This window comes from Phoenix dactylifera, chromosome 12 (genome assembly GCF_051530095.1).
Source record: "Phoenix dactylifera cultivar Ajwa chromosome 12, Ajwa_hap1_PhDact_Kaust_v1.1, whole genome shotgun sequence".
In the NCBI taxonomy this organism is placed as follows: Eukaryota; Viridiplantae; Streptophyta; class Magnoliopsida; order Arecales; family Arecaceae; genus Phoenix; species Phoenix dactylifera.
In genome coordinates, this window is record NC_143201.1 from 16,444,449 (window position 1) to 16,588,627 (window position 144,179).

Below are 144,179 nucleotides of genomic sequence, written 5' to 3' on the forward strand. Positions count from 1 at the left end.
CTTACTAAACTAGTTGGTGTAGCTGATGCCAGTTTTCTGCTCTCCAATTCGACCAAATGCTGCCCAACCAATCCCCGGCTGGTTCCCTAGTCTATATTTGTGGCTGGCTTTGGAGGCTTGCGTGGAATCTGCCATTGCCCAGATGTCTCTAGCAAGAAGATGGTGGACCTGCCTGCATATCTGGGTCCATATTTCACACTAAATGAGGAAGAATTTATGGAGGTCAGCAAGTCAGTTGTTTGTATATGTGCTACTTGTCTACTTAGCCTAATGTTCACATTTTGATTTATCAAAAAAAATAATAATAATAACAAACTATCCAGCTTATAACTTGCTTCGTGACCACCTCTAATTGTAACATGAGGTGGACTTAATGATCATCACGACGTCCTGAACGGCACAACCAACTAAGGGGGCGTTTGGTATGAGGTGATCGTCCCATGATCAAGGATGATGTGGGTGGAGGTGATGAGATCACCGCGTTTGGTTGCACCACAGTGATCCTACGTGGCGGTGATCTTAAATCACCTCCACTCCTCAAATCACCCCCCAACTCGGTGATGGGATATCCGTCCTCGAGGTCGGGAATCCAAGATCACCCCAGAGCAGTGATCTTGTGTTGAAAGTTAAAGACAAAAATATCCCTCAAGTTAGCAGCAAAATTGATATACGAGTATACTATCAATATATTATGTCAATGTTATATATATATATATATATATAATATTATGTTGATATTATATATTATATTAATGATATAAATTATATTATAATATATTACTAATCATATTATTATGCTATTATTATTGAAGGATAATTTTAAATTATAGTAGAAATATATTATAATATTTTATATTTATATAATAAAAATATTTAATATATTACTATATTACTCCTATTTACCTAATTTTTCTAATCAAAATAATTATTAGTATTAAAAAAATCTATTATAAGTATAAATAAAAATATTAATTCTATAATGAAAAATAGCATATTTTTATAAGACTAATAATTTATAGGAGTAATAAATATATTTTTATAGAATATATTAATAATTAATATATTGATAAATATATTAATATTTTATTATAATATATTTTATATGATTAATAAATATATGATAAGAGCTATTAAAAGTAGAATATGTGACAAACTTATAAAACTATTATAGAAATTAGCATATTAACTTACATTTTTAATTCATGAGAATTAAAAATGTATAAAAAATCCATCTAAGATATATCAGAGGTATTTGTGGTATTATGTGATCAGTGATTTTGGATCCCCATACCATACCAAACAAGTTACTTATGGATATCCGGAAATTTTTAATCACTGGACCATGGCCTATCAAACATATTGATCTTAGATCACTGAAGATCAAATCACCCCAGCATTCGGATCACCGGAGATCTTAGATCACGGTGGTGATCCTGTTGGGGTTACCAAATGCCCCCTAAATGTATCCAACTACCACTATGTCCCTCGTAGAAACTGCAACCCTTCTGGAAGTCACGTAATATAAATCCAACCTCCCACGATGGTGGTACTGTTCACCCTTAACGTGCATCGCATGTGAGCATACCTTTTCATGCACGTAAAGGCTCCAAGCTCGTGTCTTCCGGACCAGGGAAAGTGACCTTCGAATAATGGGTTGTGTGCTCCTAAGGAACCAGGGAATTCTGAAGTTGGTGAGGTTTTCTCAAATGAAAGATGGCTTCATGGGCACTTTGTTGAAACAAAAATAGGACCGGATTTGGTGATGGTTAGTCTTATAGTGGGCCATTGGAGCCAATCATTAAAGTGAATATGGAACAAGGTCGGTACATGGTAGTTAACCTGCTTTCTTTGAAGGAATGTGTAGTTGGGCCATAAATATAGCCCATCAAGGGAGGTCGCAGATTTAGGTTTGGGTGAGCAGCAATAAGTGATGCATCTGGTAGATGTGGTCCAAATGCTTGACATTTGTCTCTACTCTTGAAGCTAGTTAGGTCGTTCTCTCTAGATTAGAATAGAATTAACTATGTATGCCAAGGATCGAGAGAGTTGAAAATTTGCTACTTTAGTTACACACCTAACTTTCTTGACCTAGTATATATAATGTGTTTTTCACAAGTGAAAATAAGACCCCATTTCTGATTGGATTTTGTTTGGATTTGGGTAGATCCAAAACCGTTGATCTTATATTTCAATAAGCGACTATTATGTCTCTCTGGAAATTTTGCAAAATAGGCTCACTTTTTCTTCATTTTCATAAATTGATGAGTTTTTTTATATTTTGTAAGAATTACTTTTTTTGCAAAAGTTCTAATGTTTTTGCCTTTAGCCTCATGAATATGCTTTCAAACCTAACAAATGTGCATCGGTCGGTATTATATATAGAGATAGGCGACGTTCCTCTTGAAAGAGTGAGTATCTACTCCTTTTGACCCCAAAATCAATAAGGTTATCCAATTCGAAGTCGATATGGTTGATCATGATCTATACCACCAGAGATATTTCAAATTAAATATTTAGTATTTTAGTCGTCTCTAACCTAAATATCATGTAAACATAAAAATATCATCTATTATACCAGTGTACTAAAATACATGATAAAGCATATAATTAAGGATCTATCTTATTGGTTATAATCTAAACATGTTAAAACATATACAAATTGAAAAGAAATAAATTTTAATACTTAGATCATGGCAAAATATGGTCTTGTATAGACATAGTGCATGGATTGGAGACCAGCAAAACTTAATTCTTGGTTTCTAGGCACTGCAAGTGATATAGATCATGATCAATAACATAGATCTTCAATTTGATATCATGTTATTGATAGGAGTAGATACCTTAAAAATGGGTTTGGTTGACTGATTACCCATCCCGACACGATCCCTTGAGACTTGACCTAGCCTATACATGAAGACAAGTATGGTGGAATTGGATTCAAATATGGACCTATTTCAAATAGTGGGCAGAGTATGGGTTTCATAAACTATGACGTGACTCAATTCGTAAACTATCTAGATCTAATGTGGGTCTACTTATTATATACCTGACTGTAACCCAACCTTAAAATGCATTCAACTTAAAATCCCCTCTTCCCCTTCTGTCCTTTATTTTTCTTCTCTTTTTTCCAAATTTTCTCTAATGTTCAACAATCCCTAAACCCTCGCCTCCTAAATCCCTCACATCCAGCGTCCAGTGTCCTCACCTCTTCCTCTCACCTTGACTAGGCTATATACCGAAGGATTTATTAGTACACGTCGAAAGATAACCTAGAAAATAGAAAGAACAGTTTGATAATTGGTTTATATGGATCCTGTACGGTTTAGACCAAAAGTGAAAATAATATTGCCAGAAATTGACAAGGTGACATTTCCATTTCTTCATCACAAGATGAGTTCCCTTTGAAACCAGAATTGCTTTTCCTTGATATCGAACATAATGTATATCCTGCGAAGTCAACCTCCTCCTCACCCCCCGATGTCCTCACCAACCACCTCTCACGAACCATCGATGTGCTTCTTCTTTCATGGTCTCCATCAATTAATATCTTTGTCCATATTCCCACCTAATCCTCTTCCTCAACCCTCCCCTCCTCGATCTTCTCTCTCCTCTCAATTCTCTATCTAGCACTCCAGTCGTTCGACAATCTTCCTCTTCTTTTGGGACTTGGAAGTGAGGGATTTCTCTACCAACTGGTCCTCATTGCTACCTTCAGATCCTACTTTTTCCTCTTCTTATTTATTTATTTTGGTCACTATTACCATCCTTACTACTTTAGGGCCCTAATCACTCTATGAAAGAAGTAAGGCAAAAGAGTAACAAAAGGGATTGTCAAGGATCCCAAACTAGCACGTGCACAAATATGTACCAAAATATTTCATCATGGAGCATTTACAATTGTCGAGATACATTTGTTTCATATTTTTTCCAATAACCAACATGGTTGCTATCAGCTTCCTAGAGAGATTTAGGGAATGATATATACTACTTCATCACCAACATTCTCTTTGAGGTTAAAGAGGGAGTTATGATCTACTATTATTTCTAGGTGCTTCAATAAAATAGCAGCATAACAAAGCTAATTGAGCCATGGCAAGATATCAAAGCAAGCACATTTTCCATGTAGCATGAACTGTAGAAATTTCACATGTATGCTATAACTTGAAACTATTGAACTAATACATAAGAAATATTATTTTTATTTTTCTCTTTTATGCTGTGTTCAATCTTTCTCTTTTTTTTTTTTTTTTTGCTTCCACGCATATCCATTTGCTGTATTGGTAGTAGATATGTTTTCCAACCAACTATTAAATAGTAAAAGATCCAACTGGGAAGAAGAAATAATTTTCTCAAACCAATCAACTCTAATCTCTCAAAAGAAATTCAGAAAAGGAGGAAAAATTTGCAAAAATAAGGTTTAAGTCATCTTTTCTTCCATTGATCAATTGATTATTCCAAAAAGTGAGGTACATAACCTCATTATTATGGCGTCCTCCCTTGCACAATTTGAATCGGATTCCTCTTCTAATTTCAATATGGCTAGCTTTCCAAATATAAACATAATTAGTAGAAATAAATATAAAAAAACTAATATTCAATTGAAGATAGATCTCGGCTCATACATCAATTTTGCCTTATGTTGCTTCGCTAAATTCTCCCTCGATTGGGAGATACGTCCAGTCGTAATCTTTCAACAAAAAAAAAATGGTTTGATTGGCCTGTTTTAGAGCCCGAACGATGAAATTTGAGACTAATAGCTAGGGGCACAACACCCATTAGAGAGCGGCACCACATCATAGATCTCAAAAAATTATTTCCTGTCTTTGAAAGTTAATCATTTTTTTGAAAAAAAAGGTTGCCGTATAATCAATTATGACCTTTAGAAGTTTGGAAGACAATTTAGCTTTCTCATGTAGCAGATCTCGCTTTTGAATCCTATCCAGCCCTACTCATAGTGGCCGAAATAATCCACATTGAGTATGGAGATCCTCCTAGATCGGTAAGTTCAATAATTATTACTTGCATTTTGCACATTAATTATTTATTTTAAGTTTAGCAAAATTCAATAGGCAATTTAATTTTTTCTATGCAGGTTGCACAATTGCTCAACTTAACCCTTCATAAGCATAATCTATCATTCATTCTTTTATGTGCAGGTGTGCAATGAGATTTTTGTATGTATTTGATTTTTGTGTATGTTTTTAAGTCACCGGTATCTTAGGGTCTAAGGATTTTAGTGATGTGGCATGAATAGTGCAAGTGATGTAAGTCAAATGATCAGTACAATGGTTTAAATGCACCTCATAAATGTTATAGTTCATATGGTGGCACATATTGGTGATATAAATCTATTAAGAAATTAATCCACTATGGTTTCCACTGTATCTTCAATCAGTAATTTATTTTTGATATTGCCTTAATATTAGTTACTTATAGGGTTTCTTTGATGCTAGATTGTGGCAGTGAGATTTGAGAGTTCTAGAAGACCACTGTGCCTTTGATCAGGAAGCCACCATTCCAAAGGCTTGTCAATATACTTACTCAAGGACCACAAAGTGAGGCTGCCTTAGGAATAATGTGAGGGGTATTTTCTATCGAATTACTTCATGTTATTTTGATTTTAATTGGTTATGATATTACTGGATCTTATCTATTGGATTATACTCACAAAATATTTGAATTACAGTTATCCGATAGGTTCTTATCCAAAATATGAGAATTTTAGTTCTATTTTATATAATACTAATAGCATATATGTTGTATAGACATTTCATACCCTGTACTTCTAAAGTTCAATAATCCCTTGCAGTCAATGCAGGGTTTGTATTGCAGGTCATACTTGGCCTCGAACCAACCTGAATGACTCACTGGGTCTAAAATATTTTCCATAAATCTGATCTAATCTGACACGATCAACTATTTGATTAGGTGCCATCCAAAATTCAGACCAAAACATGAAATTGGGTTGAGTTAGGGTCAAGTAAAAGTATTTGGCTCCAAATGTTTTCTAGTTAAAATCAGTAAAAGTTCTCTCAAAACAAAAATCGGCATCATTGATTTTATACCTACATCAAGCTGGCAAAACATGAATTGTAGTAATACAGCTAGTGAACAAACATACAACACAAACTATGTAATTTGTAATTCTAAATCATTGATCTTGATTTGAATATTTTAAAATAGAGGCACAACAAATTTTGGGTATTTTGGATATATTTCAAAACTAGATATTAAATTAAAACATGATATATATCATATTGTTGAAATAATTAATTTTATTTTCATTTGATATATAGGTAATTGACCTCAAAATGCACGATTCTAGCTTCTAGCGTATTTAGATATCAAATACCTTGATTAACAATGTTGATTTTTTAATTTGAGATTTCTTTCATTAATAATAACAAGAAAGGATTTAGAGCTAAATACTTTTAAAAGTTCAAAAGTATCTCAACTTAACATACATACATTTTTACATGCATAGATATAGGGTTAGGTTCAAGTTACATTTGTTGTGACTCTTATATTGTTATACCTTTTTTTGAATTGGACGATGAAGGTCCCACATCGATGATTCAAGCTCTTGAATGTAATATACTATCTCTAAACTGCTAACAATATATATATATATATATATATATATATATATATATATATATATATATATATATATATATATATATATATATAATTTGGAAATATTTAGTCTATGCATCAAATGGTCAAAAAATAGTCAGTTAAACAATGAAATACAATAATTTTTTATTGACCGCTTGATATATATACAAGCTAGAGGTCTTTAAATCACATGATTTTTTATGAATAAATAATTTAGAGATAGTAGATCATATTCAACAGCTTGAATCATCAATATGTGACTCCCATCATCCAATTTAGAAAATGTGCGACTCTATAAAAGTTATACCTAGTATAACTTAATTCCGACCCATATGTGTAAATATGTACGGATGTGCATATGTATGCTCATTGTATGTGCATATGTGTATAGATATGATGTGTGTGTGTGTGCGTGTGTATATATATATATGTATATATATGTATATATTTATGTATGTATGTATGTATGTATGTATTTTGGGTTGGGCTTGGGTACAGAAAATATCAAATTTTAAATAGGCCCAATCTGAAGCACAACTACAAATAAATTGAGTTTAGGCTTGAGACCCAGTCCATTATTAGCTCTACCAACAACTAATAATGGCGGTTTGCCATGGTCCAAGTTATGCCTTTTGTTAAGTTGGTTTCATGTGCATGTACATTTAGGTTCTTAAAGATCTTGTGAGCTAGGGCTGGGACAGTTGGTTCTGGACTACTTCACTTTTGGATTTTGTCCATCTTGTACAATTAAGTGGGTACAACTCAACATGTACGATACATGTGTATAACAATTAGAGAAGGAGACTTGATCTCTCGATGATTTTTTTTCTATTGGACAGATGCCCAACTCCACGATGACCACATAATGATGAAAAATGTTTTACCACACAATTAAGACTTCTCTTTTCCAAAGCCTATTAATTTTCTTCATATGGAGTCTTCTTAAAGTTTATGTACACCCCATAGTTACATGCCACGGCCATCAGGAAAAAGAAGAAAGAATTAAGAAAAGAAGAAAATAAAGTGGAGTGTGGCTAGCTGAAAGAACCTTTTCAGTTGCAATAATAAACATTTATTAATTAAACTAAAAAATATAGGCAAAGAATCAATTTGCACTTAATTTTTTATCAGCCATATGTATATGGGCCAATAAATAATTTGCTATTTTAATTAACAATATTTGTCTATTTTATTTATGCATAAACAAACTATATTTTTTCTACTTCTCCTTCATTCATTTTTACTCAAGGATGTTGATCGCTTTGTTTCTACGTACCCTTTCATAACAATAATTTATTTATTTTTCTTCCCTCCTTGTCTCTATGCATGGGAGGGGTAAAGTCGTGTTCAAGCATGGACTCGGACTTGATCGGACCAAAATCAACTTAAAAGACAAGTCTAGTCAAATAAAGTTGCTCACCTAAAATAAACGTTCTACTTGGTTAACCATGAGGTTAGTAATGCCTCAAGGATGAGAGAGCAAGTCCTAGATACTAAGCTAGAATCCAATTCGGGTGTGGGCGTGGGTCTTCTAGGAATGCGGACCGGAATGAGCTTTAGATTGGAGTCTACTCTTTTGAGTCTCTGGATCATGTGCTAGCACGCACGCCCATGCAACCAAGAAGAACCAAATGCGTGAAGCAACATCCTTCTCCTCCCCCATCCCAAATCCCAATTAACACCTATTAACCCATTAATTAACCCATTCACTTGCCACTTACATCTAGATAGAATAAGGAATGAAGGAATAGGGAACAAGGAATTGCCATCAATGCGACGTAATCCCCGTGTGGGTATTGACATTACTATGCCAAATGACCAAACTACCCTTCTACCATGTAAGTTGGCTCACCAAGGATTTCTTTATCACAACCATTCAAACAATATATCATCTTTCCTACTCCATGGATCCTTCCGGTGCCTTTTGGTTTCATAGCTCTTTTGTCTCATTTTTACTCTCTCTTTTTTTTTAATACAGCGGTTACTCACATTGGTCGTATGAGCGCATTTAACAAAATCAACAAAAAAAAAAGTACATGATAAAGAGAATAAGGAGCCGATTTCTGATCCGACTCAGTCTGCTGCACTGTTCGTCTTCCAATAAATATGAGCGGCCTACAAGGAGCCATGCTCGTGTCTCAATTTTGCTTTTGTTGTGCAGTTTCTTTGTATGAAATCAAAAGTCTAGCATTCTCACAAGTTATGAGGGCAGTTTGGTCATTGTGTTGCTTTGAGAATGATGAGGAAAAACTTCGCAGTCAAGCTAAGTAGCGACCGGCGATATCGAGGAAGGAATAACAGGGAGGCATACTACGGAGATCGCGGCGCCCACGGGGTTCGAGCCGGGGCGAGGGAGCCGGCCGGAGCCGTGGAGTACGTCCTCAGCCATCCCCCCGACCGCCGGCCCAGGCCGTTGCCCTGCCTTACCGTGCAGTCAAAAACGTTGACCTCTCTCTATACGCACATATCCAACGTAAAGGATATCTTGGAAACATCCAAGGGAAACCGACCATAATCTAAAGCCTAGTGGGACAAGAGGAGGTGCATGGGGCGTTCTAGTACCGCATATATATTGTCGGTGATAGGTAGCCGAGCTGGCAATGGAGTCGGTTCAAGCACGCATAAGTAAACGGGTTGGATCGTGACTGGTGATTCAGCTGAAGCAGAAGCGTGTTAGCTTGATTCACGGGTAGGTCAATGCCATTTAGATGCGTGCTTTGATGGTGTTCGAGTGTAACTTGAACAATTTGGACAAGGCATGCATGATCATATATGTATTATATAATTACTTTATGAACAGCTTTGGATTATTTGTTTGCAATAGTATGAGGGTTTTATGTCTAGGTCTTACGAAGTACTATAACGACATCAAAAATATAGATATTGTCTATCAAAATAACTAGTCATAAATTGTACAATATATTGTCTTAGTTTGAGTATGGAAGTAATATTTTTATTTAGGATGTAGTAAAATTAATATTAAAGCCTTGTCCTGATGTTGCTTTCCTAATCTGCGTAATATCCACACATTCGCAAGGCTAAGACCAAGATAACAAGGATATGGTATATCGCCACTTGAAATAGACTGTAACATTCAAAAGATGGCAATAATATAATACGATAAACAATGTATACGGAAAGCTAGCTATCATTCTCAGCATCAGGAGGCACCGGCCATGGCGATGGTTAAATTACAAGGCTATTTGTATACGTAAGCCTTTTCGCCACCTCGAAAACTGTGTACGCACACAAGCCCCACGCTTGGGCATCACGCCAACCCGAGTCACGCTCCAAAGGAAAAGGCTGCCGCGATGGGTGCGTCCGCGTACTGGTGTTGGGTCGTATTATTTTAGCGTCAAGCGCAAGCCCCCCTCGATTGGATCCCATGCATGCACGTGAACGCCCGGCTGGCCGGATTGCCTTTATCCTTGCTTTATCTCCAAGGGGACCAACCGTCGGGTGCTACGTGGGCGTCCCTGTGGCCTCTCCCACCTTGAGGAGGAAAGATTGGGGTAACCTTAGCCGGAGGGAGTATTTCCCTTGTCCTCAAGTGCCACGTGGAATGAAGTAATTCATACGATCACACGTGAATTATTATGCCGATAAATAATAAAAAAAATTATACCACAGGAGACAGCAGTGGTGTGACGGTGCTTATCTTCCCCGTATTGCCTCGGCTTGATTGGCAGCTAGCTCTGAATGACGCATAGAAGACACTTCGGCTTGCAATATTATTTATTTTTCGAACGACATAAATGATCCGAAAGAAAACAAGCTCTCTTACGAGTCTCTAGTATGCCGGTCTATATAGTTGTGCTGGTTCTGAATCCAATCAATTATCATGGCCGAATCATCTTTAAAATAGATTATGTCCGCACGTAGAACTAATCTAGCATAAATGATATCTTTCCATACAGCTCTCAGCTCTGCAACAATAACAGGCTCATCGAAAATATGTCAACCTCCGGCTGCAACAAGTCTAAATTATGATATCTAATCATAAAGTCCACTCCTCTTCTATCTTCATCCTCAAAAATACTGTCATTAAAGTTTACTTTAAGAAAACTAGAAGATGGGAGTTTCTAAAAAACAAGAATGGTATTTTTTTCTTTTTAATTTTTTCTGGATGCACACACGCATGCATGGTACGAGTTGCCGATGTATTAAGAAGAAAAAAAATACGGCAGCTAGCCTTGTAAATTATGGCCAATGTACCACGTTGCTGGATTTGATGATTTAGCCACCAAGTATGTATTTGAGGCTCTCGTAAGCAGACCCTTGGTCCTGTGGCAGCATATTAACTTGGCTTGGGGTTTTAGAGATAAGTTTTATAATTAAATTTTGATTAATATTTAGGTCTTTCACCTATATATATATTCACTTTTTTTTATGACGGAAGAACTATTTTCTTCAACGAAGGAACAAGAATTTGGTAAATGAGCTATGTCAGTTTTTTTTTTTTTTTTTTTGGACAACCATGTTGGAACTACCATTGTTGTAATTTGAATCCTACATCTCTCTCGAATTGAGAAGGATAACAACCGGCTAAGTAAAGTTGTGCACACGCGAATTGCAACATCAGAGATTAGTTCATGGGAATCTTTCTTGTCGACTTCTTCATCAGAGAGTGGTTCAAATTCTTGCTTGCAAAAGGAGGTGCTTCTAAAATAAACTATATATATATATATATATATATATATATATATATATATATATATATATATATATATATATATATATATATATATATATATACATGGAAGAAAAAAAAATGCTAACGAACACTTGGCACATCACTGCTCGATTGACATGGAAGTTAATTGGTGTTTAAATGAGCGCACAGTAGTCAGGGTCTTGACTGACACAATTAACCTATCAGTGTACTGCATCAGTTTTTGATTGCCATGCCATTCCTGTAAACTGTTGATTGATCTGACGGATGATCAACAAAAATACTTGCAAGAAAAGCATGGTTTATCTTAATCGATGGATGGAGAGAGAGACAGAGAGAGAAAGAATATTTTTCCATAAAATGATTGCTATAGGAGGCCAATTACAATGACATTTTTCTTACTCATGCCCATGATCAGAGATCACGATCTCTCAACGAATTTGTTATTTGACTAAATTAAACTTCTTAATTAAGTAAACGACACACAGATATAATAAATATAGTAGCATGAGGTGCATTACTTGGTAAGCACTAGAATGACTTGTTAATTAAGTATCATTAGATTGAGCTTCTTGGCATGCAATTATAGTTCCCTCGTTTAGTTATCCTATGTAATTTTTTCTTAAAAAACCGTATCTAGTTGGGTATCAATTTTTAAGTTGATGTTGCAAAAGTTGCTCCACATGCCACTTATCACAAATTAAAGAGCAATTTATTATATCATTCTACAGTTCGTAGATTTTTGTTGAAGCCCTATGATTTCAGACTCAGTATGAAATGTTTTGATGCCACCATCTCTCTCAAAAATGACTTCTTATATCATTTTAAATGACCAATTAACCATCTAAAGATATAAGATGTGGGGTTCCAAGAGATTAAAAATCTTTATCCCGACGCACTTGCTAAGCATCTAGCATATGCAACCAACTTGGATTAATGTAAATTATAGAGCACGACCATAGGGAAATTAACATGTAACTAAAAGTTCCAATAATTTAGGACTAGATCACAAAAGAGTATATTAACATACTACTAAACGATGGAAAGTAAGAGACAGATAAGAAAAGAGCCCTAGATCTTGTCAAAGAAAAGCACTCATCCAATATAAAATTAGCATTGCATGGCATGTGAAGCTGGGATTGGGAGGATGAGGTGTGTAGGGTTGGAATTGCGTGGTAGTCGCAGGATGAGATTTTGTCTCATAGCGTAGAAGATTAGATGACAAGAGAAGGGTGTACTACTTCTCTTGTGAATGCACCAAAGCCATCCTATCATAGTAGGAAGAAGAGGGAAGCAAAATTGGAAGGACAGTGTTAAGAAATAAATAAATAGAATACTAATGAAATGTAGGTTTCCAGCATGACCTTTGATCCAATTACAATATAGCTATACATAAAACTTTCCTACAAAGTAAGGTGGGGAGCTAGCAAGCTCCCCTTCTTCCAAGCGAAGGCTCCAATATAGAGACTTCTTTTTATGAGAGATTAGGTCCATCAAGTTACGTAGGTCAACTTGAACCTCTTGTCTTTGTGCAGGTGTTTGACACTTAATAGAAAAGGTAATCATTAGTGGTGTCATTTCTTCAAGTTGGATTACTTCTTAGGTTTCTTCCATAGAATCTTTCCATGCAGTTACTGTGGTTCATGAGAAAGTTTGTTCGAATTTGCTCTCTAGTGCCGTGCCACCAACGATTTTTGTTGGTTCCAAACACCATTAACCTGAAACAGTATGTATCAACTATTATAACATCAGTCAAAACTTATGAACCTAAAAATAAGAAGAGGTTTTTAAAAAATTTTAACTAATATATTACCTCAGTGCTATGAAAGCTATCCTTTTTTCAGTAGTGCCTAACAATCGCACATGATAACATACTTAAATATTTTGGATTTTGATATTGTACTATAGACAGGCTTAGACTGTCTTTAAATGCAAACTTAATATATGATTTTGGCATAATCATATAGCATCAACAACGAAAGAACTAAGCATCCATTACTTACCTCATACCACATAAGTTGAAAGAGGTAATACAGAGCCTAACGATGTTCTATAACCATTGTTTAAAGTTGTAGTTAAGATGAGAGCTTGCCATGACTTGAGAAGTACCAATTCTTTTTTCCATGCTTTGAAAGCAAAACATTGAGCTCCAACGCATCATCAAACAACACTAGAGGCCGAAATCAAATAGACCCCATAAAACAATGATTTTGACGCATGGATTACCTATAGCAAGAATGAATGTCTATACTTTTGATACATGGACTACAGCTAACATGCATGATCGAAAAGATTTCACTAGCTGCAACTGCCTACACTCAGTTGTAAGATGTGTCTTGACGTAGGCATTGGCCTATCAAATATGCATGTCAGTGCAAAACATCTTCAATTTACAAAAGTTTGTCCATTCGAATTTCACTCGGTAGCTAATTAAGAAACCCTAGGTGTATTGATATACTTTATTTAGGTCTGAACCATAAGCAATGTACAATTGATAGACAACGGTGTTTGGTGTTAGTGACCATCTCTTTGCATAGTGTACATATGAGGACCCATGCAAAAATGTATTTAGTTCCATATCGGTTATTCACTGGATAAATTATGAATACTTATACAAAATTAAGAAACCAAAATAATATCTTCCGGCTAACTATTTTAGATAAGGTCATGAGTTATTATAAATGGTATCAGAGTGGACCTGCCGCATGACCATGTGAACTAAAAAACATCGCAATACAAAATTATTGAGACGGCCTACGAATTGATCGTAGTGTTTGTGATTGAATTTGAATGAATTTTGATTCTCAACTTAACAAAAATATATGTGTTTAGTCTCATATCGATTACTCGCTGAATAAATTTTAAATATTTATACAAAATTAAAAATTTAAATAATATTTTTTAGTTAATTATTTTAAATAAAATTTTGAGTTGTTATAATATATATATATATATATATATATATGGGTCCCTACCCTTACCAACTAACAACATGGAGTTTGGCAGCTGGTCGAATGTTTTCTGGATGTTGTTTAGTCTAAAGGGTACTTGTAAAACCTAAACATGGCGTCTCTCATCACGGGCGTCACGTCTCGGACACGGCCTTTTTGGTTTATTTTACGGCGACGTGACACCATGCCGGCACCTCCCAAGCACCCTCGCCATGACATCTCCTTGGATCCCCAAGTTTTCTATTCTCATTGGACCCCACCATCGACCTTATTATATCGTAAGTATGGTAATTGATCCTAAGCCACAAGTTAAAGAGATTTAAAAAAAAAAAAAGCAAGCCACCCATGCATCCATCCATCCCCCAACAAATAGGAGTAGGTCTTGTAAATCAAGTTTGGGTCCCAACTAATTCTTTTTTTTTTGGATCCCTTGTAAGCTGACCAACCAAATGTTGCTGTGCGTTTAATTTCTTATATACATGATTGATGGCATCTTAATCTTTCTTTTTGCAAATCTTAGTTATGCTAACTTGGAGGCTTGCAGTATAGTATTAGAGAATCAAATTTTGATCAGGTTATACTTGTCTGACCATAACTTCCATATACACATGCTGATTGTTAAAGGTTAGGAAAAATTTTGTCATATTGTTGTGATGAAATTTGCTTTGTTTTGTGATCAATAAAAATTTGGATTTTCATATAAATTTATTTGATAAATCTTAATAGGTGGATTATTCTTGTAATACAATTATTAGTAACAACTCCCTAGCTAGCTAGATGCTGCATGGAAAAATTCTTAAAAAATCTGTAGTCAAAGAAAAAAATTAGGAAAAGATGCTTAGTTTAGGAAAAGATGCTTACTTCAGGAAAGAAGTGCACCAACTAACCATTGGCGCATGAGGTCAATGTATATCCAACATACAATGCAATGAACTAATATAAATATTGTTGCAAAAATAATAGATGGAAAAAAGGAAGAACTTATCAGTTGATGCGTGATTTCACTGTCCTTAAGAATAGATCACGCCCCTCGGAGAATGAATCTCAGTGTAGCAGGTAATGGCGGCTTATCCTCCAGGATACAACAACTGGATCACTCCAAGCGTACACTTGCAGATGCAGTGACTCTATCGAACAGCCCAGTACTGCTCAGGAAGACAGAACAAAGAAGAAAGTATCCTCTCGACACAGAAAAGAGAGAGACTCTCGGGAACACATATAACAGAGAGACTCTCGGGAATACAAAAAAACAGAGAAGATAAGATTTTCTTATCGTATCTCATAGGGTTTAAAAAGAAAGGAAGAGGTGTTTTTAAAAGACACGGTATTTTACCAAGAGACAAAACAAAATAGTGCCCGGTTAAATGTTTCCGGATCGAATTCGCCAATTTTGCCTTGGATCTCCATTGGGCTCGTGCGCGCATGGGCTACTTACTTTCTTTGCTTCACCAAGTTGAAAGGTTGAATACTACATAAAGACCTTTTGACTTCTATCTTTTTCCAATGTGGGACTAAAGAAAGTACATCAGACAAAAGACAAAAGACAAAAGATAATGAAGGGTAGACTTGAAATTTTGGAATATTCCAACAAATATTTCAAATGCATTATTAATATTGGACAAGTGCCACAAGTCTTTACCAATCGCCAAATAGAAATATAAAATGAAGAAGAAAATGAAATGGTTCTTTTTTTTTTGGCACACTAGCTGCTCACAGCACAGCTAACAAAGTCAAGAAAAAGAAGGCAACTCAGCAGTAAAATGAAATAGCCACTCTAGCATACCGTTTATAAATGAAAGCACTGAAAATATTGAAGTATAATTAGGACTCAAAAGGATTGTGAGATTCTCACAAAAGCTTGAATATAATAATTCTTCTTTTATTTTTTTCTTTTCTTTATAACCATATCTTATTACTTGCTTAGGATGTTGCAATGCATGGACTAGTCTAGGAACCGTAGTAAATCTCATAACCTTGTGAATGTTATAAGAAAAATTATCTACATATAAGCTGACACAACAACAAATTTAGGACTAACTAGCTTTTACAAACAAGTAATTCTTGACACATTCAAAACTCATAGTAATTCTGCTGAACAATAAAAATATAGTTGTAGTAAAGTAAATTTCTATTGGAATAGTATAATGTGCATGATAAGGGGGGAAAATTAATGGGCATTGATGCACGCACATGTGGATGATGTTCTTAACTTCAATAGAAAGATTTTAAGATGAGATCTATTTTCTCATTATAATGATCTTTAAGAGGACAATGATGAAACTTAGATTTTACAGTTAGGCCTCGCAAGCATGGAAGAGATATATGGACCCATCACCTTTATCTCTACATTAATTCCAGGGGACAAAAAAAAAAAAAGTAAAGCTGGTGCTGTAAAGATAATGGTATCATTCAGTGAGGACCCATTTGTAAGATTTAATGGAATCCAAAACATTGCATGAATTACGTTCTATATTACGTCATGTCACATTTCTGTATAAATGTTTACATTACATATATATATCCATTGCTTATTTTATTTTTTATATATTATGTTATATTAATTTTTTTACATATATATATATATAATATCCGTACCATTTAATGTTGTTAAAGAATAAACGGCTTAAAATTAAAATAACTGAAATATCCTTATGGGTAGATATGCAAAACAAAATTATAATGATATACAAGCAAACAACAACTTAACGAGAGTATTCATGCAATTTTTTATATTTAAAAGAGTACACATTCAAAAAATTTATTAAAAAAAATTAAAACTTGATTAAAATTTGTCAAGTCATATATGATTTAGTTGGATCTATAAGTCAAAAAAAATCGAGTCATACTATCAATTTTTATTTTTAAAATCTTGACTTGGTCAATTTGGAATATTAGGCGATCGTTATGGTAATGCTATTCTCTATTTGATTGTGATATAATTATCATTATTGAATCTATGGCATCTACATAGTCTTCATTATTTTTAAAAAATTAAAGTATATCAAATTTAAATTAATTATAAATGCTTAGATTAGTAAAATATTTTTTAGAGATTTGTGAATATTGAGTTATTATTTATTTTTGAGGCAAGAATTTCGTAAAAGCAACATGATTTATTTTATAAGAGTTAATATTAACATGATTTAATCTTTTTTGTTATCTTTTTTTATTAATGAATTATCTTTACTGCATTTTGATCATTTTTTATTATTTTTTAAGTGTCTACCCTTCTAAATATGCGTAATTGCATGAATATCCTCACAAAATTGTTATTTGCATGTATATCTATATAAAGTTTTTATTTTGCATGTCTATCTGTAAGAATATTTCAGTCATTTTAATTTTAACTTGTTTATTTTTAACATTGTTAGATAGTATGGGTACATATATAAAAAAGAAAGTAAAAGAATGATATACATGCAAAATAATTATTTTATAAAGGTATACATGCAAATAGCAATTTTACGAGGATATTTATACAATTTTATATATTTTGAATTGTATATATGCAAAAAAAACCCTACTTTTTTTGTCCTTTTCTATCTATTATTTAAATTTGGTCATGGAAAACTTATCTTGATTCGTATAATTATTTTAAAATCCAAACTTTCGAATGTGATCTCTAATAATTGTATATTATAATTAGGGCGGTGGAGAATGAGCTGTGTTATGCCCATAATTTTTTTTTAATGAGAATAGATATATGGTTTCCCTATGAATTCATTTCATGAGATAGAAAATGAATACAAAATTTGTAAGCTTGTATTTCAAGAGACTACCAGAGAAAAAAAAAATCAAAATACAACAAATTCGAAAGCTTTTCAGAGGAAAAAGTTTAGTGCCATTCAAACCAGAGAAGTTTAGAATGGAAGTTTCTGCTATTTTTTTGTAACTAGATCTACAACCAAGTTGCCATAGCTAATAGAGTCCAACCTCTCTTGGAGTAGAAAGTTCGATGAGAATGTCTACGAAGAACAAATTTCATGAGGAAAATCTTGGACACTATCATGCTCATAATATTTAAAATTTAGGCAAAAATATTCTTTTGGACACACTTCAATGATAGTATGTCTAATAACGGTAGCAGAGAAAAAGCCGATTTTGTGATCCAAGGTCTCACCTATGCTACCTTTGATATCTCATTTCTAGGGCGGAACTGAGAGCGGCCTAGGCAGGCATCACCTATGCTAAGCGGATCCTGAGGGCTAACAGCATTGCAGTTAAGGATGACTTAGCCACGATGGTTGGTTGGATCCAAGGCTACAATGGGGCAGCGGATTCTCACCACCTCTTGTATAATATTAGGAGTTTGAGGGAATGTTTGGAGTTTGAGGGAATGGACTTCCTTTGTAGCCAAGCGCATCAACCGCATCTACCGTAAAACGAATTGAGAGTCAGATTGGGTCGCTACTGTTGGAAATTGTATCCTAAATGTCAATCGTCAGCATGTTGATGATTGAATTTTGTAAATGAATTGACAAATCAATAAAGTATTTTTTGGCATTATTCATCATTTTACATCTTCAAATGAACTCTTATATGATGAAGTCCTTAGGACTTATTAATGATAAAGGAGGATTTATCTTCGAGTCCTTAAACTAGTTCGCGACCAAATGATATGTTGTTACAAGGACGACAGCATTATCGAGATTAGGTCGTTGTGTGACATTTACATTGGTTGTCCTCTTAGAGTGGGGAGACACTGGTATGCCACACAGGTAAAGTGTAGGAGTACATTTCACTGAACGTGACCAATTCCAGAACGTTCTACTGTCAAGAGATATTCCGAGTGGATATGGGTATAAGTTTGGCCCTCTGACCTGAGACCGCAACCTGTGACTAGCAAGCAACTCATTATACTTTGGTACCGGACTACCTGGATTTCTAATTCAGTGATGGAAGGTTACTGGGTGCAGTCAACTACTTGCGTAGTCAGTTGTGAGTCGAGATGGAATTGACCCCTCCTGAAAACAGGAGATAATATCTTGTGATTAATTTAGCAAAACCTTGGCCAGGATAATCCCAGTGAGGAGTCACGAAATATCTAAAGTTAATCACATAATGGATGTACTAATTATAGGGTTGACAGTGAGCTCTAAGTCATCCTGGCATTAGGAGTCAAAGGGATTGAATTATACAGTAACCATAGTTCAGGGTTCCAGAATATTTGCTTCGCATATATTTGGCCTATCCGGACGTTGGGTACCATTGCTAGATGGTCACATCGATTAGTGTAGAAAGTCTTTCGTATACTACCGGCTTAGGTTCGAACCTATGAGGTCACACGCATAGAAGTTTCTAGGTTGATCAAATGGCTGATTGATAATTAAGAATCATTCAGAGATAATTTGGTCAATTCGATTGACAAATTATCCCAAGCAAAAGTTGCATTAAAATAATTATTAAATTATTGGAGGACTAATTAGCAACTAGATTGCTAATGAACTCAATTTGATTGAGTAATTGGGCTTAGGTTGAGCCAAACTGAATAGGATTCAATTTGGGCTGCATCAGGGTTTGACCTAATTGGATTGTATTCAACCCAAGTAGATTGAGCTTGACCCAATTGATGGGACTTGACCCAATTGGATTGGGCTTGATCCAAATCAATTAGAAAACCTTATTTGATGAGGATTATGAGTCCAAATAATAAGAATTGGATAAGGAGAAGAATTTCTAAATTTTAGGAACCCATCCTTATCTTCTTGGAGAAGAATGACACCTTAATTTATCCCCAATATTTTATATGCCTATCCTCTTTATTTTTGGCCAAAAATTGGCGTGAGAAGAGAGGAGGTGTGGGGCTATATTTTCTATAAAAATGGCGTCTTAAATCTTTCTAGAAAGATTTAGATGAATTTCCTAATTTGTAGGGATTGCATGGTGCATGAAATAGGGTGGTCTGCGGCTAAATTTTGAATGCATGAATTTCTATCTTTTAGGGATCCAAAATGAACAAAATTTGGATCTGTTTATCTCCTCTTAGCTGCCAAACCACCAAAATTTTTTGAGAATTTTATCAGCCAAATTATTTGGCTAAATTAGGTGTGAGGCGTGGGGTGGTCTTTTGGCTATAAAAGACCCCTCATACCTTGGGTTCAAGATATACCATATTTAGAGGTTTCAAAAAATTCTAAAAAAATTCTCTGAGGGCCTCCATCCCTTCTTCTCCTTCTTTCTCACGTTCATCCTCCATCTCCTTAAAGAATAATCAAAGGTTGAGTGTTTAGAAGGAGAAAGCTTCAGCCATTACAACGTTCCTGCGCAAGCTAGCACTCCCGCGGAAGACGATCTATCTTGGGCTTCGCGTGTACTTCTCATAGAGGCCATTCATGTGCGTGGCTGCGAAGTCAAGAATTAGATCTACAAGTTTCTTCTATCATAAAAGGTATTAATCCTACATCAATATTTTATTTTGGAGTCAGGGTCTAGGTCTGATTCCCCGAAGTTTTTACCCTCCTTTGGGGCTCCTCGCGGAGTTATCTCCAGAATCCATTCGATGGATATTCGGAGATTAATCAGAATAGAGTGTTTACCTTTCAGATCTAATAGTTAATTATGCATGAATATTTTAGCATAATTGTTTAAATGATTCCGGCATAATCCTATGTGTTCTTAAGGTGCTGATTTCTAGATTTGATCTTGTAAGCATGCATGAATTAAATTATTTGATTCGGTTTTTCCGCTGCATTTTAAAACTTAAAAAGAACTATGTATGGCTTGATCCTCCTTATGAAGGGATACGTAGGCAACCCGATCAGGTTCGGCCATGGTTTTTAAAAAAAATGAAAAAATTCAACATGTTTAATATTGAAGAACCTAGGATTCACTAACAGTGGTATCAGAGCAAATGTCCAAGAGTTGTGACCGATCTCCGGAAACTCTCATGCGTGATCGTGTGTCAAAGCGTGGCTCTCTATTCGGAGGCATATAGAGATGCGTGCTCTGATAAGTATATATGGGTGTCACCCTATTTTTAATAAGATCGAACCCATGTAGGAGTAGAGACTCCCCCTATCAGCTACTTATGTAGCGGAGCATTCGGAAGAGTTTTTGTAAACCACTATGTCAGCTACCCCAATCGCACTTCATAACATTTTATTTTCTAATTTTATTGGATGCATTCATACTAGGTTTGTATGATCTATCTACCTTATCAAAAAAAATAAAATAATATTATACCAATCATAATTCTTCTCATTTCATATATAGAGAAAATGAAAAACAAGGGTTATGCATCTCTATTGTAGAGACCATAATTATCACTTTCCTAATATTGATGTTTTAAACCTTTGATCAACTAGCTATCTGAGAGCAAAAGCTTGAGGAAAATCGAGCTTGGGAATGAGATAATAGGCAAGAATAATGCATTATAAACCTAAATCAAACAAGGATGTGCTTGTTGGTATCCTATAAGTTAAATTATGCCTTGTTGCCTAAAATAATTGCAAAATTATGGTTACATGGCTTTAAAATATTATTGGATCCTGCTCAAATATGGTATGGGGTTGAATACATGTCTAATGGATAATTTTGTATTCCTGGATGTTTTGAGGCAAGTTCTTTTCACTCCTTAGAGACATTATCTAGTAACTAGGTTATCAAAATAAGTATAGAAAATATCATTTTCTATTTTTTATAACTCAATAGCTATTAAATGGAAAGTCAATATTAATTTATACATATCCTATATATAAGACATGCATGAATTATCCTCTTGATCACTTCTAAGGTGCTAGAAATTATATCTTAAAAATAAAAAGTACAAACACTCACATATGAAATTACAAACCTAAAGAAGTAGGTTATTACTTTATATTCCTATTTTGATTTGAAGGCTGCATGTTTAACCTAAAGAAGTTATTACTTACACACATTAATTTATACATATAATGCTTATCGTTGGGGTTTGTTTGCCATTTAACGTTTTTTTATCACTTGTGACATATAATGCTCATCGCATATTGTTGTATTTAAAATTATCTCAGTATTATTGCCAAGCTAAAACGGTGTCTTGGCTAACTTTACGGAACATATGAAACTTCTATTTTCTTGCCACCATATATTTGAAACCGATCATGGAGAGAAACCAAGTTGTCTCCATTTAGATAGCACACGTCCATGCAAGCTCATGTTTTCAATCTTTACAAGAAAAATTATATCTCAGTATTATTGCCAAGCTAAAACGGTATCTTGGTTAATTTTACAGAACATATAAAACTTCTTATCTTTTTTCCACTATATACTCGAAACCGTTCATGGAGAGAAACCAAGTTGTCTCCATTTAGATATGCACACGTCCATACAAGCTCATATTTTCAATCATTACGAGAGAAATTATCTCAGTATTATTGCCAAGCTAAAACGGTGTCTTGGCTAACTTTACACAACATATAAAACTTCTATCTTTTTGCTACTATATACTCGAAACCGTTCATGGAGAGAAACCAAGTTGTTTCCATTTAGATGTGCACAAGTCCATGCAAGCTCATATTTTCAATCTTTACCACAGAACTTGCGAGCTTGACGAAACCATTTAGATTCCACATATCTTGACCTAGTTTATATTGCAAACTGGTGTGGTTGAAACGGTTCATGGTTGGGCACCATGAGGTGACGTGGTTGTATCTAATGTCAGTCACCTAACCCTCACCAAAAGAAATTTCTCATCCTAAGATGCGTTCTGAGCCGTTGAATCCAGATCTTAGCTGGGGTGCCACCGTGCCAGTGATCCCCGGATCTCGTGTTGGAAACCACCTGCCTGGGTTAGAAAACTTTGACCATTCCTTCGGGTTGAGCTGGATCCAGACCGTAGATCTCTATCTGAGTTCGTTAGGGCCCTTCGGCCCCAGCCGCCGTCTAAAATAACGGAATCCCGTTGACCAAATGACTACGAGATAACGTTTGTTAGCCGTCCGTCTCAAGACTCTCAACGGCCACTCCGATCTAGTTCCCCTTGCGGAACGAGAAACGATCGCGGGAAACGGAGAGAGCGCGCTCCCAAATAAAGGGAAAAATAGTAACTAATAATATTTCTCAAATAATAAAAATAAAAAAGTTAGCGATCGTGTCTCGGCTTTGTCGACCATCCATTTCGAGCGCCCGCATTAATATTTCTATGACCGTTGGAGTATGTTTTAATGGCTGAAGCGTACGCATAGATAATTTATGCGGGATACAGTTTGATTGCGGGCGAAGGAAGGGGAGCCGGTTGTGTCAACGGGATTTGACCGGCGGGCGGGATCGTAAATACTGGCAGCAGCGCGGTGGCGAAATGGTAAAATGGCGAGCAGAGTCTCTGTCGGTGTTCGTATAAATAGCGTTCGGGTCTTCTCGCCCGTCAGACGCTGGGCCTCTGATCTCTCTTTCTTCTTCTTCTTCATTTCTCCGGCGACGGCTAGCGAGTGGGAGTGAGAGAGAGAGGGGGGGGAGGGGGAGAGAGAGCGATGCAAACGAGGAGCGGGTTGCGATACCCGAAGCCCCACTCGGTGGTGAATGGTTGGGAGGGAAGGAAGGAGAGGGAGAGAAAGCGGCGGAGAGGCCAATCGAGGGAAGATTTCTCCGGGAAGCGGCGGCGCAGCTCGTCGCCCGCGGCGGAGGGAAGTGGTGATCAGAAACCGGACTTATTTGATGGCTTGCCGGACGATATCGTTGTCTGTATCCTTTGCAAGCTCGGCTCTTCCGCTGCTTGCCCTTTCAACCTAATCAGCATCCTCTTAACGTACTACTCCTTCTTTCAATCCTAGGTTTTGACGTATTCGGTTCGATTTCGTGGTTTTTCCTTCGCATTCGGGGTAAAAACCTGATCCTTTTGTGGTTTGGGGGACAGGTGTAAGAGATTGAACGGACTAGGGCTGCATCCCCTGGTTCTTTCGAAGGCGTCGGCGAAATCGCTCGCCGTCCGGGCGAAGAACTGGTCGGAATCCGCCCACGGCTTCTTGAAGAAGTGCGCCGATGCCGGAAATCTAGAAGCTTGTTATATCCTCGGCATGGTAGGTTGAGATTCCCCTATTTTTTTCTCAGTCTCTGGTGCTATTTTTCTTGGAATGGAGGGATTAAAGGTGCGATTTTGGGCAGATCCGATTCTACTGCCTCCAGAACAGGGGGAGCGGGGCGGCGTTGATGGCGCGCGCGGCGATAGGATCGCACGCGGCGGCGCTCTACTCGCTGGCTGTGATCCAGTTTAACGGCAGCGGGGGGTCGAAGAACGACAAGGACCTCCGGGCCGGCGTCGCTCTATGCACTCGCGCTGCCTTCCTCGGCCACGTAGATGCCCTCCGTGAGCTGGGCCACTGCCTCCAGGACGGCTACGGCGTTCGCCGGAACGTCGCCGAGGGCCGCCGCTTCCTCGTCCAGGCCAACGCCCGGGAGCTCGCCGCGGTCCTCTCCTCCGCCCGCTGGCCTCCGGCAGAGGCGGCGGTGCCGACGGGGTGCTGCCCGCTGCTGAGCGACTTCGGGTGGAGCGTGCCGGCGCCGGAGCCGCACCCGGCGAACCGGTTTCTGGTGGAGTGGTTTGGGGCGCAGGGAGGCGGGGCGGGGGAGGGGCTGAGGCTGTGCTCGCACGGAGAGTGCGGGCGGCCGGAGACGCGGCGGCACGAGTTCCGGCGGTGCTCCGTGTGCGGGACGGTGAACTACTGCTCCCGGGCGTGCCAGGCGCTCGACTGGAAGCTCGCTCACAAGGCCATGTGCGCTCCCATGGACCGCTGGCTCCTCGACGGCGGCGCCGCAGCGGTCGAGGTCGCGGCCGCCGGAGAGTACGGCGCCGCCGTCCCGGCGGCGGCCGTTGGTGGTGACGGCGGCGGTATGGAATGAGAGAGGTTAGGATTCTAGAGGGGTCTTTTGTTATTTTCCTCTCTCTGGGTTGTACAGTAGGATAAAAAAGAAAGCGAGGACGGCTGCTGTCCTCTATATTTATTTCTCTCTTTTCTAATTTACTTTTTAGAGTCTCATTTTAGATGGCGGCATGTAGCCTCTTTTTCTTTTTTTTCTTTTTTTTTGCTGAAACGGCATGTAGCCTCTTTTGAGGCAAAAGTTATTCGGCTGTTCTTAATTTTGATCTAATTTATGGGGAAAAAAGTTGGCTCTTTTTTTGGTCACCGGTGGATTTAGAATGGATGGTTCTGAGGCATTTTATAATTTATTCGCATATTTTATCAATTAAAAAGAGAGAAATTCTAGTATTTTAAGAGCAATAAATTTCTATACCAAGTTACCAACTAAATATTTCATTGGTTGCATAAAACTATGCAAAGCGTCCGTTAGGTTCTTGAGTGGTTGAGGAGAAATATTTGTGTTGTGTGCATTCGATCCTTTCACAGGCAAACAGGAAAAGGTTTAACCTAGTTGAAAATAGCTCGGCGCTTGTGCCACAAATTAGGTTTTTGAATAACTATGGTTTGACACTCAAGTAGGTTGGATGGAGATTATTTGACATTTAGGTTAAATTAAACCCAAGATATTCATGGGCCCAGCAAAATTATGAATAATGCATTAATGCTACTCTCTATTTCTCCTATGATAATGTTGCTTATAAGAATGCTTTTCTTAACATGCATTACTTAGGTGCTGACTCAACCCTTCATCCTTCTAAAATATATTAGACACCTTGTTTGGGAACCTTTTACTCAAAATAAGTCGATCATCTCAAATGGCGTTTCCTCACATTTATTTTCATTTCATTCAACTCGATGTCATCATATCTTAAAGGCAATCTTGTATTCATGGGAAAGATATCATGTTATGCTTTAATCTTATTTTTCAGCCAAGAGTATTTTCTCTTTCTAGAAAATTTTTATTTTTATTTTTATTTTTTTGGTACAACAGCACCTCACATACGACGAATGTGAATGCAGCCAACAAAATCAGAAAAAAGAAACTGGCACAAAGCAAAAGGAGCGAATAGATGATTCTCCCTTATGAACCCTCCAAAGTGATGAATTGCAAAGAAGATAACCAAGTCTACAGATGCCGTGAAGCAAATCCGCTAGCACTGCTCCAATTGCCATAAATCTACCCGATCACCGTAACTGAATATTTCTCGAAGAGAATACGGCCGGCACCCAAAACGAGCCTCGCATAGGCGATGCCCTTCCATATGGCTCTGAGCTCAGTGTTGATAACAGTGGTATCAAAAATCCGCCTCAGCCACCATCAGTTTAGCATCCTGATTTCTGATAACAAATCATGTTAGGCGGCAAGCAAAGCCCTTATTTTCAAGAGGCCCTTTCGTCATGCAAGTTGGAAGTGAAAAATAACAAAACAAAGTTGGAGTAAAGAAGTCCATATAAAAAGATGGAGGAGGGCAAGAGAAACGTGACGAACCTTCACGGCTATCACTTTTTTTCGCGGAACTTTCTCGATAGGAAGTGGGCTTCCCTAAACTGCCTTTGCGTTGGGGTTAAGTTGATGGCTGGAGAGCAGACAAATTATTCAATAAAGAAAGACATATAATAATACTTACTAACAGTAACACTTGCATCACTCAACTCATATAATAATACATACATAGATGATTCCATTTTCCTCATAAGATAACAAAAAAGGAGGGAGACAGTGAGTAGTGAGGGGAGTACCAGGAATCCAAAGCTCCAATAGATCAAAAACTATTACTTCCACGATCGACCAATCTGTTTGTAGTTGATGGTCAAAAAGAAAAATAAAAATAATTAAAAAGAGGGGGAGAAAAAAAAAAGGCTGAGATTTGGTACTCACGGTATCAAAAGCCAACACAACTTCTTCTCCTGCTTCTCCTCCTTATCCTGATCTAGCCTCCACCCAGCAAGTGGACTTCCGATGCGCACTAGCAACAGAGGCTAAGGTGAACTTACCTGCGGGTGATGGGATGTGGGGGTGACGGTAAGGCCAGATTCGATCCCACCCACCTCCAACGGTCTCCTAATTTGTTGATATTTTTAGATGGTCGGTGACGGTACACGGTGGCACGTGTAGGGCCACTAATGTTAATGGAAATTTGAATACATTGGCAGGGTCTGAACTAGTGCGTGGAAATTTGAATACATTGGCATGGTCTCAACTAGTGCGAGTAATAGTGCGAGGATGGTGGCTAGACCTAGAGGTGCACTTGGCTCGAAACATTTTTGTAGTTCAAATTTATTGATGGATTATAAGATGCAAGAGCAAGACAAAGGTGAAAAAAAAGTAGAGAGAAAAATAAATTTTATTAAAAACTTCTAATAGAAGAAAAAAGAGTAGAGTGCTTGATTCTTTTTGATCAGATGGATTATATATGTTTCGCATGAATATATATAATAAAGTCAAAAAACAAAATATCACAGGAACAACTCATATATCGGTCTAAAGCATCCCTCCGGTTGCTCCACCACAAATGAGGAACTCAATCTGCAGCACTGTTCGCCTCACGATAGATATGTCTGACCATAAAGAAAACACACTCTCTTAAACTCCTCTATATATTATGCAAGAGTAGATAAGCAGCTTCATTATCCGTCTGACTCTAGATTCACCCAATCAACGTCAATGAAGTATCCTCAATGCCAATAAGGCCAGCCCTCAAAATCTATCTCGCGTAGGTAATATCTACCGAGACTGTCCTCGGCTCCACTCATGGAGCCGAGCCGAGACATTAAAAATTGGCATTCTATCTGCTGCAATCAATCTAGAGCCTAAATCACGAATCCAGCTCTATCTCCATTGCTGTTGTTCGTCATAATTGATTTTGAGGAAATTTAAAGATGAGGGCTTCTAGATGGTGTAAACTAATCGAATTGCTGTAGGAGTGAAATAAAAATTTTGGATCGCTGAAGAGCATAAAAGAAATCCCAGGTGCTTGGCTGGTCATTAAAATATACCACACAACTGGTAGCTGAGAACGGTTCATTCGAAGGAGCAACTGATATGGCTCACGATGACTCTCTCTCTCCTCTTTTTTTCTTTTTTTTGGAAGGACGAGTCTCTCTTCAAAAGCGGACCCCCGCTGTACCTAAAATAATTTGGTATCCAAACCAGCTGTTATTATGTCACTCCAAGACAAATTATGACACTCGCTATTGTACCAACAGTGATAGGACCCTGTGTTGGAAGTATGCTCCCACTAGCCACAAAAAGGCAAAATTCCTATTCTACCTGGGATACTGTTGGGATGACCAACTTGGATAACTTTTAGAGTAATTAACTAGGAGCTCGTTTGGTTCGCAGGAAGTATTTTTCCTCCTAAGAATATGATTTTTGGAAATCAGATTCCTAGGAAGAGGATACCTAGAAAAGTACTTTTGGTATGTTTGGTTAACCATGGGAAAGTGACAAATTTTCAAAGTGCTTATGTTTGGTTGACCATCCACTTTTCTAGGAAAGTTATGTATAATTCCTATTATGCCCTTAATAAAAATTAGGTCTTTAATGCCTCTTTAAAGCTTCTTTAATGCTGAAGGGTCTTTTTGGGAAAAAAATAAAAAAAGAGTGATTCCCACTTCATGGGAAAGTAACTTTCCCATGTTTCTCATGGGAAAGACTTTCCCATGAAATGTGGGAATCATATTCTCATGAGAATACAACTTTTCCATCTCTCTCCTTTGAAAACTCCAACCAAACAAGAGGCATTTCATTACTTTCCCGTTGACCACACTTTCTCCCCTCATTTTCCTGCGAACCAAACGAGCCCTAGAGGTAAAACCCTAGCGAGCACTTATCTCCAACATGAAAAGGCACGAACTACACGCTCACATGAAAAGGACTTACACTAAGTACGAGACAAATCTGCTGCTACGAATTAAGGCTGCAAATAGATTGGGTTGACCCGTGTGATCCGACCTAATCCGACCCAACCATTTGGATCCGACTCCACCCCATTTTAAAAGAACCATAAGATTGGGTCAGATTCTAAAATTGGACCCAATCCATTTTTCAATCAGGTCAGAGTTTACTGAATTTAGACCCGATGCAATCCGACCTATTTGAATTTTGATTGTTAATAACTTATTACTACTTGTTAACAATATCAATATAATATTACTTTGCCGCTACTTGCACCAAAGGGTCTTGAGGTATGAGCAATGAATGGACGTGCGCAACTATATCATTTTGCTTTTATTCCTGACCGAATTTTATCCAGAACAGAACCCATTGATACATTGCAAAATAACGGTTTAACCCTTTTAATAGGTCACCAACAAAAGAAAAATATATACGAGGTTGGTTCGAAGGTAACCAATTTTGGAATAGTTGCGTACAATAATTTGATACGGCAGGAATAGGTCTATCCTTGAGGAAGATCTTAGCTTTCTTAGATGTCATAGACCACCCTTACTCAAGGATATTTGGGTGATGGTTAGGGATGGAGGAGCCTTTTAGGCTAGGCATATATTTAGAGAGGTTAATGGCGTTGCAGATTAGGTGGCTGCCTACGTGACCAACCACTTCGGAAGTACCATGTGGGCCGGGGAAGAGGAGTTGCCCTAGGCACTCCGCGATCTTTTATTTTCTGACTTTATTGGGTGTATTCGTACACGTACTGCATGAAATACTTGTTTTAGCACAAAAAAAAAAACAAAGAGAAACAAGGGAGGTGATCTAACTCTGCGGTCATTAAGGAATAGTTGGGTACTTTTGCGGTGGTCTGCGGCCAGGAATTTGAAAAGAGGGCAACTAGTTGAGTTTGTTCTGATTAAGCTTGAAACGTCACTGGTCCCTTGAGTTTGAATTGCCAACTTTCCATGCCAATATTGTATAGTCAATGCCTAGACAACCAGGACGTATAGAATGTCTGAGTTAATGTTGAACTGCCAACTTCCAATGCCAATATTGTTTATTCTATTGTATATAGTTTATTTTTTTACTTTGTAATTCCTGCAATGGCTTCCAATGTTCTGACCCAAACTGAATCCCACTTTTTTGGGTTGGGACTGGATTATATATGGACCCAACCCGAATGACCTATTGGGTTAAAATTTTTAGCAATAGACCCGACCCGCCTTGACCCAATTTTCTATTAGATTGGGTCTGGGTCCAACATTAGGACCTGAACAAAGATTGGGTTAGGTCGGGGTCACTAATGACCCGGTCCGATCTGATTCATTTGCACCCCTACTTTTAATAGCTAAAAAAGACAAAATTCCTATTCTACCTCGGGTAGTATTGGGACAACAAACAAGGATAACTTTATTAGAGTAACGATGACTAGAAAATAAAACTCTAGTATAATAAGGAGCAATAATCTCCAACATTTCCTCATTGCAAACTACATGCTCGCATGACAAAGACTAACCTTAAGAAAGTAGCAGTAGAAATCTCAACTAATAAAAGCTGCTTGCATGAAGTAAGAACGAACCATAGACATAATCCAAGTACTAGCAAATGGGCATAAGAAATTAAAAGAAGCTCCATAGAATCATCAAGTTGTAAATGCAATGAACCACCACTGCTATTCTTAAAATATCACGCTCAAACCCGGAGCGGAGCAGATGCCGCATACCTGCAAGGCGGGCCATACAAGCATACAAGGCTACTGGTCAAATTATACTTTGATTCTTGAAACTTAATTAAATCATGATCTAAAACAAATCATTCTCATAATCAATTGTTCCAAAGTGACATAAGTCAAAATATTCTGACTAATTATTATTTTTCAAACCGAATCAATTGTTCAAACTAAGATAGAACTAGTCAAACTAAATTAAACTTAAAATTTAAATAATCACGAATATCTTCAGAAGAGCCAGCACACTCCCCCAAAGCCTGAGAAATTATGACTCAAGATCTGAAAAATAGAAAAAAAAAGAGTAATGAGCTACATTAGCCCACTAAGCAACATAATACAACAAAGTGAGGACTAAGCATGCCAATTAAATAATTCAATAGCAAGATATTGACCGTAAATAAATCAAATTTCGTAATACATATATTTCTTAAAATTTATTATTACTATTTTTATAAATTGATACTAGACCCAACATCATATTATGGCCATGTAATCCATTGGCATAGGTCAAAATGCACAAAGTGCCAGCTAAACGATACTACTATTATAATTATCGGTGGATAGGTATCGAAACCAGTTTCTCATATTACAAGTCGACAAAGCCAACGAATAATCCCCATTAGCTGGGCCAAATCATAGTCGGGCTGAGAATACATATATAAAATAAATTTCATAATTTATCCAGCCAAATTTTCTAAATTTTATTTTACAAAAATATCAAAATATATAATATATTTTAAAACAATTATTACCATAATAATAACATGCCTGACCCATTTAATCAAGTATAAAATAGAAATCACAATCAAATTTAATAAACTAATTATTGAAAAACATACTTTGAAGTATTAGATTACGTGGTTCAATAAAGGTCAAAAGTAACCAAATTCTAAGGGTACCTAACAAGGCTGGGGTACTAGGCCGGTATACCACCAGGGTATCGAGGCGGTGCAGGGCCTCCATCCTGGGGTCAACTTAGATCCAAGAAAAAGAGAGTCATGGCTTTGAACTGAGATCCTTGGGTTTTGCTTAGAGAGAGAAAGAGATAAGAGAGAGAATCTCAGTCTAGGTTCAATCAGGGGTCTGGTCGTAGTTGTCAATGGCACAGGTCATCCTCGCATCTAATCCACAAGCCAAAGAGGAAATAACTAGGGCAGTAAATTGGTTTTTTGTTTGAATTATAAGTTGAAGCCGGTTGGGCCTGACGGCTTTAGTCCAATACGACCAATCTTGGTTCGTTCTCACATAAAATTCCCACTATCCTTGTTTAAAGTGTTGGCAGTATTGGCCTAGAAATTGCTATGTTTCGAAAAAAAGATGAAGTCAATTAGAATTTATATCTAGAAAATTTTTGAAAATCAAATTAATAGTAAGCTTGCTTGGATTGAGATGTATGAGAATACTGCCCTAAGAATTTAGATTGGCAATTTATAACCCAACCCATCAAGTCAACCTGCGAACGATCTACTTTAAGCAGGTTTGGATTTGACATAAACAAGTTTGGATCATAAATAGGCCAACCCATCTAGATAATAGGTTGGGTTCAAGTTTAACCTATTTTGACCCATTTAACCTATTTTGACCTGTTTAATAATTGGATCGGGCCATAATCCAATTTGTTTAACTCATTTAAAACCTGTTTAACTTATTTGAGACCTGTTTAACTCATTTCTAACCTGTTTGACCCGACCCACTTAACATGTTTAACCTATTGAAATCTGTTTAACCCGTTAAAAATCCGTATAACCGATTTAACTCATTTAACTTGACTTGACCTATTTAATAAATGGGTTATATGGGTTGAGTCAGCTTACCTGTTTAATAAATAAGAAGGATTCAACTTTAAAATTTTAACTTGTTTAATAAATAAGTTAGATTTGGATTAATGAATTTTTAACCCAACCCATTTCCAACCCGACCTGTATATAATCTAATCCAGCCCAATTGCCACCCCTATTAAGAATGTGATTTGCCCCTTATATGTAAATCTATGGCAATCTCGTACACAAAGTATAATAACCCGGCTTAGTCTAATCTTTTTCTAGGTGAGCACGACCGCTGGGAGACAAGACTTGATCGACTTATTTAGTTGCCTAGAATGAAAGACTGTGAAAAAAAGGAAAACAATAATTGGAGAAAAGAGAGAGGAAATCTATCTCAAAGTAGAAAAATTTTCCAACATGAAAACTACATACTCTGATACTATGTAGAGTATATTATTTAGGGCCCGTTTGGTTCGCGGAAAAAGAAGGGAAAAAGTGTGGTCAACGGAAAAATAATGAGATGCCTCTTATTTGGTTGGAGTTTTCAAAGGAGAGAGACGGAAAAGTTGTATTTTCACAGGAATATGATTTCCACATTTCATGGGCAAGTCTTTTCTATGAAAAACATGGTAAAGTTACTTTTCCATGAGGCAGGAATTACTTTATTTTTACTTTTTTCCAAAAAGACCCTTCAGCATTAAAGAAGCATTAAAAAGGCATTAAAGACCTAATTTTTATTAAGGGCATAATAGGAATTATACATAACTTTTTCAGGAAAGTAGATGGCCAACCAAACATAAGCACTTTAGAAATTTGTTACTTTTCCATGGTCAATCAAACATGCCAAAAGTACTTTCCTAGGCATCCTCTTTCTGGGAATTTGTTTCCCAGGAATCATATTCCTAGGAAGAAAAATGCTTCTCACGAATCAAACAAGCCCTTAGTTCTTCAACCATGTCAAGCCGTTGATGCATAAACCAGTAATCTCAAAGCCTATAACTCTAATATAATACAGAATGACATGATCCTCGATGCAGATAAAATTTGCAATCCAAAAGCAAGACACAAGCACCAAAATAGCACATGAAACAATGAGCGAGAGAAATTAGAGAGAGAATAAGTTATATTATAAAAATTATAAATTTAAAAAAGGTTCTCGACTACTCTTATAAGGACATCTCAAAGCTGAGAACTCTCTATCCAAAAGGCTCGCCCGTATATAAAACAAAACTTTTTTTTAAACATAAAACAAAACTTTTTTTAAAACATAAAACAAAACTTCTCAAACCTACAATAATTTCACTGTCCAAACCAGCTCCCTTATGTCACTCCAAGATAAATTCTGACACTAGTTATTATAACAAGGTGTGAAAGAGCATGGCCCTGCAAGCAAACTCAAAACCAAACACTCATAAAGAGACAAAACCCTGTTCTACTAGAGATAATATTGGGATAAACAAGTAGGACAGCCCTAAAATGATAACTGAAAATAAAATCCTAATATAACAGGAGCAATGATTTCCAATACACTTATGCCTCCCACAGGCTGGGTAATTTGAATGTCAATCTCAACACTATCATTGTTCAGACCAGCAGATCAAGTATGGTTCTGAATTGAGATCCATGCTTCAACTATTTTGAGTGTAGATCTTGTAAAATTTGATTTGGCATGTCCAACGGTCAAGTGTATGGTCATCTCCTGTTTGACTTTATAGATACAAGGTTAGTTCAGCTTGACTATAAGTTAGGGTGAGATTGTCCCAAGTTGATCCGGATCCAATCCGAACCCAAACCTTCTAAGATATCATGAGTAGGATGTCAATCCCAAACATGTAATGTTGTTGGATTTAGATCTCCTAAAGTTGGACTTGACTTGGTCAAATCATCCAAACCAAATAAATCTTATTTAATTGACTGTAAAACTCTAGGTTTGTCCTTACAAACTTGCATCTATTGTGACCCATTTGCAGCCTTATACGATGAAAATAGAAATAAACTGGATATCAACTGAGTCACCATGACTTTTTTCTTAGGAACAATTCCTATCATCGCATAGCTTTACATGCTGCTTTAGCGAGATAAAGGCATATATGTGAGACATAATGGTGCAGTAGCGGCATCGAAGCATTTCTCCGAAAATAGAGCAGAAATCATGATGGAAGACTTGTAATGAACATCATGAGCATTGGTGGCATTATATGCTCCATCCGAGATCTCAGTGATAGTTTGGTAGCAGTGGATGCACCTACATTTGCCCAAACGGGGCTGGTTTCCAGCATGAACGAAAAAGAGTAGATGGTAAATAAGCTGAAATTATAATCTAATTCTTGGTTCAAGCAAACAACGAAGGATTTATTCGATCATGCTTAAATAGGTCTTGAAGGCTTCTCCGCGATAGTTCGTGTTACATTTGTTTCTTTTTCTTTCTTTTTTGATGAGATGTGTTTTTGTTTCTTCACACAAACTAGCAAGACACATGTTATAATCAACATAATAATCTTGAACCGGGTCATAAGGGCAGGTACTCTTGATCATGAAGTTACTAAAATTTGGATGAGTCGCCTGGGCTTCTCACTTTCACCATGATTGAATGTCACAATAGATTTTAGTGGACCTTGTATTTTTTTTCCGAAAAGACAAAGCCACTAAGACTAGCAGTCATCATAATGGCCTAATCCATGGCATCTATTTGTAAAAGGAGTTCAATCTAAAGCTTATACAAATATGAGCAATTTTCCACAGGTAGACCTTAACCATTCCACTACGTAAACCGCATGCAACTCAACTGAAACTATTAGATAGCATGAAAACAAGCTAGCTAAACGCCTAAACCGGCAGGTATCATGCCACATGACCCAAGCCTAACCCTCTCTCTCACTATTCAACACTATTTAAGCAACCAAACCCATTATGCAACATCTATTCTATTATTGAATCTAACCTCAAAAGTGCAAGTACTCCAGCCATGCATCTCAGGAGTCGTTTGTCTCCATTTCCATGCAAATTGCACTCCCTTCCCCTTTCTTTCTTTTTTCCCCTCCTTTCAAGCCTTCAACCTCTCTTTCATTGAACTATGGACCATGGATCACAACCACCAGCGACGACGTGGTCATTCGATATTATTTGAGTAAATTGAGGGCCCCTGATAGTTTGAACCTTACATAACTAGAGCGATACATACGTACTTGTGATGCATTTTTTGTACCTAATTGGAGAGCCTGCATTGCCTGGATTGAAGCTGCTAAATAATGATGGTTCATGCAAATTGATAGTTAAGTTACATATCATCATGAAATATGTAACGACGTAGGGTCTTATCCTAAAAAGCGAATTGATATGAGACTAAACACATGCCCATATAGTCTTCACATCCTCCTATTTAAGCCTCAGCGTCCTCTTTAGACTAAAGATGTGGATGCATTTAAATCCAATCTTAAATACCATAGATCCAATCATAACTACCACGATTAGCCTGTGGTCATGGGTCATGAGTCAGATTCGCTCTGGCACCACTTATAATAATATATCTAAAAAGACTAACCGAAAGGTACTATTTAGATTTCTTAGCCCTGTATAAGTATTCCAAATCTGCCTAATGCATAGATTATATACAGTTAAATACACATGTGCATGAATCCTCATAAAATATATTTCCCTTTTTCTTTTCTTTTTTTTCTGTAGGCAGTGTTTTATGGAGGGATATAGAAGTATTCAATAAGAATAGAATTATGAGATCCGGTTTAAGTTTCATCGAGAAAAAAAAACAAAAATTGAATCTCATCATGCATTGAGTTGTCACTATCATTGCCATCCATTAGCTTTATTCTTCTTTCTGAATGAGCCACATAACACAGCTGCATAAGCAAAATAAGTGGCGTTTTAAATGCGTAGAGGAACCCTAAAGCACCTACGTGGATTGGACCATAGCCTTGTTGGTCGATTGGATTATGCCCTTCTTTATTCCGTTAATGAATCTGGTTCCTAAGCATTTATTTGACAATGGTAAATCTCGAAATAGTACCTTCATTTTTTTAAAAAAAATATTTGAACTGGTTGATTATGTTACGCCCCAGATCTGGAGCATAACACGACCTTACTAGTGAGGGATACAACCCACAATAACGCAAAGTCAACATTACATTTAGCTTTCAAATCCATCTTAAATAAAATATAATAAAAGTATGTCCAATTTCATCATTCATTAAATGAAACCAATACTGGTTCAGAGTATCTAAATCCAAACATAAATACTAACCCATAATTCTTGATATTCAAAAAATCATTAACTGCAAATTTATAGTCAATTTAAAACACTAAAATTTTTTTACAAAATCGACAAGCTTGTTAGCACGAACACCAAGCCTGGATCATCCTTTATTCCTATCGACTCTATTCATCTAGAGAGAGAAAAATAAAAATAAAGATATGTGAGCGACACAGCCGAGTAAGTAAATCTTTCACTTCCTTACCAGATCAAGCATAAGTTTTTTTTGCATGAATCGACGCATCATAAAGTAAAAATAATAATTATTGCAAGATAGAACATTTTGTAGCATCATATAATAAAATAAGTCATAAAGTCAATCGTCCATGCAATATCATCAATATGTAGAAAACATTGGTTTCAGGTGTATAGCATAAAATCATAAATCATTTACCATTAAACTATATCATTGATCAACTTACTAGTCTCAGACTCAATGCTAAGGTTATTATTATATCCGTGACAAGGCCATAACCGACAAAATACATTGGTAGGGTCGTACGCTAACTACTATTATCTGCTGATAGGGTCGTATGTCAACTACTATTATCCGCTGGTAGGATCGTATGTATGCCAACTACTATTATCCACTGGCAGGATCGTACGCCAACTACTATTATCCGCTGGTAGAATCATATGGAACTAGATGTTGATCTACTTTACTTTCCGAGGCCATACATAGCTATGTGAGAGCTTTTTTGTCATAGTTCTTAAAATAATTTTTTTCTTAAGTCACATTTTCTTAAATCATATGCAAATAAAACACTAAATGGATTTATAGAGTTCGTAGTCTATATAAATAAGCTTAGATTAATAATGAAATTATTCTTTTTATAATAAAAATACAAATTTTGTAAATATATGGAGTTCATATTTCATAAACAAGTAATTAATCTTAAAAATATGAAGGGAACCATTATTTTGCAATAAATCATGTGTTTCATAATATCGTATACTTGATTCTTAATTTTAAAAAATCATGATATCATCAACATTTAATACTATTTTCGTATTTATAATACGAGAAAATAAGTAGAAATTTGAAAACTAATAAGGAGTGTTAGGGTTACCTCTTCCGTCTTAGCCTTTCAAACTTTACTGGGCGAACCTGCCAAACTTATTTAAAAATATTATGAGTAAAATTAATTCCCATTCGATAATTTTAATAGTATTGAAATAACAAGACAGAAAATGGTTGGTTGGATGACGGAGGCCCGGTTAGGTCAAGTCTAAGCAACTCGATCAATGAATCATGGGGCACGGACTAGATTAGGGCCAAAGCCATTTGATAGGGTTTATCAATACAGGGTTTTATAGACACTTAACAGGGTTGGGGTGATCGGTCTGGCAGGCTGCTCAGGCATCAGGATATATCAAGGCCCTTTATAGGGTTCAACTCAAGTCCATAGGATAGGGAGATAAGACTCTGTTCATGGATCCATGGGTCTTCTTAGAGACAGAAATAGAGAGATGAAAGAGAAGGAAGAGATAGAAAATAAGAGAAAGAAACAAGAGAGGGATGGCTCTCTCTCTCTCTCCTCCTCTTCTTCTTCTCTTCTTTCTTTCTTCTTCTTTCTTTATTCTTCTTTCTTTATTTTTCTTCTTGGAAGCAAGTGGGTGGTTCAAGGTGGCTATCGTGGTCGAGGTTCGGCGGGTGGTAGCCAGCAGTGGAGACATGAGGCAGAGGACAGCCTGCGGTGGTGGTCGGCCATTCAAAATCAACAAAAATCGGGGTTCTAACCCCTTAAACTATGCAACCAATGCATCACAGTGACCGAAATCAGTCCATAATTTGGGACCGGAGGTAGACCCCGGTGACGAGCACTGACAACGGGAACAACCGAAATCAAACAAAAACAAGGCTCAGCCAGTCAAAACATGGGAAACAAATCTCCTTCATGGCCAAAATCTAGGAATCACCGGCCGGCATTGGAGCTCCTAACGACTCTGCAAGGAAGAGGGGAGGAGTAGCTCGAGGGGGTGGGTCCTTACCTAGTTTTCCGACGAGGAATGGTCGCGGCAATGGTGCAGGCGGCGATCGATGCTTGGAGAGAAAAATCAAGGAAAATGCCGGCGGTGATCTTCGATCGAGCTATTTCTCCAGTGGGGTGGAAGAGAGAATGGGAAGAGCTCTAAATAGTGTTCGTCTGTGACCGAATTCTGACCTGAAGTCGGATTCTGTCTGGAGAGATCAGGAGTCCTCTTCTCTTCAGGCACGTAAGCGGCATGTGTCGATTTTTCTTTCTTTTGTCTTTTTGTTTTGGGGCCAAATTCAATTGGATCGGTCAAATGGACCAAGCCCAATTCACTTAAAAGGCCGAGTAGCACATTCTTCCCTCCTTTAAAAAAAAATCATCCTTGAAAATTACATATTTAAGCTTTTAAACATCTTAATCTACTACTCCACCATGCTTTCACTGCGCAACTCTAATAGAAATTAACTCTTCTATAACTCAAAACTTTAGACTGGTTTGTATTAATCCTAGCCTCCTCATCTGAGTGATGCATTTTTTTTTAAAACACAACATCAGCAAGAACAAATTCTTTAGAAGGAGTGGCAACATAGTGGTTCATTCAATTCTTTAAATATGCAATCCAAAGAGATAGCAAGTCGGAATATGCAAAGGGGTTAGAGGATTCACAATCAAATAGCACATGAACATTATGGAGTTGTCTAGAATAATACTTGCCACTACTTGATCACTTGCGCGAGCATTGTGTTTGGTCAAAGCGAATACCTGTGCATTCTCTTTCTATTTTTGATTAGTAGGTTTGGTAGGCTTAGAGTCATTCTTTTTGTTAAGACAATCCAGTACCAGATGTCCCTTCGTGCCGCACTCAAAGCATGCTCCAAATTTCTTGAAACAAGGCCCACCATGATTCCTACTACAATATCCACAAGTCTGAGCTCTGGTCTTTTTGTCATAGTTATTCTCTGTATTTTATCTCTCGTCATTCTGAGTTCTCACCGATCTAGGCCTCTCTTATCTCTTTCCTGTTCATATCTCTTTATATCTGTTTAAACTTTCATAGCCCGTTCTAGCATATCTATATAGTTATTAAAAAGATGAGAAGACAAACGAGTTCGAATCCCATATCTTAAACCTTGTTCAAATTTGTTTGCCTTGTTTCTTTCGAACTCCATGAGCTGGGGCAAAATCGGCCTAACTCGCTAAATTTGTTTGCATACTTCAATACTGTCATGTCATCCTACTGCCTCAAGGCTAAAAATTCTTTCTTCTTTGCTAATTTTATTGGCTCGAGAAAGTATTGATTATAAAATATTTTCTTAAACTCCTCCCATGTCAATTGGTCATCCTCATTTCCATTAGTAGCTTGTATGGCAATCCACCAAAACTCAGCATTTTCCCTCAACATCGTATGGCCATCCTAACCTTTACGTCCTCGAAATACTGTAGTACATCAAACATCTTCTCCATCTCTATAATCTAGATCTCTGCAGTCAGAGGATCAACTTCACCCTCAAACATCGGCGGGTTGAGCTTTCTTAAACTCTCGTAATAGGACTCCAGAGATAGTGCAGGTCAAGGAATGGCCTGCATTTGCCGTTGCTACTGAAGGAGCTGAGCTACCATTTGGCATATTCCAGCAATGTTTGCTCGAGTGACTAACACATTTGGAGCTTGCTCAACTGGCTGGTTGGCATCTCCTCCTGTAGTCACTCTTGCTCCTATCCTCCTGGAGGCAAAATTTACTAAGACTTCATCCTCTCTATTACTCATTGTCACCTATCAAAATACTAATATTGATCAATTTCCATGGCTAAGCGACAGTAAAGTTTAAAAAATCTATCTACTCTTATTCAACTAAATAGAACCTAACTAAATGAGACCTAACTACCCATTGCTAGACTTTAGGTATTACCCATGATCAAACCTATTACTCCAATAAAATAAAATGTCAGAGCCCAATTCACTTAAAGGGTCGGATATCACAAATTATATGTAGTATCTACTAGAATTGTGAATAATTACCATCCTATGGAGAACATGTGTCTATACTTTCCACTGCAGGATTGGTATAACACAGTAGGATTATCAAAATGATTATGATGTCTTACTCCATCATTATATTATGTTCGTCATGAAGAAAAGATATTAAGCATGTCCAAAAAACCTAGAATATATCCAAAGACTGTTACTATGATTTCCATATGAATGGGGGAGGAGAGTGTTGGACTAAGACATTAAACATAGCCAAAATCCATAATTAAGAGGTCATGCACTTAGGTACCAACACCTATCACACTTTGATAACCACGTCATGGGTCCACTAGTACACAACCCATTAGCCTCTTGGACAGGGTTTGTTATCTTCCATGCGAATCACTATTGGATCGCACAATGACTGCTTCAAGATCGATGAAAATAGATGAATGAAAGATTCTGTGTGCTTTGAGATCTGTGTAGGGTGCGATCTAATGATCGACGTCGTGAAAGAAGGTCAATTATTCTTTCGTGCAAAAAATACAACCCGAACCCTTAGCCTCTGGACCATGTCCGGCACACACCAACCATCCCAGTGGCTCAGTACCAGTTAGTTGGTGAATCCAAAAGAAACTGCCACCCTTAACCCTAAGAGCAAGTAATCTTCTGGCAAGCATCCTCTGGCTACCACCATGACCATGGCTATTACGAACGGTCATATAAGGGAAATGGTGGTTGGAATTTGGTGATTCACAAGCACTGCCCCATATTTGCAGTCCATGTGGATCAAAGATCTGAGGTACAAAGGTGGTGGGCCTGGTCTCCATCATCACCTTACTCTGAGCCCCTAGAGGGACCCAAGGACTTCTGATGCCCAATAAAAACACCTTCCTTCCCATCTCAGCTTTGGGACAAAGAACAAAGTCAGGGAGTTGGGAACAAACAGCCCATGTTGCCCACCAACTGACCTTAATTGGCATCTGAACTTTTTATGATGATGCTCACATGGTCTTAACACCATCATTAGCCCTTCTTTTGACAGACCATGGTGCTCTCAGCGGGTCCCATCGATGCTGCAATCATAAAGAGAACAAGTATGATTAGTTTTGAAGGTTAAGCTGCAGCGGGACCATCACAATCCAAAATCATGCTCCCAAACCATCCACTGGGATCCATGTGGGGATACCGTCCCGCGGTGTATCACCATAATTTTGATTGCTGGATTGTAGGAATGAGATTGTTTCTCTGTATTAAAAATGGAGTAGGGTGAAGGATTAGTCTGATATTTATAGGTTAAAGATGTCGCACATTGGGGAATAGTTTGAAGACATTTTGAGGGATAATTAACCATGACAAACTACTTTCATTTGATGGAAACTATATGAAACAAAGAACTCAACAACAATGGTGAAGTTTACACGAATAAAACAAAGAACTTCTTTATTTTATATGTTAAAATACAAAATATGCTGAAGAAACCGATAAAACATCCAATGCCCCTATATGAATTATTCAAAATGTTCACACAAGTATAATGTAGCACAAAGCTTCGCATATGCTTCCCAATTCTTCAAGAAATCTCATTGTTACTTTAGCATATATGTGCCCCCTCGTTTCCCAACATGCTACAAGAAGATGCACATCTAACATCTATAAGGGAAAGAAAGTCATATGACCGAACCAAGATGTGATCTATCTCATTCTGACGGTTGGTCTGCTCAAGGCCTTTTTTTTTTTTTTTAAATTTCAAATGGGTTGGCTTGAGGCCTCCCTTTGTAAAAACCTTTGTACCGCACTTCATTTCTTCTAGCCGGTGGCTGATTAATCAATGTTTCCCATTATTTTACCATCCATAATAGCATGAAAAAAAAGCAAGCAACATATGCAACATTAATCATAATTTGACATTTTGAAGTTGACTTAATGCTTACAGAGCTATTTTTAGGTTGGCTTATACCCTCTGTTGAAGGGTAAATATTCCATATCCTTGCTAACCAGCTCACTCTTGACCTTCTATGTTCTAGCTTTTATAACACAAATCTAAACCCGTCTTCTTATTGGCCCCTTTCTTGCCGCACATGATCTGGCTATCTCAAATAGCTCCCCATCACTTCAATATGTGTTGATGCCCACACCAGTGCTTTCTCTGATGTTATCATTTCATGTTTGCTTCTTTAGTAATACCACACATCCACCTTGACACATGCCGGAATCATGGTTTATCGAATCTAACCTAATCTATCAGAAACAATGGCATCAATTCCATTGCTAATAGTTTCTTTCAAAAATAGGCCTAACCAATGCATGACATTTTCTAATTCCTTACCTTCACAAAAGTCTTCCCAATTCCCTTCATAGCCCATCTTCACAGCACCTGAATCTTTTCCATGATTAAAAAAAGCCACAAACACCAGGAAACAAACTGATCCTCGAGCATCTTGGTTTTTTTGAGGCACGCAACATGCCAACTTTAAGAATAAACGGTTTTATGTAGTTTGACATAAAGCTGATGTAAATTTGATGAACACAAACTCATTGTATTACTACATCCATGGTTCAATAGACTTTCAATTAATCTACTACACCATAAATGAGTAGTTAAACCAAAAGCAAGATTGCTTGTTGTATTTGGTTAGTTGATGCCTTTAAGCTGCTGGAAGAAAATGGCAACTCATCATGTCCAGCAGAGTCTTCGCCTTCCACTACCATGCAGTCCATCCTTGGTCCCTGAACAGTAAAATCAAAAATCAAAATCTCTATACAAGCACAGATTCATGCACATACATCCTGGAGGCACAGGGGAACCTACCAAGCAGGGTTCGTTCAGACTGTATCAGCTCCAGAGACCACCTGAAGCTAGAGCTTACCAAGTGAACATTACACTTGCTCCAGCAAGATTGCAAAAATGGAGACTGTAACCTGAGAACCATATTGATTGAATTTAATTAGCAGGCTGAATCAAACCTGGCATGTTTCCACATCAATGTCTTATATCATGCTGCCTTGCGGGACATGATGAAACAAATAAGAGATCAATAGTTTTAATTAATGTGCATGTAAAAGAGAATAAAGGAAAAGGAAACCATATGTTGGTCCAAGCAAGCAATTCAGATTATCACCTTCTGTTAGAGAGTTTTCTGGGTAAGAGTTATAATTCAAGATTATTGTAGGAAAAAAAGAATATGTAGGAAAGAAAATATTGTGAAGAACTTTTTCTACATACCTCGTGAGGTAATCATCATGTACATTTATAGTTGAGAATGTACAAGAGATTACAACTAGGATGATATAAAGATAGAAAGAAATAATAAATGGAACTCTAGAATCAATCCTAAATTTATACCATTTTGAAATTCAAAATTCATAATTCCTAGAATCATACCAATATCCCCCCGCAAGTTAAGGTGGGTACCACTGAGAACTTGGAACGCAACTATTGAAAGCGTTGGGAGGCAAGTCCTTTGGTGAATATATCAGCGAGTTGGTCGTTGGAGAAGATGATTTGGACATGAAACTGACAACGAGCCACTCGCTCTCGAACAAAATGAAAATCAATTTCAATATGCTTGGCCTGAGCATGAAACACAGGATTTGCAATAAGATATATGGCAGATAAACTATCACACCAAAGTATAGGAGCTTGAGAAAGTGAAATATCCAATTTCTGTAGTAAAGATTGAATCCAAATTAATTCAGCAGTAGTATTGGCAAGCCCTTTGTATTCGGATTTAGTACTTGAACGTACCATAATGCATTGCTTTTTAGCATTCCAGGATATAAGATTACGACCAAAAAAATATTGAATCCACTTACAGAATGCCGGTCATCGGGATCACCGGCCCAATCGGTGTCGAAAAAGACATGAAGAGAAGAAGATGGGCCTTTGGTTAAATAAATACCATAGTCGATAGTATGCTTTAAGTAGCGAAGAATACGCTTGACTACAAGTTAGTGCATAGAAGTGGGCATATTCATAAACTAACATACTTGGTTGACAGCAAAGGCAATGTCAGGATGTGTAAGAGTAAGGTACTGAAGCGCACCCATTGGATCAAAAAGTGGCAAACCATCAGAATGATAAAGTTGGGACCCAATAGATATAGGTGTCGAGACAAGCATAGAACCATCCATGTTAGTTTTGAGAAGAAGATCAGAAATCTACTTTGATTGAGTCAGATGAAGTCCAGAACTAGTAGTCTTACCCTTAATGCCCAAAAAGTAGTGAAGAGGGTCTAGATCCTTCATGGTGAATTCAGTTTGTAAAGAAGCAATAAGGTTATCCAATGGAGCAGTAAGAGTGCGAGTAAGAATAATATCAATATAAACTAGAAGAAGTGCCACATAATATTTGGTGCGCTTGATGAAAAGTGAGACATCAGCCTTAGACCCATAAAAGCCAAGAGTATGTAAGTGAGAGTTCAACATCTAAAACCAAGCACGTGGCTCCTGTTTAAGACTATAAAATGAATGTTGTAGCTTGCAAACATAACTAGGATGGTCCGGATCAGTGAAACTAGGAGGTTGTTTCATATAAACATTCTCGATGAGATGTCCATTGAGGAATGCATTTTTGACATTCAATTGCTAAATGGGCCTACGTTCGAAAACTGCAAGAGAGAACGGTGCTAATTGTGATAGGCTTAATAACTGGGCTGAACATCTCATCATAATCAACATCCTCTTATTGATTGAAGCATTTATTAACCAGGCGGGCTTTATAGCACTCGATAGAGCCATTAGATCGCATTTTGATTTTGAACACTCATTTATAACCAATAACATGTTGTGAAGGAGAGGGTAGAACTAAAAGCCAGGTACCATTAAAGAGCAAGGCATTGTACTCATTTGCCATCACTTCACGCTATTGAGGATCACGTTGAGCTTGAGTGAAGCTAGTGGGCTCGACAGGGATAGTGGAAGCCACAAATGCCAAGGGATATTTTGTGCTAAAGCAACTGGCTTGAGAGTATCATCCTTTGAGCATGTGACCATATGATGACCACCAATGTGAGAAGATGAAGTCATCGGTTCAGGAGCAACAAGTTCAGCAGTGGCTATAGAATGTTGGTCACATATCATAGTTGGATCATTGTTATGTGTTTGTAAAGAAATGAGCGGAGTTTGAGGACTTGGGACTGAAGATACGAGTGGAGCAATGTGAGTTAATGTTAATGGATCATTAGGCTCAGATATAAGCCATGGTAAAGAAGAGGCAATAGGAGGGCTACTGGTTGATTTGGGAGTGTTACTAAAAGAGTTCTGTGCATAAGAAAACTGTCTCATCAAATATAACATCACGAGATATGAAAATGCACCCAAAGGATGATAGCACTGGTGGAGGTCTTAAGTCAGCCCTTTTGGTAGTAAGATCCTTGTCGAGAAAAAATAGATGCTCCATCATTAGAGAAATTACGCATTGGCTGCTAGGGTCATTGTGGTGGACCTCACTGGCTGCCTTTTTGCACATAATTTGCAATAGGTGGAATCCCCATGGAAGTTTGGAGTCTCAGTCGAAAATCATGTTGGAGAAGAATGCCATGTAGTTCTTCAAAAGTAGCGGCAATCCTCATGGTACAGGGTGTAGAGACAAGGTGTTCGTAATCTAGACTAAGGCCAAGCATATTAATCTAGTCTATTAACGGCGGCCAAGTTGTCGCATATCCTCTTTACCTCTTGCAGATAATCCTCTATAGAGACCGAGCCCTTGTTAAGAAACATGAAAATCCATCATAAGAGTACTATAACATGCTTCACTCCAAATGGCATAAAGCCATTCAAGAGCAAGCCAAACATCTTGCGCACGTGGTAATCCGACAACATGAACCATCATCACATCGGATATGTTGTTGAGGAGCCATACTAAAGCGATTTAATCACGGAGAAGCCATGACTCAGGCCAAATTAGATATTGGCTTCTCTATTCTTTCATCATCTGAAGTTATGACAATCGTTAGAGATCGAGGCGAGGTCGTTCCATCTAGAAGATTCCATAGTCAGTTGGCTGTTAAGAGAGGTTAGATACGTGCCTTCCAAGTAATAAAATTATCTCTCTTAAGTTGAACAGCAAATGAAGGCAGAGTAGTAGGTGTAGGCATGGAGTTAGAGGATGTCATGGAGATAGCAAAGGTTGAAGGCCTTGATACCGTGTAGCAAAATAAGAATATATAAGAAAGAAAATATTTTGAAGAACTTTTTCTACCTAACTCATGAGGCAGTCATCATATATATTTATAATTGAGAATGTACAAGAGATTACAACTAGGATGATACAAAGATAGAAAGAAATAATAAATGGATCCCTAGGATCAATCCCAAATTTATGCTATTTGAAATTCAAAATGCAGAATTCAGAATTCAAAATTCCTAGAATCATGGATCCTTGATATGTGGCTTAATATGAGGCTAAGATGAAGATACTGCCAGTAATTATCATAACATATTGTTAACATGCTGGCAAAACATAAAAGAGAAAATCAACCAGTGAAACCCTTTTTCCATCAATATCTAGTCAGCAGTAATGCCAAACTACCGATGTCTTAGATAAATCTCCAATCAACTATAACCTGAAGTTGGCATTTTTCAAAATAGTACTAAATTTTTAATAACTTTATGAAAAAGCCTAGAAGGCTCACCGACAGCTAACTATACCTATCATGGTGATAATATGCACTAAGCTCATGGAACTAAAGTGTAAGCCTCCATGGTTTTCCAAAACTTTGAAAGAACCAAGAACAAAAAAAAGACCAATATAAGGCAACGCTTAATATGGAGAACCACATTCACCATTGAGATACAAAATCCAAGTTGCCAAAGTGAAACTCAGTCCTATGCTAGCAAAAGCAAATGTGGCAAAATCAGGTGAGTATTGGGTTTCCTTTGGTCTTATATACTTATGTTAAAAAATAATAATAATAAAAAAACTAAAACACAAGATCTCTCTATTTCTTGCATTGTTTGCTTACTAATGTAGTTCATTTTAACAAGTTGGCTCCACATGAAAGTTGGAAGGTATGTATTGGCCATATCTTACTGAAGTTTGTACACCTTTCTTCCTTCTTCTTGAGTATATTTAATTTACTTTCATAAACAGCGTCAGCTCATATATATATATATTAAAACACATCACATACAAGTAAAGATTAAATAAAAAGGAACATTAAATAAACTATGATAAAAAACTGCAAGATAAATATTTTAATTTGTAGATCAAATGGAAGTAAACTCATGGCATCCATAGATAATGAATGCATGTGTTTTATGTTTGTTTGTCGCATGTTAGGTGGCAAGCTATTGGCCTTTGAATATTTGGCAGCACCCATGTTCTGGGAAAAGAAGAAAGTCTTAAGAACATAGAACAAAACAATGCTAAGAGAAAGAGAGCAAGAGCTATCTCCTGAAAGTCTATATAATACAAAGTTTCTGGACTGGGCATTATCTGGTCTGACCAGAAAAACTAGATATCTTATTTAGAAAACGAAAATGTAATCAGCCACGTGCTAGAATGCAAGCCAAAAAAGGAGTAACTTATGCATTGTTAATTAGAACTTGGAAATGCAAACATAATCCAGGTGGGCATTCATATGAATCTCATAGAACACAAAATGTAACATCCAAATTCCAAACAGTGCCTGAAAGGAAGAAACCCAAGATTTATCATAACTGAACAATTGGACATGACTAGCAATGAAACTTTCAACATTATAGACTTAATAGAACCGAGATGCTGGCTGAAATTGGTTTAAATAAGGAAAAACTGAACTTGCAGTGAAAGATTTCATGTTACAGCTTTCAAAGATAGACTGGATGTGCTATAGCTTCGAATAGCCACTTAATCAATCAGCAAGAAATTAGTTTCAAGCCTAAAACCTGTGATTAAGATCTGTTTATTTACAATTAATTTAAGCACATTCAAGCCTAAAATCAAGCTAAACACTTCATCTGTGAACAGAGCTTGAATCAGTTGATAGCCCTAAAATTAGAACATTCCAATTGTTGGTTATATCTTACCTACAAAGTTTCTACTCTTGCATCATGTGATTAACCGTAAGATCTGATCTATATGCCTCTTCCATCTAACTGCACCTCGGCAGTATAGACCACTTTCTTTCGATCCAAGATGAAAATGTCACGCAATATCTAGGTTGATCATGATTAGAACTTCAAACTAATTCATAATCCACACTGCTGACCAAAATTATAACTTTAGTCCATCAAACAATCCTGGCATGACAATTTTCAGAACAGTAATTTAGACTTCTCAACAGAAGCAAATTTGCCATTTATGATCTAGATAGTGCAAATTGGCAGAAATGGAAAATGTTTTATAGCAACCAGCATATAAACTACTGCATGTTGCTAACATCTTGACAACTAATGGTAGGTTCAACAATCATACATCCTTCTCCTCCAATGACATATCATTGTAGTTATCCTTTACATTTGCTTGTTCATCATCCATCCATATCAAGGATTAAATCCTCTACTGAAGACAGCTTTTCAGTTTTTCCAAATCCCTCATTGATGCTTTGATCCAGGTATTTACAGAAAAGCAAATTTTTTGTGCAGAAAAGCAAACACATATATATATCAGAGCAACAAAACACAGCACAATTAAAAAGAAGAAACCTAGAACATGCTGTTCATTTAACTCTAACATCACTTCAAGCTATAGCCTGTGCCTCTTGATCATAGGTAGTTAGGTATCTGCGATGGCAACAGGATCTAACTTCCACTGATATTTTTCAGGCCATTGTACACTGAGGAATGAAAATGGACATAATCACCATGCAACTAGGGACACTGGAGACCCCCAGTAAAGAAGTTGAACATCACTTTTTTAAGCAATAACAGCTTGAAAGACCTAGAATATATTCTGGCTATTTTAATAATTTCAACTAACCCTGTGCAAACCAAAGGTGCGTCCAAGTGTTGCAATATGGCTTGACATATAGAATCGTCTGGAATGTGAACACTGACATGCTCCCTCAGTGCATATTTAGCTACATCCCAGGATTTATGCATTGTTTTGGCAGTTCTTTCTTGCAGTTAGAATAAAAGTATACTGTGTAAGTGAAAAACTCTCATCAACGTTCATGCTGTCTATATGGAAGGTCCATATTTATGTTCGCCAAGTAAAAACAATCCATCCTTACAGGCCCAGGTAAACAAGACTTTACAGCTCGAAAGATATTTGTTTTACCTCGAGCATTACCACAAGCGATGCCCATTGTACAAGTATCTATATCTTGAAACAAGTGGCATAAAATGCTGAGGGGTTGCATATATACGTCTTGATCAACTAGTACAAGTTCAACAGCATAGATAAATAGCACTACCTTATGAGGGTCCATATCATCAACATATATAAAGACAAAATTATAAACTAATATCCTGTTTGAGAGTAGTTTACGCTCATAAAATGCTCCTATGCGCTAAAATATTAAATCGAAAGCAGTAACCTCTCTTGCTTTTGAGTCCTCTTCTTCGATACTGCAAATAGAAAACCATAAAAGATCTGTTAAAAAAGCTTCCATGACGTTTTAGGAGAAGAGTTACCAAGAATCAATATTCAACAATGAACAGAAAGATATAGGTTCAAATATTTGGTGTAAGAAAAGAAAGCTGTACCTGCGACGGCATTCAATGGGGGAATGACTTTTCAGATCACAAGTAATAGTATACCTACAGTCAAAACATACATCTGATTAATACTCAAGGTTTTAATACAATATTGTTAAGTCAAGTTGAAATTCAAGCCTAACAAAGCATGGTGAAAGTAAATGACAAGAAAAATACATATATGAGAACCCTAAGGGCATTGAGAAGATCTGCTCTTATATATCAGCAACCAGTATTTTATGAATTCATTAGAATGCTTGCTTAGAAGAAAATTTGACTTTCCATGGTTCATGACTAGTTAAAAAGTAACAGCACTTCCTTTCCATGAACTAATTTTTGCCACAGATTCCAGTAAGGAAATGGAGCTCTGCATTCCCGTGGAAAGTATGATTATTTTGGTTTATCTAATGAAAATATATAGTAGTAAAGGTCACCATCTTAGTGTTGTCAGAATCCTCCATGGATAATTGGAAGTAAAAAAAGATGAATTTGCATAAGTGGAGATATATACCTGTAGAAAGATGTCGATTAATTTGTTCACCATTCACCACCTTACGAGCTCTTGGTGAAGAGCAATTAAAATATAGAGTTCTTCAATATAGCAACTCTAAATTACATTTGTCAGCCCATATAGAAACTGTTTCCTGATTGCTAATTTATTGAATCTTATAGGTAGCAAATCTGAAAAGGATCATTATACTCTTTTTATCGTATGGTTCATTTTTAAAGCCCAGGTGTTTCCTACAACCTAGGCCCAAACATGGATGATGAGGACGAAATTCACAACCATCCATTGCATATTTTCACCCGTGTGTCTTACTAGTTAGCACATAAATTTTTCATCATATGTTTCATCAAGAAGTCAGAATGACCTTCAATTCTGAAACACCGCCTAAAAAATGGGCAGACCTGTTTGGTGAAGGGGCAGCGAGATAGAAGCTGATTGACAGTTTCCTCTGAGTCTTGACAGAAGGGGTATCGCGCACTAATTGACCAGACTTTTTCCCAAATTATTTCCCCAGTGTGTGCCTTTTTTTCAGAGCTAGCGCCATAAAGATTTTGATCTTCTCCAAAGCTGCAGTTTCCCAAAGAGTTGAGTAAAAGGGACAGATAACTCAAGCTCATTCGATGAAATGATAGAAAAACTTAAGAGGAAAGGTGACTTAAGAATCCCAGAGCAAATATAGGTTTATCACTATCCAACGATGGAGGAGAGAGCAGATAACTTCCAGCATAGATGATAACTCCTGATTTTATTCTAGTTCTAAGGGTCCACTTCCTAAACTTCCATTTTTTTCTAATTTAGTTTTACTAAATCAATTAAACAGGATGGTATAATGATAGGACCAAAGGAGAGGCCAAAAGAAATCCCAAAATTGTGAGCAAAGGCTTGAGGAAGCTTGGCTTACAAGGACATGCCACATAATAGGAATAGATGGTGAGAAGGTTTTCCAATCCCAAGTTTATTTAATTAAACTTGTATATGATGATAAAGAAATTCCTGACCATTGCAACAGACCATCCAACAAAATATGGATCAAAATGGGTCCATGAGAATTTCTTTACAACTTTCTAGCAACACACAAATGTCTATATGACTGCATAGTAGGATACATGTAATAATCTTGACACACAAATTCTCACACTTGAACTTGACCTTAACCATGAAGGCTCATCCCAAGTATGATTTCTCAAGGTTTGAGAACTTTGTATGCTAGGCTGCCAACATAATATCAACCATCTGCAAATTGGTGCTCTTTTCTTGTCCAAGGCAAAAATGGAAAGACAGTCTAGGAAGGGCTTCCCAAATCCTGGAAAAACAGTAAACAAGAACCAAAACCTAGTTGTGAGCTCATTCACCAGGAGTTTTTAAAGTAAGTTCTCACTAGTAACAGATAAGCTGCACCGTATGTATACAACTTGACAATTAACTGATTAGAGAAGTGTCAAAGCCTTTATAAAGGCCTTAGTTTATATTTTACTGATTAGAATTCTTGGACCACTAGAAATTCTGCAAACCTGATGCTAACAGTGAAGCCCTTAGCTTGCGAACATAAATAGCATGAAGCCTGCATGAGCACACACACTCACTGACAAATAAGGCTGGCATTTTTCTAGCCATTTAAGTCATAAGTCATTAGTTTAGCTAACGATTCAAGTTTCGTTATGGTTTCTATATATTCCAGTTATCATCGCTTACATAATTAAAGATAAAGCCATATGCAAGAGATCAGTAATGATTTAGCAAAATGTCAGACAACTCTTGGGTTTCCCTCTTTTTTCATGTATGGCAAAATGCATATCAGTTTACCTTTTTTTTTGGTCTTTTTCTGAAGATATAATCCGAAATCTTTTCAAAACTATAAAGAAATGAACCTTTCAAAGCCCTGCCCTTGATTCTTATCCATAATGATGAATTTTGGTTTTGGCGGGAACCTTGAACGTTTCTCCATTCCATCTAGGTGCTTGTCTGGGACAGGTACAGTTGGAAGGGTTTTACACGCCTGACCAAACCTAGAAACCTAATCATCAGCCAATTGCATGCATTGTTTATGCATGAACTCAATAGAAAGAGCTTCTCATAAGAGCCTAACGATGGTGCAAACTTCGAGTTATGCTGCACTCCTTGTGATCTATCAGATGAAGGTCCATTCCCTTCATCACAAGCTTCATCCATCGACCACCCAGATTTCAACACAAAACTATTTGTAGATCATCCATCGCAATGATCCTTGTAAGTATTACACACATTCTCTTATGAAGTACATGGAAATGCAATGCAGATGTGTTGTTAAACATGGTACTGATTTCATAGCCTCTTGAGAGCAAACATAAAGCATGAAACTAACATCCAAGTAAAGATCTTCCTTCAGTTCACACACTCATAACAACTTCTTACAATTCCCCCCAGATACTTATTTGCACAAATAAATTAGCTCTAGTGGTGCCTGACATATATATTCTCCTAACAAGAGAAAATCTAAGAATTATTAATCACTACTCAGTCCAGACTGGTAATATAAAAGGTTTTTTCATATTTTTCAAGGAAAAAAGAAAGGAGAAGATGAGGAGTGTTTGGACAGAGAGGATACACTGTATCGGTAGGGATTGCACCGAGGCCGCCTCCTTCGACAAGCTTGATGACGGGTTCCAGCTTGCAACTATCGGCTCCCGAAGGGTCCATCTCCACGTATACCATCCTCACCCCATTATGATCGGCGGTGGCGGAGCGGCGGCGCCGGGAGGCGGAGACTCACAAGGGGGCGGCGGAAGGAGAGGGATGGGGGCGGCCAGCACTGCCGAGGCGGCGCAACCGCCTGCGATCGCGTCGGACGGCACAACTATCGATTTCAGACGGCACTCTGGTTTGCTTTGTTGTTTCGCCTCGCGATTCGTGGAACCGCCGTGAATCAATTGGTCATGCTGGGACAGGCTAGGCCGTCTCGAGTTTTGATGGAATCCGATTTCAGCCGACGAATCCTGTTAAGCCGGGTCGGACCGGGCCGATTAGATCAAACCGAGTTGCTTACACCAGTGAGGGTGTTAATGAGACGAGGGCTTGATCAAGCTTTGGACTAAAATTAATTTTGAGCTTAAAAATTGAATTTAAGCTTTATCTGTTTACTGCTATTTCAAGCTCAATCCGAATTTAATTTCAACCGAGCCACACTCATGTTTAATTGATTAGCTTGAGAATCCTAAAAAAAACTCTCATAGTCAAAGGAGCTGCAGAGGCCAACCCTAATGCATCCAATAAAAGAAGATTAGCTATCTCAATCAAAACTCTTTGATCACGAGCAAAGAAAGAATATTGCACCAAAGATCAAAATATTATTTGGAACCCGTAGTGTATCATGACCTAATCTGCCAACTTAATTTGTAACTAACCTACTTTATGCAGATGTTTGTTTGGCATAAATAGATCCAGATCATAAAGAATCAACCTATCCGGATCTTTTTATTAAATGGTATGGGTTCAATCTACAAACTCTGACTCATCTAACCTATTTTGACCTATTTAGTAATTGGGTCGAAACCCACTTAACCCATTCAAAACCTATTTAACTCATTTAACACCTATTTTAATCCATTCAAGACTCGTTTAACTCATGTTAAACCTATTTAACCTATTAAGACCCGCTTAACTACTTAACCTAATTCCATATATTTATCAAATAGATTATGCAAGTTGGGCCGTGTTACTTGATAGTAAAAAAATTGGTCAGGCTAAGATTTTTGACATATTTAATAAAAAGGCTCGGTTGGGTTTGAGATATTTTTGATCCGAACCAAATCCAAACCGATCTGTGTCCGGTGATACTTGATTGGCACCGGTAGGTGTATGGCTATCACCTGGTCAATCTAGGTAACGATGTGAGCAAGGCAGCTAATAATGACCTGTGAAGCATTGGAAGCCCCTGGTGAAGTTGGTAATTAGGATCCTACAAAGCTCTAGGCATAAAGCTTCAAAGCCTCCTTCAGGGATCTGAATGATTGGCTCTGGCCAGTTGCTGTCAAAACTATGCTATGATTTCCGAAGCATTGTGCAATGCCATAGCCTACAGGCTGGCCCGATCAATACCTTTAGATCATTTCTTCCTTTTCATTAGCTCAACCAAACTGGGATGACTCTCGCCCCTTTTCTTGAAGGAAGAAAAAATACCGCTAAATCAAGCTTTAGCTTGGGATGGAGCCTATTCTTCTCTAGCCAAGTCCAAGCAAAGCTCGAGCTGTTCAAGTCGTTTGACCCCCCTACACCCAATAATTAGCTCACACAAGACTGCTTATTACTCTGAAACAAACATGCATGCAAGAACATACATTTGAAATTTGAATTTCCAATTTATAAGGTCAATTTGAAACAAAATCTTTTTCACTTGCATGTAGTATGAAGTTCAAGAGAAAGATCCAGATGTTTTGGGCACCTGAATTTTAGATTCCTTAGAAGTCCATAACTGCTATTCTAGATTCTTAATCTCCCCCCTTTTGCCTATGTTAGCGAAAATCTAATGTTATTTGTTTCTAAAATTATGATATACCTTGTTGACCTCAAAAATACAACTAGCAGCCATGCGCCAAGGTGCTGCATGAACTGGTCAAATTGCCAGGTTCACCCCATTTATGTGGGCTTTGTGAACTAAGTTCAAGAACTATCTATAATTATCTTCCAGCATACCATCAGATCATTGCAAAGACTGTGTCGATGTTCCAGTTAAAGTAATTTTAGGTGAGAGACATCGAACGTAGAGCCTGAATTGTCAAAGAGAATTCTTTGGTAAGACAACTAAGTAGCAGAGAGCCAAATTAGATCACGGTCCCCCAAAATTCTTTAAAAACTTTAGTAGAGATCTTAACCAGACACTTCCTTGCAAGCCCTCAGTTGTCCGGTGATAAGCACCTCAAGTATGCAACCAAATACTCTCATCAACAAGGTAGTGCTATGAAGGGAATACTTTAAAGTTAAATTCCCGATAGATTTTGCTGGACTATTTATTCGGCAGTCTGGCATTCAGAGGATTTACACTAAAAAAAAACAACACCGATAGAATCTAAATGCCTTACAACAGTTGGTTTACCTTAATTATGCACACAAATCACATTTATTAAATCCCTAAACACAAAAAGTAATCTGGAAAATGAATTAGTAGTTAAAAAAAAAAGCTGGTGAAAGACTATAAGCATGCATTTCCTTTTAGGATCATCGTGGTTTCTTGAAACAAAACATTTATAAAGGCTGCATTAGATCATAGAGAGATCTTTTATCATATTTGAAAAATCTATTCTGAAAGAAGAAAGATGACTAAGGCCATTTACAATCTAAGCTATCTCTTTGGACTATCCACAACAGCTCCTTTTGACGTTTATCCACCTTCTCCTATGCTTGTAATTTCTGGAGCTTCAGATACTGAAGAATAGGCTCCCTCACCTGCCAAGGCAAACTAAATGAGTCCTGAAGTATTGCATTCCAAAGATACCTACTAGTTTCTAGTTTCTAGTCGTTCACAGTTATAGTGATGAAGAGCATACTGTGCTGGCCTTCCTCAGCCGTTTGTCTTGGGTAGATTGGCAGCCATCACCACCACCTGAGGTCCTACGTTTGCCTCTCTCACCATTCACTCCGCTCTCTAGAGAAGCAATTGGCTAGAACAAAATGGTTTCATTCATCAGTGCTCATTTGTAATTAAAAGTTTATAACCAATATTATGACGACGAGAATGCTGAAGAATCCATCTCATAAAGTGGTAGCAGAAGGATAAGCACCTGAGCATTGCTTGTGGGAGTGTTCCCTAGCTCCTGACCCTTCCTGTGAGCAGCCTGCCCACTCTGCATAGATCCACTCTGATATGGTTCAGATCGCCCTCGTGTGCGTGTGAGATCAGATCCAATGGAGTGGAGGCCACCATATGTCGACCCATCTTTCATAGTGTGCTCTAGTAAACAAAGAACTTGGATGATATTGCCGTTTAAATGCCCAAATCCATTATAGTAATGATTTCTAGAAACTAGATCTGCTGAGCCTACTTAATAACATAAAAATAGCCATGAAATGTTATGGCTTCTTATAGATGATCCGTCACAATAAAATTAGTGAATCATCAGAAATACCAGGAGGGAGTTCTGCAGCATTGAATTCAAAAGGTTGCCCATTGATTTCGATCTCCTGCTCAAAGTGAAGGAAAGTTATGAGTTGATAAGGAGATAAACAGTAATAGGATACTGAATGCATCTCTGATTCTTCCATGAAGCATTTTTCGGTGATGTAAGAATGATACATTACCATGGGTGTGCTCTCCAATATTTTCTTGACCTCAAGTAGTTTCTTGTTGCTGGACTCTGAGTGAATGACTTGTTTTCCTGCAAATAATTTAGTTTCCATGATTGTCATGATACATTTAGCATCTTGGATGACAAGTTAGATACCCTATAGAACAACATAAAATTTAAAATCAATTAAAAAGCCTTGCAGGTACTTTTCTAGACCTTCATTTACCTAAGTATAATTTTAGGCATTGGATCAAGTCAGTTGTCCGGATCAAAGTGATCAAGTAAGAATCCTAATATTCTATTATTCTATAGCTTGTTTTGTGTAATAAAAACACAGTTATCTACGGCAATAAAAACATTGTCTACCTTGATTGACCTTTTTCTTGTCAATTTAAGGTTATCCAGAGAAACAGTGTATTGCTGTCACAATCCTCATGCTTGTTTCACTTAAATGCACATGAAGAATCTAAATCTAAAAGCAAATTCATAATCTCGTTCAGGGACAGGTGATTCTTCTAAGAACCACCCTCGTTACACGTTTCACATTTGAAAGCATTTTGACTACTTACCCAACCTTCTGTTGCCGGATTTTTTGATATACCCATCCCGTGCCATCTTGTCAATAAGTTTCCGGACAGTGCTCTGGTTGACTTTCCCATCTAGCTTGCTCTGAAGTTTTGCTACTGTCACAAAATCCATGGGAAGAGCATAATATAGAGCCTGCAACCAAGTTGGAGATATGCGAAAAAATATTTTAGGCAAGGGCGCTCACAACCTGGTGCACTGAATGTATAAAAATGTCACAAATGAGTAGGTTACCTTCATGTACATGTAATCCTCATCAACTTTCTTGGGAGTTATCTCGGTGTGTGGGATGTCATTCATGTCAACCTCTTCTTTCACAGCACAAGTGGAGTTGATTTCCTGATATCAGAGTATTCATTTTTTATGTACTCTCTCTCTCTCTCTCTCTCTCTCTCTCTCTCTCTCTCTCTCTCTGTGTGTATGTGTGTGTGTGTGCGTGTGGACAGGCGTGGGGTTGGGGTGGAAGGGAAGAAGGGGATATTAGACTTCACCAATAATGTTTACCTTGTTGATAGTGTAACTATCCTTTCCAGCTTTGGAAATTAGACCTTCTTTCACCAATCTCCCCACAATATCTGGAAGTGTTCAGTACATTAAGCATGTATGGTGGTCAATGAAGAAGTATGAGAAACTTCAGCATTTCAGCTTAGAATTGTCGCAATTTATGAAGTGCTCCTTCCATTACCTTCAGTTAGCGCCTGCAAATTATTCCCAAGAAAAAGAGAATTAAATCATTGCACATTGCAAATCTTAGTAATAAGTACTCTATAATTTAATGGTGTAATTTAACCACAACTGTTTAACATGTGCAAAAGCATTAGAGAAAGCATGACTACAACAAATAGCCTGCTTAAATTACAGTGGTTGAACAGTTAGAAGTTCCTTTGACTTAAATGATTTAAAATTAATTCATAAAGCAAAAATATGGTGATGGGCATTAATCCTATCATAATCTGCAGAATGACAACTGAATTGAATTCAAGCATAAGAGAATTGATAATCACCACCGATATGTCTGGAAAATTCGAAAGAATGTCTGCAAGATCAACATTATTGACGTGTCTAGAATTTATCCATTCCCTCACTCGAGCTGTCTGTTCCTCTTCATGAGCAACATCTTGAGTTTCATCTGCAATAACGAAGAATTTGAGTGTAGAACAAAACCATATGGAGAACAAACAAATGGATACTTACATTCATACAATATAACAGAATGGAGCAAATAACAGAATAAAAGGCAACAAGATTCTGTACCCAGATAATATCCTTGTCGAAACAATAAGAGGTTATGAATATGACACTAAAAGCAAGCATGTAATATCAATCCCTCGCAAACAAATTGCAACTTAAAAGTGAACTTTTTTATGAGTTAATATTTTAATCTTTGAGAACTAAGTTACACTGACCGTCAGAAACCATGGCATTATCTTCACACGGACATCTTTCACCTGTTGAGCGGACTAAGTGAGCTCAACAACAAGAAAGCTTAAAGGTGCAACCAAAGAATTAAGAAGAATTACCAATGGGAGCTACAATGTACTGGTCTGCATGAGATGGATGGACCTGAGATAAATTCCATGGCACCTTCTCAAATTACAATAATACAAGGTTTGAACAATTTTAGATACAGGCAACAGGTTTTCTATGATTGAAGCTTTTCATTTCAGTAACAGCAGTTTTGATCTTGAGTGCAAAGAAAATTATGGGTACTTATTCTAATTTTTATTGCATGATAAGATCTTCATAAACCATCTAGGTGCTCACCATCAATTTGATTAAGTCTTTCTTCTTTCAAAATTTAAGACCACTGTAAACATTGAGCTAAAAGCCCAATCTCAGCCCCATGGAACAGCACCTAAGTTCTCTTCTACTTATATTTGCCTATAGATAATATAATCAATCATCATTTCCTTTAACTTAAGGACAAATGGATTAGCTTACCTCACTGTCAGAAGAGGAAGAGTCGTCCTCTTGTACAGAATCATCTCCCAAGCTCACTTCCTCATCTTCAGGAAAATTACCATTTTCATCCTCGCATGGGTCAAGAACACTCTTGACCTACAGAAGTAGGTATCACACCATAAACATTATATCTGTAATGATAATTCTGGTTATTTAGTCCATTTCTCTTCCTCTCCCATACCTTCAGTGCTAATACGAAGTGTTTGCTGTTGACATTGCCCACTTCCATTTTCAGTGGACTTTTAGTCCAGCTATTAGCACCTTCATTTTCAGAGCAGCTTCTGAAAAATGGAGGCTCATAGTCTTCAGGCTGCGATATAAACAAGGAACTTAGTTTTCCTTATTAATACTAGGAATGAGCAGTGCAAGTTTAGCATCTTAGAAAGTGTTCTTGAAGCTAGTTACTGTAGCTGTGAGGTTTTCCCATCTTCTTGAAATATTTTTTATAAAGAATTGCAGATTGGCGTGAAGTAGATGTTGAATATATTTATGCCTAAAGAAGGTACTAACTATAGCAACCAAAATTGAAGGCCCAAGCAGAAATGAAACAAAATAAGATTTAAAAGTGGTCAAGTAGCACATAGAGTACTTTAGTAGTTGATTGAATGCGAAGTGACATGAACAAAGATTTACTCAAGCAACCAAGCAAAAACCAGCTGATCATGATTGGCTAACTAAGCTCAAATAACTAAGAAAAGGTAAGGTGTATAGATTCTTGAATGCAATATAAGGCATACCGTGACATCATCATAATAAAGTAGCTTCATCAAAATGGTACGCTGAAACACATAATGACAGTTTCATTTAGCTCACTGCTCCACGCAGATTGATACTTCAACTGAAATATGTTAACACTAAGCTGGACAATCTGGCCATGGTTACCTCTTCTGGCATTTGGTCAAGAGTCCTCATGAGCGAAACCAGGGTCCGAACCATCTTACATGCAGAACTCCTATAACACAGAACACCACATATATATGAATTTACCAAACTAGGCGGACAAGATAGGATTCTAATCAAATACAAGCAGAGGAATAAAGCAGGAACAATAGCATCAGCTTCTACAAAAGAGTCTCTCCATAAGTTTACCTCATTTGATCAGGGGTGACTTCAGATGGGTTATTTTTGAAGGTCGTACTGTTCTTTTTGCTTCCATTGCGACTCACATTCATGGATACTTCCCTATCATTCGAACTGGCATAGCTAAAGGAAACTGCAGGCATTTATCCATCCAAATAATTGAGTATGGAATTCAGAGAGAGAGAGAGAGAGAGAGAGAGAGAGAGTAGGAAGAACAATTTGGCGCCAGAATTTAAAATAAACAGGTCCAGGTTTTGGAACCTTCTAAACACGGTATACCAACTAAATATAAATTCAATTGCATCCATTCGATCTAGAATCAAATGGCTGGTCACAACCCAGAACGAGAAACTAGAGACTCACAAACGTATTCCTCGATCATCGGACCCTCTACGTGTTCGCAGATACAGAAGAGAAGCGTCTTCAGGTACTTCTTCTGCAACGCGTCGTAGACCCCTGAATTCAAATCAATTAGAAGAAAGAAATGAAATGAAAACAAATAGCGTCAAAATTAGAGGAAATAACGAAATCAAATAAAATTAGAACGAAATCCAATTACTAATGAAGCAGATTTAAGGTGTGATGCATCGATCGATGTTACCTTTCTCCATCCAGTCGATCAACCTCCGAGACTCCGCATCCATGGGCATCAACTTCTTAATCTTCATCTCTGTGGCACGATCACGACAAAGAACTCAGATATCTTTGTTTTCTTAACGATTTTAGAGAAAAATTTTGGCTTTTGGTTGGAGAAGCCGACCTAGGGCCGGAACCGATTTATCGTTGAAGTATTTCTCCGGGAAGAGGCCTCGGATGTAGCTGATGTTGAAGATGGCGATGCGAAGCAGATTTCTCGTCTGTTTGATTGAATAATCATCAGAAAACGTAAAATTTAGCTAAAAGTTTTCGAAATTAATCAAAAAATTAGCTGATCCGAGGATATCTCTCAGTCGGAGAGCCAGATCTGAAGGAATAACAGAGGGATCGAGGGTTTCATCATCTGATTCCAGGTCTGAATCAAACTAGCACCTAGAGTTATGGATCGAGATCAGACCCCAAGAAGGAGCCATTTCTCGTCAGTAGAACTCTACGATCTAGCAGAAAACTATCTCTAATTCCAATCCTTCAAAGAAATTCCTAATCTAGCATCTCTTTCACGTAAAACAAAGTAGTAGAAACCACCGATCTAGAAGAAAACTTCGACTAGGATCCAATGCTTCGATCTCGATACTAATCAAGCATTTTATTCGAATTCAAACGATCCCAAAGTTAATTAGATTCCAGATAGGTATAAAATTTGAGTAAATTCGTCAAAATGATAAATAATAGCAGAGAATCCTTCATGAGGTTCGATCTAAAAGCTAATCATGCATTTCATTCCAAACCAAACAATCTGAAAGCCGATTAAACCTAGAGCTCTCGGTGAACTAAGAAATCCGAATAGAAATCGCTGAGAACGTTACCAGGAGCAAAGAATCCTGCTCTGTGATCTCGGCTTCCTTCACTCTCTGAGCTACAACCTGGGAACCAGAGATCTACGAATCAGAGCACACACACACACACAGAGAGAGAGAGAGAGAGAGAGAGAGAGTCTTCGGAGCTCACCATCTTGGCGGAATTTGGAAGGAATAGAGAGCTCGAACTGGAAGAATGAGAGCTCGGAGTTTTGAAAGGTGGAGAGAGCGGCGCGGTGGCTGGGGCTATTTATAGTCGAGGAGGAAGCAAGCAACCTTAGAGAAGTTTTAAAATTTGAAACGGTGATTAAGCCAAGTCTGTTACGTTGTTGGCGGTCTTTTTTCTCGTGAGGGGACGCAAGGGATGCATAATATTGAATTTCAGTACGGAACATCCGCACTTGAACTTTCTATGCGAGCGTCAACCTGCAATCGTGATTTAATTGAGGTTAGAAGCCTCACCTTCCTCTTCTTCTTTCCTTTCTTCTTCTTTTTTGGTTTTTTTCTCTCTTTTAAGACATAAAATGGGAGCCTATCTTAACAAAGAGTAGGGGTCTATCAAGGGTAAGAACATGAGAACCCAATTTTTTGGCTTAAAGTAATTCTCAAAAAATCAGATATCTTGAGAAATAGCACTACTCTAGGCTCAACCCTTCACATACAATTGTATATTGATACGGAAAGTGTAAACCTACTAATTGATGGGTTAGATATCAATATTACTCAACCGAGATGATCAAATTTATTTTTTGATTTAGATTTTTGGATTAGAATTGAAATTCTATGTGTTTAATTAAGCCGATTTTGACTTAAGCCAACATAACTTGACCGACCCGATTCAACATGACCAAATTTGTTTTCGAAGTTAACATTTGAATGCTTTGTTGGTTAGGCTGGACTTGGTCTTAAACCAAGCTCAGCTTGCACTTGTGACGGTTATAGACCAATATATAGAGGCACGGCGCTCTCCGATTCGAAGCCAAGGGGGATCCGACCCTTTGCCGTTTCCGTCTGTTGGGAGTTCGGATTGCCCGACGATTACAGTTGTTGCCCTAGGGGTTTCATGGGGGTTCACGCGAAAGAAGAGACTGCCGTCGTCGCTTCCGCCATGGAAGGCCGAGAGGCAGGACGAGTGGAAGAAGATGAGCTAGAAGAAGGAGAGGAAGAGGAAGAAGAGGAGTCGTGGTCGTCGGATTCGGAGGTGGGAGAGGCTTTGGACTGGCTGGACTCGAGGGAGGGCCCGGAAGGCGATGGCACCTCGGCCGCCTTCTCACTCGCCAACTCCCGGCGTCCCAACGCCCACGGTGGCGTCCTCTCTCGCCCTCTCCAGCCCCTCTCCAACCGCAACCAGAAGTACACCTCCCACATCCGCGCCCGCCCTCTAGAGGTCGCTTTCTCTCCGTCTCTATGGGGGGTTTTAGCAATTTTTCTGATAAAAAATGTAGTTTTTATTGGTAAAACGGGTAAAAAGTTGACATTTTAAGTCAATTTATCGATCTTTTAGGGTTTGGTTGTAGATTGCATTTTGTGTTTAGAGAAAAAGAGCAAATTTTGTGGTCTGGTTCTTCTGTATTTTTTCTTGTTTGGTCATACAATATAGTTCAATTAGAGAGGAGTTTAAAATTCGAAGGCGAACAAACTGTATGTTTTGATTTCTGTGATGCATTTCTTCTTTTATATATATATATATATATATATATATATATATATATATATATATATATATATATATATATATATATATATATATATATATAATTTTTTGTTGTTATGCTCTGCATTTCTACTCTTTTTATAATTATTGAGATGCATGTTACTAATGTAGGAGTGGGAAGGGAGGATGAATGTGGGCATGTCAAACACAGTAACGACTGCAATTAGGGACAGTGTTCGTGAGATGGCCATTGGGAGAACCAAGAATACAGAGAAAGCAGATCGAGCCACCGTCGAGCAGGTAGAATTTTTTTATGCATTACATTCAAGAAAAAATTAGAATTAGGAAACAATTTGTGCAGGTTTTCGTTCTAAATGTGAATATTATGGTTTACCTGCTTTATTCTATATTGCTGTTTTTATGAATGTATTAAGAAACTCATCCATGGTCTAGGTATGCCATTCCATGAAAACATTATGTAGCAAAAGTAAACAGTTTTTATGTTTTGTTTGGTTACTGTGAATTTCTTTGTGTACCTGCATGTTTTGACGTATAGTTTTACTTAACAATGTGAGAAATTTATCTTTGTTAACTGGGTCTTTTGTTTTAAATTAGCTCTCCATGATTATTCTATGTAGGCAATAGTAGTGCCTGGTTTGTTGCCTTAGGTTTTCTGAAGATTGTGTCCATTCAACTATGTTTCTATACCTTTGACGTGGGACAGCAGCCTCATGATTGTTAAAGATGTTTGCAACTTGAGCTCACAAACTTGCCCTTCAAAAGAAAAATTAGGAAGCTAAAAGTGCAATAGTTCACAAAAATCACACAAATGCAAAAAATATGTCATTTTACAGGTTTTATCCAGTTATAGTGCCATGTGCTCGTAGCATTCTGCTTCATACCATGCTCCACGAGTGTCCACTTGGTGTAGTGGTCCATTCGTTACCCCATGGAGCATTATTTTTTTTTTCAAAATGAAGTTATTTCACTCTAATGTTTGACTATGTATTTCAAATTTTCCAATTGCATTTTCTAGTCTATGTTAGAACTGCATAGCAATTTTGTTTGGAATTAACATGTATGCTAGCTTTTACTTAATCCAAGGAGCATCTGTTAATATGGTTGTAAATGTTAGAAATAGGTATATGTGGTGCTTCATTATAGTTCTGCGCCTTCTCATTTTTTATTTTATTTAGATGTTTTCTTGATGGATTTGCTTGGACATATCCTTAATGTTAGGGTGGAAGTGATCTTGTTGATCATTTAAATTTTTGATGCCTATATTTTCTGGCCTTCTCTGCATTCAGTTATTTTATCCAAAGTGCTTTCTAAATCATGTTCAAGTTTTTCCCGTAATTTTGTTGGGAGCAATTCACCTTTGTGGACTATGTAACTTTGTATAGTTCTTAAAATAGTTTCTTTTTTGCAGGCTATTGACCCAAGAACTCGCATGGTTTTGTTCAAAATGCTGAATCGTGGAGTCTTTCATGATATCAATGGCTGCATCTCTACTGGGAAAGAAGTATGCCCTTTGTTACTGATAACCTGAAGTTCCATCTTCTTATCTTTTAATTGCCCTATATTTTCAATAAATGTGTCATGTCAGTTGATAAACGAAATAGAGAATAAACAGAAAGCAAGTAAAACATGTACATATATTTATATATACATATTAGCAATGTATATATATATTGCTACACATAAATCAATAGATTAGTTCAACCCTGAGATTCTTAATGATAACACTGTTTATTTATTTTTTTTGGACAGGCAAATGTTTATCATGCGACTAAAGCTGATGGTCAGGAATTGGCAATCAAAGTGTATAAAACTTCTGTTCTTGTTTTTAAGTAAGTTATTGGGCCCTCATTAGAAATTCATTTTCCTTCCAATATTTTTATTTGGTTTAGAGGTAGCAGGTCTGTATGTTATAGTTTATGACTGCAAATTGTTGCAGAAAAGATATAACATTTAACTAATCTTTTAGGTTCTACAGTAAATGGCTTGCAGTTGTTTTTTATTTGTGTCCAAGAATGATGGTTAAGTGATTTTTTTTACAATTATGTATAGGTTCTATTGAAAAAGTTAATTAATTCTGCTCCTTTTGGTACCTTTTAAAGCCCATGTTGTCGGCTGCTTTGCCACATTAGCATGAATATTTGTTGGAGGTAACTTATTGACACTTGGGCATATATTAAATGGAGAGTGTGCTATGGGAGGAAATTTCCCTGCACCTGCTTTTTTGACCTACTTTGGACCATCTGGTGCGGTCAACTTTCAGAAGATCATCTCCTTTAGCAGATGACTCCAGGCATTAAGGTGTTGTCGTAGGCGTAGGACAATAAGTATGTTAATCAAGACAAGTAGATGTTTTAGAGCATTATCTCATATGCACTTTGGTGGGAGATGTTGAAAGCAAGGATTGAAAGAATCTTAATCTCACCTAAGTTTTTTTTAAAAAAATAAAATTGTTGCAGCAGATGGTCTGTGGTATCTAAGTTTCACTTTTATAGTTCTCTTTCTGGAAAGATTGATCTTGTAATTTGTTTTTTCTCTATCCTGTCTGCATTTTTCTCCCTTCTTCCTATTCTTTTATAGGCTCCTTGTCTTGTTCCCTCATAGACCCTCTTTTATCTTTTTTGATTTCGATACAATGTTATTGTTGCACAGAGTATATAATTTGCCTTATAGGTTTAAATTACAATGGATGATGGAAGTCTGTATGCTCCATATTGATTATAAGTAAAACATAGCTTAAATGGCATTATAGTTATTGTTGGAATCAAATTGATCAAACCTTTTCTTTTTTATTAGTAGTGTGATTACTGAAAATTTGTCAGATATTTTTGAGCAATTGTATGTAATGATTTGTTTAAGCTGCTTATGTCTTTTCCTGATTTTACATTACAGTTCAGGATTCAAGTTACAGACTGGTACATAATATGATTTATTATTTTAGAGAGCTGCACCCTGGAAGCATCATAAGTAAACTCTCCTTATGGGAGCCGTAAGCTGTTTACATCAAAGTGATTGCCAAGTTTTACTGGTTCAGATATAATATGAGATAGAAAATATTATTTTAACTGCTAACAATTGTTTAGGTTAGATAGATGAAACAATAATACATGAACATGTTATGGTTTAACAAAAAGGAAGAGGAAATAATACCAAATGGTTGAAGAACAGGGTAAGTATTTACATCATTCTAATATTATTTGCACCTGCTGATTGAAACAATTTATTGTTGCACATTTTGTCAAGTGATGAAATGATATTCTGAATTCTGATTATGTAATTTTGCTGAGCGCTTTAAATCACCCAACCTTTTTCATTTTTTTTTTATCATCCATACTTTCTAATTAGTAGTTATCCTTTAACCATGTTTTTTGTACTTATTAGACTTGTCTCTATATTTAGTTATTAGTTCAAAATGCTCACCAAAACAGGCCTTTTCTTTGATGCTTTTCATTAATAATTTATCTTGTTTGGTAAGAAGTATGCATGTGTAAGAACTGGTTTAAGAATTATCTGTTTGTACCTCTACTATACTTTCCGTTCAGCTTTATATTTTTTTCTGGATGGTGTGGTAGCATTTTGAACTGGTGCATACACATGGGCTTGATTAGTACAAGCATTTATGACTTTGTGTTTTATTTTGTTTTATTCTTGCATCACTGCAGAGACAGAGATCGTTATGTACAAGGGGACTACCGTTTCAGACATGGTTACTGCAAGCACAACCCTAGGAAGATGGTGAAGACTTGGGCAGAGAAAGAAATGAGAAATCTTTTGCGGTAACTGCATGTTTTCGATAAAGTATTTTTTCTTTGGGACAGTCTATGTTTGTATTTTTGAAATTTGATATCATACTATTCTTTGTCCCATTCTATGAGTAATAAAAGGAATCAAAGAAAATCCATATCATTTGCCATGTGTATGGTGATGCAAGTAATGTTAGATTTAAAAAAATGTGAAGAAAATCTTTCTGGTATATGAGAGGAAGGAGTATTATAAGAAAGAGTTAGAAAATGAGCAAAGATAGTTTGATTTTCTTGAAGCATGTTTTACCCAGCATTAGTATATTTACATAAATTTGCAATCTAATTGTAAAAAACAAAGGATTCTCTTCTAATAGTTAGATTGATTCTCATATCTGTCTTGATTTATGTTTTAGAATTTTCTTTATTGTCTAAAGAACAGCATCTGGTTTGACGGATCTCCTACTTAGTTACTAGAAGTGGGTGCAGGTGCAAGAGCATAGGTACGGGGAACTGGTTTTTTTGTAGAAATTTTAAAAAATAATGAGTAACATTTAGGAAACAGGTGTGCTACGAATTTCTGAGGAGATTCTGGAGCAGATGCACTATTATAAATGGAAGATTCCTGCTACTTAGATCTCCTATTGTTTTTTTTTAATCACGGAAGTGGGTTTGTGTTGTTCACTTTTTCCAATAGCTTCTTTTATAATGCAGTGTTAATGTTTTGCTTGCAAGTCTTTCTTGCTTTAGAGATAAAATAAACTTAATCGTGAAGAATTCTTTATGAGCTCGTTGGGTACTGATTCTTCTTGGCTGGATGATATTGTTAGAAACTTTATGCTTCAGATCACAAGCTGTACTGTTCCTTTCTCTTGTTCATTCCCATATTATTTTGCATCTAGTTTATATTTATGGTGTAAATATGGATTTCAAACATCGTCATTTTGCTTGTAGGGTAAAAGCAGCAGGAATCAGGTGTCCAACACCGCTACTCTTAAGGCTTCATGTTTTGGTCATGGAATTCATTGGTATGTGTCTTTTAATAACTTCACATGCCCTGGTTGGTCAAACTACTTAAGCTTTGTTGCTTGTTTTTAATAGAATGTCAAAGTTGTTCTGCTGTAATACTTTTCTGTGTCTAGGATATTAGATGGGCTTATGAACATTTACTATGATTTTTAATATGTTGTCTCATGCAGGAAAGTCAGGTTGGGCTGCACCACGACTGAAGGATGCTGCTTTGTCTGAAGACAAGTTGCGCGAAGGTTATGTGGAGGTATGCTCAAAATTTCATGTTATTGATGCTTCATAGTAGTCACAAATTGTTTAAAAATGAAAGCAACATTTTTAATTGGACTAGTTATAATACAGCGCAAACACGATGCTAAAGATTTTGGATACATGCAATTTAACTAAATTCTAAATTTAAAAAAGGTTTAAAATTAATTAACTAACTATTTTGTAAAAAAGGGTTCTTGCGAGCGAAGAGTTGTGGCTTATGAGACCATTAAAAGCTGAAGAGCTTTCAGAATTAAGAATCTGGGTTGGGGAGGAGAGAGCGAGAGAACGATCTCCGAGTAGGAAGTTCAACAAATTAATCCTAGCAATAACAGCCTTAGGAGTTGGAATATTGGGTTGAGATTAAGAGAGCATACACCATTTAACATAGATATCTAATTAGGGTATCATGGGAATTGACAAGCTGGGAAATATTCCCGTAATGTTAGGATTTTCATAAATTTATATCGACATAGCCCTTCATAGATATGCAACTCAGGCAGGTTAGGTTGGTTTGAGGGCTAACCTAACCCAACCTTTATCTCTCCCAACCCAACCTAGCCTTAGTTGGGCTTTCTCTAACTCAATCCAACCCAACCTTATCTTAAGTAAACTTAGGTTGGATCAAGATAGTGTCGAATGAGGTCAGGTTGACGTGGGCAATGTTGATTGGATTAGATCAGGTTAAATAGATACTTTAAGGTCGGGATAAGGTTTGAGACATTTTGTTGGATTGGTATTTGTTCTGTTGAGACCTCAACCATCCATCAGTTGTGATTGTACACTTGCAGAAGTTTACAGTTTATAAAAACTAAAGACATAATTATATGAAGAATATGAGTAATTTTTTATGAACCAAAAATTTGAATTATTTAGCCGAAGCCTAGCCTAAATTTATATAACATGGACCAGCCTACTCAATGAGTGGGATTGTTAGGTCGTGTTCTGGTTGAGCCAAAAGCAAGTTGCAGCCCTATCCTTCAATCATTGCAAACCAGAATAAACTTAGGCATTAGATAAGGAAGCAATAAATTTAGCTTCTTATAGATCATTTTGATGTGGTTATATGAAAAATGTCCCATTGATAACATTTATGTGCTAGAAGGTCCTTCTATAACAATTGTTTATTATTTTTATACTGTATAAAAGGGTGTCCTAGTGCACAATGCTCCCACCATTTTAGTGTCTACGGAGGGTCAAACATACTCAGCCTTACCCTTGTACACAGAGAGGCTGTTTTTTGTGTTTCAAACTCGTGACACCAGGGTCACAATAAAGAAAACCTTATTGTTGCGCTAAAAATTGCCCTCTAAAACAATAAGCTAATCTCTGCCACACTTTTCTATAAGATGTGGACATGGTAGTGTTTCAATTTTTAAATGGTGTATGCTTATTCATCTACTAAATGGTTGCAGTATCTGAAATTTGTAATCATTGATGTTATCCTCCTTTTTTCAGATTATTACAATAATGCGGACACTGTACCAAAAGTGTAAATTGGTACATGGAGACCTCAGTGAATACAACATACTCTATTTTGAGGTGAGCTATGTATTGCTGTTTTGATAAATATCTGTGCTATATTATCATACTTCCTGGTTCATAACTAGATGTCTTACACGCCTTCTTTTTGGTTCTATCTATTTTGCAGGGTCACTTGTACATTATTGATGTTTCGCAAGCAGTAGACCTTGATCATCCTTGTGCACTAGACTTTTTAAAGGAAGACTGTGTTCATGTTTCGGTAAGTTGATTTGCTTGTCTAGATTGCGAATTTTATCTTGTCTATTTTAAGCCTTCAATGTTGGCTTGCAGGATTTCTTTAAAAAGCATGGAGTTGCTGTAATGACAGTTAAGGAGCTATTTGATTTTGTGATCGATCAATCCATTGCTGATGAAGACGTGGATGACTATCTGGAGAAGGTATTTCCGTGCATTATATATCTGTTTCCTTTTCTGAATCATTTTGACCAGACCCTGTCTATACAAGGCTTGTTTGTTTTCTTTTTATTTCATTTTTTTCCCCCTTCCCTGGAAGAGAAATCACAGCCCTGATTTTGAAAGTACTTCAGGTTCAGCAAAAAGTTATGGAAAGAGGGGAGACAGTTGCTCAGGATGATGAAATTGCACCTACCATGTTTGTCCAGGTACCCTTGTGAAACAGAAACTGTCGTTGAAGTTGTCATGTTCCTTGTTATGTTAGACTTGCTCTGGTATCATTAATCATATTATCCATCACAAGGAACCTGCATGCAATATTTGTAATTCGCATCAGTATTTTCTGTCTTGTCATTGGTGGGCCCATCTCTTCACTCTCAAATCTTGGATCTCTCGAGTCAAGACATCAAAATAGAGAGATGCTATTTAAGCTGTAGCTTCCGATTCTAATTCGCCAATAGTTCACAAAACCAGGATTCACGATGTAGCTGAATATTTGCATGCTTGGTAAACAAATGTGTTTGACAATCTATTGTGAATTTTAGATCCGTCCCATGATATTTTTAGCCATGAAAGTTTTTTTTCTTCTTTTTTATGGTTGTATCATTTAATTATGCTGACCTGATAAGACTTTGTTGAGATTGCTTCTTCCACTGGAGATGGTTCTTGCATGAATTATCTGCTGACTGGCTGTTGCCTGTGCTGCACATGATTCACATTCTCAAGAGATTGGATTATGTAAAGAAGTGCGAGGAGGATCTTGTTCAGATGGCAATGCTCTCACGTCCATCATTTGCTTTTGAGCCAACAGCAGAAAAGATTTATGACCAACCCCTACTAGGATTTGTACAGACTAGAAGTGAAAGTGCCCGACAGCAACAGCAGGACGCAACAAAAACTGAGACCCCCTTGAAATCTTTGGAGGATTTGCAGACTAAGTGTTCTTTGGAGGACAAAGCTACTGAAATAGACACCGATGAGGATAGTTCTGGTACTAACTCTGATGAAGATGGATCTGCATCTGAGCCTGAGATGAAGATGGGTCCTGCAGAGAAGAGAGCTGCTGGGAAAGAACATAAGAAGAAAGTGAAAGAAGAGAAAAGGGAGGCTCGCAAGACGAAGATTCCCAAGGCTGAGAAGAAGAGGAGGAAGAAATTGGCCAAAGCTAAGTGCAGCAGGTAGCATTTTCTCCCTGATTTATCCAGGCATATAGATGATTTTGTTCCATGCCATTAATTGTAACTATGTTGAGGGTTTTTTTTCCTTTTCCCTGATATTTATATCTTGCCCTTGTAGAGGGGACAAAACTTGTTTGTCAAAGATAGGAAATTGTTCTATCATGTTTACTTGATGGGTGGAATTTGTAGAGCCAATGATGGCAAAAAATTGTTTCACTGATATTGTCTGTTCTGCACATCGCGACTCTGCCAACCTCAACCCCTTTCGACCTCAAAACGAGCTGAAAGAAGGGACCACCTTCTTAACCTTTTGGGAGGTACCTTCTTAAACCTTATGAGCATCTCTATTTCCAGACATTATGCTCAAAGCATACAAGGATAAAATGGTTTACACTAGTGATATTTCTCAGCCCGGTCGATCGGTGGCGAGCATATTGTTATTTTCATCCTGCTGGTACATGGACTTCTTTGAAAATTTGTGATATGTTGCCGAACACAACCAATGGTTGGTTTACAATTCTACTTAATCCTGCCTAATTGTGCAGCTATGGTTGAAGTTTGTTTTGTTTAATGAATACAGAAATAGATATAAATATTAGTCGAATGTAAATATTTATATCTATATTTATTTTAAATAGTTATAAATATAATTCGGATACCAAAAATATGGATATAAATTAGATATTAAAGTTTATGATCACATAATCAAGAATATTATTAAGTGGATGATAAATTAAATTCATAATATGTTAATATGGTTATTTATTTTTTTAAAAAAATTTATTAATATTATATAAAATTAAATAGGGCTATAAATGGTATCAGGCTGATTAAAAAGTTGTTTCTCTATTTATAGTTATTTTTTTAATGGATATATATACCTTAGATAAATTTGGATATAAAAAGTGATTCGGACGAATATTATTTAATCTACCATGCTATCTTTTGGATGTGCTTCTGGAACTACCTGGTCTTCAATTAGCAAGCACAGTTGCTAAACATACTATAGAACTATGGTTCTAGTGTGATGAACATTGGGCAGGGAAGGAAAAAAATCCCAAGACAACTACTAGCATTTCAACAACCAGACCTGATAACAGGAGCAGTCCCCACCAAATTTGTATGACTGCCAGAAGAACGACGTCTTTGAACCCACTATGAACCCTTTGAAGCAAAAGATGAAAAGTTCGCTTGATTTGCATCAAACCAAAACCTAGAACTGTAATTTTTCATTATAGTTATAACCTTCTGCAATTCTAAATTCTAGAAGCATGATTAGAATCACAATAACCAGGCGTGCAAGTACTTACATTTTCCAAGCGAACCATACTGCCATACACTTGGTTCCGTAGTTGTGCGAAAGCAGAATTACACCCCCAGTAAGAAGCAACACCGATGCATATACAGAAACAGCTCAAAAAAAAAAAAAAAGGAAATAAAAACAACTTTTTCCAACACAAGTAATTAGAGTTTATTAATCACCAATTGCAAAATTTGACAGCACTTTCCTATTGGATAAATTTAGTTTGTTGTTTACAAAGCATTACCCCTTCCACACAACACAAATTACAACAGCACAAATGGTACAGGGAGAGGTAAAATAAGAGTCTAAAGGGGAGTAGACAAATTCGGAGACGTATCAGAAGGCCTTTAGCCTCCCAGACACTTAAAACTGTTTTGAGGTACTCGATCCTTACATACTTTCTTCTGAAGAATGTGATCCCTCAGCTTCTGAATTCAAGGGACAGACAGGCTGCAGAAGCTACCTTCTCACGAAGATTGAACTTCTTGGCTATCAGCGGACGGACATCTTCAACCCCAACCAAACTCTCCAAGAATGGGAGTAACAAAAGCAGTTCTCGATCATTACGGTCATCAAACCAGCTTTCAATAGGAATACCATTGTCAATTTGAAAACCAAATGCCTGGCAAGATTAAAAAAAGATGACATCAAAATCCCCTTTTACACACAACAAAGTACATTACTACATTGTATTGTAGAACACAACATTGACAGGTAAATAATCTCATAGGCCCTCCATATGGGGATTCTTTGATCTCAATGACCACAATGAGGTATATGGCTAAACTTGACTTTCCTAAATAATAGTGAATGTGTCCTTACCGCAATAAGTAGGATCACTTGCTTCATATACTTAAGAATGTCATCAATTAAGTCAGCATTAGGAAACAAATGTTGAGTTATACGTAAAGTAGAAATATGAACCATGAAGTGCTGAGGGGAAACAAACAGCATTTACAATTCTTACATATGAATATTTGAGATGTAAATATTTGACTAGTTAACTTTAATCAATCCAGAGGGTTCTCAATGACACAAAAGTTGGAGCAATTGCTAGTCAAGAGCCTTGATCATTTTTTTCTACTTTATACTACAATTTTACCCTGCAATTACCCACAACAGACAAAAAGAACTACCTGAGGTGAATTGTCAATGATGACGACATGCGCCAAATCACGGCCAAGAACTGACAGATCCTTTAAATAATTACCCTCCACAAAAACGCAGGACTCACGATAAACACGGTGGCGGAATAATTTCCTTTTTGGATCAAGTACATTGAGGAGCTGTTCAGCATATATACTTTGACTGGCTGTGAATATAATCGTCTCGAATAGGCTAGCAACCCTGTCCAAGAAGTCCTTAAGATAAGGACGACACCGTACATAAATTGTATGCTCTTTATAATTGAAATTAACTGGAAATGTAAAATCCGCAGCTTCACATGGTTCCAGGCTGGAATGCACTAAAGTCTCTGCCAAGTAAACATAGTACAGTAATAAGCATATAACAATGCAAATCAAACAGCAAAAGACAAACATCCTACACATGATGAAAACAAGCAGATAAAACTAAATCACAAGATACTGAAAACGAAAATTTTCTTAGAACTCAAGTATAGGTCTGAAAGACACTGCAAATGCTTGCACACTACAATCACAGGTTGTGTTGAGGACCATATAGAATATTCTATAAATATTGATCATTATGAGGTGATGCTAAGAAGTTTATGAAAAGTTGGCACGGCATCATGTTTGGTAGAGAAATTGTGTTATCTTTTCTCTAAATCAAACATGACTTACATTGATTGTGCAAACAAAAATATTTAATCATGCACCCAGTTCTAGCCGATTAAATGGAACTTACCAAGTATGATATCGAGTTGCACTCTAGGTAACGTGCCAATGAGATTTAACTCAACTCAACTCAATTAAACCTTAATCCCAAACAAGTTGGGGTCAGCTACATGAATTCTTTTCCTCCCTTCTGCTCGGTTAGAAATGTGCCAATGAGATTAACAAGCAACAATGACTCAGATCATAAGATTTCAACAATGCATAGAAGCATAATGATTGTAACCTGTCTGCAAAATCTACCTCAATTTTTGCACACAGTGAAAATTGATAAGCAAAATATTTGTTAAATTATACATGAGCATCAGCTTGACTCTACAAACATACAAGTGGCCTTACAATGAACAAAATTAGTCAACATTATATAAAGCTAACTGTTAAGAGAATAAAAATAATTATGATGTCTAATTATAAATAGGGTGCTAACTCCCAGTCGGCATCTTTATCTTGTTTAAGCAAATAGAAGAGGTAGGATGCACTATTGGAGCATCTAAGTTATCATAAACAGCAGCTGTGCATAAACAACTTATATACATAGGATAATAGCAGGCTAGCAAGACAGTAATGTTCAAATGAGTTATATTAACCCAAGAAACATACATTTGAGAATGTTTTAGAAAAGGTAAAAATTTTAGACAATAAAGCATATTAAGCATCAGATATGATTCAAAAATCAATATTAGACAAGAAAAAGCCATATACTTATCAAAGTAACAATCAGAGGAAGTTAATGTGCAGTACCATCCAAATCCAGTACAAGGGTAGTTGAAGGGCAACTCCTCGTTTGCTTTGGCAAAAGCATGGGCCGAAATCTTGGAACTACAGCTGATAAATCAGGCAGATCCTTGATGAATAAGTATGGATCAAAATCATCGAACTCATCACCCTCATCAGGTTCCACACAACCTTCTGATGACATTGAATTATGACTTTGTTCATCAATACACTCCAACTTAGAGTTCTGCATTGCAAGATATATGGCTGAAACTTCCGAAGAGAGGTTCCCCAGAACATTATATTCATCATCGCATGACGAGTTTGCACGATTTGATTTCATATGAAGAGTATGCAAATGATTTGTCAAATCAGCTTTATCATCACATGCACATGCTGACATAACTTCTGTTCTCTTCTCAACATGTTTCTGCTGATTTTCTAGTGGACAGCAGTAAGTGCCAGCCTTTGATTCTTCAACCTCAACATCATGAGGGTTTGCTTCGTCTTTGCTCTTGAACAAGTCCACAACATCATCTGCAAAAAAGAGAACAGACTTATTAGAAAGCCCCGGCCACAATACCTAGTACGAGATAAAAGTCAGGCTTGTGGTCGAAGGAAAAATCAGCTAGAAGCTAAAGAAAACATATTGTAAATAATCTAAGATTATTGTATCACAAAAAATACACAGAAAAGAAAAGACTTGAATGCAAAAAATTCAAACGTACAGTCATACCAAAAACCACATGAAATGGCTTTTTTATATACATTACTGACATAATAAAGTTCCAATACTACTGACCAACTTCCTTTCTCATTTCCACATCTTGATTGTTAAAAGCACCAAAGACTAAAATTTTGGACAAAGCATGGACTGATTTTGACATGGAGAGATCCAAGACCAACCCAAATTTTCAGTTTCAGTCAGTTTTGGCAATTACGGCAAAAACTGACCAATGTTAACTATTTTGAAACAGGCTTGTATTGCTATTTTGTGGCTGATAGGAGACTTTTTTAATTGGAATCTCAGAAGACATGAGGGACAGTTGATGTCACCTCAAAGATTCCTATTTGTTTCCTTTGAATGTTCACTGCTGGGAGATGGGATGAACACCGTTCATCCCTCTCCCACAGCAATCTCCTTCAACTCTTCTCCCTGCAGGCAATCAAAAGGTGGAATTGGCCAAAAATTCCTCCTTATTTAAAGATTTCAAGAGGTAATGAAATTTACACTCCTTATTTTTTAAAGAAATTGTTATATAAATATATAAAAGCAAGAAAGATCTATTAGATTACAGGAAGATCTTTTCTGGTGTGATTTTTGATGTATAAACCTTCGAATATCTTTAGTAATTAGGTTACATGATCATCAATAGATTGGTAAAATCCTGTTAGTACAGATTAGTTTCGGCCCAGAACTACCAAGACAACACAAATTATAACCTAAATAACTCGTAATACAATAAAATGATTTAAAATAACTTATCCTTATTTTTCTCACTCACAAATTTTCTTCGTTTTTAATTTTATTCTGATTTTTTTGACCAATACTTAAGAGCAAAACCACCAAAATCAATACTCTAACCAGGGGGCTGAAACCAAGACTGAACCATGAAAAATGCCATGCTGTTCAATAACTGTTAAGTGCTCTGGTTATTTCACAATGAACAAAAATTTAAAAATTTCCAGAAATGATTGATCAGCCCCTAGTTTTGCTTTCAATGTCCAACTAAAAAGGAGTAAAATAAAAAGTTATAACAAGAGATCAATTGAAGTAAACATATCAAATGAAAATCTTGAGCACCTCCATGCAAAAAAGTCTAATAGCAAGCAAATGAAGAAGGCACTTGTATGATCTCAGTGACTAATATGTCATAAACTTAAGTTGACCGCAACCTCCAACATTAAGAATACTTTCAAATATGTTAGCATAAATCATGGTCTGCCGAACCAGACCGTACCGGCCGGTTCGGCCCGGCATGGACCGGTCCGGCCTAGAACCGGTTCCAGCTATTTTCTGGACGGTACTGATGGATACGCATGCGTACAGGTCTCATACCGGCCCGTACCGGCCAATTCGCACCGGTACCCGTTTTTTTAAATCACAGCACGCGCGCTGTGGTGTAGCGCGTGGCCCGCGCGAGCCAACTCATCCGCACAGGGCAGCGCGCGGGCACGTTGCCCCATGCGGGGCATAAATGCCACAGAGTAGCATTTAATGCCACTATGTAGCCACCTTTTATCCGCACGTCCGCGTGCGGACGGGAACCGAAAAAAAAAGCTGGAGACCGGTTCGTACCGACCCGTTCAGGTACGAACCGTCTCGAACCGGTCCGGTAGACGACTAGTCCGCCTACTGATACCGGTTCGGCGTACCTTGGCATAAATACTAGTATATCCATGCAGCACCATTATTGACATATGCATGACATAAAGATGTAGTGAACAAAGGTGAAAATTCTTCAAGATATTGAGATATTACAGAAAGAAATATAATTTCCAACAGATGGGAAGAAAATACTAGGAGAGGTAAAATCTATGGTGAAGAAATTAAAACTTGCACAAATGAACAGGAAGACAAAACAAAAGAGGAACTTGTGCAATATTGAGAAGATAGTAGGATATTTTATACAAGAGGGTAACTAAGGAGCTTGTACAAACTATTAGCATTACACTACGATCCTGACAAGCTTTTATTTGCATGAACAATTGAAAAGGTACCAAAATGACTATGATATAATCAATATATTCACTAACATCACTGCAAACCAATCTCAAGATAAAGCCATAGGTATTTTATCTTCTAAGAACTATAACACGAATCTACTATCTAACAATATTAAACAAGTAATAATTTTTCTGATCAACATGACTATTATTCATGTTAATCTACCTTAGAGAACATATCCAAGCAATTATACCACGATACAACTCAATGGCGAAAAAGCACTCATAATGCCATGGCTAACTAAATAGATATATACAAGTCTTGTTGGTTAAATTTAAGGTTTTAAAAGGCAGTTTCATGTTGTGCCAGTTACAATTGGCACACTGTTTGCTGTTCCCTACTAAAGGAAAGAAAATTGTTAACAAAGAAGTATCAAGAAATTTGATGTAATAGGCATATTGCAGAGGATAAAGAAAAGATTTCAGAATATACTCTCAATCTTGGATAAAGAAAAGACTTTAAATCAGATATCAAAAAGAGAGATAGAGGATTATCATCTCACATTCAGACCTCTAAATGAGTAAGAAGGACAACATGGTTTTGAAGAGTCAAAATTTTAAAGAAGCATTTCACAAAATATGCTCCTTCAAGGAATATAAAACTAGAGAAGAGAAAAGGACACTCGATTATTTTATTACTTACTATTAGCAAAGCCTGTCTAGATATCTCATCCAAGCAAATGATTAGTTAATACACATTAGGTCATTTTGTAATTTTTAACTGAATTCAGATTTGAAATTTTTTCTGTGAACCTGATTAGGAATTGGTCTACATAAACAGCACTATGCTATAAAATAGTGCACGATCCAACTTGTGTCATGGATTTAAGTATCATGTAAACACAAAGGTAGCATTCAAGTCTATTGACATCAAAACTACCAGCAGCCAACAAAATTTGGATGAGTCTAAATCTATCCATATTTCAAAGTATAAGTTGCTAAACGAAGGGACACGAAACAGGTATTTTATTGAATTATGTCATCACCGAATTGCTAGTACAAAAATTGAATTAAATTGGAAAAAAACATTTACGCAAATGAACCCCCACCCCCTCCCAAAAAGGAAAAAAAAGAAAGAAAAAAAAGGAAAAGGAATGCTATCATCAATTGGGAAGAACTTCAATATTTTAATCCACTGAAATTACAAACTACATACCTTTATCAGTTATGCCACCGCAGATGTCTTTATGATGATGGAAGGAAGGGGAGAATAAGGTATCCACTGCACATTCTGCAGTATTATCTTCAGATTGCTGCTACAGCATTAAATTCGATTGTCAGGCTTAACTGCTAAAGCAAATATCGAGCATAGCACTGTTTAAACATGAAAATCAGTGATGAACCTAGTATTAAAATGGACAGAAAAAAGTAACGAAGATAAATGAACCCACTAATCTACAAGCATAAACGAAATAAAATAATAACAAAAAGTTATCAAGATAAATGAATCCATTAATATACAATTATAAACCAAATTAAACAACTGCAAGAAAATGATTGTCCAGTATCAACTTCTTTGCATTTTGCATATCTCTAATAGTGTTTTTCTTATTTAATCATATAATTAAAATCTCAGAAATTACGCCTATGACCAAAAAAAAGAAGAGCACACTGGGACAATTATGATGATGCTTTGCTAGGTTTAAATTACAATAGCAAAACATAAAAAAATTGTGTGGATATAGGACAAAAACTATACGTCACTATAAAAGCAACTACTTAAATTGCATGATTGACATCATCGATTACCATAGTGTAGACAGGCAAATTTAAGGTTCATTCCAAAAATGCTATGCAAAGGTAGACAGAAACTCCAAATAAATCTTGCATAAGGCAATAGCAACTTGTGAGTAACCAGGTAGCGGGTGAACAAAGAGAAGATATTTTGATCCACTAGCATAATTTCATACATCACTTCCATCTTTGATGATTTCTTACAAACACCCAAGAACTCCAATTAATATGTGGTTAGAAGAAGAATATCCAAATAATAGATAAACATGCCAACATGAACAATGATCAACTAATTAAATGGCTTGAACTACATTTAAGGTTAAAGGAGTAATTATAGCAAGAACCATCTAGAAAAACATCATATTGCTTAACTAAATATAAAAAGTTTAGGAGTTTTGCATATGAATACAAGAATATTTAATTAAAAAATATGAAGAAACCTGCATTACAAACTACAACACCTGTAAAAGCGGCTTCTCAAACGAGAAACAAACAGTCTACTCTTCACTAAAGTTACTTATTATAATGCAAAAATTTAAAGCAAAGAAATTGCAATATAAAATACGACGTTTTTTATACATCAAGAGTACTGGTGCAAAACATCACAACAAAAATGAATACCACTACCTTATGGCAAAGGGAAGTCGCATCTGCGGCAGAGATGTCCTGATTCTCATCTTGTGCCACATCACGAACAGAATGCAACTTCTTTCCTGCCTGTGCATATCTATTTTTCCTTGACAGAATTCCATCTGGAGAAAAAACACAAGTAGATTAACATCACCATTATGAACCAAAAAATTGCAATTGAACTCCAATAAAAATTTCAAGTAAACAAAGATTATAGATGTCAGATTTGGTAAACTACTTCAGAAGAAAAGAAGATTGCAGGACTGTAGCCAGTACAATAATACAATTGACCTTCCAGGAAAAAAGGTGTATAATCTAGCAAACTAAACAATGAACACTAAGGAAAATATGTATCTTGAAATATTAAATCTATCCCTTGCCTTAGTGTGTGTATGATAAATTGGAAGCTCGCATAGAAAGAAGAGGAAAGGTCAACAAGTTTTGAAGAGATAGTTTAACCACAGATATACTAAACCTGGTTTTATTTACTATTTTTAACAACATTATACCAAAAAGTATAACAGGAGACAGATGGAAAAAGTTACCTGATTTTTGTTTTTTTGCAGATGATGTGATAAGCTCTGTAACTTTCTTTTTACTGATCACTGTCACCTTTTTTGGTTGTCTACAAGATCCAGAATTAGCATGATTTCTGGAAGCATTTCTCGCAAGAACTTTTTTTCTTGTTTGCATTGTTCGATCAACAAAAATAACTGAGTCTACAAGCTTAAAATCTGTCCTGCCTTAGCAGATGGAAGATGATGGTGAAAGATGCCACATCTTACCACAAACATCTTCGCTTACAAAATGTGCAACATTCCTCACCTGAAGCTGATACTCCATCTGTGGACAAAAAGAGATGTCATCAAGCTGATGAGAGAAAAATTCTGACAACCAATTATAGTTCAGACTTGTTGAATTCCTACTTAATATGCAAGAGTTCATTGCAGCTTTCATATTACATGCCTTGCTCAAATATATCAAAAAGAATAAAGATAAAATAATTGTGCCATAAATTATTTCCAGCAAACAACACAAGCACATTTCTGAACTTGCCACGTAGATGTACATTGACAGAACATGAAGACCATTATTAACAGAAATAATAATCTATTGTGATTGAAATGTTCTTTCATGTGAGGAAGAGAGCAGAAATAATAATCTATTGCAGACTGAAATTTTCTTTCATGTGTGAGAGAGTACATTAGATGCCTTCTGTACTACAATTAAACTTGCAAAGCAATAGTGATATATTCTTGAAAAACCAAAACCTTAAAAACAACCCATCAAGTAACATGTAACAGGACTCTAAAGATTGGGCACATCTGGAACCACTAGGTTTAAGTCCAGATCTGGTGACATGACAAGATAGAGGCACCAGGATGTGTAAAAATCCACCTGCCAAGTATAACTATTTAAAACAAGTTGCAGACTAGGTTTATCTGGAGGTCTTAACAGTACTGAAAGATTGGAAGTTTACATTTGGCAATGACTACTAACCAACCTCCACCAGAACTAAGTTATATCCCGAGGAAAAGCTACCAAAAGAACTACATTTTGTTCTTGAAATTGACTTTGCTTTATTCTCTCTCTCTTATTTCCTTTTATTGTTTGGCTATATCTAATTTAGTCAACAGAGAAATAATTAAAGATGACCTCAGCAAAACCCTTGCATGAGTTACTATATATGCACACTGATACACATAAGTGGACAGCAAAAATTATTGTTTCCACGGAGTTCAAAGGCATTAAACATTTATAATCAGAAACTACAAGAACAAAATATTATTTTTGGGGAATTAAACAGAATCAAATTCCAAGATCTTGCAAGATCCCTCTAAACCATGAACGTGAATCCACATTCTCCTTTAGCTTTGTGTGCAGTGCTTGCTCACATGCCACCAAACTTGGAGGAGCCAGTGCTAGATAATAGAATACGTTTGAATATATAATTAGGAACACTACTGATTGAGAATACCGATAATGCAATTTGCAACTTAACACTTATTATAGCCACATAATTATCATAACAGGATGCCAAAATATTCTGATATCTCAAGTATTGTGTAAACATATATGTGTGAGCCTATCAGTTCTATGCTAACTCCCAATAGTGATAGCACAACAAGCAAAAGCCTTTGATATCCTTCTTTGCAACTTCCACTCATGTAGTCCCAAATTTTTTCCCTCATCATTTACTACACATGCAAAAAATTAGGATCTCTTTTTGAAGTTTTCTTGTGGCCTTCATGGCACAGCACCAACATCCCCACTTGACTTACAGCCATTATATTTTCAACCAGCACAACTTTTAACTTACTTGACTTATGTGCTCATAATACAAATTTACATTCTACCAACTTATATATTACTCATTTCAGCAACATGGATCTTGGATATGATTTATTCATTGATAAACAGACCCCTGAAACATTTCCATCATTGAAGTTGTCTCATAAAAATATTAACCTTATTGTTGTCACAAGATAATTTGTTCGAAATGGTATTCCAGTAACATAGTTTATTATAGAGCTCCTGACATACAGGTAGAAATGCCAATGTGGATACTCAACTTTCATTGCTGTTGTTGCCCTTGTCTTCACTAATTCTGGTAGTGCACTTTCTATTAGGATTGTAACACGACCAAGCTCTTCGACAAATAAGCATTCCCAATCTCAAACTTCAATGGTCCTCCCACTTTGTCCAAAATTTTACCAAGAATCAGGCTTGTTAAAGCATCTTTCCCTACAAGAACGAGCATAAACTACAGAATCAATTGAGTTGTTCTACCTACCTTCTCTCCAGCACAATTTCTAGATACCTGACATATACAGATAAAAGATGGTTCTAAACTGTTCTCAAACTTTGGTAGGTTACACCATGTCCACAAAAACAAGCCCAATTTAATGGGAAGACAGTTAGTTAAAGTTAAGATTCAGATGAACATTCTACATATCTCCTAGAATCAGAGGAAATATAGCACTATCTGGAACAAGGATACAAAGGGTGATGGCCAAATGATGATAATGCTTAATGTAATAATAATGCAAGTAAAATTGATATCATTAGGAAAAGAAAATTCCACAAAAAACCCTTTATCATTAAGATATAAATCATGAAACGCACAAGCAAAATAAAAATTGGTTAAAAATTATTTGAAACAGGTGGGAATCAGTACACATAAAATCACCCAAATTAAATAGAAAGAATATTAGACTCAAAACTCTGAGCTATGCTTCAGCGGTTTTATACATATGAAGTGATCTAGAGAAAAGTGTAAACAAATGGGAAACTTGATTTTGGATTCACCAAGCCTGGCCCTTTCAAGGGTTTAAAAAACCAGTGCCATGCAATGTAACAGTTATGACCTATAGCAAACAACACAACGGCTAGCGCATTGTAAATCAGATTTAAGAAGACCAAAAAAGTATAAATAAAAAAGACTAAACACATCCATGTATTTTATTAGGCAATATAATGACATGACTTAACAAAGCTCCAGAATGTTCTATGACCTAGTGACGACCTATAAAAACTGCAAAGTGGTCCTAACCGCGTCGCTCATGTCAAGTTTAGGTATAAAGCAGTCTTATGTTATGGAAACCATGTAGTAATTGATTTGATGAATCAACGAGGGTTTATAACATTATATTTCCATGAGCACCCATAGAGCGTGGAATGAGGGAAGGAAATGCAGGAGTTTTAGGGGTTTGGGCAGAGAAGGAGAGAAAGTTAGGGAGGGTGGTAGAAAATAATATTAAGGACAGTTTTACATTCGATGGTCGTAATTTGTTCTATCTCCTTAACATTATTTGATCTTGACATATCTGAAAATAGATAATGAACTACTATTTTGTGATTCATGCCTGAAGCTGATTTGGGGAGAACTTGTTCGGGAAACTTCATCTAGCCACCAGCTGGCACAGCATAGCTCAGCTTGTTATGTCTTGGCATCTCATAGTCAGGATGTTGGACTATTTTGCATCTCCACCCAGGTGTTTCCAAGTTCTTCAAGGACATCAATATAAATAACTTCCCCTCCTACAGGGGACTAGTTATCTTCATCAACAAATCTACTCTTGTACATTGTCTAATCTCTCTCACCTACATACTTACACATGCATACATCAGCTAGTCCATCTTTCCTCCATCGATCTTATACATCTTGTTATTGGCAAGATACTAACCTGCACCACATTGTCAGCCTTCCTGTAAGCCTTACCTCTGTCTTTTGAAAGTGCATTCCTACTCTTCTAACTGATGCTACAACTTGCTCAAGCTTTACAAGAAGCAACACTTTTGACCGATAAGTGTCTGTTTGAGCTTTGTAAGATGATAGTGGTTCGATGTTTCTGTGTCGAATAACAGAAAAGATTGGTATTAACCATCAATCGCTAACCTTCAAACCCCGTCCCATCTCGCTGTTCCTATTCCCTGATATTTGCAGATAATGGATTTCATCCATGAACCTACCTTTGAGAAGCTGGGACAGTGCTTGCTGATTCACATTAGTATTATCAATAAACTTTGTACAGCGCTCCTAAAATCACACGACAATTTGTAAGGGAAAAATCAATGAAAAAAAATATGAATATAAAACAATTTACCCTACTTCAATCACACTAACATATAATAAATTCCAAGTAAAACTGTAGAACTTTACAAATTCGGATCACTATTAAAGAATATTCCAAAATACTGTTTGAAAAACCAAAGTCACTAGTGGAAACCCTAGAAACAGGGAACGAAATCACAACCAGAACTTATTAAATCATTCCCGAAATGCAAGCAGAAATCATGATAGAAAAACCATCCAAGCACCCAAATCAGACGCTCGGAAGATCAAAACCAACACCATCACCTGTTACTTCAATCCGTCAAAGAACTAGAGGCATCAGCAGAGACGAAGACGGAGAAAGAGACTTTGTACCCTAACCCTTCGGAAACAAGGGGGAAAACGGTTTTCTCCTCCCGTGGATAGAGGTTTACGAGAGAGGAGATGACGAGCAGCCAAGATTCCTGGGGAAAGCTTTAGTGAGGGGGAGAGAGACTGAAAAAAAAGAATCAGATAAAAAAAAATCTTTCCCCATGGTAGGTTAAAAAGGGTCCGCTCGGCCATCAAGTTGGAGTACTATGATATGGATGCTGCCGCGTGAGTTTCATGATTCGTGCGGGAGTCCTTTACCGTGGATTCTTTTCGGACCCGAGAAGTTCGCTTGGGGGCACGCATTTTGAGTGGCAGGTGGGATGCATCCGTGGACTGGTCTTGAGAAAAATAGGAAGGCGTTCGGGTTTGGAGGAAAATTTGAAATCGAGGGGACTAAATTGGGAAATAAATGAAAAACTATCAAACGAATTTGAATTTGGAGCTTGGGGTACGGGGTGGGCTGACGCACGGATGGGCACGGAGAATGGCGGCGCTTTTGTTTTGGAGCCCAGGTAATTGCCCGCGGGACCCAAAAATGTGACCATAAACGGTGACCTTCCCACAGTGGCCCTTCTCTGCCTTGCCTCCCCTCTTGCCAAGATTTTTCTTTTTTTTTCTTGTAAAGACGGACACGGCCGTAATATACGAGCGGCCACTCGCATCAAAATACGTCAAATCATGCAACTGGAGGTACCACTAAAGGAGGACTTTCATATCATTAAGGCAGTATTGATCGCGACGTAAGAAGCTATCTAAACGGCAGGTCTCCGTAAATAAATAAGAATTGCTTTAAAATATCTCAATTTGGGGATCAAATGCTTCAAACCCTTTAAAATGGGATAGACATCATCATGAGCAATCGACAGTTCTGAAATCCAAATAATGATTGTTTTGGAATACCCTCTCTAAAATAATGTTAGGGGCTCTAAGAGTTGAAGCAGCATACACCAATACTTCTCAAGCTTTCCAGATGATACTACACAATTATAAAGATGACAATTGTTGAGGTCGGGGTTCCCCGACGTCAGACCTTAGCCCTCACCGAATTGAAACAGGAAAAAAATACTGCGTCCTCACAAAAGGTATTGTCCGCTTTGGAATAGTGCATACATATCGCGCGACGCGTATCGTGGGCAGCTTATTCCTCTCACGATTTTGCCCTTTAAAAAGTACCTCCTGAGGAAAGGGTAATCGAGCCCTCCATTTAAGGCACAGACCTTTTTGCTATTCAGTCGATGTGGAACTAAGTTCGAGACCTTTTATTTCCACAACAATAACCACCTGCAACTTTTAGTGTTGACGGCTGATTCTAGATAACAAATTCAGCACCACCATGTGTACCCTCTCTAAAATACTGCTAGTAAAATTGATATTGAGAAAATTAGATGATGAAGGTCGCAAGTGAAATGGACCACCCTAAAAGATGCAGTAGTTATTATAGGATTGGCTCGGTTTTTTATTGTTGTTAAAGACTACCGAACGGCGTTTGCTTGCATGAATTTGTTGGCATGAGCGCGAGTTTAGTGATGGCGGTAAGAGGAGCCTGAGGAGGTGTGACAGCCAAATGGTGATGACCTCTATCTCACCACAAGGAGCAAGCAGTCATTTGCAAATAAGAGGTGAGATAAAGGAGGCGTTGACTAGGCTGATATGCCTCTAGTGATCAGCCTTGTCCGCCTCATGAAGTATCCGAGAAAGCATCTACATAGACGAGGAATAGACATGAAGACAGTGAGCAACCTTGGCATATCCCGATTAGAGTGCCATTCACCAGCAATGTATAGAAGAGCTCCACAATACAACCTTGAACCCAATTGATCTACCCATCATAAAAGCCAAATTGTCACAAGGAGTGAAAAACAAAAATCCCATCTGACTTGGTTATATGCTTGTTTCATGTCAATCCTGATAATCATGATAGTCATGCAGGAGGGGGCTCTGATAAGATCATGCATGAACCCCTAAGCTATAATGATGTTGTTTGTGATGTTTGACAAAAGCCTCTTGCTCCGAGCTAATCAGGAGTTCACCATTGACTGCATTCTTATCATCATGATTTTTGTAACTAATTTATATAGTGTGGTACATAAGCTAATTGGTCTAAAATGCAAGGGCTCCATGAGGTTTGGTCTCTTCGAGAGTAGATTGTGGTCTTAGCTTTCTCCCCTCTAGCCGCTCCAACTTTCCTCCCCCATCAAGCCTCGGTGATGGCCTAAACTTTCCGGCTGATGACCCTGAGAGCTTGGATTCCAAGACTTTTTTATAAAAAAAATAGTGCCTCATACATAAATTTCAATAATAACATCATTTTATTATAGCAATCTCAATCCAAATTGTTATTCACATTATAACAATTATGATAACCATTATTTATCTCAAAAAATATAGTTTTATTTCTTTTGGTATTAAAACAATCATCATTACAATGATGGTTATAATGGTGTTGTGAAAGGAAATAAAGGGTGTCAATGAAAAATATCTGCTCTTTTAACTACTGTGTGTTTACTTAAATTTTTTTCACTTGTACCATCTTTTTTAGAAAGAAAATTAATAAAAAAATTGAATATTTCATGAAATAGTATTTTATTTAAAGAAATAGTATAATTGAAATAATATTTGTTATTTATTTTATCATGGATTATTGCAATGCTAAATGTGATTTAATAGCCTTTTTTTTTCATTATTATTACATATAGTATGATAAAAAGGTATCCCAAACTATATTATAAAGTCCGCTATTCTGAACCTCTTGGTACATGCTGCATGCAGCAAATTGAACCTCCATTAGCAAGCGTTAAGAGACTCGCATATGGCATTTATATTGGGTCAGGTACTCTAAAAGTTAGATTTTATATGATTTATCTATGTTGTTTGAGAATACCTGGATATCTACTTTTACCCGCAGCTCACAAATAGCAAATCTTGTCGGCTGATGACTAGGCGAATTCCACTAAAACTAATAAAACCTAATTAAAATGGATGGCATGGCAAGGAGAAGCATTTTTACAATCACGAAAGATATGAGAGCTTTGCATCAAAATAAACTTTATGCCTCACAATCAGGGATTGATGTCATAAGTTTTCATATACAAATTAGCAATATATAACCATTTAGCTATTAGATTTGATGTTCATGATCTAAGTATCACCATCCCTAAACAACAAAATCCATCCCATGAATCGAAGACAAACAACAGCTCCCAGAATCATTAACATCTCTCCCACCCCAAAAAAAGAACTTAAAAAAGCAAGATAAAAAAAAAAACTCCAGTAAGTCACTTTCTGCTATAGCCTCTTGCGCAAGCCTACTTGGATCAAGGTATATAGAAAAGTAAAGATCATTATTGAAGATAAAATAGCCTTGTCAAAGATGCCATGGCCAAAGGCTTCTTTGGATCAAAACAAAATTAGGAGACACCTGGAATTTTTAAAACGTTCAGACTTTCCGAGATTTTATAAAGGAGAATCCATAATAGTAGCCGTAACCCATGCATCTTTCAACATGAAAAAATAAAAAGAATTAAAAAAAATTCGAAACTGCAATCCGAACAAGGACCCTGCACACTCTCATTTCTCAAATGAAAAATTGCAGAGTATACATGTTTGGCACAAGAAAAAAAAAAGAGAAAAATAAAGGATCCCTTTCGATGGGAACTCCCACTCCAGTGGAGAAACCGTGAGTGCACTAGCAATCAGATGGAATCGTGATTTCATATTCCATGGGAAAAAAACAGGCGTCCTGGTTCCCCAGCTAGCAACAGAAGAGACCTACCAGCCGAAGATTATGGGGCCTTTCGCATGGTACAATTCAAAATCTTGGCAGAGATGCGAATCTTGGCAGATGCACAACTCAAAATAAACCAATCTGAAAACCAAAAAAGTCATTAGCAAATCACTGGCTCATGCAACACTTGATCCATCCATTCACTTTGATGCACTAGATGGAGAAACCAAGCTGATTTTGATGTCAAAATCAAGACTCCAGTAATTCGCTTCCTGCTATGATTCTATAGCCTCTTGCACATGACTATCTTAGATTAAGGTAAATAAAAAAGCAAAGATCATTATTGCAAACAAAACAGCCTTGCTAAACATACCAAGGCGAAAGGCTTCATTGCATCAAAACAAAATTAGAAGGAGAGTTGGAAAATTTAAAACATGCAGACTTTAACAAGGTACATGGCGACTGGCTCAAGAAAAAATAGAACTCAGCATGCAAGCTAAGCAGCTATAGGTATAGGCTATTTCTCCACCTTGGCCTCAACAGCTTCTCAAGTTACTCGGGGCATAGGAACCTCAGAGTCCAAGTACTATGAAGCAGTAGACTTCCTTCAGAGGACTGAACTAAAGAACTGGCCTTTCACCTGGGAGGAGGGGGAGGAACATGAGACTTGGCCATCCCTACCCAGGCTACAATGCCAACTGCCAGGATTACCCACCCAAGTATGTCATACTTCAGGTCACTGCTTTTTTGTTTCTTTTTCTTGGACACCTGAAACAGAAAAATAAGACTCAGTTGTTGAAGACAGCCTGCACAGACCACATACCAGAAATAGACTACGATACAAGGGCATCATCAAAGACCTAACACACATTAGAATACCAACATGATGTAAGTACCATAAAGTAAAATATTAAATAACTTTTTTAAGTGATGAGGCACTGTTCAGACAAGGATGCCAATTTAAGGAAATCATTCATCTTTGGAAATTACAATAGGAAAAAAGCAAAAAGCCCCTTTTTTCCTCTTGACGAGGTTTGTTACAGCAATATCAACCTAAAAAATGCTGAATGTCCATCACAATGACAGCACAGGCAAGGTAATGTCAAAATTAGAGCCTATTAAAATGTGGCGAGAATAAACAGTATTAAGGACTTTATAACATAGAAAAAAGGAAAATAAAAGGATGCAAACAAGAAGGTAAATTAGACAAGTGTGCAACTTACGACAATCCAAATGTACGAAGTTGAAAATAGACAATCAGTTAAGAATTTGAGTAAATGCAGGACTTGCTAACCTCTATACTGAAATACTTTAACGGAATACCAATCTGCTTGGGTTGCATAGATCTAGATGAGCCACTATGGCACCCATTGGGCAATAAATCTGCATATGTGCGTAAGGTTTTTGGGCTCTAATGCTGCCACCTCTTAACAGTAAGTACAATGAGCGTGCAAAAGGCACAAGTATATCTCAATAAGTATCTCTTCAGATCATAGTTGTCAAATAGCCTAGGCAGCCCTGGGCGAAGGACCTTCCTATAGCCTAGCGATAGCCTAGGCAATTAGATGATTGCCCAGGTGCAAAAAAATTGTAAAAAAATAATAAAATAATTTATTTCATATATTTGATTTATGTCCAGCATTGTTCTCAATAGACTATCGATATCACGACACAAATAAAATTGGTAATAATTAACACATGACTTCTATTAAGAATACATTACTTCCAAGTCTATAACAATTATTGTTTGATCTAAACTCATCGAATACAAATATATAACACCATTCACGTCATAGATCAAATGGTGGAGCACACATTCTCTATTCGAAGTGGATGTGGATTCAATTATACATGATGTACTACTTAGTACTTATTATTATGATAATAGTAAAATCACCGGTATGACTACAATATTGAAAAAATAAAAACTGAGCATAATACAAGAGAAATACAGTAGAAAAAAAAATACGATCGACTTCTCGTTTTCCTGATTTTCCTAATACAAAGAACAGAACAACACAACAAAAGAATAAAAGTCATAATAACATTCAAAAACCCAACCACCAGGAAGGACCCTGCAATTTGGAAGCAAAGATTTATTAATTTCAGAAAAGAGTGTGAATGAAACAAGGAATAGCAGAAGTCTGAGCAAATACTAACTTCCACGTGAAAGAAACAAAAACATCAAAACAGCAACAATGTCAAACAGGCCGTGCTGGCCAGCCATGGAAGCCTTGCCACTTGCTAGCAAGCTGGCGATGGAGAAAGAGGAGACAGAAAAGGAAGGGGAAAAAAGAAGAAACAAAGAAGGGGAAAAAAGAATACAAGGGAGAAGGAGAAAGAATGAAGGGAGATCACTCACTCAGAGCCCCAACGGTCAACTGCATCCTAGAAGCCTCACCGGCCAGCCGCCAACCACCAAGATGCGAATGAGTAGGTGGCGATGAGAAGTATCCATTCATGCCATAGTGAAGGGATGGGAGAGTGAAGAAACACAAGTCCGGGCTCTTCGCTCTTTTCCTTTTTTTCCATTACATGATTTGACCCCAGCCATGGTCCAAACACATTTCAATTATATTTAACTTGGCCTAATTCAACTGGGCTGAGCCAGGCAAGCACCCATCTGAAATAGGTAAAGTGGGCGATGCTGCCTAGGCAATGCCAAATTGGCTGGGTGAGCAGCCACAAATCATGCTGTTCAAGAGGCGGTCCCCTTGGCACCCAGGGGGTTTGCCTAGGTGCCTAGGTGCCTAGGTGACTGGAGAACATATGTAATCTTTGTGTTACCTACCAAGCAATCACAGAATAATAGAAAAAGTAACCTTTAAGTAGCTAAAAGTTGAACCTAGCAGGAGACCTGATTCATAAGATTACTTGATCTAAACAAATTACATGACTCTTATGACAAATATGGTTGATTTTCAGTTTCCTTGCAGTAAATTTACTTTCAAGCAATATCCAAGAAAATAACTAAAATGAACTGCTTCTAGTTCATGTTAAATAAAGAGAGTATATTGCATTTGTTTTACTCATTTGAAACAGAGATCAACTCCGGCTCCAAAGAAACTTGCAATTCAATAGACTTATTCATCTTTTTGGTATTAAGACAATAATCTTCATCCCAGGAAAAACTATACTACTTCAACAAATGCCGAAGCATGAATCTAAATTTAGTTTAACCAACCTAAAGTACAGATATATTCCACCGAAGTTGAAACTCAAATAAATTTCACACTATAAAGTATAAACCAGTCTAGCTGACCATGCAGCAAGTTAACCTAGCCTCTCCATCCAATTGTTGTTGGCCTCCACCTCAGCTTCTCAAGCCTATGACACTACAAGCCTAAAACAATTAGCTACCTTAACAAACCATGCTGAAGATACATCTAAAACATGTCAACACCATAATTCTGATAAATAAAGTCAAAATGACATATTACTGAAAAACCTTAATTACATGTCAGGCCCTTCAATTATGTCCTACCTTCCCCATCCTAACGTTCAACAGCCTCCAGGCCCCTGGCTCTGCCAATCTTTTACAAAGCGGTGGTCATTCTCTCCACTAAGAAAAGTCTTCCTGCAGAATCTGCATCCCTTTCATTTTACAATGGCCTCAAAGTATCTTATACATGCAAATGCATGTGTTTTACAGCAGAATGATATTGGAGCCCATGATAGCTATTAGGATTGAGGATTCTCTATATAAATGGAAAAATTCAATTATGTGTTCTAGCTGAGACCATGTTTATCATTAGACCATGATATTTTAAACTGTTAACATTTGTAAATGAAGTGATTCTAGTTAAAAATGTGAACTATTATAATGCAAACTCCTACGACCTTGATGATGGACTGCATGCCCCCAGTCCGCACGTCTATAAATAAGCCCATATTTAATTAATAATCCCTGTTAGTTGGTCCTTTAAGGTAAGGAAGCAAGAGAAATGGCCTGTCAAAAGTAGGTGTTTACTTATTAAGCTAAGTAAATAAATAAAGAAAATTAATTAAAAGGGATTACAGCATCCATCTTCCTCTCACAAGCATCTTGTGCTCCCAGCACTAGTTTAGGCTAATGCCAACAAGGCTACCTATCTGAGACATAACGTTACCCAACCAAATAAATAAAAAGAGAAATTACAGTTTCACCCAAGGTTCGCCGTACCGGTACCGAACCCCGTACCGGTGCCGCACTAGCATAAGCGTACCGAATGTCGGTACGGTACGGTACGCGGTACGTCAGGCATACCGACACTGGCGTACCGATACCGGTATCCATCGGTACGGGTACGGTACGTCCGGTACCGACCTGTACCGATCGGTACAGCATACCATGGTTTCACCCCTCAAGTTTGGGTGATTCTCACACACACACCCTCATCTTTAAAATTTTTCAATGTATCCGTTCAAATTTCCTAAGTGTTCCAAAGTGGTCCTTCGACTCGCCAACTAGCCAATGCCGTTAGCCTGTCATTTCAAAAGTCCAAAATGCCCTCACCCTCTTCAAACATCTTCAAATGTCTTTTCTGCTTCCTCCCCAATGTCAACCATTATGTTCCGACCCTCCGCTCCCATCCTCCCTCCTCAGCAATTATCTGGCGAAATGCTGCCTCCTCTCCAGTCCTCCTCTCTTCCACATTTGTTAAGAGAGTAGAAGAAGAAGACAAAGTGGACGAAGAAAAAAAGAAGAAACAAGAAGAACATGATAGTGAATTTAATCTGGGAGAAGACAAAGCAAAATCCAAGTATTTTTACTCATGGTAATGGTGGAATGACTCCGTCGAGCGAGCTCCCGAGATCCCAACCTAAGAAAGCTAGGATTTTTCTGGTACTGCTTCAATGTTTTTTCAAATTCTCAGATAAAGATTCCTCCTTTCCTTTTTTACTATCTTCATTTTTGCGTTCATGTGGTGTCTTGAATGAAAAGTTGGGCTCTGTTGGCAAGTAGAAAATAGGACCTTTAATGTATTGCTCTGCATTTCACTGAACCGGAACCGAGGTAGGAGGATTCCCCTTCAAAAAGCTGCCTTTCCCCTCATTTGCTGTGGAACGAGGTAGATGGGGGCATGGCCAACAAAACCCATCTCTCCATACCCCCTTTTCTCTTATCTCTCCACCACCTGGTTAGCCTCTCAACATCTCAGTCAACTCAATCTATCAACTCCACCCCATTTTTTTAATCTCAAAAATATAATCTCGTCACCACGCACATGAACTCAGTCCTATAGCCTCTCATTCATCAACTTCTCCCACCCTCAAAATAACACAAATCCCACACCCCCGACATTGTCATAGTTTCTCACCATTACCCTCCCATCAACACAACCTGTATACCCAATCCCTCACCCATACTGAGACACACAATAATATTCGTCCAAAGAGCTAGCTAAGAACTAAGAGCTCTCTACACCCATCACTCTCCATCTCCTGCTCTATTCATGTGACCTTGTTAACGCTAAGTAAAAGAACCAACTTCTTGTTCACCATACTTCCCATCTCCACTCTTTTTATACTACCACTAATAGTTGCCATAGGACAAGAACTCTCAGCCAATGGCTGCCACCAGCACCATTTCCACATCCACACCCACCTTTAAGTCGTTGCTCAATATTGCAATGGCACCATCTGCCCTGACCCGTACGTCTCGACACTCACCGGCATCCCCAATCTCACCTCCAAGCTCCTCCCTGATGTGATTGCTGCCATTGTCAACTGCACTGCAGCCAACTTTTTGGATATTGGTGAGATGTCACTTGACAAAGCAAGATTGAGTGTTGGATTCTGCCCACCAAGAGTATGAGAACTATGTCCCATGTTACTACAATATTTGTAGAGGTTGAATTTGGGAGATCATGACACCCCAATTGAATATGAGCATCTATTTGCTCGAGACTTTGCAAGGGATAGAGGCTGTTTGATTCCGGCACCAAAAAAAATATAAAATTCCTCTTAGGTGGTCAAGTGGGAGAGACTTCAATTGAAAGGAGAATGTGAAGATCACCATGCAAGAATTATCCACGATCCAAGAATAGTAAGCCTTTTCTCTCACACCCTTATGGTCTCTCTCTCCCTCTCCCTCCCCCTTTCACTTGGAGTTTCTCTGGATGCAGCAGAGCAGTCCCTATTATTTAGATACAAATCACATGACCTCACATGATTCATAGTATCCTTGATGCCAAGACACCAACCCAAACAGATACCAAGGGCATTTTTGTCCCAAAACAATATTATGCTATCATGTGATGGTCAGATGCCACCAGTCTGTTAACGGAGATGAACAATAAGACCACTTTGGAACATTTTGCAAACTTGAAGGGCCACTTTGAAAATTTTTAAAAATTAGGAGATTGTGTGTGGGAATCACCCAAACTTGAGGGGCTGAAACTATAATTTTCCCTAAATAAAATCCAGTCTCGAAGTGTGCCGTTGTATATTTTTTCCTTGTACTAGAACCATAGTGTTGGGGGGAAAACCCAAGTCATGCCAGCTCAGAGGCGCTCGACCAAAGAGCGCCGACCAGGAAGGTGCTCAACCGAGGAGCGCCGACCAGGAAGGTGCTCGACCGAGGAGCGCCGACCAGAGAGGCGCCCAACCGAGGAGCGCCGACCAGAGAAGCGCCCGACCCCACGACAGGACACTCAGCAAAGCAACCGGCTCAGCTCGGCACCCGTGTCGAGCCCGTGCCTTAGCCGAATATCCAACCTCCGCCTAATCCTCTAAAGGATCTGACAACCAAATACACAACTCCACCGTACTCTGTTACCATCCTTAAGCCATTAAGGCACGTGATCTCCGCAGGCCTTCGGCACGCCTGACCATTAATGCGTATGACCCCAGCGGGCCTCCGATGCACTCAACCATTAAATGAACACGGCTCAAGATGATCTCCGGATCACTGGACCATCAAAGCGTATGGCTCTCCCTGATCACCGATTCACTCAGCAATCAATGCACTTGCCATCTACGAACCCCAGGCCCACCACGGCCGGCGGTTCAACCACCCAAACGGGTCCGATCAACCATGACAGCTCCCTGACTCCGGTCTGATCCGGCCTTATTCTCCACAACGCCATTAATGAGCATGATCGTGCCCAATTATCACGAAAAAGACAAATTGCCCCGTCACCTCCCAGGTAACATAATATCTTTCTATAAAAGAGAACCGGGGGGGAAAGGGAGGGGGAACAGACACTCAAACGGATACAGAAACATTCTCCTCCTTTACTTCCCCCCACATATTAGCCCCCTCTGACTTAAGCTTCGGAGGGCCGGCGCCGGAAAACCCGGCCACCGGCTTTCTTGCAGGATTCTCCAGGAGGACGCCACCAGCCGACGCACCGCCACCCACTGTCCCGGCAGCGGAGCTCCTCCCTTCTCGGTTCGCGGCCGCCCCCGGGTCCAATTTCCAGCAACAGTTGGCGCTAGAGGAAGGGCCCGAGTTGTAGCCATGAAACTGAGAAGTAAGGGGGCTTCCAATGCCTCTCGACGTCCTCCACCCAGTCCTGGACACTCTGTCCAGAACTCGCCGCCTCCGGCCGAGTCAACTCCTCAAGTTCGGCCGGAACAGTTCGATGCCCTGGTGCAACAGGTGCAGGCCTTGGCCACCGCTGTCCAAGGCTTGCAACCCAAGGGCATCCCGACGGCACCGCTCCCTCCGGCCCCAGTTCAACCGGTACCTCCTACAAGCGGACTTCCCCTTCGAGGTCAGGACTCTCAAGTCCAGGCCTCCCTCTGGAGAGAACATCCAGTAAGAGGCCCTGGTGGCTGGCCACAGCCCTCAGAGGCTGAGTCAGTTCCAGGGCAACTTGCACCGGAGCGAACCGCTGCAGCGATCCCCCAGAATGACGAACTCGACAAAAAGGTCGAGAAGCTGGAGCGCCAGATTCAGGCACTCCACGGAAGGAAGCCGGGACGTGATGGTGACTTCGAGTTCACCACGAAGTCCCCCTTCTCCCAACAGATTGAAGACGAGCCAGTCCCGCCGCGGTTCAAGATGCCGCAGGTGGAGCCTTACAACAGCAGAGCCGACCCCCTTGACCATCTGGAAAGTTATCGGGTCTTAATGGCCCTACAAGGAGCCTCGGAGGCCATGCTGTGCAAAGCTTTTCCAGCAACGCTCCGAGGACCAGCCCGGCTTTGGTTTACCGGGCTGAAGCCGAGTACTGTTTCCTCCTTTGAGCAGCTCGGCAGGCAGTTTGCCAGTAATTTTGCCGCCAGCCAGCCCCAGCGGCGGACATCGGACTCCCTCCTTGACATCAAACAAAAGGAGGGAGAGTCCCTCAGGGAGTACTTGGACCGATTTACTGCCGCAACATGGGAAGTCCGGGAGCTTGACCAGTCAATCGCCATGTCGGCACTAAAGACTGGAGCCCGGTCTTACAGGTTCCTCTTCTCCATCGACAAGAATTTCCCTGCGGACCTCACTGAAATGCTGGTTCGGGCGCGGAAGTACGCCAAGGTCGAGGAAGCCGTGGCTGTTAGGCGGAGCGGGGCCGAGCAGACTCCCAAGAAACAAAAAAGACGCCGCGAGGAGCGTGGCCAGCCCAGAAGCCCGTCCCCGCGCCGAGCCAAAAATCCGCCCCACCTGAAGAGTCCACCCCGACTACGGAGACCGCCTCAGCAGAGGTCACCACTCCGCCCGAGGTTTCCACCACGGGCCCGTGCACCCGAAGGGAGGTATGAAAACTATACTCCCCTTACCGCTCCTCGGGCCGAAATCCTCATGAAGATTAAGGGTCGGGATTATATCCGGCTCCCGCCTCCGAAACGAGATTCCGGAGCCCGGCGTGATCCCCGGAAGTACTGTCGTTTCCATCGGGATCATGGCCATGATACTGAGGACTGCTACCAGCTCCGGAACGAGATCGAAGCGCTCATCCGCCAAGGGGTGCTCGATCGATTTGTGCGAGGCCGGCGTGAAGAAAAGAGGCCAGCCGAGGGAGCCGCACAGCCTGAAGGTTCAAACGCCAACAGGCTCACCGCCGGCACCATCAACACCATCCGAGGCGGGGCCTCGGTTGGAGAAGCTTCAGGGGAAGGAACCTCCTCGAAGCGCCTACGCGCCTCGGAAGCCATCTCTTTCTCAGATAATGATCTGGAAGGAGTCGAAACTCCCCACGATGATGCTGTGGTCATCTCCATGATTATAAACAGATTTGATGTAAAACGCATCTTAATCGATAATGGAAGCTCGGCGAACGTTTTGTATTTTGATGCCTATTGTAAAATGGGGATGACAGAAGAGCAACTACGGAGGATGAATGCTCCGTTGGTCGGATTTACTGGGGATTCAGTCCCAGTAGAGGGCGAGGTCGACCTCCTGGTCACGGTCGGGCTCGCCCCCCGCGAAAGTACCGTGAGGATGAGCTTCCTTGTGATACGCCTGCCCTCGGCCTATCATGCCATCCTCGGAAGACCAGGTCTCAACGCCCTCCGAGCAGTGGTCTCGACACGCCACCTGCTCATGCGATTTCCCACCAGCCAAGGAGTTGGCGAAGTTCGTGGGGACCAGGCGGTAGCAAGACGATGCTACATGGCGACCCATGAGGCAAAGCGACCAGCCGAAGTGCCGGTCCCAGCAACCGACCAGCCTTCAGCTGAAACCCTGGAGGCACGAGTCAGCCCTCAGAAGGAGCGGGTAGAGCCTGGTGAGCTACTAATTCAAGTTCCTTTGCGCGAAAACTTTCCCGAGCTAACCGTGCAGGTCGGCTCTGGCCTCAATAAGCGCGAAAGGGATCGCCTCGTCAACTTCTTGCGAGACAACATGGATGTTTTCGCATGGTCGCCCGCGGATATGCCGGGGATAGACCCAGAGATCATGGTCCACCGGCTCCAAGTAAAGCCAACCTGCAAACCCGTGCGACAAAAGAAGCGAGGCGCCGCCCCTGAACGAGAACGAGTAGCAGCCGAGGAGGTTGACAAACTCCTTGAGGCTAGCTTCATCCGGGAGATATCCTACCCGGAGTGGCTCGCCAACGTGGTCCTCGTCAAAAAAGCTAGCGGAAAATGGCGTATGTGCGTGGACTACACCGACCTGAATAAAGCCTGCCCAAAGGACAGCTTCCCACTCCCCAGCATCGACCAGCTCGTGGACTCTACCTCGGGGCACGAGCTGTTGGCATTCATGGACGCCTTCTCCGGATACAACCAGATCCGTATGGCGCCGGAAGATGAAGAAAAGACAGCCTTCATCACCGACGGGGGTACCTACTGCTATAAAGTAATGCCATTCGGCTTAAAGAATGCCGGGGCAACTTATCAAAGGCTGGTCAGCCGGATCTTTAAAGACCAAATAGGCCGAAACATGGAGGTCTATGTTGATGACATGCTGGTGAAAAGCAAGGCAGCGCAAGACCATGTGACTGACCTTGATGAAGCATTCTCCACACTCCGAAGGTACCAAATGAAGCTCAACCCAGCCAAATGTGCATTCGGAGTCACCTCGGGCAAATTCCTTGGCTTCATCATCACACAGCGGGGAATCGAGGCCAATCCTGAAAAGATCCGAGCGCTCCAGGAGATGATGCCTCCGAGGGCAGTTAAGGAGGTACAACGGCTTACGGGCCGAGTTGCAGCTCTCGGAAGATTCATCTCCCGCTCGGCCGAGCGCTGCCTTCCATTTTTTGCGACTCTTAAGAAGCCAAAAAACTTTCTATGGTCGGACGAGTGCCAGCAGTCTTTTGAAGAGCTCAAGCACCTTCTTGCTTCCCCTCCCCTGCTCACAAAGCCTCAACAGGGTGAACTTCTCTACCTGTATTTAGCTGTTTCCCCTGTAGCAGTAAGCTCGGTCCTGGTCCGAGAGGAGGGCAAGCTCCAAAAACCAGTATACTACACTAGCCGGGTCTTGAGGGATGCTGACACCCGATACTCCAAGCTGGAGAAGACTGTTTATGCCTTAGTCATCTCAGCTCGGAGGCTCCGACCTTATTTTCAAGCCCACACAATGGTCGTGCTGACCGACCAGCCAGTAAAGCAGATCCTGCAAAGATCAGACCGCGCGGGCCGGATTACTAAATGGGCCGTCGAGCTCGGGGAATTTGACCTCGAGTATCGACCCAGATCGGCGATCAAAGCGCAAGCACTCGCCGATTTCATAGTCGAGTGCACCATACCGGACGAGGTCGAGCCCGAATCTGAGCCTACATCAACAGAGCAGACCCCGAGTTTGGCATGGACTTTGCATGTCGATGGCTCCTCAAACTCGGGGGGTAGCGGAGCAGGTCTCATCCTCACCAGCCCGGAAGGGGTGGTTGCTGAACAAGCCTTACGCCTCGAGTTTCCTGCTTCCAACAACATGGCGGAATACGAAGCACTCATCGCCGGGCTCAAGCTAGCCAGAGAGCTAGGAGTGAAGGACCTGAAGGCCTTCAGTGATTCTCAGCTCGTCGTCAACCAAATCTTGGGTGACTTCGAAGCCAGAGACCCCACAATGCAGGAATATCTTCGGAAGGTACGGGATCTCGCCTCGACCTTGAATTCCTTCCACATCCAACATGTTGCCAGGTCAGAGAATCTTAGGGCCGACCAGCTGTCAAAGCTGGCGTCCTCTCGTATGAGCGAGCTCCCCAAAACAGCGGCACTGGAGTATCTCCAAAAGCCCAGTACAGAGGAGCCCGAGCAGGCCCTTTGCATTGAGTTCGAGCCAAGCTGGATGGACGAGCTCATCAACTATCTGCAAGACGAAGTCCTCCCCAGTGAGGAACGTGAGGCTCGCCGAGTAAAGCGTTCCGCCACCTGGTACATATTGCACGAGGGAAAGCTTTATCGGAGATCTTTCACCTCTCCCCTCCTCAGATGTCTCCGCCCGACAGAAGCTGACTATGCAATGCGTGAAGTCCATGAGGAAATTTGTGGAAATCATCTGGGAGGACGAGCATTGGCCCATAAAATTTTGCGCCAAGGATACTACTGGCCGACACTCCAGAAAGATGCTATGGACTTCGTCCGAAGATGCGACCGATGCCAGAGAAACGCCAATGTCCAATGCCGACCCTCGGCTCCGTTAACCTCTATCAGCTCCCCTTGGCCCTTTGCCCAGTGGGGAATTGACATTCTGGGACCATTCCCTCTGGCTACCGGGCAAAGAAAATTTCTGGTCGTCTCCATCGACTATTTCACCAAGTGGGTGGAAGCCGAGCCACTCGCCCGGATCACCGAGCAGAAGATGCGGGATTTTGTCTGGAAGTCAATAATCTGCAGATTTGGGCTCCCCTGCATCCTCATATCCGACAACGGCCGCCAGTTCGACAACCTCCACTTCAGAGAATTCTGCTCCGAGCTCGGCATCGACCATCGCTTCACCTCGGTCGCGCACCCTCAGACGAACGGAGAAACCGAAGTAACAAATCGTACTATTTTGTAGGGGCTCAAAGCCAGGCTCGACAAATCTAAAGGACAGTGGGTCGAAGACCTATACAATGTCCTGTGGGCTTACCGGACTACATTCCGTGTCCCCACCGGCGAGACTCCCTTCAATCTAACGTATGGAACGGAAGCTGTCATCCCGTTGGAGATTGGACTCCCTTTTCCGAGGGTAGAACTCCATGATGCCAGCTCCAACTCCTCACAGCTCAGGAACAACCTTGACCTGATCGAGGAAACAAGGGAGGCCGCCCGAGTTCGCATGGCGAGGTACCAGCAAAAGACAGCACAGTACTACAACGCCAGGGTCAAAGTTAAATCCTTCAAAGCAGGAGACCTTGTTCTCAGAAGAGCCGAGGCCTCCCGACCAACTGAGCAAGGGAAACTGGCTCCAAATTGGAAAGGACCTTACCGAGTCACACGCATCCGGCGGCCCGGAACTTACAAGCTGGAGTCTCTAGATGGGACTCCCATTCCAAGAAGCTGGAGTTCTGAAAATCTCTGCGTGTACTACCAGTAGAACCCCGAGGGGTTCCCCACTCTTTAATCATAAATTTCATTTTATGACGACTTATGTGAACTTGTCCGAACTCACCAATTCTCCTAATTGTCTCATGGTACCAGACTTCGCCCGGCTTGATCTCCACCAAACAACGAGCTCGGCTCGTTCTCCATCGGCCAACGAGCTCGGCTCGTTCTCCATCGGCCAACGAGCTCGGCTCGTTCTCCTACCCTGACCACGGTCGGGATGCCCCGATATTTCGGGATGACGGAGTACCTACGTGGACTCCCTGAAGATGTTCGTGATGCGGCCTCCACCGACCAACGAGCTCGGCTCGTTCTCCTACCCCGACCACGGTCGGGATGCCCCGATACTTCGTGATGCGGTCTCCACCGGCCAACGAGCTCGGCTCGTTCTCCATCGACCAACGAGCTCGGCTCGTTCTCCATCAATCATAGAGCTCGACTCGATCTTCTGTTCGTGATCAACGAAAAGTCCGTGATTGGCAATAAACGACAGCTGGATTCTTCTATTATGCCGGCGTCCCCAAAGAACGGACCCCGAGCAGAAGAGCGTCCTCAAAATTGCCAGGCGAAGTTCACAGCCTCGGCGTAAGAACGCTCACGGTGCCAGGTACCCATTCAATTAATGCCTTTACATTATTTCATTTATTTTCATTCTTGGTTAATTAATTACCTGAATGAACCCCCGACCAGCGTCGAGGTACCTGGTCGGGCCAATCATCGCTCGGCCTCACCATTGCTCGGCCTCACCATCACTCGGCCTCGCCCGTCCTACATGCACCGTTCAATAGCAAGCTTAGTTTATACCGGCAGCTCGATGAATCCCCATCACGAGCTGACGGACGTTCAACCCGGTTGTCGGAAAAAGTCCAATCATCCGCCTCGGCAACCCGAGGTCCGGGTTCAAAGTCTGACTAGAAATTCCGAGTCTAGTGACCCTTGGTCCTAGGGCTCGGCCGAATTCTGAGCTAAGCTCGAAAAGACCTCCCGAGCCTAAGCGTATCCTAGACATAAGCGTCGCGATACCACTGGTCGAAGGTCCGAGCAACGAAAGCTGTTACCTGAGCTCGGATCGGATAAATACGCCAAGCCTAAACGCAGGTCTAACTATGTAGCGAACGAAGTTGGGGCCGCAGAGCCCAAGTCCTTGGAGCCTAAAGCGGATCCAAGTGAAGAAGCCTAGGTCTACTGAAAATCAAAGCGCAAGGCAGTTGCAATTTACAAAAAATGTATATTCATTCAAAAAAGCCCGTAGGCTAGGTACAAAGCTCGGGCTCGGCCTTAACAAGTATGGAGGCCATCCCGATTTACAAAAAGAAAAAAACAAAAACTTAAGGCTCGGCGGCTTCAGAAATGGCTGGCTCCTCTGCGATCGAGGCCTCTTCCTCGGTAGCCTCGGCAGCCTCTGGAGCACCCTCGGGAGCCGCCTCGGCGACCTCGGGGACAGCCTCGGGCGCCTCGGCCGGACCCTCCTGGTCGGCCCCGTCAGATGCCGGAGCTTCTGCCTCCGCCTCTGACTCTTCGACCCCTGCTCCTGGTTGAAGCAGGTTCAGGTCGAAGTCCGGAAGGAGCCGCCGCAGTTGGTTGCGGAAGTCCTTAAAGCCCTGGATCAGCCCATTCACGCCCTCCTCCTCCAGAAGGTCGCGGAACTCTTCCGACTCACGGAAGAGCCTAACCGCGTCCTGGGCCTGCTCCCAAGCCTCTTGCTCCCGAGCCTCGTGGTAGGCAGCCTTCCGCTCCAGGTTCCTTATTTCCCGCTCGAGCTCTTGGGTCTTGAGGTGAGCGTTCCCCACCTCCTGCTCGCGGGTGGCCAGCACCGACTCGGCCTCGGCCAGACGAGCCTCTGCGGCACGCACTTCAGATCTGGCCAGCGCGTGCGCACCCTTCTCCTCTTCGAGCTCGGCGGTCAGAGCTCGAATCTCGTCTTCGGCCGCCCCCACCCTTACTTGGAGCGCCTGGCGCTCGGCCTCGGACGCCAGGCACCTTGCCTCGGCCTCCTCGTGCCCCCGCTGATGCCTTCGGGCTCGCTCCCGATAGTCTTGGACGATGTGCATCAGCGTCTCCGTCTCGTGCAGATGCTGTAAAAAGAGACGTGAGAAACGTGAGAAACCAACTTAAAACAAAACTTGCACAACTGTACAAATAAAGAGACCAACTTACCCGGACGGCAGAACAGAGAGTAGAGTCCATGAAGACGCCGTAGTTCATGGACCGGATTTTGGCCTGGTCGGCCGGGAGCAGCGCGACCCGAAGTACTTCGCGCGCTACCTGGGGGTTATCGAGGGCCGAGTCGCCCTCGAAAACCGACCAAACGGGAGCGTAAGGCACCCGCTCCCGTGAGCCCGACGAGCCCGGAAGGCCGGCCTCGGCTGACCTGGGCGGAGCCGACCCCGCAGCTTCTTGACTGTTCCCCGGCTCGGGACTGGGGAACTGGGGTCGGACCGGCGGCCGATCTGACTGCCGCAAAGCTGGGGCGGGGCGCGCGAGCGCCAAACCCGCCGAACTCCTCCCTCCCTGGTCGGCGATTGGGGCTTCCTGCCGACCAGGAATCTGTGAAATTGGCGCCGGGCACGGGAGCGCTATCGTGGCTCCACCAGAGCCCGCGCCTCTGGAACTCGCGCCCTCCCTCCGACCAGCCTCGGAGTGTCCGGAACGAGGAGCGCCCGTCTCGGCCGCTGCGGTCGCCGAGACCCTTGCCTTTTTCTTTGGCTCGGTCGGCTCCCCCGAGAGCTCGGCCGCCCTCTTTTGGAACCGGGCGTATAAAACCTCGCTCTTAGTCACCATCTTTGTGATATCTGCAAGGACGAGCAGAATTAGAACACAGAATAATAACATAATAAAAAATGACTCCTACAGTTACCCTTACCCTGAGGACGCGCCGAGCTCAGGCCAACATTCACTAGAGCGTCCTCACTTATGAGGCCGCCCAGTAGAATACCGTCCCCGAGGCTGCGGATGGTGTCGAGGATTCCCTGCTCGCGCGAAGAAAGCTTGGGGACTTTATTGACGGACCTGAGTTGGGTCGGCCCCCACCTAGGGTCAAACCCCCATGTCCGTTCAGAGCCTAGAAAGAAAAATTTCTTCTTCCAATCATGAATGGACGAAGGAGCGCCCTGGAAGAGCGGCCGACCCGCCCGAAGGGCAATGTAGAGCCACTCTCCGTCTCCCGGGTTCGACTTCAATACAAAAAGTCGCCGGAAAACATTTACAGAAGTCGGAATCCCGTACGCCAAACACAGCGACAGGAAACCGACTACTGTCCTCCAGGCATTCGGAGCGAGTTGCGCCGGGACCAACCGGTACTCCATAAGCAACTCGTTCACGAACCCGTGAAGAGAAAATCGTAGGCCGGCCCAGAGTGCCTCCAGGTACACTCCGATCCGGCCTACCGGGGGATTCGATACCCGATCCCCCAACCTGGCGGGCTCCAGACGGAACCCTCGCCGAGGAAAGAACCATTCCTCGGCCATCTCGACCTCCAGTTCACTCATGGTGGACTCGACATCATTCGGACCGGGACCCATTAGGAAGAAGAAGGAAAAGTTTGAGGGGATAGGGACCTGTGAAGGATGTCGGAGATAAGAAACTTCAGACTGAGAAAAGCTGGAGGAAGGAGACAATAAGAAAGTAACGGGAGGCCAGGTGAGGATTTATATAGATCCCTCCAACGGCCCAGATCAGCGAGAAAAAATGCTGCTCCCCGTTCGGATCACGACGCGTGTCGGCCCAAGAGACGGAGCGCCACATTTAATTTGGGCTGACGCTTCGAACACAAAAACGCCTCGTCGGATCGTGCGGCCCTATCATGAGCCCACGACGCGAGGACGCTTCGGAGAAGGCGCTCTAATAATGAGACATTTCGGGAAAGAAGAGACGCCGCCTATTAAAGACACCTCGAAGCGCCCAATAATTCGAAACGCGCGATAATTTAAAATTTCCATAACTCATAATGACCCAACTAAAACTACTTCCCGCGCTCAAGCTGGTAGCCAGCTGGAACTCAGAAGTCGAGGGATAGTGTTGGGGGAAAAACCCAAGTCATGCCAGCTCAGAGGCGCTCGACCAAAGAGCGCCGACCAGAGAGGCGCTCAACCAAAGAGCGCCGACCAGGAAGGTGCTCGACCGAGGAGCGCCGACCAGGAAGATGCTCGACCGAGGAGCGCCGACCAGAGAGGCGCCCAACCGAGGAGCGCCGACCAGAGAAGCGCCCGACCCCACGACAGGACACTCCGCAAAGCAACCGGCTCGGCTCGGCACCCGTGCCGAGCCCGTGCCTTAGCCAAATATCCAACCTCCGCCTAATCCTCTAAAGGATCTGACAACCAAATACACAACTCCACCGTACTCTGTTACCATCCTTAAGCCATTAAGGCACGTGATCTCCGCAGGCCTTCGGCACGCCTGACCATTAATGCGTATGACCCCAGCGGGCCTCCGATGCACTCAACCATTAAATGAACACGGCTCAAGATGATCTCCGGATCACTGGACCATCAAAGCGTATGGCTCTCCCTGATCACCGATTCACTCAGCAATCAATGCACTTGCCATCTACGAACCCCAGGCCCACCACGGCCGGCGGTTCAACCACCCAAACGGGTCCGATCAACCATGACAGCTCCCTGACTCCAGTCTGATCCGGCCTTATTCTCCACAACGCCATTAATGAGCATGATCGTGCCCAATTATCACGAAAAAGACAAATTGCCCCGTCACCTCCCAGGTAACATAATATCTTTCTATAAAAGAGAACCTGGGGGGAAAGGGAGGGGGGACAGACACTCAAACGGATACAGAAACAAACATTCTCCTCCTTTACTCCCCCCACATATTAGCCCCCTCTGACTTAAGCTTCGGAGGGCCGGCGCCGGAAAACCCGGCCACCGGCTTTCTTGCAGGATTCTCCAGGAGGACGCCACCAGCCGACGCACCGCTACCCACTGTCCCGGCAGCGGAGCTCCTCCCCTCTCGGTTCGCGGCCGCCCCCGGGTCCAATTTCCAGCAACACATAGCATTGCACATTGTAGTCTAGAAGTTTTACTTTAAGGAATAAATATACTTTAGTTATTTCACCAATGAAGCTAAATACAAAGAGATTGACAAACTATTGAGTTTAAGCATATATTCACAAAACACAGAGTCTACATTTATCAAAAAAGAAGTGCGACTTAGAAGCTTAGAAATAAAAAAAAGGAAAATTTACAATCTTATTTGTACTTTAAGTTATTAGCACCGACGAAAAGAAACAAAAAAATAATACACATAACATACTAAGATTCAACATGTATCGGTAACATTACTCTTAACTTTACAAGAAAAAGAGATTTGGGTAGTCAATAATTTTGGAAACAAGAGGACTAAGCTCATAGGCAATTTGTCATAGACATTCTTTTTTCCATTAGGATTGGCAAAGAAATTCCCTAAACAGTGAATTAATGTTAAAAAACACAGTTTGGAAGTACTAGACGATCATTAGTCGACCAACCATGGGAAATAGTAAGGTTATCAATGAGCAGAAGACAAAGAGTTTACTTTCACATGTTTATTTAAGGCGCAAAGGAAATGTTAAAGCTCATAGATTGCAAGTTATTCTAGCTACCTTTGAGAACAAGAGTACAAAAATATTACCTTCACGTTTGAAGTTGAAGATGCTCCTGCTGAAGTCTGTTGACTTGCCAACTGCCTCTGAATCTCCAAGTGCAACTCAGGTGCCTGAGGCAAATATGTATGTTACACATTTGAAATTACAATTGACAGAGGCCTGTGGCAGAAATAAGGCATGTTAACAATAAACTACTAAACTCCCAAATTTTCGGAGTAGCTAGGTGGGCAAGACAGAAGGCATCATTAGTTAAATTACAGTATATGTAATGCAGCATGTTGGAAACTCTCAAAACCATACAGAGTTAGATTCACATACAAAATCAAGAGAAAACATCAACTACTGCATTGCCAGTCAAAGACAAGAATGAAATAAAATGGAAATGATCAGAAGCACTTTGTGCTTCTACACAGAAAACACATAAAATTGCAGAGTAGAACCTTGGCATTTGCCAAGCCGGACTAGGGCAATGCCAGGTTACAACCCAGCATTAAGAAAAATAGATCTGGCCAGAGCCAGATCTTGGTCCCTAAATCTGAAACCTGAGAGCCAGCGATAAGGCCTGGACCTGAACCAACAAATCCTACCACATGCCCATGCTCCTCTCTTCCATCTCTTGTTCTTTCCTCTCATCTCCTCCTCTTCTTCTACTTCCATCTGTCCATGACCAAACCCTGATCCCATGCCAAATCATAAGCCAAGCCCTCAAATTGTCTTTTTGGCAGCATTGCGCACCACGATGAATAGCATGCTGGAGAATCCTCGAAACTTAATCCTAGCTCCATCTTGGACCACATAGAATTACTAGAATAGAAGTAAGAGAGACAACTAAGAAGGTATCATGGAGCAGAGAAGAAGAGGGTTCGGTCAGACTTGACTAGCAATCAAAAGGTCAAAGCCTTGGCAGGTCAGTGCTTGTGCTGGATAGAATAAGGGCCTGTTCAGATAGAGCAGAATCTAGGCCAATCCTAGAGGATTAAAATCCCAGGGTAAAAATTGAGCACAAGTTAGGAATAGGTGTTTGGGTGACTAATCCTAGGGATAGCTGATCTGCAGGAATAAGTGTATCCTATAGGATAAAAATAAAGTGGTCAGGAGGATGTTATTTTTATCATATGGTCATCGGGCTCTGCTTCTTCACCACCTATTCTCTCATGGTACCCATTGGCCAGCACCTACAACCACAACCTCTCACTGCCACCTCCAACCTCCACTTGCCATCTTTGGTTACCTCCTCTGTCCTCCAACTGCAGAGTCCGACCTCCGATCTTGTCATCCAAAAAGTAAGACCCCTTTCTCTTCGCCACCCCCATCTCACCTCCCTCTCTCTATCTCACGGCTAGGTTGCTAATCAATCCCTTCTCTACCCCCCTCACAACGCCTCGCCCTCCTCAGTTGGATGCATGCCAAGGCCCCTACTCTACCTCTTCCTTTTCTCCACTTGATCTCGAACTTTGCTTGCATTGGTAAGAGTACGAGTCAGTAAGCAACATGAATGGTTCAATCTGATAGGGTCGTCCTCTTCATGGTGTTTCTGCTGGTACTATGGTTTTGTTGAGGCGTTCTTGCATTTGCTTGATCAAAATGGCTCAATGGTTGAGTGGTTGACGTTTTGCTTGGTTGCTTCCATTGGAGTTGCCATTGCTTCGATGCTACTAACAAGTGCTTAGATTGGTCTTCTGCTTGATCCTTAGTAGTTTTGTTGAGGTGTTCTAAAGCTGTTGGAAGAAGTGCAGTTGAATGGTTGAGTGTCTGCACTTCGATTGGCTACTCCCCTTGTGGTTGCCATTGCTCCCATGCTCCTTTAATAAATGGTTGAGTGTTTTGATTGATTTTGTGCTTGATCATTTGTATGCTCCTTGTTCTTGTGATTTTTGTTGCATGTTTGTTGGTTGATTTTGATGACCCGGTGAGGATTGTTCCAAGGGCTTGGTTGGGGCTTTTGTCCTATGTTTGTGACTGAACGTGCTTGGACTGGTTCGTTTGTTAACTTTGGCAACCCTATGATGATTGTTGGGGATGAAAGACAAATAAAGGGATCAGGAGGCTTTATGATTAGAGAAAAGGAAGGTGCATGGTTGATGTGTCACTAGGTCAGAATGGGGGATGACTCGCCAAATTCACATCAGAAATTGCCAACATGAACACAAAAAAAAATCGTCGAATTTCGTATAGAAACAAAACAAACCACATCTATTCTTGGAGCTAAGGTATATAAAGAATTGCTTGTGTCCCTTTCGTCCATTGGTTAGAACATTGTCATTTCATGTTGAAGACACAGGTTCGATTTCTATAAGGGGTAGGTACTTATTCCCAACTGACGGTATCATTGCTGAGTGACCGCTCGCTAACTAGCTTGAAAAGGTGGTCCGGATGCTTCCTCTCTCCTAGCAAGCAAGACAAGATGAGATCACCACCTTAACTAATGGCCTTCCTTGCATTCTTTCTTAGCCTTATGTCCTTCCTATCATAGATTCTTGAACCTCCAATAGAAAGAATTTCAATGCATGCACTCTCTCTCCTCCCCCCGGCCACATATCTCTTTCGTTCGCCCCCCTCCTCTTTTTTTCTATCACCATCTCCTCAATGAGCGTAGAGTGACGGAGATAGCTTTTGTACCGATCGGTAGCTTTTTCTATCCCCTCGACCACATATCCTATTCTTTTGGCATTGTTTTCTTGGTCCAAGATTGACAGGTGATCCATCCTTTCTCCTCTACAGCGGTTCATGCATTCTTCCTTCCGAATTATTTTGTTGCATTAATTTGAATCATTGCTTAACATCAATGATTGTTAGCTTAACTCAAATGTAATCCTAGAAGGGGGAAAGAGGGGGGTTGCTAGTTTTGCCCTCTATCCAAACATAGGATAGGATCAGTGATGCAAAAAATTTTGCCTTCAACAAGATTTCATGAATGCTATTGGATCAAAACCCAAATCCCATCATGAATTTTATCATAAGATTATAAATCCTAGGTATCCAAACAAGCCCTAGAGGTGGTGGCGGAAAAGGGAGAGGAAAGTGAAAAAGCCATAGAGAACTTCTAATTTAGGAGCAGGAGTGGAACAAAAATCGGGGATTAAAACCATAACAACAAAAATGTAGTTTAGAATTACTGTATGATAACAATGTGAGGTTGTGTTAGGTTAGGCCAAGCTTACTTTGATCAAACCTAAGCTTGCCTAAATGCCAACCAAACCCAAAAGGCTGGATCCAGCTTGACCTTTCCAACCTGAAATGTCTACCCAGGATAGCACAAAACTGGGCTGGTCAAGCCAGACCAAAAATGTCCGATTCCAAAAGAGAGAGATACATCAAGAAAAGTTGGACCTAAAGACAATTCTCTGAGATGACTATGGACACCTCATCATCTAGGTTCCCACACTTCCATGGGTTTTAAACTGAATTATCCCACTTGATGCCTTGCCTGAACTTTCGCTTCAACCAATAAATATACAAGTCTTACACTTTCATTATAACTCGTCTTGGAAGCTGTATATACAAGTTGCAACCTATCACAAATCCACTTTGCAAAAAGTTGAACCTACAACACTAACATCCAGATTCTTTTTTTTTTTGCTGATTTCAAGGTTACATAACTCAAAAGCGCTTTTAATACCTTTTAAGAGTTGAATGTGTATTGCTCAAACAAAAATGTTGACTGTGCATTAATTACCAGAGCAATTAGCCTAGATCCTTAATGATCCCTGTTACACCAGAAAATCATTGTCAACAGAAAAGCAAATAGTATCACAGTCAAAGCATGTAGTTATTTATTTCTCACTATGTCATAGTGAGAAATAAATAACTAAGTTTTGATCGCTCACTATGTCATAGTTATATAGTCAAAGCAAATAACTAAGTTTTGATCGCTCACTATGTCATAGTTATATAGTGTAAACTCATGCTTTTATGCTTTCAGCATGTAGTTATTTATTTCTCATGAACAGCACACAGTTACTAAATTTCTCTCCTAATGTATGAATGTCCAAGTCCAATATGCAGGCAAAAAAACCATACATACGTATATTGATATATTACTCTGATTGTACAATGACAAAAAGGTTATCCAAAAAGCCAGAATATCTTATTAAATCCTAACTTTACGGATTCATGAATTAGTTAATATATTACAAGAAATAGGCCTATGATGAGTAGATAATGTCAACTAGGTGCTTGACATGAATATCAGATCAAACAAGGTCAGATCGATTAATACGAGTAAATCACTCTCACGGCCAGTGAGTTGAAATAATGCCCACAACTTGCTGGTTTCTAAATAGGCCTTAATTAGTTAACACAGAAAGATTGCTGCGCCCAAAGCATAGCCTCATATACCCACATTGATGTCCTAACCGAAGTGGCAGAACAATGAAATTTCCTCAAGAACACAAAGGCCTTCTAGCATCCCAAGCAAATATGCAACAAACACAAAATACATTTTAGCTAAGATAAAAAAGAGGTGGACACACAGATTTGGCAAGAAGGAAGACATTGTCTGTGGTGAGTGTCTTTGCCACCAAAACCAAGAGCCCATATGATGGCAGACCATTGCAGGAGAAGAGGAGAAAGAGGAATAAGAAGGGAAGGAGAACGAAGAAGAGGTTATAGAGATGCAGGAAGAAGAGAAGAGGAGGAAGAAGAAGAATAACAAGGAGACTAGGATTTTTTTATTCGATCATCAATTGCCTCATACATGAGAGGGGTGGTATTTATATAGACCTTACATCTTGACCAAATCAAGTAATCAATTGACCAAATCAATCAATTGACACTGACTAAATTTGGACCCTTACATCAATTAATCCCTTACTAAAATTGGTCCACTAAATTGACCCAATTACATAAACCTAATTGACTAATCTAACAACAAAACAACTGACCAAATTGACTTGACTAAGATAAAAGCAAATAATGTAATAAAAGAAAATGACTTGGACTCAAATAGACCCAATCCGGGTCTGACTCAATCTGCGGGCTCAGGATCATCTGAATGAAAGCTCTGATGTCTCCATCACCATATCTAAAAACCTAGGCAGGAAAAAACAAAAGAACCAAAAAGGGTTCTCCCAAGACTTTCTCAGTCAAATTGTTATTATTGTAATTTGCTTGTATCATTAGTGGATGACTGCATGAATTTTTTATATAATTTTCCACTTGTACGAAATTATAGGCACAATCTGACTTTAGCATGTCTCTTCCTTGCAATTTTCAGTTTACCTTAAATATTCATTCATTCAATTGCTGTATATCATGTTCCTACATAAACTGATTTAAAAGTGATCTAAGCCTGAATCTTTAACAAATACATTTAAAACTATTCCTTTTTGCTGATGCATAGGAATAAACATCCATGCCATTACCTACTGATAACAAACACAGAGATAGCATAATACAGTAATAAATGAAATAAGGTACCTGAGTAAACAACTTTCAGGCTCCAATAAACAACCATGACAACCAGACAGCACCTCCAAGAACTTAGATATCATTAAGTTCATTGTCTTTTCTTAGCAGTATAACCCATGCCGAAATAGGTTAACCAAAACTATTGCAAACAAAGAGTCCACTCATTCCAGAAACATCAGCATATCATTCCAATTACTTAAACCATCTCAGAACACATAAGTCCCCCAATACTAGTATACCCTCAAGATGATTTAAAAACCATAAAAAGACAAATTAAACAAGCTTTCAATAATAGTAAAACTTCCTGATGTGATATCCTAAACATGACCAACAAAAAAGAAACAGCAACGAGCAGGCAAAAAATGATCCTCCAAAACCAATCTACATTGTCATAGCTTTAAAAATTGAGCTGGATATACATAAATAATTGCAATATACCTTTGCTGATAAATCCAAAGACTTGAGATATAGCTCATTTCCAGGATCCTACAAGCAACCCAAACATCATTTCCTCCACTTGACAAATATAACAATGTAGAAAATGTGTAATAATCAATACAACTCAGATACCTCCTCCACTGCCTGCTGGAAACACTGAGTTGCCTTTGCAAAATAAACTGTTGCTTGCTCGTTATCAGGAGTGTAGAATGCATGAGATGTATGGGCATTTCCTAAGCACCATAGAGTATCATGCTTTCTAGGATTCACCTCCAAGGCTTCCTCCAGTCTCGATACAGCATCTGTGAAGCTCATAAAAACATTTAAAAAGAAAACTGTAAAGAAAATAAATAGATTATGATACCTCCACATCAACAAGATGAAGCTTTGGCCCATCAAATAAATAAATACCCACATTCTAACAATAAAATTTCCACATAAAAGGAGATTTTTGAGGGCCTGTTTGGCATCGTTGTTTTTTTTTTTTTTTTTTTTTTGTAGGGTTGGGGGGGGGGGGGGTCCTCCCCAATTTAGTGAAATAGCAAATATAGACTGATGTTGAATACAACATTTGTGCAAAACATCTGCTGTTCGTCACTTTTGTTTCACTATTTTTTTGTAAGCAACAAATCTTTGCTTTCAAAAGCTCTAAAGATGTTACAAACAATTTAACAAACAGTAGGGATTCATCATTCATATTGTTCAGTCTAGTTCATTTTCTTCTTGAAGTTTGGAGACAAAAACAGGAAAAGAAATACCAAATTAGACCTATGCAAATCAACATTACCTTTAACCATTTTTATGCTGTCAGCTCCAGTTTGAAACTGTGATAGCTCGAGCAGCGCTCCTCCCCACCTTGTCAAATTCTTCAAAACGAAAAATATATTACATAGATCAGGTTTCAGCAATAAATACGTCCTAGATATACCATAACAAAAAGGAAAAGGAATAAGAAAAGCTAATTTGGTTCAATTCATCCAGTGATTAGGGTTTCCAGTGCTCAAATCACCGGTAGAGCCCAAGATACTATTCCAGAAAAGAAAAACAAATTGGAACCATAGCTAGGAAGAACCTACGTCAGCATCGAGGGGGTTCTTGGCGTAGGCCGCCTCGGCGGCCTTGCGGGCGTGCTCGAAGAAGACGAGCCGATCCAGGTCGTTCGAAGGTATCTCCATGGCTTTAAGCGATCGAAGAGAAGGAGAAAACAGATCAAGAGAACCTCCTTTCCGCTTTCTCCCACACTCTCACTCTCGCTCGGGAGAGCTCTAGGGTTTTTCCAGGAGGGGAGGAGAGGAGAGAAGAGAAGAAAAAGAGAACGCGTGCCGTACGAGGGTGGCAAAGACCTTGGAGATTCGAATGGGTTCGAAAGGCCCCCCTTCTTGTTCTCCCACTTTGTTTCGCTGCCTTCATCGCCGTCTATTATGCGTTGGAGGGTTAAGATTGTTTTAATTCCACAGGGTGGTGATTTGACTGGCCGATATGTGTTATTCGGGACCGGATATTTTGCTGAGATAATATTGGCCGTTAGATTGATCCCGCCTTTCTTTAATCATTATATGTATAATTGGAGTCATCATTTCCGCGAGGTCCTCAGCACGCTCAGGAACAGTAACAGAGATGCATGAGGGGAAAATACGATTGCCAACTATTTAGGCCCGTTTGGCAGAGATGGACAAAGCCCTCTCATCACCATCCCCCTCTTCCATCACTCAATTGGTCTCTCATTCTCTCCTTCCAAAGTTCTCTCTTCATCTTCTTTTTTTCCTCTTTCTCATCGTCCTCCATCACCAACTCTCTCCCTCTCTATCTCTCTCTCTATTTCTCTCTCTCTCCCTCTCTTGTGCTAGAAATGTCGCCCTGGATCTCACGGTCCATGGTACGCCGCAATATCACAGTCGACCCACTCTCTCCCTCTCTCTATTTATCTTCCAAAAATATCGATCTCGCGGTCCACGATACAATGCGATATCGTGGTACACGACATCATGGTCCACCTTTAATCGTAGACTGTAACACCGTGGTCCATCTTTAATCGTAGACTGTGACATCGCGATCCATCTTTAATCGTAGACCATAACATTGTTGTCCACCTTTCAGTATGGACCATGATATCATGGTCCACCGTTCCACCATACACTACGATATTGTGATCAACTATCCTATTGTATACTGCGATATCGCGGTCCACTATTAGTGGCCACTCTTGCAATTTGTCTCTTCTCTACCTTTCTAAATTTTTCTATGATCAAAGACATAAACTCTATTCAAAATTCTTTGGATATCAGTAAATTTGGAGTGCTGGAGGTGGGAAAGCTATCTACAGTTTCTTGGATGAGCTTCTTTCTTAGTTTAGAAGCTATGTCTCAGCAAAATCAAGTTTTGAAGTATTATAAAACTATTTTTATAATATTTTTTTCCTTGGGCAATGAAAACCTTGCATGTCCGTTCAATATTCTAGTTCCAGCATTGATCATTATGTCTGCAAAGTCATTGCTCAATATGTTTAGGTTCTGATGGAACTTTATTTTTTTAATATAGTTGATAGTTCATGTATATAATATTAATTTAATTGATATCCTTAGAATTATGTCGTAAATTGCTACTTTTGTATATAATATTATTTTAATTGACAGCCCTATCATAAACGAGTCCAAATTATGGTGGGTTCCGTGGTTATTCATAACTTTATTAGAAATCATGCAATTAAAGATTTTGAGTTTCAGCCTTATGATGATAATGAGGATCTATACCCTTTTGATTGTTTAGAGATTAATGAACTATAGAAAGAACTGAGTATAGAGCAAAGTCAAATAATGGATAACCGTAAGATGGATATTTTGCGATATCGTATTGTTACTCTACTTACAGCTCATTGACTTCTTTTTTTAATGAAATTGTTTATGTAACATAGATTTTATGATTTATATTTTTATATTTTGTATTTGAGCAAACTTGAATATTGTTTCTTGTATTTTTATTGCTATTACATCAAGAATGTAAAATACTTTGGTGACATTAATGCTTAATGTATATTTGAGAATCTATTATGGATACGGTGGTATTGAATATATACTTGATATTCTGTTATATCCGATATTGCACAAATATATTTTTAGAATTCAGTGATTTATCTGACCCAACATATAATATCTCATTGTGTATAAAAAAAAGCAAGAATAAGAAAAGTATTGAAAAGAAAAGAATTATACAATCTTACTTTTGCAAGTGTGATTGTGTGCCTCTATATTTTTTTCCAAAAATTAGTTCCTAAAACATATTATATTAATAAAATATTAATATATAATGATAATAATGATAATATTTTATATCAAAATATTAATTATACTATAAATATAATAATATATTACATTATATCATAATACATTGATATGTTATATTATATAATATTCATATTATATTATATTATTATGCTATAGTATATAATATTATATTAACTATATTATAATAGTATTATATTATATTACAGTAATATTATACTATATAATACATTTATGTATTTTATATTTTATTATGCTCTATTGTATAATATTATGCAATGTTCTTTATAATCATTTTGTTATACCAAAAGTACTTTCTCAGTTTGTTTACCAAATATATATTAAAGTTCTACATCACTTTAACAATATAGTTACCAAACAACAGATAGCTTTTTATAAAAGATTTACTTCAAAAATCTCTACTTCAAAAAGCTTTATTTCTAAAAGCTTTAACCAACAACTCTGCTAAATAAAGCCTTAATCATGTTCCTTTCTTGGTTTTATCAGTTTTATCATTCATGGTCTTAATGGTGATTATGGGGCTGCAATACCATCTTTCTAGATCTTTTGATTAGCATAGGAACCAACTTGATTCAGCTTTGGCCATGCCTAATACAATTAGAAACCTTTCTTTATGAATTTGAAAAAACACCACTTCAGCAGTGAACTACAAAACCAAGCACGGAGATTGCAACATTTTCTTTATTTGATTTTGGTGGTGGTGGTGGTGGTGTTTGCTGCCTCCAAGTCCTTCACCATTCAGTTCGAGATCTCTTGCTCCTCTTCTATAGTGCCTCCATCTGTGCAGATCGTCGACCTTCGGTTGTTTTCTCTTTGAGCTCTGCTTTTACTGCAACTGTCATTTTCTATGTATTTACTCGCTGTCACATCATCAGATAAGTTAATCAGCCATATCGGCAGACACGCTAGTCTATCACATCAGTTAGACACATCGACAGATACACCAATTTACTATGTTAGTCAGTCATGTTAATAGGTGCATTACTCTACTGCATCAATTATCTACTTCGGCATTACCAAAACACATCAATTTACTATGTTAGCTTCTTGATCTATCACATCAATTTCTAAGATGCTACATCAGCTTTTGTTCTGCCATATCCAATTCTGTATTATCACATTAGCTTGACACATCAGTCTGCCATATCAGCTTCTAAGTTATTATGTCAACTCCTAATCTGCTACATTAGCTTCTGAGATGCTATAACAACTCATGTTTTGCCACATCAAGCTCTATTCTACCACATCAGCTCTTGATCTACCACCATATCAACTTTTGAGCTGCTATGCCAACTCCTAGTCATCACGTCAGCTTCTAAGTTGCTATTTTGGCTCTTGATTTAGTACATCAACTTCTGGATACATTCGTGATCTAATTTTCAAACTCAAGTTAGCACCTATAGTACCATCTTGAGTTTAAGGAAAAATGTTAGCATAATTTTAAGGATCAACAACTTGCATCACGCATAATATTTTTCTCTATTAGTATGATCATGTATCAACTTATATTATTTTTTTATTAGCATGAGCTATGTAAATTATCTTATTCGAAATCAACGACAACATGATGTTCTTTCCTTAGAATAAAGGATCAATCTTGGTCATTCACCTGTTTAACGCATAACAACATAGGCATCCTCGTGTATGGAGGCAATTAATAAGGTAGATGAATTGTATTGTATATTATTTTTACGCAGCTCTAATGAAGAAACACAAACACTCACAAACGTAGACAATTAAACTGCATCTTTTGTTGATGCCAAGCATTAGGATGTCTTAGATTCTTGAGACCCTCTATTTACGTCTCTTGTTAGACAGACGCTCCTTCACCTGGATTACTTAAAATTAACTTCAATGGAGCTATTCCTGATGGTAAGATCGGGTTCTTCATTGGAAATCATAATGGTCGATTATCTTCTACATTGCCTCGCACTTCATGCCGAGCTCTCTGGTTACAAGGGAGAGACTCATGATGATGTTCTGAAATTTTCACTTTGTTCATTGTAGAGGAGAATTTCGCTAACTGGCTGCAGTAGTAGCGCTGTAAGAATTGCTATGGAGCGTTTTGGATCTTTTCCTGCCTCCCCTAGTTTTTCATATCTGGCGGTTGAAGCAACCCTCTATCAAACGCGCACAAAAAAAAGAAAAAGAAAAAGAAAATGAAAAAAAATGGCGGGGCCTAGTTTAACCTTAGGCTCGGTCCATCTCCATCCTTCTAAGGGCCAAATCCTCCCACGAAAACTCGGCGTCCTGGCGCCACAAGTAACCGCAACTCCGCACCCCGGACCGCTGCGTCTCCGATCGGCCGCACGATTCTGCCCAAAATGTCGGAGGCTCTTCCCCTGCAAACCATCCCACCGGACAACGCATTCCGATCGCCCCGCCTGAACCCTAACGCTAATCCTAATCCTTCTACTTCTCGCTCTCCGGCATCCCAGCCATGGCAGGAGATCACTCGAGCCTGGCTCTCCTCCCTGACGAAGAACGCAGACCCACGGTCGGCGAGATCGACGCCTGGATCGATTCGAACCAGGCTGCTCTACCGGAGGATTTCAGATCACTCCCCCGCCCCGATCTCCACCAGTGGCTCCTCTCCTTCCACCACCCCGCGCCGAGTCCCAACCAGGTGCTGATACCCTCGTTCCCTCAATGCCGACCGCTCAATCGGTAAAACTCGCCGTAAATTTCTATGACGTTTCGATTTTGATCCCATTGCAGGTGGATGAGAGCGGCCAGGTTGAGGTTCCCTGCCGATTCCAGCGCACGGACCCAGAAGGTTGGAATCGCCGGACATGGATGTGCTGGTCAGTGGTCGAGAGATCTCGGAGTGGCTGTCGGCGAACCCGGCGGTCATGGAGCGGTTGTTCTCGAAGCATTCTAGGTACCATATGATGCACTACATTCAGAGGTTGCACTCGAAGGTGCTGAAGAAGAGGGGCAAATTACCAAAGGTGCCAAGTTTCTCACATTCCTTTCATCTTTTATTTTTTATTTCCCTTATCTCTCTTATCTTTTTATAAATTGTAACCACAATCCAATGAAATGCTGCCCTGTCTTGCTTCTCTTGGAATCCAATATTAACCATGTTTCTCATATACTGTGTGGTAGTTTTGTGGGCTCACTGGAGGGAAATGTTTTAATATTGATCACACGGTCACTGAAAATACTGATCGGTGGCTTGTTTGATGGATTCAAACTTTGAGTAAATCATTTCTTACTTCTATTTTTTTTCTGTTTGTTGGTAATTTTTATTTGTAGCCTAGAAAACCCATGCGAACTGTTTGGTTGCTGGGAAAGTGAAAGAAATATAATTTTTCTCCGATGTAAAAGAAAAGAATATAAACCTTCATCTTCTCATGAAATGAATTGACAGGTATTTCTATGTTCTTACATTAAAAAGGAAAACTGGGATGTGTTTGCTGTTTGATTCACCCAGAAGATCAAGAAGAGAGTTTTAAAGAAAATTTTATTGTTTGGTTGTGCAAGAGGTGGTTGGGCATGGAGTATTTTTGTTGTTATATTATTCAAATTCCAGAAGAGGAAAATAAATTTTTGATTTTCTATCCCAAGATCACTACCTTTTGACATGGAAAAATTTTAAGGTGCTTAGAGAAATGTTACCACTATATATGCTCTTCAAGTTTTTCTTTTTGATTTTTTTTTTGCCTTAGCTGCCAAACACTGGGAAGACGGATTTTCCTTAAACAAACTTTCTTTTCTCTTGCTTCCTAAGCGTCAAAACAGAGTCTTGGAAAATTTAGTCAAGATATTATTGGGAACTTTCAGTGGGCAAATTGGTACTAATTTGATATCATTTGACTATTTAAATGCGCTGATGTTCTGCTTTGTTTATTATTTGTTCTTTCTGTATTTCACTTGTTAATTCCTTTTTTGTTTGTATGGTGTCTTGCAGACCCATTTCTATTCTTTTAGTCAATTTATTGGATGCCATTCTGATTTCTGGCTGATTGATGAGGGTATCGTAATTGTGCAGTTTCTTGTTTATGGTGGTATTCACTACTAAAAACAACAATATATTGATCTTTGCATCTAGATGGTTACATTTTTCTATTGATCTTCACATCCAGATGGTTACATGGCAGTGGCTGAGATGCTCAGGTTGGCATGCCAATCTTGGTAGGCAGAAATTTAACCACTTTATAATTAAAAACCAGACTCTGAATTTAATTTCTTACATGAAAGACATGCACTCATTAGTACGTATTTTCTACTAGATAAAGATATGTCCTGTCATGCATGTTTCGGATAATTGGTCACATTTTTTGTATGGTATCAACGTGGAAAAGATATAAGAAACTTTGAGTTACTGTAGTGATGCGCAACATAGACAAAGGATAACACAGTTATATCTGAGCTAGTGGTTCAAGTACGTGAGTAAAACAGCATGCTGAATGTTGCCATGAACCAAGTAAGACAAGTCCAAATGACCCTTTCCTAAAGTGCTTTGGAGTTAAAGCAGTACGGCTCAAAACCTACAAACTTGGGAGATAATCTCTGCTTGCTGTGCACGGACAAAGCACTTGTAGTGTGTCACATATTCTATGTATAAAGGCATGAATATGACATTTAAGCATATAAAGATAGTAGTGGGCTTATATTATCTTACTACGGTCATTTTACGTCCTTCTAGAGAACTCTATCTCCTAGGTTTTCTTCCGCAACACGGATTTAAAACTGGTAGCTTCATGCATTTATTTTTTTAAACACAGTTCTTATTCTCTTCATAGTTATGCTACATTTTTAAATACATTTTGTATAAATCTATGTCATTTTATATTTATTATAATATGACACCACTTGGAACAGAGTTTGCAGCTACCAACCACCAGAGCTTCTGTGAAGGCCCTTAATGGTGGGATGACAACATGAGAAGTTCCTCTTCCATGTATGAATTTTTATTTGATGTTGTATGGAACTTTTCATAGTGTTATTTATGTGCTTTGAATATCAATGCATAATTTAGGAGAATCTCTTTTTATTGGCATGCTTTTGCATTTCATCTACATGATATCTGTAGTAAAATTTAGACATCAATTATTTTGTTGAAAAATTTGTGAAACATGGAATTTTTGTGAAGCATATCTAACAATTGACTATGCCACCCATTTGGAGTGAAAGAAATGCTGTTGGGGATGAGTGCTATGCTTTCATGTAATACTTTAAGCAGCATATAGAACAATTGATATGACATTGATTTGGGGTGAAAGAAATGCTGTCGGAGACCAGTGCTACTCTGCCATGTCATACATTTGACATTAGCTAATCTCTGTTTCTTGGAAGAGTGAACCTCTGACCTGCACTGGCTTAGCTCAATTTTTCATAGTAAGTTCTCGCACGTGAACCTTAATTCACCTCGAATTACTTTGTCAAATTTCCTTATCTCTAACAGGTGAATACCAAGAGATAAGGTTACTAATCTGTATTTGAGTGAATTTGTTGATAGATTTTCATTATTAGGTACCCTCCCTCCCCCACTCACATGCAAGTGTGTGCGGTGCAGGTGTCGGGTTGAAAGCTCAATCTTCAATGTGATTCTTATTGGATTGCTTGTTGTGATGCTTTATTCGCCAGGGTACCGATAGGATTGTACTAGTGGTCATGATCCATGTAGTAATTCTCAATCCAGTTGTTGATATTTAAATGTTGCAGAATCTATCAAAAACAATATGGTGTAAACCTGTTTCTGTGCAAGTATCTTGGATTCTTTTTTTTTTCATCAAAAATATTTATTTTTAGTAACAATAACAACTAATAATTAGTTATTAATACTTAGTACTTAACAATATTTGTAACATAAATGAAACCCACATCCAACCTCATTACTAGTTTGCACATGCTCTGCCCATACAGCCCTGCATAAGAGTGGGCCTGATGTTAGGCCTCATACTGGTAAATGAGCCACATATGCAGCTGTAAAATGCAAATTGAACTACATACTAGCCACATAGTGCTAAATGGACTTCCTTTTCGATCTATATGCTGTATGACCACATATAGGCAACGCAGTGCAGTGAAGGTATCGCATCTTTATATGTGGCCGCAATGTGGCCTTATGAACCATATTTTTTAAAACATTGATTGTATCCATTAAAGAGCCAAATTGTGGCATCACTTTTCTCTACACTCTTGTTATTGCTCTCTCTTCTTTTTAGGAGCATGTAGTTTGAAAATAGCAAGCATGCATCTCTTTTGCCCAATTAAGTTAAATAATATTTTGAAACCAAGCCTCGGAAATTTTTTATTTGGATTAGACATGTTTCAGAAATATCTTAAAGGTTGCTGATCTGTAGTTTGAGCCATTAAGTTGTCCTATCCTGATTGGATAAAGTTTTCTGTTTAAGATCTAGGAATGCATGCAACACAGACTCGATTTCTTACACATAGAATTTGGGGGTTTATCTTCTGTTGTGTCATGCAGAGGCTTTTGTAGACAAGGGTCCAAGACCAAATGCATATAAAAGTTCCCGATTCAAAGTACTCAATGTGTTTATAGAGAGATTTTTATAGTTGAGCCGAGGTTGTGTATTTTTTAATTTATAAATAAGTAATCTTTTTGTGATTTTTTTTTCCTTTTGCTAATGAGTGTTGATGGTACAAGGACCATTGCAAAAAAGGAACGGTACTATATATTAATTTCTTTAAATTCTCATAGTATATTGCAGAGAATATTTACTATTACCTTATAATTCTTTATAGAACTCATATGCAGAGACTGACATGGCAGCTATATGATATAAACTTTATGGCTACCTGTGGCTTATTTTGCCTTATATACCATTTTCTGGCTTTTAAACATAGATTGTATTTCTTTGGGTAACTCAATCTGTTTCATACATCAGATGAATCACAGATTTTTTTATGTCAATTCTTTTTTTCTTTTTTTTGACTTGAACCATGACTTATAAAATTGGTGTGATGGCCAATGGTGGAGCCAGGGGTTCTTTGGTATGCAATAATTGCCCAGTGACTTCCCCCCTATCCTCCGCCTCCTTGTACTTAATGTTTCAAAGTACTATTCAATGCTGTTCTAAGTATCTTGGAATTCTTTTTTAAAAAGAATATTTCATTAAAGAGATTCCATGCACCCACAGATAACTCCTAATTCATTGGCTTCTTTTTGGAATATTAACTCGTAAAATATTGACTTGTTTTTGGAATGTTTTCTTAACTAAATAAGCCATCAACGCATAGAGATGTTCTTGTCAAATTAGAATTTCAATGAAGACAAACCTTCGAAATCCAGAAAAGTTTCTATAGTTGAGATCCTTTTCCCTTCTCTGTCCAAGTATTTTAGCGAATATATTAACAAAAGAGCCCTGTAAGTGGGCCAGAATACCCAATTGGTGACTTGGAATTACAAACTCCCATTGAAATTAGGTTACTGAGTTGCCTGGAAGCTAGTGACACTGCTTTTTGTCTTTATTCTTTAGTCCATATTGTCCTCAAATTTTTAAATACTTACTTATATGGTAAGTAAGTATTGGATAACCTGCTCGTAAGGATTTGCTGTTTCTTTTATGCCCATCATTTTATTGAAAAAAAAAGAAAAGCAGAACAGGAACAAGTACCCATTTGAGTTTTATTTGACGCATGCTTAGTTCTTTTGAATTATTTTTTTTCTAATTTCTAATGCCATTTTTTTTAATTCATTGACCATTACCCAGTACATGTTTCGGTTGTATGTACTGATTAATCTTGAGTAAACAAGTGCTGGTATTGTTTTTCAAATGTTCTAAATTTAGATGATAATTGTTGAACATTGCTTCATTGCACCCCCTCGCCTGCCCTTTCTCTGCTTAAAATCCTGGCTCTGCCCCTAGTGACAGCTTATTTAAGGCCAAGCTTTAAGGGTAAGCTTATCCAATTGATTTGTATCAATTGAATTCGGAAGATACTTATTTCTTAGAGCTATAAGTGTTCAACTTGTTTCATCAATAATGTATTGTTTGTGTAAGGGGTAGGTTGTACCATGTGCCTGCTCTGCTTATGCATGCATATGTGAAATTTTGCATGTGTGGATGCCTCTCTCTCATGCAATCATATATTATGATTTGCAGTTCTATCATGGTACAGGCCAAAATAGACATGTAGTTATTCTAATTTCTAAATGATCTTGTTATAAGCTCCACTAAATTTCTATTTTTGTTTTTTGAGTGTAGGACTAGAGACCAGGTTTATTCTTCCATTGATGCTGTGGAGTTGGCAGCAAAAACCTTCTGGTCTGCGGAAGTGATTGTGAATATGATTGTCCAGCTGTAGTGCAGTTATGGGATATTGAGTCTCCAGAATCCTGTCCATCTTTCCCTGCTAATGATTCTGTATGTTGTTTTTATTTGACTCCCAAAAATCTTACATATTCAACAGCTCACTGGCATAGTTTTTTCAACAGTATATTACACCATTGAAAACAAATCCAGCTTGCAACACTATAATAACAGGCGTAATCTGTTCTCTGATGCTCGGTTGACATTAATTTGTACGAATTTCAGGTTTGCAAGACAACTAACTAGTTGGATGCTATTTTGTGTAGGTGCTGGGGATGGGACTGATGGCTTATTTGATATCCAGAGTTGTGCTGCAATTAATCATTTCTCGGTGGGATCTGGTTACGAGGTGGTTTGTCTTTTCTGTAAAATACTTGGCTGAAATTTTATTATTATTTTTGGACTATTTTCTTAAACATCAATTTACTGGGATCATAACTGGTAAGATTTTATTTTTCTGACCATACTCAGGTACTTTTTGAGTTATGTCTTATGACTGCAGGCATTCAAACTTGAGGAAAATAGGTAAAGAATTTTGTTGGAGTTGGATTGATGCATAGTAGATGATGCTTGAGGCGCAAAAGTTTGGTTAAAGCTCCAACTGTTGAGATTAGTCTTTAGTAAATTTGGAAATGGAAGGCTTAGAAAATGGTAGAGGTAGCTCAGGAGAGAAGCCAGGTTTGATTGACCCCCCTACTTGATCGATGTTGCTTTCCCTCCCCATGGCATTGTGGTAAGCAAGGTTTGAAGTATCGAATCGGCACCTGTGCCGATAGGCCGGTGGTATGGTGTCTTTGTGCCGTGCCGCAGGGAAATCGGCCATGGAGGGGGAGAGAGAAAAGGAGAGAGGAAAAGAGAGAGGCTGGGATTGGGAGGAAGGGAGGGAGAGAGCGGAGAGCGTGGTAGAGAGAGAGAAGCGAGGGAGTGGGAGAGGGAGAATGAAAGATTAGAAAAGAGGGAGAGAGGGAATAAAGGAGAGAGGGAATAAGGGAGGGAGAGAGAGGGTAGAAGGGGGGAGAGAGAAGGAAGAAGAGAGGGAGAGGGAGGAAGGGAGGGAGAGAAAGGGAGAGGGTGGTGAAATAGGGCCAAAGTCGAAGCCTTCTCTCCTCCATACATCGGAATGGGGGTAGAGCCTCTGTTTCGAAAGGAAACAGGGGCTTTGGCCCCTTTTTATATTTTTTTGAAAAATTTTTGGAAGTTAGCATGTTGACTTCACTTAATTTTTTTTTAAAACATGATAAGCGAAGTCGGTAGTTGCTGTCGACTTTACTTAAAAAAATTTAAAAAGGACATTAAAAGAAGCTGAAGCCCTAGTTTCTTTTGAAACTAGAGCTCCGCCCCTGTTCTGATGCATGGAGGGAGGGCTTTGAAAGCCCTCTCTCCCCCTCCCTCGGCCTTGTTTTGGCAGCCCTCGCTCACCATTGCCCTCTCCCTCCCCCCTCTCTCTCTTTTTCTCTTCTCTCTCTCCCCCTCCTTCGCCGGTTTCTTGATTTGAAGTTTGGAATCATCTCGGTCTGCCGCCGGTACGGCTCGGTGTGCCCGAATTGGGCGGTACGAGACGGTTTCGTCGTCCTTGCTGATAAGTGTCTCCCCCTCTCCCTCTTTCCCTCCCTTCTTCCTCTCTCTCTCTCTCGTGCTTTGCTAAGGTTGGGGTTAGGGTTTCTCTTGACCCTCCCCTTCCTCCTTCCCTCCCTCTTTCTCGCTTGCTCTCACTCACTCTGCTAGGGCTAGGGTTAGGGTTAGGGTAAGGACTTAACCCTCAGTCCTCCCCTTTCCTCCCTCTCCCTCTCCCTCTCCCTCTCCCTCTTTCTCTCTCTTTTTCTCCCTCTTCCCCTTCCTCTCCTTATTTTCGGTACACCTTAGAGTGGCATGGTACGGACCCATACTAAATTGAACCGGTCATTGGCCGGTACAACCTCCCCGATATCGGTTCGGCGAATCTTGGTTATGCTGATTGTAGGATAGTTTAGTTGACTGAGATCAAGGTTCCAATCTTGGGTATCGGTTGGGCATCTTGAATTTTGACGTTTGTAGTTTTGTTGCTAAAAACAATTGACAAATAAAGCGAGTTAAGAAAACTCATGTTTCACATTTTAAAAAAAATGCATTTTTTTGGAATCATTTGATGTAGGATTTGGTATTTTAATGAAAGTCCAAAACTGCAAATTATTAATTCAAGGTACTACTCAATAAAGTCATGGTTTTTCCTATCTAATCAAGGTTCGCCGTACCGGTACCGGACTCCATATCGGTGCCACACTATCATAGTGTCGGTATGGTACGGTATGCGGTACGCCATCGGTACGGTATGGTATGCCCGATACTGTCCGGTACGGTACGGTACAGCATACCATGTATCTAATATGACTGTAAATATCTATGAGTAAAATGCATAAGTATCAAATTACACCGAGTTTGTAACCTTATATGATATTTGCCATTTACTTTTAAAATTATTCTGATTCTCCTAATTCTCCAGCTTTGTCTTATCCTTGGCCTTACCTTTATTGTCATGCTTGTGCTTTGCTCAAAATCCTTATGGTCTATACTTCTATACTGCTTCCCAAGCATCTATCTGTTAATTAGGTTCACTGTTGATGCATTTTGCGATCTTTGAATACTTTGTCTATCCCTATTTTCTTATTCTTTTTTCCTCGATTGGTTCTTATAACTCTTATCACCATCCCTTGCCCATCCTTCATAGACGATGATTGTGACAATTTGTCGGTATTTCTAGTTTTTACTATTAAGATTCTTAACTTTATTATTAGCTTGTCCAACATCCATGATTGCCAGCGTATGTGTTTGACAGGCTTTGAACTCTTTGGTGAATGAACATATAATTAGAATCTTGTTCCTCGTGTAAACAAGGTTTACTTATGTTGTGTACTGTTCTGAAATATCAAGTTTCTCTATGACGGTTGAATTGTGAATTTTGAGGCCTATCCCATTGCTCTTTGCTTTACTATGGCATATTTCTTGTTCTATTTTCAATTTTCAAGGTTATGCTTCTCGTGATGACTAACATTTCTATTTTCATTATCTGACTTTGATGCCTTGCAATTAACATGGTTGTTGCCTTCATTTTCCTGTCATCTCCTTACTGTACATTTTGATGTGACAAATAGATGACAATATGTGATTGACTTCCACATTTTCAGCCATGACTTCCCACGTACCTTATTGTTCCATATATTTAGTTTATTAGGTATCCTTTACTCTGTTTAATAAGATTTGGATACTATGTTCACACTATCTAAATTACAAATTTTCATCCTTGATCCACTATGGGATAGAGGTGTAACATAATTGTACTTTATATGTTTGGATTGCATACATATGGTCATCCTTTGCGGGTTAGCCTTGGCATAATAGTAAAGTTGTTCTATTGCGACCTGGATGTCACGGGTTCGAAACATGGAAATAGCCTCTCCATGCATGGTGGTAAGGTTGTGTATATTTGACCCTCCCCAGATCCTATAATAGTAGGAGCCTTGTGCACTAGGCTGCCCATTTTCATGGTTGTCCTATGTGTATGAGTTACACCATTGGCGTAAATTACTTGAGAATCAAATGTAATATGTTAGGAGTATGGTTTGCATAGCTGTCTAATAACACTCATTGTTGCATCCTTTTAACTACTTATCCTCATCCCCCTCCCCCAATCCTAGAAGTTCAGCGTATGACAACTTTTTGGTTTTAGATTGGTGTGAATTTGGCAAATTCCGAGAAATCCTAGCTGCATTTTGCCTGATAATATAGTGATGCTCCAAAATGAACTTCTAATTTTGCCTTTTGTTTAATTTTTGGTTTTATCTTTTATTTTATTTTGATCTCTCTTTTTTTTGCAGCTTTTAAGTTTTATTTGATGTGTATTTATATTTCTTTATTGCAGGTGACATCTGTTTCATTTAGTGGTTGCGATACCTATTTTGTTGCCTCTATCAAATAATACCTACCAATAAACTGTGAGAAGGTTTCTCCAGATGCATCTTGTCAAAGCAATGATATGCGTTTCTTTAGGCCTCTACATTGTTTGAGCAAATGCCTACTGCATAACATGCTAATCAACTGCCAGGGTGAGTTTCTGACTTTGTTGCATACTATTTATACCATTGAACTTCTATCTTTTCAAAGAAGCCCGATGGCATCAACCATTTGGTAATCTGATGCGAATCTATCTTCATATCATTGATTCAAACTAAATTGGTCAAAGTACTTATTTACTAATATTACTGGGTCAAAAGCTAATAAAACATGATGGTTTCATCCAAGATTCGCTCTCTTGGTACCGGACTGGTATCAGTACCGGACTGGTATCGGTACCATCCTATTATAGTGTTGGTATGTGGTACAGTATGAGACGACGAGACGTACTGAGTGTCCATATGGTATGAGACTGCATACTGGTATGGTATGTCCTGATACGGTACGATACATGCCGGTATAGTATGGTACCGATAGTACAACAAGTAGTTCTCTAATTTATTTTGAACATTAAGTACCATAACAAAAATTGTCTTCTTGAGTTTGATATGTAAGAAATGGCTTTATAGGAGAAAGATGGACTTACATTATTATACATGTATTTTAAATCTTCTGTTGCATGCTATTAAAAAAATGAAGGACATCGATCAAAAACTTGAATAATTTTAGGTGTAAGAGTGCGTTAGGTATATCTTTTTATATATGGGCTGCAATTGTATGGATTTGGGCCTGGTTGATTGCCCGGATCATGCATAACATTCATTTAAAGTGGTTGGTTCTCCCACTTGTGGGCATTTTGGTTTATCTAAGATTAAAGGGGAGAATATTATGGGCATTGTGCCTATGCATTCCTTTCCTCTTTCCCCTTCCTCTCCTTCCATTACTACTTTCTCTACTCCTTGTTCATTCTACTTTTGGGCCTTGCACCATCATTTGAGACTCATACAATTGTTAAATGCTTAGAGCCACAAAGAGTCCAGCTCAAAGTATGCCGTATTGGTCGCTACTGATCGTATAGGTATATAGTCTTATACCATACCGACACTAAGCATGCTTCATGATCTCACACCATACTGCATACCAACATTATAATAGGATGGTACCAGTACGGGGTTCGGTATCGAGATGGCGAATCTTGATCCAGCTGGTTCTTCTCTTTATATTTCTATATAAAAACGTGCCTTCAAATACATTGGATTATCATTTAAAATATGTAGTACTTTGGTGTCCCGTAAAGATTGAAGAAGAAATGATAAACATGCTCTTTCATGTTAAACAAACAAATAGAATTATTAACCTATAGTCAATGACTTCTATGATCTGAGTCCACAGTCCTTATCTGTTTGGTAGGCAATCTCATCAAGATATGCTACGTTGATACTGGGCACAATGCTAGTATCCTACTATACGGTACACCTCTATATGGAAACACGATACACCGTTGAAGGTGAGATAGTGGCTATACTATGTGTCAGCATAGTGCTATATCGAGCCTTGATGCTATACCGTTATCTTACCATATGGTACAGTATGCTTGGTACCAAGTTTTATGGCTTGGTACAGTAAACCTTGATTATCATTGAGTGATCTTTAATGGACAACACTTTCAATAGCAATAGAATAATGGGCTATACACCATAGGCATGAACATTTTATTGTTGGACATCTTGTTGAATGCCTAACAAATATGACATGGACATGCACAATGACAATCAGGTATTGTATGATCTCATAGTGAGTCAGTATTATGAAGCTTGAGAATTGCAAGCATTAAGCATGAACAGAGCAAGAACAATTAAAGGAGTGCTTACAAGGGAATGACTTGGTTTGTAAAATTGAAATATTCAAAAGTGAAACGGCATGAAACTTATGAGGATTTGGAGAAGCTTGCCTTTGCAGAAGATTTAGCTGTTGATGCATGAAAATTGCGAAGGGTTTAATTTATAAAGCCAACCTTTAATGGACATAATATAGCTTATTGCTTATTAATCATAAATCCCTATATTGCTAACTTTTTTATTTTATTTTATTGTTATATAACTGCTTTTTGTTTATGGATGGTTTTATGTTGTGCAATGAGTTGTACATGTCTTATGACATCTGTTTGTCATATTCACTGATATGTTTTATTTATTTATTTTTAGATTGTGTGCAGTCATGTTGATGAGGGTGATCAAGGTGTAAATGATGCTCAGTGGCTTCAAAGGGAGCCTGTATTGGTTACCGTGAGCGGTTATGGGGAGTAATTCATTTCCTTAAAATTTTTCTCTATTCTCCATCATGCTTATAACTGATCTTAATGAATTAATATATATATAGCATGGCAATGTGGGATGTTGTCCTCGGTCATCCTTGTGTCAGGCATATCATCAACCATACAAGATGTGTTAATACCGTACATTCGTAATCTCTTTCTTTATTGCAGTAAATTATATCTGCTGTGGCCTTTTATTGATGATGATTCGTTTCTTTGGTCCCTTGGTCCTAGGATTAAATGATACATTTGATTGTGAATTGCAGGTTGCAATGTCTCCAAATGATGAATACTTATGCACAGAAAAGTTGTAAGTTATCTAAGTTGCCTTAGATAAATTTCTAAATCTATACTACGTATGTAACTGGTATGCTTGTATCCATTCATGAATAAACTTCATGCACATGATGATGTGCGCGCTTGCACAATAAAGGTACTTAATAGTGGAGTAAAGGAACTTATTTCTACCATTGTATTGGTAGAGCTAGACAAAAATTGTCTCTAGCAATAACTTCAACAATAATCTTAAACTTGTTTCCATCAAATTCAAATTGCCTAGTCGAGTATCTAATTAGATGTATTCTTATGATACTCCTCACACATATTGGAATTCTCGCACCGATTCAAGATAGAAGTAATATGGTTTGCATTTCCAGAGTCATCCTTAAAATTTTTCTAAGAATGATGAAAAAGAAATGTAAAAAGAATGCAGTTGAACTGTCCTCAGCCTTTGTTACCAGAAGCTCCCTGTTTTTTTGATTGGATGATCAAATCATAATGTGGGCAAGTTTCTCAATTAATTGAATGGTTGCTCTGTCCATCTTCTGAGTGTCTCTTCCCTGTCAAACACGATATTATTATTTGTTGTCTGGCAATTAGATCATGCCAAGTAATGCTAATTGGGAGAACCGCTCCATACTTGTTATGCAACTTGTACTTGCCTTTTGTAGTTTCTAGGCCTAGTTCACAGTTATAATTAGATCTTTAACCAATTTAGTTGTTATTGATGTTAAGTATGTTGTTACGTGCATTTATGAATTATTTTATTATGACAGTTTATTTAATGGGACACTAATATATGTGCATGTGAAAAGGTTGGAAGCATTGATGCTCATCAGAGAAGTTCCCTCGAACCACATGTCTTGAATCATGAACTTGCCATTTAACACTGATACAAATATGCCTTTTAACTCCGTCTTGTTGATTGTTTTGCCTGATATATTAATTTGGTTCACAGGTTTTGTATCAAAATAACAATAGAAGTGCCCATAAAAAATGGCACCTATGTCACCCACTGACTGGGAACGTTTATCATCTTTTCACCATATGGCAGATTCTGAGTTCTGTGGTGCGAAATGAGTTGGGGGATGCTAACAGTAAATGCAGCAATTTAGTCATTCCCTCATGCAATCAACAATTTTTGGGAAACCGGTTGAGGCCTGGGATGTAGGATATGATGTCTTGTAATTGTTGTAGTAACACACAGGATTTTCTCTTACAAGCATCTTTATTTTCCAAACAACCATATTTTTTTTTTCTTCTCTACTGATACGATCTTATGATGAAGCAAGACAACTTTTCCTAGCTAAGAAAAGTCATGGAGATGATGGGCCTGAAATTGTGGTAGAGATTTCTGATGCTGTCTCTGTTCTAAATTTACGGACATGGTTGTACTTAACCAACATGCTCTCCACCTGTTTCTTCCGACCCATTTTGTTGAAATTTGGTCCTTGTGTTGCAGAATTAATTTTCGATCTTTGATGCTGGTTCGTGATAGACAGCCTCCTGTATGAAGGGGAATAACTGCTGAAACTGCTATTTAAGCTCCTGTTTGAAAGAGGACTGGCGCTTGTGTTTGTCCTTGAGCTAAACTTGTCCTGCTGTGCTGCAACCTGAGCCTGTACCTTCTTTCTCTCCTGTACCAAAATCATATTATTTGTGTGTAATATTATGAAAGTGGTATTCATGATTTGATACCGTTACAATTACCAGTCTGTCCTATGAAGGATCCTCATAGGACCTTCCAATTTTCTTTTGTTCCTCATGAAAAACTTACTCTTTGCCTGTACTTCTCTTCTTCCTTTTCCTGTCTCATCAAAGTGTATTGCTGAAGCATAGCCAAAAGAGGCGCCTGCGAAGTCACAGAAAGATTGGTTGATGTTGTGGAATTAGGAGGATGCTGAAAAAAATAATTTGAACTGTTCTTTTTTGGAAATCAAATGGAATTGATATTTGGACTCAAGAAGTCTACATTTAAGGAGTATATTGTCTGCCCCAGATCCTTGATTCCTTTCTCAGCCACCCGGCACAGAAAATTACTTAATAATTGCTATATGTTATCGCACAAAATGATATGTAGCTAGACATACTGATGCAGTTTTTACTTACTGGTTTTTCAAATAGTGATTTCCCTTTAGTGGAATTATATTGATCCTAGTACATGGTTTAACCAACATGATAATGTTGGCTGTGTTGTTTTAACAATTTATTTAAACAAATGCATATCTTGGGCTGTATAAAAACAGAACTTTGGAGCTTTTAAATCTTTTTAAGGCTTAAACCTTCATGCTGTATAGTTGAAAAATGGAGGTAACCATAATAAAAATTCATAATTATTTTTGTCTGAGTTTCTGTTGCATTTAAGTTTTAGCTTGACACCAGAATATCTGAACTTCACAATGAGATACAAAAGATGCTTCATGGGTTGTCACGAGCAAGTTGTATGCATGATCTTAACAAAAGGGTAAAATCCAGAGTATGTTTCTCAAAAGGGTTTTGTGTCTGACCTCATCATACAAGAAAACTTTCTTCCTTTCCTCTTCCCAAATTCTAGTCTTGGTCATCAGCGATTCGACCAAAGCTGCATTTAGATCATATCAGTTTATGTTGCATCATCATTCTTGATTTTTTTTTTTGGTATAATCATCATTCTTGATTTACTACAATCAATTCTTACCTGGAATCTTGTTGACTATAATTCTAGCACGCTCTGCGCGTTTCAAGTTTTTGTGAGCCCCTCTGCTTACCGAGTAACGATTCTCATCCTGTAAACAGTTCATTTATCAAAATGACATGACATGAGAGTTTAGTATATCAGGGATAATGCTGGACAAGTATGTATTTTGATGGATTAGGAATGACCCTGCTGTACTCTTCCAGCCAGCGTTCTTCCTCGCATGAAGCCATCCACTTGTTGACCTTCTCCATTATGTCTTTCCGGCTGCAAGCCTCTTCTTTTGCTTTAGATATATGCTCTTCCATGCACATGAGGAGGTCAGAATGGTCCATCTCACCTTCAGGTAGTGCATGTAAATTTTTTGGATTACTGAAAGTAACATTGAGAATTCTTGAATCATTAAAAAAAATTGAAGCAAGAGGCCCACCAGATATGATAAGTTTCATAATATTTTCCATCTCAGACTGAGGGGGTACTTCCATGTGAGATTTCTTGCATATGCCCTGGAGTTCAATTTGCTTTTTAAAGAATAGCTCTTTCATCTTGCTTGCTTTTAACTGATCCAATCTCTCTACTTCAGACTCAGCCTGGATTATGTTTCAAGCAAAGCTGGGCCATTTAAGCAGCCAGAATAGACTAAATACTGAAACAGTTATTAAAGAAGATTTGAAACATATTCTTAATCCTCAGGTTTTATGATGTGGACAAGTGCCTGTACCTGGTGGATTATGTCGAGGGTAAGGCTTCCAGGGCCTAAAGTGTAACTTACTGAGGCTGATGATGAAAAAAATTTGATATGAGAAAATGGTTGCTGGTCCTCCATGGGTGTATCCAAAAGATTCCACAAATTTGTCAATGCTTTCCCAAGCCTGTGAAGCTGCAAATATGCAGTTTCTGTAATTTTCAGTTGAAACTATTGCACACTGTGCTATCATTCGCATCTACAGCAATTAACTGATTGTGGAAATGGTGAGTGAGTAACGTTATGATCAAGAAAAATTTCATGACTGGAAAAACTAGTTTGGAATTTGAATCTAAACAATTAATCATATTGGTGCTCCGCTACAAAAATTTTGTTTCAATCCATCTTTTGATAATTCAGTAATTTCAAGTTTGTGCATTGTATGACATCAATCCAAATCATCTCAAATGCAACCTTCAACCTTGAAATGCTGCGGCTATTATATTAAATCTGTCTTGAAAATGATCTTGAACCTTAAAATGCCTGATATGTATCTTTCTCATCTAAAATAAGAAATATCATTTAGAATCTCAGTTCAAGAAATTTCTTAGACCATGGATCAGTCAAACATTGTGTCAACATTCTTACCACATTTCTGTGAAAAAAGAGCTACAATATGATTTTTAAAGAGCGTAATTTCAATCTTATTCAACATAAGTGATCCTTGTTTATTCTACAAAATGTTACAAATATTCTGGTGATACTAAGGTTCATCTAATAATTATATGAAATCAGATGCAAAAGATCTTGTTCTATTCCTATTATAGGATTCTTATGGATATTTGGTTCTGATTGTCTTAATTTGTTTGTTTTTTTAACTGAGTTCTATTCACAATTTCATAATGCTATGTATTACTATAAAGTGACCAGATTCACACATTTCTGATCTGACTTTTTTTCAACCATTTATTTGGATGCTTGCAAATTACAACAAATTGATTCTCTTCTTCTTCCAGGGGATTAACGGTGGAAGCACCATGAAGCAGACTTAACAGGGTTAAACACATGGGAAACAGCTCCAAGATTCAAACCCAGAGCATCCACCCATTTGGAGAGGTCCAACCACTGGGCTATAGCCATTTTGCACTGGCAGCAAATATGAATACTTTATGGTGTTGCATATTGTTACAATATGAATATTTTGGATTTTGCATTTACCTTTTCATAAACTATTAATACTTGTTGTGCAAAGCTCAGCAGCTTACAAGCTATGTAACTTATACAACATTAATGGTTGTCTTCATTTCCTACTTCCTGTTGCTATGTTACTCGAATGCTCACATAAGGCGAAAAGCATGGGAGGGAAGGTAAAAAAAATCACCTTTTCCATTCTCTTTTGCTTCTCATCTTTGAGTTGCTGTACTGTGCTTTTGAGTCTGTCCAAAATTGTGTCACTAATATTCTTTGATTGCTGTCCGCTTGAACCATGCAATAAGCTCGGGTGAACATCAGTAATGATTTTCGAGGAATCCATCCCCATTGTTTCAGCATGCTGATGCACCTCATTTATGTACTCTTCCACTTTCCGGAGCCTATCATTCTTTCAGAATGAAAGAAAGAAAGAAAGGAAAAAAAATCATGTCACGTTAAGAGGGGTACAAGTATTTTTTCAGATTAATTCCAAGTACCTTTTCCTTGTGAAGTCTCTGAAATTCATGTTGATATTCCTCGAGTTTCTTCAGTGAGAGATCACCTTCATTCACAACAACACTATCATATTCTGAGTGACCTGCAATCTCTGATGAAATCCTTTGGATTTGTGTCTGCACCTCCCGGAACTGGTTCATCCTGATTTCTTTTCTCATCTGCATTTCTCGAAGGGCAGGAGTAATCGAATCAAGCTGCTCCTTTAGTGTCCCTGTCAATTTTTCTGGCTGTACAAGATATGTACTACTTAGTACATGTAAAGCAAGACATGTCCTAATTTGATGGTATCTATTGCATTTGATGCATATGATAGAGATCATTGTTGTTAGAGCTCACTCTTCCTGGTAATGATCGCTCTCCAAGGGAAAGCAGAAGATTAGTTAACTCAGCTTCTGAATCAGCCAGTGCTTGATGTAGTCGAACTCTAGAGATATTAGCACTGTCAACTTTTCTCCTATAAACTTCCAAACATTCCTGTTCCAGTTCAAGGAGAACTCTCTCTCGCTCAAGCTGATCTTGCCCAACCTCATCCCAAATCAGCTATTCAGTTCCAGCAGCTCATCAAATTTAGCAAGAAGAAATCAGTAAAGTACATAGTATTCAACCAAGAACCTTAATTCTTTTCGAAAGATCAAGAACCTTAAATTTCACAACAAACTAACCTTCAATTCTTGGAGTAGATAGGCACAAGAGGACTCTGGCAATGCAGAACTTGGAAAATTTGCAGGCATTTGAAATGATCCCATTTCACAGAACTTTTTGTAATATTATAAACTGATGAATTACCGAGAACAGGTTGTTGATGTTTGTTTCTGATGGAGTACTAGATGGACTTGGAGATGCATTATCTAGGATAGCAGGCAGCAGGAGAAAACAGGAGTAAAAAGAGAGGTGGGGAAGGTGTGGATGGATGGTGGAAGTGGCTTTGGATGTCAGTTTTGCTTAGAAGACAAGTAGACTGTCATTGGTGGGTGCTGCCTTGAGCTGGAACAAAATCTGAAGCTTTGTGAACAAGGGTCACAAGCTATCCCTTTTTCTTCTCTCTTTGCGGGGCCTCTTCCCCTTAGTTTTATTCTAGTTGATATTCTCCTGCTTGGATGGAAAGCTGAGGTTTCCCATTCATATGATGGCTTCTTTGCACCTTTGATAAATGTTTTGGATGGAGGCTTCTTTCTGAAGTGGAACTTGTAGCTAAAGCTTTACAAATAAGCTGTCCTTTCTTGAAGAACTTGTGTGGTGACCTATATACATTAAAGATTTCTGATGCTCTTTGCCCTCTTTGAGACTGCAACATTCTATCTGCATGATAGTTACTGATGGTTTTTAGAATCAACTGGTAGAGCTTAGAGTAACAGGAATATCTTTTGAGGAAGGACTGATTGCTCCTTCCACATTGACTATTAGAATGGGATTGGCAAAATTTGCTATGGTTGTCCAGGCCATTGTGGGTCTCTCTTGCTTCCTTCCGTACTATCATCAGCTTAGATCACAAGAGACATCAAGGTTATCCATAACCTGCTTTTCTTATGTCGCCATGTCGACTACATATGATATGCATAAGTAAATATTGGACTCTGTGGAGACAAACTTTGGAGTAGATGGATCCACATACTCCATCAATCATTGTTAAATTGTAAAAAAAGGAATCAAAATTTCGTAGCATGAGTTACTTATCTAATAAACTATATAATGGATTCATTTGATGCAAATTGATTCCCCTGTTAATCTTATATTAGTTTAGCCTTGATTAATGGAAGCTGTCTCTTTGTTTTAGCTTGCTTAGTTAGATGTCTTTGGTTAACTAAACATTTTTGCCTCAGATAAGTTTAACATAAACTCCTACTTTAGCTAAACTAAATAAAGTGTCATCTCTACAGAAATGTTTTTTTTAACCTGTTTAAAAATGGAAAAAAGTGACTTGCATCAGAAAGAGACTACTTTTTTGAGTTAATCTGGAGATGGTCTTTTCCTTTTCAAAGTAAGCTATCTTTTCACATGCTCCAAATAACCTTTTGTTTTGTGGTGTTTTGGTGGGGTTGCTGATTAGGAAAACAAAGCGCAAGACTGAAGGAAAAAAAATTAAAGCATATACTTGGAGTATTGCAACTGTAAAGGTTTAGTGTTTAAGTGAAAAAGAACAAGTAGTGATTTACCACTTCGTTGGAAATCCAACTATAATAAGATCCTGTTTGCATATTCCTGTAAGATTATCCTGCAGAAATCGGGCATGTTGGCCTGCTTAGCCCAAATCCCAATCTATGGGCCTTATTAGTCTGCACTCATATGATCTGGGCTGGGAGGGTGTTGGGTTGATGTAGGCTCTACCTAAATAGGCTGCCCCATCCAAAGATCAACCTAATTCGACTGGATTTTCCTGCCTTTATGGAGTAGAAGACCAATCTTAAGACATCCATAGGGTTCTTGAGCATTTTTGAGTAAGAAGATATATTTCAATTCTTTATTATGGTAAATAATATTCTCATTCTCAGAAAGAAAATGCTTTTTTTTTTTGGTAAAAATGACAATTCATATAGATCTAACGTGAGTACAACCTGCGAAATCAAAAGATAATAAGGAGTACAAAGGAGACGGTATATCTGCTACTGATGTCCAGAGGAACTCTTCGAAATTTCGGACGACAAAAGAGGAGACCTAGTCTGCTGCCTGGTTCGCCTCCCAAAACACATGTGCTGCCTGAAACTCGTTCAGCTCCTGGGCTAGTCTGCGAGTCTCCCGGATAAGAGGATGGCCATCACCGTACCTGTACACTCCTCGGATCCAATCGATCACAATGGAAGAGTCGCCCTCAAGGCACACACACTCGGTTCCAAGTATCCGCATCGCGTAGGATATACCCTTCCAGGCTGCCTGAAGCTCAGCACCCACTACCGTGAGTCTAGGTGTACGATGACCGCCAGCTGTTATCAGCCTGCCCAGATTATCTCTGATCACAAATCCAACACCTCCAGACACACCATCCACTGAATAACTATTATCAAAGTTTACGTTGAGATGACCAAGAGGTGAGGGCACCAAATCAATAAGGGCAAACCTAGACACCGTGGCAGCGGAAAGAGTACCCTAGATATCCTTGGCCATCCCAGAAGAGAAACTAGCGGCAGTTGAGGTGACCTCCTCCGCGTGAAGCATAGCTCTGTCCACTACAGTCCTCGGAGTCGACCTCCTACCCTTAAATTGATCAGCATTCCTGTCCAACCAAATATAATAAGCCAAGTATGCTTGAAAGACCCCCACCTCAGAGTACTGGGACTCCACATGGATCCTCACAGCAAATGAATCAGATCTTGTGCCGACACCACTGAGTGAAGAAGCGGTGTAGAAGACCTGCTCCAAACCTTCCTAGCCCTAGGACACCACAAAAAGACATGATCAATGGTCTCCTCGGTATCCATGCACACCTCGTAGCACTATGTGATCCGCACACCCCGTCTGGCCAATAAGCTCCTGGTCGGTAGGCAACCCCATGTCACTTTCCAAATGAAGAGTGCCACACACGGGTGAATCCGCATCCTTCAAATCCATCCTACCTCAATCTGCCGGGCAGGCTCCTTACTAATCAAGGCATGAAGATTCCTGACCCGCACCCGCACCTGCACCCGCCCCATCGGCAACCAAACTAACCTGTCGGGCTCCTCCCGAGCCGTGACCAGTAAGGCCAGGATCATCTCTACTGAAAGAAAGCAGGTAGAGGGAATGAAAAAGAGAGCGGGTGCAAGAAACACATAAGAAGGAATAGGAGGAAGTGGTCCTAAAATCTAGGGCATTTTGTTTGTTTGTTTTGAGTTATCTAATATTGGAATAAATAGAATTGGTGGGCTTCTAGCGGACAAATCTTTGGTGCATAGCCACTCATCTGTCATTCACTAGCAGGCTGAAATTTAATTGTGCAAATCTTGGTGCTTAGGCAGATTCATTGACTAATGAGGTTTGTCTCTCAGAGGTTCCTGCAGTTCGCAAGAACTCGCGAGATCATCGAATGAGGCTGTGAATCTAATTCAATCAGCCTGTGATGTGCACTTGCATATGGATCAACAAGCATGCAGAACAAAAAAAATTGGATGACCTCGCTCGCATATTCCTCCTACAAACTGCAGGAACCTGTAAGGTAAACTGTCTGCACTTTTTAAGACTCTTCAACTCGAAGATGGGAAAGAAGTTATGCAGATTCAATGGTTGGCATCCAAGGATCATGCAATATATTCGAGAGTTTGTACAGCCTCATAAGGTGGTGAAAAACAAATTAGCAGCAGCAATTTCCTCATTCGTATTGAGTCTACATAAAACAGACATTTCAATTTAGAGCATGAGTTATATAAAATTTTTGTGCAATTATACTATTTCAAGTAAAATGATTTATTTGCGCGCGCGTGTAAACGATCCACATGTAACGTCAATGAACTGTTCCCATAGATATACATGATGCAGCCAGGTATTGATGATAATGTGACGAATTTTGAATAATCCATGCTGTTTTGGTATGATGTGCTACGATAACACCTCAAGAATTTAATTGTTCCATGCAGCGATTCGTCATTGGTAATATAGTGATATCTCAAGGTAGTTACTGGAACTATTATCAATATTTTCACCAATTCTTACAAGATGCTGAAAGGAATCTTAATGCATGTGAGAAGAACCTCTAATGTAGGTTATTAGGAAGGTAAGTTTCGTTCAAAGAGATTTGGTCAATCAATTCTATAAAAGGAGTCACCAAGCTACTTTTATCTACTATAAGCCAACCAAATTGCATTTGTTTATCCCTATATATATATAATAAAAATTTCTATGGCATAGTTCTTGAGCATACTTTTGAGCACAACCTGCAGATAGTCCACTAAGGCCAGTTTGGAGTCCAGCATTCAATTTGCCGAGAAATGGTCTCCACCACCTTTGCAGCGGCATCCAGGCATAGCACCTGCCAAGCAAGCCTGCTTCATCTATCAACGTGCCTCTGACTGCAGCCTGGATCACCAGTAGCAGTGTTATACCTGGAAAAATTAGATAACATGGCTAATGGTGTCGCTTCATGTTGAACTCAATAATTTCCACCTTAGATAGTTTCTAATTCCATTAGCGGATCTCCTTCAAGCAATCGTCACTGAGTTTTAGATCTATCTTACATGATTGATACGTCACCTTAATAAAATTGTGGAAGGTGCTATGAGATTAGGAAAGATAGTCGGGGGTATTGATCCAACAAATGCTTTGTTACCTTGCTTTATCTCAGACAATGTTAGTCCTCAGAAACAAATGTACTTTTCAAGTTGTAATGATATCAAAAGCAAAAGCAGGACTTAAATCTGTAACTTTCTCTGAAAAGAAAACATTAGACCCTAGAGATGAGTACCTGAGCCTAACATTAGCATTACAATACTGAAAACAAGACTATATTGGATGCAGTTCTTCTCAACCACTAAAAGAAATGCATGCCTTCTCCTGTTCCTCTGTAATCATATATACTTTTCTGTCCAGACTCCAAACCACAGAAACTTCATCTCCCTAATTCAAATTCAATGCATTGTCAGAGAGAGAGAGGGGAACAATTGATGATGATAAACATGTGCTCTTAGAACATTACTTAGTGAGTGGCAGAGTATCCCTCACGATATTGTTGATCAGAAACCTGCAAGGCAGTTTGCATGACATCTCGTCAATTTGTGGGATCGTAATGGAATTAGAGGAAGAAACGTAGGAGTTGCTAGGGTACTCACACTCCCTCAAGAACAGAATGAACAAGAAAAGCATGGAAAACACTTGGCAGCAGGAGTTGCTTTTGTGGTCTTGGTTTGTGGTGGACGCTGCTGTGCCTGCTCCCAGTGCCGCGGTTGGTTCACAGGTCCTACCTTAACTGATCCACTTCTTCCATCTGTCAATCTGAAGTCACCAAAAAATGAGTTTCATAACCAAATCCATCCACATTCACTACTAACTATTTTATTGCCAAAGGAAAGAATAGGAAACTTACCTAAACATTACACCATTGACCACAATGATAATCCTTCCACTAATGACACATTTCCTATCTTTCAAACTTTCAAACTAAAAAAATCAGTATCATGTTACCACATTTGTAGCTTAATTTACTTTCCCTTATGTTTTTATCTGCTTTTGAATTTGTGAATTTTGCTAGCAAAAGGCAGCAAGATGGTCATTGAAAATCTTGTCTATAAAGAAGGCAGAAGAGAGCATACTCTGCAAATGTAAAAGATTGGAAACTAGCCATTCTGCTGTCGAAGAGGTTAGATATGCTAGCAGAATGATGCATATCCCCAGCTGGATGCTTGTCTTTACCACCAACTTTCTCTGCATTTACCCTCAAGACACCCTGCATGGCTGCAGCATTTGCTGCCTCTGCTGCACTTGGCGGGTCCATGGGGAAGTTGGTCAGATCTCTGGACCTGCCTGTCAAGAAAACATGGTCCCTAGAGAAGCTAGAATTCCCCATTTGGATGCTGAACAAAGATTCATTTGAAACCACGCTCCCGTCTATTGCTGAGGACGTAGTCCTTGTGAACATGGAAGATGGAACTATATTTGGGTCGGGGACATCTGACCTCCCCATCACCTGAAGTGGGGGAGAATGATTTCGTGCAAACATGTCCAAGTTATCACTCATCCCAACATCATTGGTATCATTAACTTTGCCATTTTGAGTCTTGGATTGTGAGGCTAATTTATCACTGGCAATCTCAGTGATTTGCAGAAATGATTTGTCGAGTTCAGCTGCATCTAGTTGGAAGAAACCTTCTTCAAATGATTCCCCATCAGAAGATGAGCTAGGAGTTACTTTCTTTATTTCTGGTTTGTTTCCCAGAGCAGGATGCCTTTGTTCATCGTATGTATGCTTGCTTCTTGAATCCCCATGAATAGGATCCATAAGATGTCTCTGACAGACCTCTGACCTTCTATGCCACTATGTTCTGAGGATCTCTGTGCAGCAAAGAGAAAACGTTACAATCTGAAGAGAGAATGTAGTTAAATGAAGAAAGACACCATTATAATCAAAACTATTTTTAACTCAGGACAATGGAAGACAAGATCAGAATCTCTCTCCTTCTCATTCTCTCTCTCTCTCTCTCCCCCTCTCTCTTCCCTTCTTCCTTTCTT

General features: G+C 39.0%; 7 protein-coding genes, 2 long non-coding RNA genes and 1 pseudogene across 27 annotated transcripts in view; 4 read left to right on the forward strand and 6 right to left on the reverse strand.

The window, feature by feature from the left end:
- Nucleotides 1–23,582: 23,582 nt before the first annotated feature.
- On the forward strand, nt 23,583–25,337 carry LOC103715723 (F-box protein At1g67340-like). Its single transcript, XM_008803462.6, has 3 exons — nt 23,583–23,962; nt 24,071–24,233; nt 24,319–25,337. Exons 1-3 carry the CDS (start codon nt 23,688–23,690, stop codon nt 25,051–25,053), a joined length of 1,173 nt encoding a protein of 390 aa, XP_008801684.3. The 5' UTR covers nt 23,583–23,687; the 3' UTR covers nt 25,054–25,337.
- A 765-nt stretch (nt 25,338–26,102) lies between these two features.
- Nucleotides 26,103–26,855, reverse strand: LOC148700457 (uncharacterized). The gene is made up of 3 exons (XR_015971997.2): nt 26,814–26,855; nt 26,563–26,650; nt 26,103–26,411 (listed from the first exon to the last, which is right to left on the reverse strand). It is a non-coding gene; the product is annotated as an uncharacterized LOC148700457 (long non-coding RNA).
- Nucleotides 26,856–43,049: 16,194 nt separating this feature from the next.
- On the reverse strand, nt 43,050–62,439 carry ASY1 (DNA-binding HORMA family protein). Its single transcript, XM_089926610.1, has 26 exons — nt 62,284–62,439; nt 62,142–62,198; nt 61,439–61,535; nt 61,280–61,348; nt 61,042–61,134; nt 60,688–60,811; nt 60,481–60,550; nt 60,336–60,377; nt 59,780–59,908; nt 59,578–59,694; nt 59,157–59,199; nt 59,043–59,084; nt 58,641–58,765; nt 58,322–58,334; nt 58,141–58,211; nt 57,871–57,975; nt 57,621–57,771; nt 57,065–57,141; nt 56,893–56,947; nt 56,548–56,717; nt 56,314–56,427; nt 53,379–56,212; nt 50,296–50,349; nt 50,127–50,157; nt 43,478–43,587; nt 43,050–43,395 (listed from the first exon to the last, which is right to left on the reverse strand). Exons 1-22 carry the CDS (start codon nt 62,284–62,286, stop codon nt 56,162–56,164), a joined length of 1,818 nt encoding a protein of 605 aa, XP_089782736.1. The 5' UTR covers nt 62,287–62,439; the 3' UTR covers nt 43,050–43,395; nt 43,478–43,587; nt 50,127–50,157; nt 50,296–50,349; nt 53,379–56,161.
- A 645-nt stretch (nt 62,440–63,084) lies between these two features.
- Nucleotides 63,085–72,158, forward strand: LOC103716154 (uncharacterized). The gene is made up of 12 exons (XM_039119705.3): nt 63,085–63,519; nt 63,958–64,086; nt 65,216–65,308; nt 65,557–65,636; nt 67,467–67,580; nt 68,499–68,572; nt 68,744–68,820; nt 70,281–70,364; nt 70,474–70,566; nt 70,638–70,745; nt 70,895–70,969; nt 71,487–72,158. The coding sequence occupies exons 1-12, from the start codon at nt 63,196–63,198 to the stop codon at nt 71,940–71,942; spliced, it is 1,707 nt and encodes a 568-aa protein (XP_038975633.3). The 5' UTR covers nt 63,085–63,195; the 3' UTR covers nt 71,943–72,158.
- A 1,265-nt stretch (nt 72,159–73,423) lies between these two features.
- LOC103715740 (uncharacterized) lies at nt 73,424–86,436 on the reverse strand. 10 transcript variants are annotated; one of them, XM_088708652.1, is made up of 10 exons: nt 85,761–85,969; nt 85,373–85,439; nt 85,087–85,251; nt 84,766–85,003; nt 81,445–81,742; nt 80,897–81,021; nt 79,692–79,788; nt 75,836–76,345; nt 74,378–74,715; nt 73,424–73,863 (listed from the first exon to the last, which is right to left on the reverse strand). In XM_088708652.1, the coding sequence occupies exons 5-10, from the start codon at nt 81,590–81,592 to the stop codon at nt 73,663–73,665; spliced, it is 1,419 nt and encodes a 472-aa protein (XP_088564778.1). In that variant the 5' UTR covers nt 81,593–81,742; nt 84,766–85,003; nt 85,087–85,251; nt 85,373–85,439; nt 85,761–85,969; the 3' UTR covers nt 73,424–73,662. The 10 variants fall into 10 exon arrangements, with proteins under 10 accessions (XP_088564778.1, XP_088564776.1, XP_088564771.1 ...); XM_088708650.1 differs by having other exon boundaries at nt 84,766–85,251; XM_088708645.1 differs by having other exon boundaries at nt 79,692–79,791; nt 84,766–85,251.
- A 3,390-nt stretch (nt 86,437–89,826) lies between these two features.
- LOC103715758 (mitochondrial import receptor subunit TOM20-like) lies at nt 89,827–115,205 on the reverse strand. The gene is made up of 6 exons (XM_008803503.5): nt 114,958–115,205; nt 114,669–114,747; nt 114,014–114,183; nt 113,882–113,929; nt 108,061–108,144; nt 89,827–90,318 (listed from the first exon to the last, which is right to left on the reverse strand). The coding sequence occupies exons 1-6, from the start codon at nt 115,054–115,056 to the stop codon at nt 90,187–90,189; spliced, it is 612 nt and encodes a 203-aa protein (XP_008801725.1). The 5' UTR covers nt 115,057–115,205; the 3' UTR covers nt 89,827–90,186.
- Nucleotides 115,206–119,369: 4,164 nt separating this feature from the next.
- Nucleotides 119,370–122,733, forward strand: LOC148700459 (uncharacterized; annotated as a pseudogene). The gene is made up of 4 exons (XR_016398132.1): nt 119,370–119,806; nt 119,899–120,131; nt 122,008–122,073; nt 122,659–122,733. The product of XR_016398132.1 is annotated as an uncharacterized LOC148700459 (transcript).
- A 2,627-nt stretch (nt 122,734–125,360) lies between these two features.
- LOC149751553 (uncharacterized) lies at nt 125,361–133,774 on the forward strand. Of its 4 annotated transcripts, none has more exons than XR_016397938.1 (7): nt 125,361–125,519; nt 125,732–125,814; nt 129,361–129,544; nt 131,597–131,847; nt 131,973–132,016; nt 133,040–133,329; nt 133,448–133,774. It is a non-coding gene; the product is annotated as an uncharacterized LOC149751553 (long non-coding RNA). The 4 variants fall into 4 exon arrangements; XR_016397939.1 differs by having other exon boundaries at nt 125,381–125,519; nt 125,691–125,814; XR_016397936.1 differs by lacking the exon at nt 129,361–129,544 and having other exon boundaries at nt 125,377–125,519; nt 125,691–125,814; nt 132,944–133,329.
- On the reverse strand, nt 133,124–138,146 carry MAP65-8 (microtubule-associated protein 65-8). 2 transcript variants are annotated; one of them, XR_015972001.2, is made up of 11 exons: nt 137,714–138,106; nt 137,388–137,591; nt 137,033–137,278; nt 136,726–136,944; nt 135,381–135,539; nt 135,090–135,249; nt 134,848–134,999; nt 134,663–134,750; nt 134,493–134,566; nt 133,696–133,837; nt 133,124–133,622 (listed from the first exon to the last, which is right to left on the reverse strand). XR_015972001.2 is itself a non-coding variant. In XM_039123347.3 (11 exons), the coding sequence occupies exons 1-11, from the start codon at nt 137,795–137,797 to the stop codon at nt 133,302–133,304; spliced, it is 1,782 nt and encodes a 593-aa protein (XP_038979275.1). In that variant the 5' UTR covers nt 137,798–138,146; the 3' UTR covers nt 133,124–133,301. The 2 variants fall into 2 exon arrangements, 1 of the variants encoding a protein (XP_038979275.1); XM_039123347.3 differs by having other exon boundaries at nt 133,763–133,837; nt 137,714–138,146.
- A 4,114-nt stretch (nt 138,147–142,260) lies between these two features.
- The window catches only part of LOC103715794 (uncharacterized), a 4,704-nt gene continuing 2,785 nt past the window's right edge, over nt 142,261–144,179 (reverse strand). For 3 of the 5 annotated variants that reach the window (XR_015972002.2, XR_016397935.1, XR_016397934.1), the window contains 5 exons: nt 143,264–144,002; nt 143,038–143,103; nt 142,784–142,946; nt 142,651–142,695; nt 142,433–142,571 (listed from right to left, as the gene is read on the reverse strand). Coding sequence is in view for 1 of the 5 variants with exons in the window: in XM_088708654.2 (XP_088564780.2) it covers nt 142,790–142,946; nt 143,038–143,103; nt 143,264–143,949 (909 nt within the window). In the remaining 4 variants the exon portion in view is untranslated. Of the gene's footprint in view, nt 142,696–142,783; nt 142,947–143,037; nt 143,104–143,263; nt 144,003–144,179 lie in introns of all 5 variants that reach the window. The other 2 variants (XR_003386982.4, XM_088708654.2) reach the window with 2 other exon arrangements.

What these genes read in the sequence shown, in the direction of transcription:
- LOC103715758 (XM_008803503.5), bottom strand. Translation starts at nt 115,056, where the DNA reads ATGGAGATACCTTCGAACGACCTGGATCGGCTCGTCTTCTTCGAGCAC. An exon ending in CAGCATAAAAATGGTTAAAG is followed by an intron (nt 114,184 to 114,668) that starts GTAATGTTGATT and finishes TGAGCTTCACAG; the next exon opens with ATGCTGTATCGAGACTGGAG. An exon ending in CTTTGGATTTATCAGCAAAG is followed by an intron (nt 108,145 to 113,881) that starts GTATATTGCAAT and finishes TATTTGCCTCAG; the next exon opens with GCACCTGAGTTGCACTTGGA.
- LOC103716154 (XM_039119705.3), top strand. Translation starts at nt 63,196, where the DNA reads ATGGGGGTTCACGCGAAAGAAGAGACTGCCGTCGTCGCTTCCGCCATG. An exon ending in TGCGCGAAGGTTATGTGGAG is followed by an intron (nt 68,821 to 70,280) that starts GTATGCTCAAAA and finishes TCCTTTTTTCAG; the next exon opens with ATTATTACAATAATGCGGAC. An exon ending in TGGATGACTATCTGGAGAAG is followed by an intron (nt 70,746 to 70,894) that starts GTATTTCCGTGC and finishes AAAGTACTTCAG; the next exon opens with GTTCAGCAAAAAGTTATGGA.
- LOC103715723 (XM_008803462.6), top strand. Translation starts at nt 23,688, where the DNA reads ATGCAAACGAGGAGCGGGTTGCGATACCCGAAGCCCCACTCGGTGGTG. An exon ending in CTAATCAGCATCCTCTTAAC is followed by an intron (nt 23,963 to 24,070) that starts GTACTACTCCTT and finishes TTTGGGGGACAG; the next exon opens with GTGTAAGAGATTGAACGGAC. An exon ending in CTTGTTATATCCTCGGCATG is followed by an intron (nt 24,234 to 24,318) that starts GTAGGTTGAGAT and finishes GATTTTGGGCAG; the next exon opens with ATCCGATTCTACTGCCTCCA.
- LOC103715740 (XM_088708644.1), bottom strand. Translation starts at nt 81,592, where the DNA reads ATGCAAACAAGAAAAAAAGTTCTTGCGAGAAATGCTTCCAGAAATCAT. An exon ending in CTTCCCTTTGCCATAAGGTA is followed by an intron (nt 79,792 to 80,893) that starts GTGGTATTCATT and finishes TTAATGCTGTAG; the next exon opens with CAGCAATCTGAAGATAATAC. An exon ending in TCATTGACAATTCACCTCAG is followed by an intron (nt 73,864 to 74,377) that starts GTAGTTCTTTTT and finishes TAATCTTGCCAG; the next exon opens with GCATTTGGTTTTCAAATTGA.
- ASY1 (XM_089926610.1), bottom strand. An exon ending in GTCACCCCTGATCAAATGAG is followed by an intron (nt 60,551 to 60,687) that starts GTAAACTTATGG and finishes TCTGTGTTATAG; the next exon opens with GAGTTCTGCATGTAAGATGG. An exon ending in ATAGTTACACTATCAACAAG is followed by an intron (nt 57,976 to 58,140) that starts GTAAACATTATT and finishes CTCTGATATCAG; the next exon opens with GAAATCAACTCCACTTGTGC.
- MAP65-8 (XM_039123347.3), bottom strand. Translation starts at nt 137,797, where the DNA reads ATGGGATCATTTCAAATGCCTGCAAATTTTCCAAGTTCTGCATTGCCA. An exon ending in AGCAAAAGAGAATGGAAAAG is followed by an intron (nt 135,540 to 136,725) that starts GTGATTTTTTTT and finishes GCATATTTGCAG; the next exon opens with CTTCACAGGCTTGGGAAAGC. An exon ending in GGCTGGAAGAGTACAGCAGG is followed by an intron (nt 134,751 to 134,847) that starts GTCATTCCTAAT and finishes AACTGTTTACAG; the next exon opens with GATGAGAATCGTTACTCGGT.